Consider the following 144,179-nt stretch of genomic DNA (forward strand, 5'->3'; position numbering starts at 1 on the left):
ATTGATCTCTCTTTTAAGTTCAGTGGTGTATACATCTTATCAGAATTATATATCCTCGCGTGGAGTGCTGAATCCTGTTTTTATTGATGAAAATATATCCTCAGATATTTTATCTGACTGTTGTGTAGGTTTTTAACATCTGCTATTCCTTTTCCTCCTTCTGTCCTCAGTAATATTAGTCTAAGCGCATTCAAGTGTATGCAATGTTTTCCAAAATTTGTCATTCCAGTTCTTATTTTCTTTATACATTTTTCAGATCAGTTTCAGATCATGATGTTATGCCTAAAGAATACATTAATATTCTATGTTACGTCTATTTCTGTCTCTGCAGATGCTGCTTCATGTTCTGGGTGTTTGTGAGTTGCAGTGACTATAATATTCTCTATTTCACAGTTCTAGAATTGATTGTTCTCTTCATCATGTGTACCAATTAATATCCAATCAGATCACTGATGACTAACAAGCTTTCTGCACCCCCATTCTGCTACTACCATTTGCATCATATTCCCTTTTGGTCTTCTCCACAATTCAGAGATGTGTTAATTCTCTCCATTCCTCCTCCTTCATTGTAAATTAATGCATGCTTCTTTGCCAGCTTTGCCGAGTTCATCAACATGAAGCATTAACCAGCACTGCCCCCTTCTCTTCTAGCTGTGATGAAGAGTCTTGGCCCAAAACATTGACTATTTATCCCACCCCCACCCCCATAGACATTGCCTGACCTGCTTAACTCCTCCAGCACTGTGTGTCTTTCAAGATTTCCAACATCTACAGAATCTCTCTAGAGGTGTTTTACCAGCATTTTCTGTTTTTTTCCCAGTTCTTTTGATCTAAAGTAGATTGAGTGGTTCATCTACAGCTCATAGAATCCAATGTAATTTCAATCCAAGCAGAGGAAATTAATATCTTTCATATACAATGAAAAATCACTTCAGACCAGTTACAGTTAGATTTGCAACAAATGAGAGTCTGGATATTAGAAACATAGAAACATAGAAAAGCTACAGCACAATACAGGACCTTCAGCCCACAAAGTTGTGCTGAACCTGTCCCTACTTTAGAAATTCCTAGGCTTACACAGAGCCTTCTATTTTTCTAAGCTCCATGTACCTATCCAAAAGACCCTATCGTATCCGCCTCCACCACCGTTGCAGGCAGCCCATTTCATGCACTCACACTCTCTGTGTAAAAAACTTACTCCTGACATCTCCTCTGTACCTACTCCTCAACATCTTAAACCTGTGTCCTCTTGTGACAACTATTTCAGCCCTGGGAAAAAAGTCTCTGACTATCCACACGATCAATGCCTCTCATCATCTTATACACCTCTATCAGGTTACCTCTCATCCTCCGTCACTCCAAGGAGAAAAGGCTGAGTTCACTCAACCTGTTTTCATAAAGCATGTTCCCCAATCCAGGCAACATCCTTGTAAGTCTCCTCTGCACCCTTTCTATGGTTTCCACATCCTTCCTGTAGTGAGGCGACTAGAATTGAGCACAGTACTCCAGGTGGGGTCTGACCAGGGTTCTATGTAGCTGAAACATTACCTCTCAGCTCCTAAATTCAATTTCACGATTGATGAAGGCCAATACACCGTATGCCTTTTAACCACATAGTCAACCTGCGCAACTGCTTTGAGTCTCCTATGGACTCGGACCCCAAGATCACTCTGATCCTCCACACTGCCAAGAGTCTTACCATTAATACTATATTCTGCCATCATATTTGACCTGCCAAAATGAACCACCTCACGCTTATCTGGGTTGAGCTCCATCTGCCACTTCTTAGCCCAGTTTTGCATCCTGTCAATGTCCCGCTGTAAGCTCTAACAGCCCTCCACACTATCCACAACACCTCCAACCTTTGTGTCATCAGCAAACTTACTAATCCATCCCTCCACTTCCTCATCCAGGTCATTCATAAAAATCATGAAGAGTAAGGGTCCCAGAACAGATCCCTGAGGCACACCAGTGGTCACCGACCTCCATGCAGAAAATGACCCATCTACAACCACTCTTTGCCTTTGTGGGCAAGCCATTTCTGGTCCTTGACAAAGCCATGTGGACTATTCCTAATCATTTTATACCTCTCCAAATGTTCATAAATCCTGCCTCTCAGGATCTTCTCCATCTACTTACCAACCACTGAAGTAAGACTCACTGGTCTATAATTTCCTGGGCTATCTGTACTCCCTTTCTTGAATAAAGGAACAACATCCGCAACCTTCCAATCCTCCGAAACCTCTCAGATCCCCACTGATGATGCAATGATCTTCGCCAGAGGCTCAGCAATCTCCTCCCTTGCCTCCCATAGTAGCCTGGGATATATCTCATCCAGTCCCGGTGACTTATCCAACTTGATGCTTTCCAATAGCTCCAGCACATCCTCTTTCTTAATATCTACATGTTCAAGCTTTTCAGTCTACTGCAAGACATCACTACAATCACCAAGATCCTTTTCCATAGTGAATATTGAAGTAAAGTATTCATTAACTACCTCTGCTATTTCCTCCGGTTCCATACACACTTTCCGACTGTCACATTTGATAGGTCCTATTCTTTCATGTCTTATCCCCTTGCTCTTCACATACTTGTAGAATGCCTTGGGGTTTTCCTTAATCCTGCCCGCCAAGGCCTTCTCTATCACCTGCCTGTCCTCCCTCACACACTGTCTCCTAGCTTTCTCTATTTGTGAGCCAACCGCCTCTTCTCCAGTCTCTTCAGTTTGGATCCCACCCCCCAACAATTCTAGTTATTCTGGGAATATATCCTCATTGATTTATCTCATTGCACTGCAAAATATTCAAATTCAAGTGAAACAAACTACTGGAGGGACTTGCAGCTCGAGTAGCTTCTTTGGGGGGAAAGGAATAGGAATAGTTAGTGTTTCGGGTCAACCCCTGCTTCAGGATCACAGTTGCACCTCAGCCTAGTGAGATCCTCCAGCAGATTGCATGTTGTTCCATTTTCCAGCATCTGCAATCTCTTGTGTTCACATGTTCAAATTCTATTTTCATCCAAAAAGTTGCATTATTATCATTCCCTATAATGATAGGCTGACGTAACCATAAATAAATGGAATCCCAACATGTAGATTTTGGAAAACCAGAGCAACACAAACAAAATATTGGATGGTGAGTCTCTTCCCCATTAATCTCCCTCCTGGCACTCATCCCTGCAAGCAGAACAAGTTCTTTGCCTACCTACTGACCTCCTCCCTCACCTCCATTCAGGGCCCCAAACAGTCCTTCCAGCTGAGGCAACACTTCACCTGCTAATCTATTGGGGTCTTCTACTGTATCTAGTGTTTGCTGGATAGAGCAAACTGGAAACCAATCTCGTCTCCTTTGAACAATGTGATGGGGATTTTTTATATTGACTGAAATCAGTAAGCGTGAGCCTCTGGTTAGTATCTCATTTTCACTTCTGTCATTGAAGCTCTACCTGAGAACTGCACCATGAAGTCCATCTTGATTATACACTCCAATTCCACAACACAACATCCTAACATGGATGTGAGAATAGTACCACTGTGTCACAACTGGCAAAGTGTACATAATTCCACCCTCTGGAAATAAGTCTCAAAAATAGAAATGTTCATTGTTCACTGCTTCTGTATATAATTACATCTAGATCATTTCTTAAGAGATATGGAAACATTTGACTCAATCAGATTTTGAACTACTGAAGTGTCATAATGCACTGTTGTTCACTTACACACAAAGCAAGCCTGAAATTCTCTGACCTGCATCAAAATCCACTCAGTAATCAATGAGATTGCACAGCCAGGCATTATTGGTTGAATGTTTTGTTACTTAGCAACCTGAAGACACCTGAGTATCTCTTCAGTTTTAAAATGGTTGATCAAAGTTAAAAGGAAAATCCAGAATCTTCAGCATGTAGATTTTTGATTCATTCTGAAATTGCTGGATTTTGGAAGGGGAAATTACACATTTAAAATGAGATGTTATTGATTTTTAATATAAAAGAAATACAATATATTATGTGTCTCTCTGTACATGGTACTTGTTATCTTCATCGAGTGCATTTTGTGCACTCTTTAAAGAAGTCTATTAAAGTTGAAGCTAGCTGTAGACATGAGAGTAGGGACAAAAGAAGTAAGAAGGTACTATCTCTCATGAAAAACACAAGCATGCTCAGTGGCTTCTCAGTGTTGCCATGATTTGGCACGTGAATCTTTATCACAATGGCCTTGAGATCATGAATCTCAAGTACACATATCTCAATGTACTTGAGATCATGAATTTAAAGGGACTCCAGAGACCATTGACCTGAAAATAGAGAACATGTTGAAGGAAGGGAAGCAAATAGCTAAAGATAATTAAATGAGAGCCATAGTTTTTTTTCAGTTAAATTTTAATCTGGATTTTCTAAAGATTGAAATAAGCATCACTGTGAAAGCTTCAAATATCTTCAGGAATTAGTAGTGATGTCTTTGATTTCTGTACTTAAAAATGAACGAGATAAATTTGCAAAAGCCTTCATTCTATTGAGAGGAGAATTCTCTGGAGTTGTTGGCAATATAAATATTAATATTTAATCAAGTTTTGAAATGTAAAAGCATTTGAAAATTAAAACAGATAAGATTTTAATACAACATTTCAGTACAATTTTTCTCACATTAATTAACAACTAGGCAAACCAGATTAGATAACTTGAAATGAATACAGAGGAGAATTTCCTATTATTTCACAAAAATTATACCAGGAAGTTTGGACCTTGGAATGATTTTACTTCAAGTAATTTTTGAGCACCTGTAGTCAACCATGTAATTCAACAAGCAGCTGTTATGATAATCACTGTCACCACAAATTCATAGCAGAGAGGCATAATAAAAAAATGACTGTCATATATCAACTTTGTTCTTTGTTTCAAAACACAAAACTGTTCTAAATATTTAGATATGCATAATGCACTTTTGTATGCATTGGTTTCTGCTGCAAGTTGTTTTATAATTTGTTTTCAGGTTTAAATTCAATATGCATATAAGAGCTGTAATTTGTACCTTCATCCTGTAGTTAGTGGATTAAATTATCATTTATGGGCTTTATAGACCAATGAATTATCTCCATTCTTGCATGTTTGATCAAGCATTTCTTTCCCCAAGTACTCATTAGTGTTTTTACCTGATCAGGTACTTGTAGGATGTTGGTTGACCAACATCTAAGCTTTCTCATTAAAACTCATTAAAACTTACTTGGGACTTAGCAGTTTGGATCTTTTTCCAGAACTTACCGACAAGTGCATCTCAAATGTTTTCCTTTTTCCTGAACCATGGTTTCCATTCTGCATACTTAACAGAACCCTTGTGTTCATTAATTAACACAAGGTCTTAATGATCTCTCAAATAAGGGCCAAAGTGTTTTGGAAATGGAATGGAAATCGAAGGATCTGCTCAAACTTCTCTATTTCTAGATAAAGATACTCCCTAACAGGTTTAGGACTTGATTTGTCAGATGCATATATAGTTCTCATGATCCAAGGGATGGATTTCAAGAAACTCAAGCTTGCATAAGTGTTACTGTCAGGCATTTGAAAATTAAAAAGAGGGTGACTTTGATAATCTTCAATTCCATAGGAATGACGAGAATGTATGGAGATTCAAAGCTGATTGAATCCTTCCTGAATCAGTATCTGTTGCTTTCTTTTTTCATACTTATATAATTATCTGGCATTTCTGTGTAAGATAAGTGAGGACACATAAAGCTTGCAGAAGACTACTGGGGGAGAGGACAGTTTGATTAGTGGACAGAAATTTCCATAAATTTGCCAAGAAAAGAAAAACCGAAAGTTTGGAGTTAGGCAGGAAAGCAGACATGGGAAAAGGAGTGAACTGAGATTATTGTCATCATTGATTACCTCAACCTAACTACCCAAACACATGCCTTCATCATAGCATCTCCAGGGTGGGGCAAGGTGCACCAGTCACCTTATTTGCTGTTGCTAGTAACAGTATATCCACAGTGAGAGGAAGAATTGTGTTGGAGAAACTCCCACAGTTTTTGAGTGATGCACCAGTCATGGTTAAAATCTCTAACATTGATCATAATAGTGAATGAGTATATGTGGCGGTGCATATTTGTTCCGTACCAGTCCTGGTTGATGGAGACTCTCAGTGGCCGTATGGATTGAGTGTGGTGCTTTCAGCACTGTCTTAAACATTGTGTTGTTACTGGGATGCAGAGAACTGAGTCCAAACTTTACCTCAGCAGCTGTAGGATTTACACTCAAGTAGTTAATTGAATCCAGAGAAAAATCCTAACATCAGCAAATGTATTCGTGAAATGACTGGTTTGTGATAAAAGAACATCTGGTTTACCATATCCTCAGGGAAAGAAGTTACTGAGGAGCAAAGTATTGGTGCATTAAGCACGTAAGATGGCAAATGGCCTTTATTATTAGAGCATTTGAAAACAGCAGTAAGGAAATCTTATTTTAGCTGCATAGTGGCTTTGTCGTAACACACCTGAAACATTGTCTACCAAGCAAAGGTTGGTTCTAGCAATGGTCAGCTTGCCAAAGGAGGAGATGTGCTTATTTATTTATAGAGATACAGTGTGGAATAGGCCCTTCTGGCCCTTTGAGCCCTGCTGCCCAGCAATCCCCCAACTGAATCATAGGACAATTTACAATGACCAATGAACCTTCCAGGGTCAACTGGTACTGTATTTTCCAGACTTCTGGAGAATGAGAAGAAATCTCATTAAAACTTACATAGGGCTTAGTAGTCTGGATCTTTTTCCAGAACTTACCAACAAATGCATCTCAAATGTTTTCCTTTTTCCTAAACCATGGTTTCCATTCTGCATACTTAACAGAACCCTTGGCTACACCTCATCTGCGTCCCACACCTCTGCACTCAGCCCAGTGCCTTCTGGAAAAAGTGAGGGTAGATTATTTTTTGTGCGTGTCCTCACTTACATTTGAAACTGTTTTATTCTGCAATGATACAGAAACATGGACAAAGTCATTTTTATACAACTTTTCACTTGTATTATTCATTTTCATTGAATATGCTTCCTTAATTATTTTCCAACCTTATGCCTTATTATTAATGAGGCTCATCATGTTTTTATAGCATGACTTCATTATATAATACTTGTTTACAGCTACAGACATTTTAAATAAGTAATAAGCAATTTACTTCCTATGGTTGGTGCCAGAAAATGGCATTTATTTCAGCAATCAATTTAGTATTTTAATAGTTTATAAGTAATGTAGTCCCATATTAGATAGCTTGGTGAATAAAGGCTATTCCATTATTTGAATCATCTATGCTGAAATATCAAAATAACTATTCACATACTTCCACTAAGCATAATAACCTAACATATGGGTTTGTCTACAATAAGTAAAGGCAATGGCACAATAATTTGTATTCTCAAAAATGAAAGGGTTTGGTGAAAACAGCACATAACTTTCATACTTTATTTATGGAAGAAAATTCTTTGTCTAAATGGAACAGTAGTGAACTAATACATAAAGAATAAATAATCCAGATAACATTCTCTGCAATCAATGGATTATGAATGCACCATGAAAATATATTATAACAATAGTTCTGGTTTAGCTCAATAAAATGTTTTTTAATAAGGTAAAACAAGAAAAATGCTGGGAACACTCAGCCAATCAGGCAAAATTATTTGCATGAATTATTTGTATGTCAATATTGCAGGAACAGTCCACTGGACTGTGGATGATTTTTGTAAGTTCCCTAATAGAAACAAAGTAAGCTACTGCAGATTTTGAAGGGACAAAGAGTCTCATATTGGGAAAATGGCAGTTAAATGTCCAGCATGTTGGTGCAGCAGGTAGTCCATATCCCTCTATACACCAACAATCCAAGTTCAATCCTGATCTCCGGTTCTGCCTCTGTAAAACAGGATTATCTCACTGTGAATGCAACCCACATAAAATGCTGGTGGAACGCAACATATCAGGCAGCATCTATAGGGAGAAGCACTGTCGACGTTTTGGGCCGAGACCCTTTGTCAGGACCAACTGAAAGGAAAGATAGTAAGAGATTTGAAAGTAGGAGGGGCAGGGGGAAATGTGAAATGATAGGAGAAGACCGGAGGGGGTGGGGTGAAGCTGAGAGCCGGAAAGGTGATTGGCAAAAGGGATACAGAGCTAGAGAAGGGAAAGGATCATGGGACGGGAAGCCTAGGGAGAAAGAAAGGGGGAGGGGAGCACCAGAGGGAGATGGAGAACAGGCAGAGTGATGGGGAGAAAGAGAGAAAAAAATAGGAGGAGGAGGGGAAAAAGCTAAATATATCAGGGATGGGGTAAGAAGGGGAGGAGGGGCATTAACGGAAGTTAGAGAAGTCAATGTTCATGCTATCAGGTTGGAGGCTACCCAGCCAGTATATAAGGTGTTGTTCCTCCAACCTGAGTGTGGCTTCATCTTGACAGTAGAGGAGGCCATGGATAGACATATCAGAATGGGAATGGGACGTGGAATTAAAATGTGTGGCCACTGGGTCACATCACCCTCTGGTGCTCCCCTCCCCCTTTCTTTCTCCCTAGCCCTCCTGTCCCATGATCCTTTCCCTTCTCTAGCTCTGTATCCCTTTTGCCAATCACCTTCCCGGCTCTCAGCTTCACCCCACCCCCTCCAATCTTCTCCTATCATTTCACATTTTCCCCTCCCCCTCCTACTTTCAAATCTCTTATTATCTTTCCTTTCAGTTAGTCCTGATGAAGGGTCTCGGCCTGAAACGTCGATAGTGCTTCTCCCTATAGATGCTGCCTGACCTGCTGCGTTCCACCAGCAGTTTGTGTGTGTTGCTTGAATTTCCAGCATCTGCAGATTTCCTCGTGTTTGCCTTTTAAATTCACTGTGAATGTATGGGTTTCCTGCGGGTAGTCTGATTTTGCCCCACATCCTTAAGACACATTAGTTGGTAGTTTAATTTACTATTCTAAATTACCCCTGGTGCAGGGCATAATGCAGGTATCAGGGTGAGTTGATGGGCATTTGAGGAAGGATAGGTTACAGGGAATTCAATGGGGAAATAGGATTGATGGAATTGCTCTGAGAGCTGACATGGAATTGCAAGTCCTAATGACCTCTATATGAGCAAATACCATAATGCGATGGATAAATATTCTATTGTCCTATCCCTATTAAACGTGGATTGACTAAACTCTGCTGACATTACTACACAATTCTGGTCACATTCACAACTAGTACTGTAAAGTGATAGCTAAGGCAAGTAAAATATTAGGTTACATTGCAGGATTATTTGACATAATAGTAAGAAAAGTTACTTTCTCCTTATTCAAGACTTTGTCTAAGCCTCATTCAGATTCGACCCCCTTACACAGCAAATGATAAAAGGGTATCTTAATAGATTCACCAAGGGCCACAAAATTGATATCCAGCTTAAAGACACAAAACCTACAATGATTTACTTTAAGATGCTCAGACCCAGGTGAATAACACAGACAATAAGATTATGAAGATTCCAGTTTGTATTAATTTTAACATGATTAAACCAAATTAATGATCGTACCCAAGTTTAAGGCAGTGCTGGAGAGAGAGAACAAAGATCAGATGATAGCTGGGAACAAAATCAATGCAGGAGAATAGGAATGGAGCTAGGGAGGAAAACTGGTGAAAAAAGTATTGACAGAAATAATAGAACAACTGTGGACAGTACATAAAGGAGGTATTGGCATAGTTTGGACAAATACATATTCCATTAATTCAATAACAAACAAGTCATGGATTAATAATGAAAATATAACTGAATGTTGTGAAGTAGACCACTATAATGTGTATGGACAAAGAGAGGGGTGGAGGTCAAAGTGTTTAGGTAAGGGACAATGGGAAAGTATCAGAGAATATAATACAGTAAGTTTAAATATGCTATAAGTATAAACATCACAGTAAACAATGCAAGATAAGCTCAAAGGGTGTGATGTTTAAATAGCAGGAACACTGAATGATTAATCCTTCCCCCCCCCCATTAATTAAAGATATTAATATAGGGCAAATGGCAATATAGGGTTCATACAAAGTTAAGGTAGATTTTATAATAGTTCAGATCAAAAGAAAGGGATATTTGACAAATAGGCTAAAATTAAACAGAGCAAAGCTCCAGGTCCAAATGGCTTGAACCATGAATACTCAAAGAAACTGTGATGGCCTTGGCAGGAATATAAACATACAGATTAAATTTCCCCTATTTAAATGGCACTGTGAAATTGAAAGTTACAGGTAATTCTAGTTTATGAGCATGGTACAAAATATATAATTCCGTCAGTACTCTAAATGACAGATGGACAGAAATAGCAATAAGTGAAAAAAAATGACGCCAAAGTAAAACATGCTATTGGAATAGTCCCAGCAAATTGGTTCATAACAAATTTTATATTTATCTTCAAATTTGCAGATGACATCAAGATTAGGGGCATAGTGGACAGCAAGGAAGGAAGGTGTGGGATCTGGACCAGTTGGAAAAATGGCTGTATAATGACAGATAGAATTTAATGCAGACACATATGAGGTGCCTCACTTTGGCAGGCCAAGCTGGGGTAGGACTTACACAGTGATTGGTAGAGCAACAGGGAGAGCAGTAAAGCAAAAAGATCAAGGAAAGCATAACTCACGGCATTGAGCACACAATAAGCACAGCGATTCTGCAGATGCTGGAAATCCAGAAGAACAAAATGCTGGAGGAACTCAGCAGGTCAGGCAGCATCTATGAAGAAGAATAAACAGTTGATGTTTTGGGCTGAAACTTTTCATCAAGACTGGAAAAGAAGGGGGAAGAAGCCAGAGTAAGAAGGTGGAGCAAGGGGAAGATATACAAGCTGGCAAGTGATATGTGAAATCAGGTGGGGTGGAAGATAGCTGGATGGGGGAGGGAGAGATGAAGGATGATAGGTGGAAGAGGTAAAGCGTTGAATAGGAAAGGAGAGTGGAACATGGGAAAAATGGAAGGAGGAGGGGCACCAGAAGGATGTGATAGGCAGATGAGGAGACAAGAAGGTGTATGAGAGGAGCCAAAATGGGAACTACAAAAAGAGAGAAAAGGAAGAAGGAGGAAATTAACAGAAGTTAGAGAAGTAAATGATCATGCTATCAGGTTTGTGGCTACAAAGACAGAATATGAGATGTTGTCCCTTCAACCTGAAGGGGCAAAATCTAGTCAGCTCCATCTTGAGCACTAGCCTACAAAGTACCCAGGACATCTTCAGGGAGCAGTGTCTCAGAAAGGCAGCATCCATTATTAAGGACCTCCAGCACTGTTTTTCTCACTGTTACCATCAGGTAGGAGGTGCAGAAGCCTGAAGGCACACACTCAGTGATTCAGGAACAGCTTCTTCTCCTCTGCTATTGGATTCCTAAATGGACATTGAATCTTTGGACACTACCTCACTTTTTTTTAATATACAGTATTTCTGTTTTTGCACATTTTTTAATCTATTCAATATGCATAATTCATTTACTGGTTTATTTTTTATTATTATTATTTTTCTCTCTGCTATATTATTATTGCATTGAACTGCTACTGCTAAGTTAACAAATTTCTCATCACATGCCGGTGATAATAAACCTGGTTCTGATTCTGAGATTGACCTCATTATGGCATGAGAGGGAGCCTTGGACCAACATGTCAGAAGGGGACTAGGAAGTAACACAAAAATAGGCAGTCACTGGGAAAACCCGCCTTTTGTGGTGGAAGGGGTGAAGGCACTTGACAAAGTGGTCCCCCAAGCTATGTTGGATCTCTCCTATGTAGAGGAGGCAGCCACACTGGGAGTAACAAATGTAGTAGATGATCCCAACAGACTTGCATGCAACTGAAGTGTCATATCACCTGGAAGGACTGTCTGGGGCTCTGCATGGTGTTGAGGAAAGAGCTGTCTGGGCAGGTGTGCCACTAATCCTGCTTACAGGGTTAAGTACCCAGAGAAAGATCAGTGGGAAGAGATGAGTGGACCTGGGAGTGGCACAGAGAGAATCCCTGTGGAAAGTGGAAAGGGAAAGACGTGCCTACTGGTAGGATCACATTGAAGATGGCAGAAGTTGTAGAGAATGATGTGCTGGATGCAGAGGCTCATGGACTGGTAGGTAAAGGACAAGGCCCTGATTCTTGAAGAAGGAGGACATTTCAGATGTCCTGGAATGGAAAACCTAATCTTGAGAACAGATGCAGTGATTACGGAGGAACTGAGGCAAGAAAATTACACTTTTACACATGATAAGGTGAGAAGAGGTATGGTCAAGATACAGTAGCTGTGAGAATCAGTTAACAAAAAGTATCAGTAGACCGTCTGTCTGCAGAGATGTAGAAGTGAGATTGAGAAGGGGAGAGAGGTGTTCAAGATGGACCAACTAAATTGAGAATCAGAATAATTTTATTGCCAATATGTGAAACATACCATAACTGATTGTGTTCACTGCCAGACATAAAACACAGGACAATACCACAACAAACAACACAAAAGCAATCAATCAATAGTGCAAACAGCCATGAGCATTTAACAGTTAGCAGAACAGTCACATGCATAGATGTCAATAATTAGACTTAAATGTCTATGAACATATAAATAGGCTCAATAATTGGCAACAGAACAAGGAGAGCAGGAAAGACCATTTTGACCATTTAATGGATGTTGTGCAGGGACAGTTAGGATATTATACCTGTGTGAGTCTTCTTGAGAAGCTGGATAGCTACAGGGAGGAAAAAAGCTTCAGAGTTGACGATGATTTGAGGACAGGGTGAAGGTTAAAGGCAAAGTTGATAAATTTGACAAATTCAGCCTGGGTTCAGGAAGCAGCACCAATGTTGTCATCAATGTAGCGCAGAAAGAGTTATGAAGCATTCCTAGTGTAGGCTTGAACACGGACTGTTTCACATAGCCGACGAAAATATAGGCATAGCTGGGGTGCATGCAGGTGCCCACAGTAACACCTAGGATTTGGGGAAAGTTGGGGGGAGAACCATTTATGTATTTATTGAGTATAGAAGTTGTGATGTTAAGTTAAAGTTCTATAAGATGTTAGTGAGGTTGTATTGAATTATTGTGTGCAATTCTGGCCACCTGCCTATGGAAAAGATATCAATAAGCTTTAATTAGTACAGAAAATATTTACAAAGATGTTGTTGGGACTTGAGGATCTGAGTATAGGTAAAGGTTAAATAGGCTAGACTTTGCTTCCTGAAGTGTAGGAGAATGAGGGCAAATCTTATGAGAAGTCCACAAAATTATTAGGGATAAAGGTATGGTAAGTACATATTCTCCTAAGGTTGAGTAACGCAAGGACTAAAGGTCATAGATTTGGAGTGAAAGCTGAAATATTTAAATGGGACTTGATGGGGAGCTTCAGCGGCTGATGTGAATGTGGAATGAGATGCCAGTGAAAGTGGTGGATGTGGGTTCAATTGCAAAATTTAAGAGGAATATGCACAAGTACGAGTATGGAGGAAAAATGGCCCAGGAGTGGGTAGATGAAACTGGGAAGAAACAGGACTCCACAGGCTGTATGAAGAGCCTGTTTCTGTGTTGTAATGCTGTATTACTCTATGACTTCAGGAGGGAATGTAGAATTACCCTAATTTTAATCTTAGAAATATACTTGTAACTTTGTTACTGCCTCAAAGTTCACATGTGGTCAATATTCTAACCATCTTCATCTGCTTTATCAATGACCTTCCTTCCGTCAGAAAGAGACAAGTGGAGATGTTTGTTGATGACTGCATAATGTTCAATTTTATCTGCAGCTTCTCAGCAAGAAGTAGTAATCTTAACTGACTATTCAGATATTGTATATAAAGATTCTGTTAAGACTGATACGTTACAGACAAAATTTATTTCAATTTCATGGTAAAAATATGTACTTAAATGAATGTCTGAAACAGTCAGGTAGTATTGGTAGCACAAAATTGCATAGTCTGGCTCCCAAACAACTAAATGAGTAAATAATTTCTGTCTTCATTTGGTTTGGCAGCTGTTCCTTTAGATCAACCACAATATATGAGATCTTAAAAAGTTATTTATAAACTTCAACTTACTTCATAGAACATGTTACAAAGTTTGCTGTTATGGTCACCCCAGTAACACACTTGAGAATCAGTCTAACCCATTGTTTTGAGCTATGTATGGACTTCAGTTCTGGATAACGACAGTTCATTATTTTTCAAATTAACATTCCAGTTATGAATTGCTAACAAGCTTCCATAATAGGCCTGGGTCTGTGGATAGGCATGGATAGATAATAATTCCTCAGATGTAATAGAACTGAGCAAACTGAGGTCACCCAAAGGCTGGCAGCTGAATTTTAATGTGGTCCTGATTCATAAGAAAACTTGCATCTGTAGAAGCTGTTGTTTATGCAGCCTTTGGTTATTTTCTCCATCAAGGAATGAGGAAATAGAATTTCTAAAGTCCTTGTTCATAATAGCTTGATTTTAATTCCCAGTTGGAAACCTATTGTTACACCTATTTTGGAAGGCAGCAGACAGGCTCAATTTAACAACCAAACCACATTGCCCAACATAATAGTTGGAAGGAAAATATTTGATAAAGCTGAGGGGTGCAAAGAGGTTGCTTGGAATGCGATTTTTAACATAAGCTTAGCTCACTATAAGTACATGGAATCCCAAGGCAGGGAAGTCCCATGATACCCTTATGCTGTCTGAGGTACCATTACAGAAAGACTAACAGCCACTTGAACGTTAAGTGTCCTCTACTTAATTACAGCCAAATAGCAGAAACTAAAATTGGGTCAGAGGACTCCAGGTAACAATTGTTCTCAAAGTTAACATCAGCTCAAATGCCATCTTTAAATTTGAAAATGGCAGCACTGTTGTTAACTGAATCTCATATGGTGACAAGGTGCTATACAGAAGTGAGATAAATCAGCTTGTTGAGTGGTGTCACAACAACAACCTCACACTCAACATCAACAAGATTAAGACATTGAAGGGGGAATTCAGGAAGAGGAAAACCAAAGGACAGAATCAGTCTATGGAGAAAAGAGTGAGCAGCTTCAAGTTCCTGGACATCAACACCTCAGTGAGCTTTCCTGAGTTCAACACATTGATGTAATTATGAAAAAAGCAAGCTATTGTCTCTACTTCATTAAGAGTTTGAGAAAATTTGGTACATCAGCAAAGATTCTTTCAAGTTTCTCTAGATGCACAGTGGCGAGCATTCTAACAGCCTGGTATAGACTATACCATGCACAGGCTCACAAGAGATTGCATAGGGCTGTAGACTCAGGCAGCTCACGTGCACAACTCTCCCCACGATCGAAGACATTTTCAAGAGACGTCTTATGACAAGAAAGTGGCATCCATCATTAAGGACCCTCACCATCTTGGACATGCCCTTTTCTCATAACAACCATTGGAGAGGAAGTACAGGAACATGAAGCTCCAACTTCATGATTCAGAAATAGCTTCCACTTCTCCACCATCACATTTCTGAATAGTGCATGAAACCATGAACACTACCCCAATATTTAATTTGTATTGTGCTATTTATGCTTGTAATTTATCATAATTTGATATATTTGCATTGTGCTGGAGCTGCAAAACAACAAATTTCATAACATATAAGTCAGTGATAATAAATCTGATTCTGCTGTGGGCATTCCAGGTCCATTCAGTGTACTCAGGAGGTATTAAAATGCTATTATAATGTATCAGGAGTAATTGATTTTTATCCTTTACTGTTGCAAAGTTACGACGGGTGATTGATAAGTTCCTGGCCTAAGGTAGAAAGAGTCAATTTTAGAAAAACTAGCACATTTATTTTTCAACATAGTCCCCTCCTACATTTACACACTTAGCCCAGCGGTCGTGGAGCATACGGATCTTGGTCCTCCAAAAAATGTCCACAGATGGGTGATTGATAAGTTTGTGGCCTAAGGTAAAAGGAGATGAGTTATACAGCTCTCTTTACATGCACATGCAGGTCAACTCTTTGAGCGATTATGCAGAAAGTTTGGTTAATAACTCATCTCCTTCTACTTTAGGCCACAAACTTATCAATCACCTCTGATGATTTATTAACTGATAAGTTATTAACTTCAAACTTTCTGCATAATCACTCAGAGCTGAACTGCATGTGCATGTAACAAGAGCTGTATAACTCTTCTACCTTCGGCCACGAACTTAACAATCACCCCTGCTGTGGACACTTTCTGAAGGTCCAAGATCTGTTTGCTCCATGACCACTACACTAAGTGTGTAAATGGAGGAGGGGACTATGTTGAAAAATAAGTGTGCTAGGTTTTCGAAAATTGACTCCTTCTACTTATACGCCACAAACTTATCACTCACTCCTCATATTTGCAGAGAATTATTGGATTAACCACAATAAACATCAACCATAATGTTTGCAGATTTTTTAAAAGTTATCTCGTTATCTTTTAGATCTGAAAATTCCTGGTAATGCCATCAGTGTTTAGTTTGCCCATATCAAAGCTTTGCAGAACTGAACAAAGTATCAAGATGAGACTAATCTTTTCTCGAAGTTATAACTACTAATTAATTAAATTCAATACCAAAATGTACTGACATAAAAGAAAATACAGCCATTTCACACTAATGCTCAACTACTTGTGCCCTCTTTTGTAGCAACCAGAAAACAAATTGTTTGCATCAAATTATCTTGTAAGGTGATTTAAATATATCCAGCATGATAAAGACTGTTGCTTTGTCATACATTAGTCAACAATAAATCTTCCAGAGAATCATTTCAATTCGGGATGCTTTTCAAACCCTCTGTTATTGTAGAAATTGAATATTACAGAAATGGATGAGGTAAATGTTTTTTTATTTATTAATCTATTATTGTCCTGAACAATCATAATGGTTGAGGTGTATAAGCCTGGGTGAGGAGAAGCTGCTAAGCATAAAATGGAAATAATTCAGATGACTTTTCCCATTTTTAACATTTGGAAAACATGAAATATTAGCTGATCAGATGGAAAGAGGGAGAGAGGGTGGAGGAGGGGAAGAAAGGGGGGGGGTGAGGGAGAGAGAGGGAGAGAGAGAAGGGGAGAGGGAGAGAGAGAGGGGTGAGAGAGAGAGGGGGGTGAGAGAGAGAGGGATGGGGGTTGCTGAACAAAACAGAGGGAGTGTCTGTGATAGAACACAGACAAATATTTTCAAGATAACTATGACTTTATAATCTAGAAGTAAAAGATGAAAGGTAGAAAAAGAAACACAAGAAATAAATTGCTTCATCACACTGCTTCTAAAGGAACTCTTACCTGCAAAGTACTCGGAGTGATACAATGTCATTATTCACCTAATACCTAATTATAAAAACTGACAGATTTAAGTTCTGCTTAATATGCTCTCTATATAAGACGGGAATAACTTACAATATCTCCCATCCAAAAAACGTCCTTGGATGATTCCTTTAAAGCAGCAGACAGGTTTTTTGTCAACATACATTTCTAATTTATAGCATCACAGCTGCTCATCTGTCTTCTATTCATAAAATTATAATTTCAAGAAGCAAGAGCCATTAGAAATGTAAGTAATGAGAAATAAAATGGCAATGATGCATGCAAGTTGTTCTTGAGAAGCTTGAGACACCCTCTGCACCACCTCTTTTCAATCAAACACAGCCTCCTTCAAGCAGTTAGGCAGCAGTTCATGGTGACAGAGCAAATTTATTGATGTCTAGGCCTCACAGTGAGGACAGGAAAAGCCAGGCCTCTGATTGTATCCTCCATTAGAACATAATGGGCAAAATATTCCTCGAATTAGTCTGCGCGGTGCAGATTGGCAGATTTATTATTTATTATTCATTTTTCCCTCTATTTTTGTCAGGAAAACTGCAAAATATACAATGCTTGTGACCTGGCTGCTGGCAACAAATGAGAGAATATCATGTTTGGTGAGAACTGATAAGTAATTCATGGAAATGATTAAAGCTTCTCCAGGAAGCAAAGAGCAAATTATCAACTTAAACATCACAAGAAGCATAAGGTCTTTCATTATCTTGCGTCTATGTAATAAACAGAATGCATGGCTATAAGCAATATCTGAATCCATTTGGTAAGAATAAAATATATATTACTGCAATAAGTTTTGACGTGGTAATGCATCTGCTAATCAAGGTAAACAAGCAGAGGATTGTAATATGTTGGTCTACTACACTTTAAATGCATTGGATACACTTGTGACTAATCACCCAATTTTCAATAGTTTACATAATTCTGCACATACATTTTTTCAGATACATACAAATATTACAGAATGATATTCAGTTACAGTGCCAAGTACAAGCTCGTCTGATAAAATATTGCAGAGATATGTGGAGCAAGCAGAGGAACTGTCTGTGATAGAGTACAAGGAAATGTTTTCACGAAACAATTATTTTTAAAAGAGCAATTAGAGACGTCGCGGAGAAAAAGAAACAAATTCACTCAGAAAGGTATAACCACAGGCTAGATGGGAAGAAATGGAAAATGTACTTTTTTTCCAATTCTCTGTATTGTATATGATGCTCACAATGAGGTCTGCTCTATTCTGGAGAAATCATATGCAGATTGGATGACTACTTTGCAAGTCCCCAAGGAAGATATTAAGCCTCTAATCATCTGTTTCTTTAAATGTCTGCCCAGCTCCCATTTTGATCACTGTCTTAGGCTCCAATATATATCCAATGCTGGCCAATGTAAGCTCAAAGAGTAACACCTATTCTGCTTAGACACTGGAAACTGCCATGTAAAAAATAGACAGTTAAGTCAGAAGAAGGACATCTTGATGCAATTGACTCCCCTCTTTGGAGGTCAGTATTCAATTAAACAATCACCTATTTTTTCATCATCTGGAGATGCGACCATTTCTTTCTCTTTCAACACATTCCCTTTTTTTAACTCATCCATCTTTAGCTTCTATTTTTTTAAATTTAGCTGTGACCTTAACTCCATTTGTCTGCACCCTATCACAAATATTCCCTCTCAAACTTGAGATGAATAGATATTTGTTGATTAAAGATCTAAGGGATATTAAGACCAATAAGGATTATCGGGAGGTCACAGTTAGGCATGATGGCAAACAATGAGTATGGATCATGGAACTAAGGAGTATTTTCATTTGATAATGTTTAGTCACTTTACTTCTAATGATGAATTCTGGTCATTTAACTCCATGTGTGTTAGAAGGATATGGTTAAAGTTACTTAGGTTCTTTCTGTTTCTCTTAAACAATGGAGCAATATCCATAAATTCCTGATCTAACAGCACAATTCCCCAATCAAAAGCTCTTTGAAACATTATGACTGATGCTTCTGCAGTTCCTTCACCCATTCTTTTTAATACTCTGCAATATAAAACATCAAATCTTAGAGATTTATTCATTTTACTTCCATTATTTTGTTCATTACTGAGTGGCAACCTACAGTGAATTCAGTACGTTCTTCCCCTTGATTTATTTTGGCTCCCCTTTTATTGCTTCCCTTTCATTTGATTTTCATCTTTAAAACTCATTTAATAAATCTGCTGTTGTCCTGTTTTCCACTCTGGTGCCAGATCTATCTGTCTTTAATGGATCTTTATCTCAGCCGTATAAATTTCAAAAGGTTTTTATCTTCACATTACTTGCATGTTTATTATAAATTCCTTTTTATAGCTCTTTATATTTCCTTTTTATCTCATTGTCTCTACACATTGTTCCTAGTAATACTTCTTTGCATTTTTGCTACCATTTTCTTTAATTTTATAATTCCTCTCCCCAACAATGTCAATTATTTTTCTTTGGCTATGTCACTCTTGGTTTGATCTTTATGGGGATTTTAAAGCTTATATAATAAAAGTTATTTCATTCACTCTCTCCCACCATTTTCTACCTGTTAACATTCTCTAAGTAAAAGCATTCAGTGTATGTCTCTTCAAAGTTAATCACAAGTAATTAGAATAAATTTGTTTATACATGATTCTGACTAAATTTAATGTCAGACTCAGTGCTAAAATCACAATCTGCAAGGTGGTCACTTACTGGTGGATTAGTAATTACATTAGTATATTCCTTTCTCTAAATCCAATATAGACATATTTCTATAACAGTTCACCTGGAAATTATTTTGCCATGTGTTATTTTTTATTGGAGTGATTCACCAGGATGTTGCCTGGATTGGAGGACCTTAGTAATGGGGAGAGATTGGATATGCTGGGCTTGTCTTCCCTGGAGTGAAAGAGGCTGAGGAGGATCTAATAGAAGTCAATAAAATTATCGTAAATAGGGAAGTTAGTCAGAATACACTGTGGTAGGTATTTTCAAGGGATCTGAGAGGAACTTTTTTACACACACACTAAATGTAATACTTTGATTACACTGCCAGAAGAGAAGGTGGATTCAAGTACCGTAGATTCCGGACTACAGAGCGCACCTGATTTTTAGCCGCTGGCACTAATTTTAGAAATAAAATCATTTTTTTAAATGTAAAGGCCGCACCGGATTTTAGGCCGCAGGTGTCCCACGTTGTAATATGAGATATTTACACAGAAAGATATTACACGTGAGGATTTTTTTAACTTTTAATTAAATCCATATGGTAACAAAAACAAATACATATTGCAAATGCTTTTTTTCGAACCGTGCCCGTACGCGGCTACTTTTAAATATACGTTGCGTATACTTCTTTACTGAACAACATTCCAATATCTCCTAACGACTGGTAAAAAATATATATACTGCAGCCTACCAGGAAAAGTTATTGATACCTTTAACTTAAAAGCAGAGTTCGCTCGGATCCAAAGCCGCTCGCGGAATCCGCTCCCCCCTCCTTTCCGTTTCATCGCAAACGGCATTTAAAAGCAGATTTCGCTCAGATCCAAAGCCGCTCCGCCGCTCGACCCCCTCCGTCCCGTTTCATCGCAAACGGCATTTTCCCACAAGACGCCGCGAAACCGGGTGTGTCGTCATAGCATCCCGCGATGTAGTACAGAAAACAAATATAGTTTAAACTAAGAGGGTAGGTAGCACAATGCTTCGAGTGTTTTCCATGTTGATGAGGGTGAGTACAAATGACTGATTTACAATAATTTAATTGTGAAAGTGCGCTTGATTTATCGTACAATTTCATTGGACCTCTGTGAACTACTCATCAATTTTATTGGTCTACTGTTACGAGGCAAAATGTTTACGAGGCGGCATGAAAAAAACTTTGCATTAGCCGCATCGGATTATTGGCCGCAAAGTTCAAAGCTGTTCAAAATGTGGGAAAAAAGTAGCGGCTTAAAATCCGGAATCTACGGTACAATCAAAATTCAAAGTAAATTTGTTATCACTGTACATATATGTCAACCCTGAGATTCATTTTCTGGTGGGTACACTCAATAAGCCGATAATAGAATAATAACAATGATAAAATCAATGAGAAACCACACCAACTTGGGTGATCAACCACTGTGCAAAAGATATCAAACTACAAATACAAAAGGAAATAAAATAATAATAATAATAATAATAATAACAATAATAATAATAATAAACAATAAGTATCAAGAACGTGAGATGAAGATTCCTTGAAAGTGAGTTGTTAGGTTGTGGGTACACTTCAATGACGGGGAAAGTGATGTTAAGTGAAGTTACCCCTTAGGTTCAAGATCCTGATAGTTACCAGGTAATAACTATTCCAGAACCAGGTGGTGTGCATCCTGATGCTCCTGTATCTTCTTCCTGATTGTAGTGGCAAGAAGGGAGCATGTCCTGGGTCGTGGAGGTCTCTGATGACGAATGCTGCTCTCCTACGACCATGTTTCATGTAGATATGCTCAATAGCGGGATGGGCTATACCTGTGATGGACTGGGCCATACCCACTACTTTGTGTAGGATTTTCCATTCAAGGGTATTGGTTATTCCATACCATGCCATAATGCAGCCAGTCAATATGCTCTCCACTACACATCTATAGAAGTTTGTTAAAGTTTTCATGATGTTTAAGAGACATGCAGACCTGTACAGAGAAAAGGATACAAACCCAGTGTGGGTATTTGGGATCAGTGCAGATGGACAATAAGGTTGGTGTGGACATGATAGGGCCCATTTCTGTGCCGTACAACTCTATGATTCTATAGGTCTGAAAACACAACACGTCTTCATCAGCATTGAGCAGGAAAGGAAATTCATCAGGGCAGTTCTAGTCAGCATGTGCACCTCAACCATTTGATCCATCTTGAACAATGTCAGCCCTTATTTATTCCATTTTGTAATTAAGTTACCAGACTAGTACATAGAGCTCTAGACTCTGATTAAAAAACATGATTTCAGTCCCACTGAGGATCTTACATTTATAAAATTAAATTAATCCTGGATAATAAATTACTATATGCAAGTACTTCACTAATGTATGGATGCAGTTTGTACCCAAATCTAAAGAGTATCTGGCAGAACGTGAGGACTTGAAAGGCCTGGCACTTGATTTTCTCTTTTTGTCTAGATCAAGCTAAAGTTCACTTTTGTGCAAAATTTAACACATTTGGGCCCATTTCCGATGTGCCAAAGTTAGCTCATCTGGAATTTGACCAGACACTTCAGTCTGTTTTGTTCAAAGTTCAAAGTAAGTTTACTATCAAACTGAGATACACCACTCTGAGATTCATTTTCTTGCAGGCATTCAAAGAAACACAATGGAATCAATGAAAAACTACACACACACAGAGTCTGACAAACAACCAATGTACAATGTGCGTCCCATTTGGAACATGTTGGATCATACAACACATATTGAGTATACTCGCAGTACACGTAAGCATGAGCACAGATCCTGCAGGATTATAACTTGAGGTTCTGCACAGTACCAAGTTGTACACAGCAAAAGGCTCCTTGGATGCTGATATAAATTCAAGGACATTGTGTTGTGTGGTTTGGTGTGATAACAGATACTTAAGGTGAGTATCCCTCTCTCTGGACTGTGACTACCATGGATAGTGTAATTGACAGCAGTCAGAGAGTTTTAAAAAGGTGGTTCTTGGTGCTTTCTCATGAGTTTCTCTCCACAGGACTTGGGAGAGTGGGAGATGTAGGGCTGATTGTGAATTTGCTACGCATGACTGAAAAAGAGGAAGGTTGGCTAACTGTTAGTTAGTAGGTGACTAGCTAGTTAACAACAGCCAATATAAAGAAGGCAGAGTCAAGCCAAAGTGCCATTTCGGAGTGACTATTTTGAGGGCTGAGGAGCTAAGATTGTGTTGTCTCCTGGGTGCCAGGGTTGAGGATGTCTCTGAGTGGCTGTGAAAATTCTTGAGGGGGGAGGATTAATAGTCAGAGGTTGTTGTACATTTTGGTAGAAACAACATACGAGGGGTGATTGATAGGTTCGTGGCCTAAGGCAGAAGGAGTCCATTTTAGAAAACCTAGCACATTTATTTTTCAACATAGTCCCCTCCTACATTTACACACTTAGTCCAGTGGTCATAGAGCGTACGGATCTTGGACCTCTAGAAAGTGTCCACAGCAGAGGTGATTGATAAGTTTGTGGCCTAAGGTTATACAGCTCTCGTTACATGGACAAGCTGTCCAACTCTTTGAGTGATTATGCAGAAAGTTTGAAGTTCATAACTCATCAGTTATGAACTCATCAGGGGTGATTGATAAGTTTGTGGCCTAATGTATAAGGAGATGAGTTTGAAATGAATAACTCATCTCCTTCTACTTTAGACGGCTGGACTAAGTGTGCAAATGTAGGAGGGGATTATGTTGAAAATCCCCTCTTTCTCTTTCTACCTTAGGACACAAACTTATCAATCACCCCTCGTATATAGTACATGAAAAGTACTACAACTACATGGACAAATCCAACTGTGCACTGGCTGTTAGTTTCCAAAATCCATCTGATTGATCAGTGTTTCTCAAAGGAAATAAATCATCTGTGGATTTTTTTAGTTGAATTACCAAATTTAAGGAACAAAATGGCTTGAATTACCAAATTCAATTTCAATGCAGCCTGGTATGGAAACACCAGTGGCCTTGAACAGAAGACCCTACAAAACAGTATTGCTGTGCCTCAGTCCATCACAGGTAAAGCCCTCCCCACCACTGAACACATCTACAGGAAGTGTTGCTGCAGGAAATCAGCATCCATCATCAGGGAATTCCACACCCAAGTCATGCTCTCTTCTCACTGCTGCCATCAGGAAGAAGGCACAAAAGCCTCAGGTTCAGGAACAGTTATTACCCCTCAACCATCAGGCTCTTGAACCAAAGGGGATAACTTCACTTGCCCCATCATTGAAATGTTCCCACAACCTATGGACTCACTTTCAAGGACAATTCATCTAATTTTCTCAATATTTATTGCTTATTTATTCATTACTTTTTCTATTTGCACAGTTTGTTGTCTTATGCACACAAGTTGAACACAAAAGTTGATGCAGTCTTTCATTGATTCGGTTATAGTTGGAGTTATTGAATATGCCCACAAGTAAATGAACCCCATAGTTGTATGTAGTGACATATATATACTTTGATAATAAATTTACTTTGAACTTAAACAGAAGAGAACTATAAACAGAATCTGTTTCATTAAAGGCAGTAAGTCACCAAACAGCTGAGTCTGGTCCAAGGATGTAAGAAGGGCACACCTTGTGGTGCACTCTTGTTTTTTTAAATAGAACTCACTTTTATATACTGCATGATTTCACTTTAAAAACAATAAACTCAAACAAATCATGTGCTGTTATAATCTGTTAATTATTTATATCAATGTACTGTTGTATATTTTGCCAACTATAAATACATTCTCTGTCTCTTTATTCACAGAATTCTTCACCAGAAGCTGTCCTTGATACATCTGAAGTACCCAATCCAAGCTCATTTAATTCCAGAGAAACCTTTTTCAGAAAGACACGCATGCTGGTTAGTAAAATATGTTTTCTAATTGTCAGTCCAAAATAAGTTTGATTTTTTTTACATACTCTGGATTTCTGTTTTGTTGATGTCATCTATTTGGACTAAACCATTCACATAAAAATGAATAGTGATAGCAACTCTCAATTACTACATCTAAGTACACAATTAAATGTTGCATTTCATTTCTTACTTGTTTCCATTCACTTTGTCGCAAATATCTCCTTTGATAGTTTGTGAAGTTTCTCCATTGTTCTCCATTGTCCTGCCATGCACCTGTATTTGTTCTCTGATTTGTAACACTATTGTGTTAATTTGGAATTCATAAGGGACTAGATTTACAATGTTTTTTCCTTTGGGATATCCAACGATGGTCTGATCTTTCTGGGAGTTCCACACTGTTTGAAAGGAAACGAGCATAAGGTGAAATTTTGATGGTACAGAATCTTTATGTTCCAGTTAGGTTAAATGGAAAGGTTAAAAGTTTGAGAGAGCCATGGTTTTCAAGGGATATTGGAAACTTGGTTAGGAAAAAGAGAGATGTCTACAATAAATATAGGCAGCATGGAGTAAATGAGGTGCTCGAGGAATATAAAGAATGTAAGAAGAATCTTAAGAAAGAAATAATAAAAGCTAAAAGAAGATATGAGGTCGCTTTGGCAAGTAAGGTGAAAATAAATCCGAAAGGTTTCTATAGTTATATTAATAGCAAAAGGATAGTGAGGGATAAAATTGGTCCCTTAGATAATCAGAGTGGACAGCTATGTGTGGAGCCGAAAGAGATGGGAGAGATTTTGAGCAATTTCTTTTCTTCGGTATTCACTAAGGAGAAGGATATTGAATTGTGTAAGGTAAGGGAAACAAGTAGGAAAGTTATGGAAACTATGACAATTAAAGAGGAGGAAGTAACGGCGCTTTTAAGGAATATAAAAGTGGATAAATCTCCAGGTCCTGACAGGATATTCCCTAGGACCTTGAGGGAGGTTAGTGTAGAAATAGCAGGAGCTCTGACAGAAATATTTCAAATGTTGTTAGAAATGGGGATGGTGCCAGAGGATTGGCATATTGCTCGTGTGGTTCCATTGTTTAAAAAGGGTTCTAAGAGTAAACCTAGCAATTATAGGTCTGTCAGTTTGACATCAGTGGTGTGTAAATTAATGGAAAGTATTCTTAGAAATGGTATATATAATTATCTGGATAGACAGGGTCTGATTAGGAACAGTCAACATGGATTTGTGTGTGGAAGGTCATGTTTGACAAATCTTATAGAATTTTTTGAAGAGGTTACGAGGAAAGTTGACGAGGGTAAAGCAGTGGATGTTGTCTATATGGACTTCAGTAAGGCCTTTGACAAGGTTCCGCACGGAAGGTTAGTTAGGAAGGTTCAATCATTAGGTATTACTATTGAAGTAGTAAAATGGATTCAACAGTGGCTGGATGGGAGATGCCAGAGAGTAATGGTGTCAGGTTGGAGGCCGGTGACTAGTGGTGTGCCTCAGGGATCTGTACTGGGTCCAATGTTGTTTGTCATATACATTAATGATCTGGATGATGGGGTGGTAAATTGGATTAGTAAATATGCAGATGATACTAAGATAGGTGGCATTGTGGATAATGAAGTAGATTTTCAAAGCTTGCAGAGAGATTTAGCCCAGTTAGAAGAGTGGGCTGAATGATGGCAGATGGAATTTAATGCTGATAACTGTGAGGTGCTACATTTTGGTAGGAATAATCCAAGTAGGACATACATGGTAAATGGTAGGGCATTGAAGAATGTGGAGACAGAGTGATCTAGAAATAATGGTGCATAGTTCCCTGAAGGTGGAATCTCATGTGGATAGGGTGGTGAAGAAAGCTTTTGGTATGTTGGCCTTTATAAATCAGAGCATTGAGTACAGGAGTTGGGACGTAATGTTAAAATTGTACATGGCATCGGTAAGGCCAAATCTGGAGTATTGTGTACAGTTCTGGTCACTGAATTATAGGAAAGATGTCAACAAAATAGAGAGAGTACAGAGAAAATTTGCTAGAATGTTACCTGGGTTTCAGCACCTAAGTTACATGGAAAGATTGAACAAGTTAGGTCTTTATTCTTTGGAGCGTAGAAGGTTGAGGGGTGACTTGATAGAGGTATTTAAAATTATGAGGGGGATAGATAGAGTTGACGTGGATAGCCTTTTTTCCATTGAGAGTAGGGAAGATTCAAACAAGAGGACATGAGTTGAGAGTTAGGGGCCAAAAGTTTAAGGGTAACACCAGGGGGAATTTCTTTACTCAGAGTGTGGTAGCTGTGTGGAAAAAGCTTCCAGTAGAAGTGGTAGAGGCAGGTTCGGTATTGTCATTTAAAGTGAAATTGGATAGGTATATGGACAGGAAAGGAATGGAGGGTTATGGGCTGAGTGCAGATCAGTGGGACCAGGTGAGAGTAAGCACTCGGCATGGACTGGAAGGGCCGAGATGGCCTGTTTCCGTGCTGTAATTGTTGTATGGTTATATGGTTGGATTTAGAGTGCAGGGAGTGAGGATAAGTAGGAGTACGTTTGCAACACCTGGACCATTGTAAAACAGAAGCCACTGGGAAGTGATATGCTTCTTCATCAATTGTCTCTCAACTGTAATTGGCCATGAACACTTCGTGTGGGTGGGAGCTCTTGGAGCTCCACTCTCTCACATACTTACTGATTATTTGGTGCCACAGAGATCCTGCACTGTTCGGCTGATCTGCCTCCCATGGTTAAAAGTTGACAATGTATGCTAGATGTGGAACTGAAACTGTGAGTAGTGGTAAAGTTTTGGTGGGCCCTTGTATGTGACGTATTATAGCTGTTTCCTAAAGGATGTGGGTAAGGGAGCAATGGATTACCATGGATATAAGTACGTCATCGAATGGAAGATCAAATTTGATGATGTGCTTCAAAGTTCAAAGTAAAATTTATTATCAGAGTACATACACGTCACCACATACAACCCTGGCATTCTTTTTCTGTGGGCTTACTTAGCAAATCTATAGAACAGTAACTGTAAACAGGATCAATGGACAACAAACTGTGAAAAGCAGATATAAATAAATAGCAATAAATAATAAGCATGAAATAACAAGATAAAAGAGTCCTTAAATGAATGTAATTATTGCCTTGTGTTCAAGAGCTTGATGGTTGAGGGGTAGTAATTGTTCTTGAACTTGGTGGTGCAAGTTCCGAGGCACTTGTACCTTCTATTGATGGCAGCAGTGAGAAAACAGCATGGCTTATTGCTATTGGCCACAATTATGGGGTCAATGAACTTCCTGCAGCCCTACATTAATTTTGCGTCTTTATTTTTTGCATTTCCCTTTAATGCTACCTGGGTAAATGATCTCTTGATGATCAAAGCTCCTGGAAATATATAATTAATTCTTTGTTCTATTTCTCATTCAGCTTCAATCAATTTTTCCAGTGATCTTTGAAGACCTGCAGAATGGTTCGTACCATTGGTTGCAACCTTAATACACTATCCCTTTGGGAAGTGTGAACTCACTGTAATTACAGATGGCTAATTTGGGTTGGTTCTAGCTACTCATGAAATGGACTGCTGTTAGTAATATCACCATTTGCTAGCTCGTCACTGGAATCATAATACTGAGTTCCAGGATGGATCCTCTGTATAATCTGTGTTAGGTCAAATGGGCTTGGGTTAATCAAACAATATTGCAAAGTTATTTTTTACCTAGAAATACATCATGGTTAAAAATGTCTCAAAAATGAGCTTGCAGTTCCCAATTAACCTCCTATCCTATACATCTTTGTAATGTGGCAGGAAACCAGAGCACCTGTAGAAATCCCATACAGTCATGGGAGAACATACAAACTCTTTACAGACCACGACAGATTTGAGTTCAGATCACTGGTACTCTAATAGTGTTTTGTTGTGTCACCCTATTAATAAAACAAATATATTCACATGTCATTCTATGTCTTTTTCCTAATGTTACCTAATTTTTAGCCTTAAAAATAAAATTCAATAATTTGCAAAGATAACTTGAATTTTTTTTCTACCTGATCAGCTTTCTCATTTATTTCAGGCTTCAAGTAATCACACGCCTCTTTCTCATTCACCTTCTTCTGCTCGTACCTCCTCCGTCAGCTCGGCTATGATTAATAGGCCTTCATTATCTTTCTCAGATAGCATTACTTCTACATATCGTTCATTCTCTAATGGGCACTGGCCAATTACAAAGAGTTATTTTCTTCCCTCTACACCCTTTCTCTCTCTTCAACTTAAAACTGTTTCCAGTTCTGATGGAAGATCACTGATCTCTCTTTCACCACAGAGGCTGCCTGACCTGCTGAGCTTAGGTCAGCAGGTCAGAACAGAATTTCTAGGATAGTGAGATATGCGATGATTATAGGATACAAGAGAAAATGTCTCGGGCTGTTTTCAGATAAGGCAGAGCAAATAATTGTCTAGTGCAACAGAAAAGTTAAGAATTATTACGTGGTAATTCAGAAAGGGGAAATTGGCATGATAGAAAAGGTGATGGTATTAACCTTTTACTATATTAAATGATATTCTGGAGAAGAGTCTATCTTTGCTTTCATAGAGCATGTCATAAATTCACAACACAGAAGTCACACAAAGCACCAAAGTTCCCGAAGTTATTCATAAATTGTATGATAATGGAAAGTCATCCAAAGCTATTCTTCTATAAATATTACAATTATGTCGCAAAAGGAAGCTAATAGAATATTTTTAAAACACTATTTTAATCATAATAAAGACACAGTCATCACATCTTTCACATCTTCTACAGCTTAGAAGCAAACCCTTCATACCACCATCAATGCTGACCACCATGCCGCTCTACACAAATTCCACTTCCCTCTGTTAATTGCATATCCCTCTGCTCTGCTCATTCAAGTACCTGTCAAGATGTCTCTTAAATGTTGTTACTATTATGTTGTTACTAAATGTTGTTATATCTCTTCTAGCAGCTCATTCCAGGTATTGACTGCTCCATGCGCACCATTGACCCGGCACATCGTCTTTCAATCTCCTTACACCTCAAACCTAAGTCTCTAGTTTTAAACATGCCTGCCTTGGGAAACAGCTATCTACCTTATTTATACCTCACATCATTTTATATACCTCTCTTGTATCAGCTGGGGTGTAGGGGTCTCTGGGTAGAGGGTGTACCTTTGATGTCTGACAGCTGCACTCTACCTTGTAGGTTTGCTGGCCCTCATCCATCTCCTAAACCTCTGCAAGTAGAATATCCCAGTACACTGCTTCAGATGATGAGCTAAACAATGTGAGGGGGCTCAATTCACCAGCAAAGATTGCCCAAAGAACTACACTGGCCATTTGTTCGAGACCAGGATAAGCCTTCAAGGTGGAGGACATTGGCTATGGTCTGGACTGGACAGGGATGGGTGCCACCAGGCCTCACGAGCCCTAGACATGTGGAAGTGCCCCTATGACCCATAAAAAAGGGCTGCGGGATCCGAACCGAACTGAACTTTGTATCATCTGTCAGCTGTCAGTCTCCTTTGGTCCAGCTAAAAGAGAGCTAGCCTATCCAATCTCCCCTGATAACTCAAGCTCTCCAATCCAAGCAACACCCCAGAGAATAAGTGCTCACCTAGACCGCATGTCATCATTTATCAAAGTCTGTTTGAGGTAATCGATAAAACTTGAAATTTCAGGGACATTCAAGTTCATGGTTAACAGGGAATTAAAGAAACCATTATCACTGCTCAACTGGCTTGGAAACAATTTGAGGAATATCATCCAGCCATGGGGGCCTACTACTACAAAGTATTAATGAAACACAATTCACCAGGGTAACATTGGGCTTTGCTGCTTGCTGCTCTTACAGATGCAATCAAAATATCACTGGAAGTGCATATGCACACCTGTATTGAACAGGTAAAATCCAGCACCATTGAAGAGTGAATGAAAACAAATACAGTGGAGCTGCTGCTATTCCAGCACATTCTGCTAAATGAAAGTTTCCTGTTCAGTATAAAGGAACTGTAAATGTAATTCAGCTAATGCATATTATTTAGAACATCATCGGCAGTGTTCATATAAAACAGCTCAAATTGGTTCATTCAAAGATGTTCTCTGACAATAATATTTGTTACGTTGTTTTACATGTATAGTATTTGTTTGGGAAATATTACAACTGCATGAAGAAAAACTCATGGGCAAAAGCTGTTTAACTTTATTTCTTATGTAAATAACTGTATCTAAGAGGGTGTTTTACTTCTGCCAATCTAATCCTTTGGACATGAGTTAACTGTGTGCAAATTTAAAGGTTCATAAAATCATTGAAAAGTTCAGCAAATGAGTCGAGCGTTTGCATCAATTGCTAATCCATGATATTTATTAATGATGATATCACCTGCTTTGCTGATAACAAAATGCACTCATATGTTTAAAAATAAGTTTTTCTTCAGACTTCAATTAATATTCTTAAAGATCACATCAGATAACACCCACAGAACTTTAAAAATGTCAATGTGTAGGTTTTTGCAAATAAAACGACATGAGGTGTTTTATGTTTAATAAAAACTGTAACACATTTTACTGAACTCTGAAACCTGAACACAAAGAGCTCTAAAAATCCTTTACATAATTACATCATCATGTCAGACCAGCCTCTTGAAGTGAAACCCCAACTCAACGTCAGTGGTTGTGAATTCTGTATATTTCTACCAATTATGTTGTCCTACACAAGCTCCCGTCAGAATTCACTAAAACCAGCAATGTGTGGAGCTTGGGCAAGTCCCCCCGCTTGGGTTCTGCGTTCTAGGGGTGGAGGAACAGCAGGTACCTCTGGCTCATCCAGAGGTGTGTTGATACACTCAAGGTCAATTTGTGACACCAGGATTATGGCAGTGGAATACTCCAAATCTTGATGGGCCGGTTTAAGGTGATTCACCAAAATACATTCAGGTTTACCCCTCTTAATTATGATAGAAGTATTTTCACCTCGTTCCAAAATGTGAAACTGGCCTTCTTAAGGGGGCTAAGGGGATGTTGGTGGACATCACTGCAGTTGAAAATAAATGAGGCGGAATGTAGGTCAACAGGAACCCGAGTACATGATGGAAGGTAGCAATACGTGAAAAAGAAGTGAATTTATGGAGGAGGGTGGAACGTAGTTGAGAGCTGACCAGGCATTTGTGGCATCAGGAATGAAATCATCTGGAACTCGTAACAGCTGCCTGTATACCAGCTCAGCCGCAGATGGCTGCAGGCTGTCCTTTGGAGCTGTTCTGAGCCCCAGCAGCACCCACGAGAGACAACCGTGCCAACACTCATTGGTTAGGGAAGCCCTCAAAGCAGCCTTTAAGGAGTGCTGAAACCGATCGCGTAGGCCATTGAACTGCGGGTGATATGCTGTGGTGTGATGCAGGTTTATGCCAAGGTTCCGGGCCATCGCAGCCCAGAGCTCTGATGTGAATTAGGGACTATGGTCAGAGGAAATATCAGATGGAGTGTCAAACAGAGCAACCCAGGTCTTGTCTACAGCCACCATCAATGTTAGGGGATGCCTTCTGCCCACTGGTGTTATGGTCTGCCATGGTAAGGATGTGCATGATACCACCGGAGAGGGAGGAGGATTAACAAAGTCAAAGCTTCACTCAAGGACCTCAAAAGGTGCCAATGGTGCCTGGAAATGATGGTTAATGTTTGTCCGCTGGTACTCAACACAGGCTGCAGTCTTATCATGTATATCCTTTCTGAGGCCGTGCCACACAAACTCTAGTGTAAGCAGTTTTGGTGAGACCTTCTGGCCCCAATATGAGAGGCCAAGTAAGGAATTAAAAACACTATGGGAGGTGGGGTATCTGTTCAGATTTGGATGCATTGGTGACAAGTAGGTCATCTAGGTAAACAAAAAGAATATCTAAGTCTTTTAATATAAGTCCATCGGCCATTGAAAGTCTGTGCTTCATTTTTAAGTCTAAATGATATGCTCAGAAACTCAAAGAGGCTGAACAGTGTTATCACAGCCATTTTGCGAAGGTACTCCAAGCACACAGGCATCTGATGGTAGCCCCTAACTAAGTTGATTTTGGAAAATATTAACTTTCTGGCCAAACATGTCGAGAAGACCTGGATGTGTGGGACCGGGTAAAGATTGGTGGTGATGACCTCATTAATGCTTCAGCATTTGCAACACAGCAACAACCACCATCGGACCTAGGGACGAAATGGAGGGGCTATTTTACCAGTGTACAACACCAAGTTATTCCATGCTGACAAGCTCAGCTTTTGCAGTTACCAGCTTTTCCGGGACGAGTCCACACAGGCAGGCTTGGACCAGCAGGTCAGTTGTGGAAAAGTGGAGCTCAGCCCCATGTTTTGTAACTGTAGGGGAGAATGTAGGCTTGGTGGAATTTGGGAATTCGCCCAGATGTCATGTGAACTCAGATGCAGTGGCTCATGTGCTTAACAGAGTCACTGTGGGGAACTTACTGGGGAGCAGGGTAATGACACACGGTCCTTGACGTCCACAAGCTAGCAATTCTTCAGATCAACTAACAGTCCTTCAGCACCCTGGAAGTCTACACTGAACATGGGTCTAGCCACTTTAGCCAGGACAAAGCTCCATGTGTAACAGAGTCTCACCCATCATGTCCCATAAGGCTGGATCCTGTTTCTCTTGGTGGCCTCCAGTGCAGTTTCATCGCTCTTTGCCTTCTCATCAATAGGTGACGCTGGCAGCACACTCACTTGAGCACCCATGTCACACAGGAAGTGTTGCCCTGAAAGTGTGTCCATAATGAACAGTAGTCGAACCTGGCAGCTGGAACTCACGGTTTTCACACACTTCCAAAGTCCTGTTTTGTCGAAGTTTCAAAGTGGTAGGCACTTCCTAGTGTTCCTACCAAAGCGAGCATGGTAAAAATACAGACCTGGCATCATCAGGTATCCTTATGTAGGGCCCTGATGCCTGGGTTTATTAAGGCAGAGAAAGGAGGAGGAATGATGCACTACTGCCTAGCTGAGTGGAGACAGTCAGCCATTTTAGCAAATTCCCTATAGTCCTTCACGGGTGTATTAACAAGGGCTATGTGAACTTGATCAGGCATTTGCTACACGAAGAGTTCTTTAAAACTAAAACAAGGATGGTGACTTTCCAGGAGAGACAGCATGTGGTCAATTAACTTTGATGGCAAATATCTGGCATACTCAGAATCTGATATTCCAAAATTCCATAAAAGTTAAGTTTTCAGTGCTCAGTATTTATCATGTTCAGGCAGGTATTCTAGTAGACCCACCACTCTCATCACTGCTGATGACACCAAAAAGAATTTGGTGTCATCGGCAGTGATTTCTCACAGTGAAAATTTGGCCTCAGTTTGTACAAACCAAGCGACGTTATTTTGCTCCCAAAACTCTAGCAGTTTCAAAGTGACTGTATTAGCCAACATATTCAATAACTGTGGAATCGTCCCTGAGCATTGGGGTCTCCAATGTAGTTTTCACAAATAAAATGAGGCTTTTTATTTAATAAAAACTGAAACACATTTTATTGAACTCTGAAACCTGAACACAATCTACGCTAAAAGTCCTTTATGTAATTACATCATCACATCAGACCAACCTCTTAAAGTGAAACGCCAACTCAATGAAGGAGACTGTGAATTATGTAGATCTCCATCAACTATGTTACCCTACAAATGCAGGTTTTCATAGTTTTGGTTGTGACATAATTTTAAAACTGAGTAGAGGTTTGGAGGGAAGGAATTTTATGTAGCAAAAAGCACATTAACCAATTTTTACTAGTGGAACAGAATTCAGTTCAACCTCCCTTTTCCCATTGGAATAGAAGCTGAGAAAGGCTGGCGTGGTTGGTTCTTCAGAGATAAACTGAGAACCATTAAGTTCTGTCTCTGTTTCTCTCTGCAGAAATATGGCCCAGCCTGCTAATGATTTAATAGCGTTATCTATTTTTGTTCTTTATCAATGGTACTTGACTGGGAGCTGTTTATAGTGAAAATATAATTAACCACATCAGTCATTATTAAGGAAGATAACCAAAGATTATTGAGGAGTTGGATCCTTGGCATGATTATAAAGAGAAAAGAGAAGTGGGCAGGCAGATTTAGAGAGGAAAGTCCAAAGCTAAGCCAGTTGAAAGCATAGTGGTGGAGTAATTAAATTCAGGGAGGTTCGATGAGAGATATTGAAGGAAGCATTCCATCTCTGAAAATTTTAAAATAAAAAGTAGGACTAAATATGGATTAATGAGAACAATAGTGATGGCAGTATGTGTTGTGATGCAAGTTATGAATCAGATGGCAGAGTTTTAAGTGGCACAACAGCCTCCAATTTTACCCAGACAGCTTTAGGGACTTTCAACTTGGGGAAATCCCAGGCACAAAGAATTGTTTTGTGATTTAGAATACGGAGCATGTTAGTAACATCAGGAAATTCAGGTCAGTCAGTAACAGATAGGGAAGCATTTTATCTGCAGCATGTTGTAGCCCCTATTTCTTCATTTATTATGAGTTATCCCCATATTAATGTAAGATTTCATGTTAGCTTCATTAGAAAAAGACTATTCTCAACATACATGCAGCGATTTCAAATGCATTTAAATACCTGATGATCTGAACTTCAAGGAGGGGAGCTGTGATCATCCACCTCAGTTTTGGACTGAGACTGACAATTTATCCCGAACTTCCATCCATCCACTGCCGAATTTACAGAAATTGGGTATCTTACCACTTCTTTCCACAAAATCTCTCAGAAAATAAATAATATGGAAGTTTTACTAATACACAGTTGAACTCTGGATCTTGACAAAGCAAAAAATTGTTTTAAGTTCTCTGTATGAAATCATCCTAAACTGCTCATCACTGCTTAGACATTGTTGAAAGCTTTAAAATGCAACCAACATCCCTCATTTATAAACGCTACCTTCATGCTGCTCTGCACAGGGCAGAATAAGATCTGTGCAATAGTGCTGAACCATTTGTATTGACCTTTGCTTAAGCACTTTAACTATCTGTTTTTAATTGTTCTGTAATGACATAATGAATTGAGAATAATCTAATGGCTACTGTTGTACTATAATCAGCCATAAGATGAACAATCAAGTGGACCATATCACTTACCAGAATGTGATGAACAAACAGGTAATGTTACTTGTCATTGGGTAATAATCCTCCCATGAATAATCTCTATTACCTTATCATTGAAGTACCATTTTAATCCATTTCTGGAATTCTTGCAAACAGAAGTTTTTCAATCTCTTTCTCAACTCTACCTAAGCAATATAATTGCAAGAACAACTGGGTTTTTTTACGTTAGCATATTGAAATCCCAGCATGAACATGACATTCATATTTGGTCAAGTGTTATTAACATTAATGATCTGTCACCTGGATGATAAAAATCAAACTTAGCAATTAAATTTCATCTGGAAAAATAGCTGGGAGAAAAAACTGGCCAGTTTCTTTGGAGTTAGCCAATCTGTTTCTATCTATGGCTGGTTTTTATATAAAATAAAAACCCATATTATATAACATTTTTTAAATGCCAAAGAGCGTCTCTGAGGACATTCCTGCTAATTAAGTACTTTTGAAGTGTGGTTCATAGGAAATAATGAGACAATTTGTGCATAGCATGGTCCGACAAACAGAATGAAATAATCACTGGAAAATCCACAATAACTCAGGGACAATTATTTTAGTAGGAACACCACTTCTGAACAACATCATCATAACTCCCTCAGCACTGCACTGATGTGTTAATCTAGATATTGTACATAAGGCTCTGCTGTAGAATTGGAATCTTCAACCTTTTTAGTCAGAAGTTACAACTCCATCCACAGTTGGAGCTGGAAAGTAACACCAGAGGTTGAATTAGCTCGTTCATTCACAGGAGCAACATTTGTTGCAGGCTGTGTTCTATGAGAGATCGTGGTCCTTTATTTGACATGAATAAACAGCTGTTATTTGTAATAGAAAAAAAACAAATGAAGTAACAGGCCTCATTCACTGTCTGCCAGTGCATCCCAGCAGATGTGAAAGCAGTAAATGAAAATGGGAAAAGCATCCTTCAATTTGGGATGGATGATAAAAAGTGTGCATTTCAATGCAGTGTTACAGCTCAGGCTTGAAGCGACATTTGGCAAACTGTTGTAGTTGCTCGTGAAAGCCTCTCAAGTCTTTCCAAAGTTCTTACATTAGGAAACTGATAGACTGCAGGCTCTGCATTGATTATTTGTGTTTACTAATTACTGCGCCAAAGCAATGCAGTGAATTATTACTTCACACATGTGACAGCTCATAGAAAGCCACTGAATCTAAATAGTTTTATAATGTTCAAAGGCATAATAACAAGAGAGATCAGCGCAAAGTGAACTTACATATAGAAGAGGCTATCTCACTGATTTCAGCCATCATATCTGTGCTACTTCAGGAGCTTAAATAAATTGAAAGAGCTAAACTAAGTGTTGGCATTGTGTCTTTAAAGCCAGATTTATTGAATTAAAATGTTTCTAAAAATAAAGAAGTAAGAAACTAAACACAACAGCTCCTGCCTGAGCAATAAAAACTGAATTGATTAAAACATCCTGACTCTATATTTAAACAAAACCTTATGCAATCCTCAAGGGCATGGGTGATCTGTCAGGAACCTAAAACAAATCAGTGGAGTTGGTGTAATATTCAGTGGACTAGGAAAATAAAATTAAAAAATCAAAGGTGAATTTCTTTAACCTCTGCACATCACTGCCTGGTTAAGTCAGCTTTCCAGTTTCGAGTCAAGAAATGGGTGTCATTGAGCATGCACTTTTAATTTTAGCTAGAGAGTTGGTGGACATTAAAGCAGATGGGCTACCAGCCCACCCCTACAGCAGAAATCCTTATCACGCCAGAGCATATACACACTCTCAAGCATATACCCTTCTCAAAAGGCAGCTGATCACAGTTCGTTGACCATGTGGGAAGATAGGTCTCATTTTTAAAGTTCAACCTTTCCGGCAGAAGGATGATGTTCGCTGCTAACATATGAAACATCTGTACACCACAACATCCATGATGAAAATACCATTTCCATCCCTTCCCTCTAGCATCTATTTTCAGCTTTCCAGCTATTTTTTTTATCATAACATGTATGATTAATGAGAAGAATAGTATGAGAATTCTTTCTGCCTCAAGTTCCAATCTAAATTACATACTAGATTTGCAAATCTATTGCCAATATCAAATCTTCAGTTTCAAGTTCCTAACATATAGGAAAATCAATCTTCCAGGGATTACAATGTTTCAGGACAATTTTGGGAAACATCTTCTTGAACAATTCTTCCCGCACCATGGGAAAATATGAAATAGCCAGATTTTGTTCAATAGAACTAAATGTGAAATGATAATAATCCCTGATCTGGGACATGACCTAACAATCTTGATGAATTGGCCCATGGACTTGAACTTTTGCCTCCAATGGCTACTCCACTGACTGAAGGCATTTTGTAGGCTGTTTGCCCAGCTTCCAGCAGTCTGCAGTTAGGGGATTAAGGAACATGGAAGATGAGCTAATCATATTGACACAAAGGTTCAGGAACTCAGTGGAGTCAAAAAGCTTCCATCAGATAAGAAAAAAAAAATATTTTCTGGGATTCAGTGGGACTCACATTCCACAGGTAGAGAAGTGAAACTGAGCGGATGGATTGGATGCTCTTCAGGCAACATTGGACCTGAAGGGATTCAGTCCCCACACATTCACTTCATTCCATAGTTCATTTTCTAATCTCCAAACATACATATGCTCCACTGCTAGGGTTACCATAGGTTTCCTTATGTGATATATAAAAACTTAACCTTGGTATCTGAAAATTCATCCTCAATTAGCAGCACTGCACTTTGTTATAGTAGCGGATAAGCATTGGACCTGTCTTCCATACTTCACTGTCACACAGGCACTGGAAGCAAATTCAAATGTAAAGCACAACAGGCAGCCATACTAAATTACATATTTAGTTCTAATAACTAAGGACAGTTTTACTTGGAAAGAATTTTAAAGAAATAATGTCATATGCATACATACCATTTGCTTCTGATTTTGGGATCAGACAAGCTACTGTGACCAGCAAATATCAGCTTTCAGCAGAATGATTTCAACTCAGTTGGCTGTGCCTTGATAAAGTGAGGGACTAAATAACATTGCAAGTCCAAAGCAAATACTGGAACAGCAACATTCCATTTTAGTCCTTTATTCTATATTTATAGTCCAATTATTTCAACAACATAATGCCAATAAACACAAAATAAACTTTACTCAGATCTATTGAATTTCAATTTCAAAACCAATACGATTATCAAAGCAGAGAAAAAGAAGTCACTTAAAAGTTTATTCCGACTCTGTAAAACATTTATGAAAATGGAATTTCACTGGTTTTGGTTTTAAGGTTCTCCAGCAAAAAGAAGATCCAGCTACCATTCAAAATCCTTAGGTATCAGCGGTATTGAGAGGCTCTAACTAAAAAACCTCCAGCATCACACGCAAGATAAAGTTGTTTAAACATACTGTCACTTCAGGCTGATGCATTATTAAGCATTACTTTAAGCATGAATTATTCCACAAAATCAGCACGTTCTAAATCAAGAGATTTCTTGAAACTTCTTGTTGGTGAAAAAAATATTGACTTGCAGAATTAAAATAGTCCCCAACTTCATTGACACTTTGAGTCAGCAACATGTCAGACTTGGATACAACTTGCTTTTCTGCTGATGGAGTTTCGATTCTGGAATAATCCCATAAATTATTTCTAGAATAACTTCACATTCGGAATGCAAGTCATGGATGGATATTAGCAAGATAATGAAGAGCCACTCAGTCATCAGACAGCATCTCTTCAGTCTCTCGCTAGTGCAGTCAAAGGTTCGCACCTGTTTCCAAAGAGTGTCAGTCAGACCAGTATTCCAGAAGTGCAGGGTGAGCTGCTTCAAGCATTTAATCTACCATGATGGAGCACTTTGAGAGGTTAATCATGGCTGGAATTAACTCCTGCCATAGTAAGGACCTGGACCCTCTGCAATTTGCCAATCATCACAATAGGTCTACAGCGGGAACGATCGCACTGGCTCTCCACTTGGCCTTGAACCACCAGAACAGCAGCAATACCCACATCAGGCTACTGTTTGTTGATTACACCATCATACCTTCAGTACTAATCAACAAGCTTCAAAACCTGGGCCTCTACACCTCCCAAGTGGATTGTTCACTCCCTCATTGAGAGACCACAGTCAGTGCAGACCAGAAATAGCATCTCCTCCTTCTTGACAATCAACACCAGCACACTGCAAGAATATGTACTTTGACCTCTACTCTACACTTTCTACATTGATGACTGTGAGACAAGGCACAGCTCAAAAAGCATCTATAAATTCACCAATAAGCCCAGATAGTGACAAGAAGGTGTGCAGGGGTGGGATAGATTGTTTGGTGAGTGGCATCACAAAAACAACCTTGCACTTAACACTAGTATGACCAAGAAATTGATTGTGGACTTCAGGAAGGGGAAGTGAAAGAAACTCACACCAGTCCTTACTGAGAGATCAGCACTGGAAAGAATGAGCAGTTTCAAGTTCCTGAGTGTCAACATCTTTGACAATCTAAACTGGGCTCGACATATTGATGAAATCACAAAGAAAGCACTTCAGTGGATATATTTCATTGGGAGTTTGAGAAAATCCAGAACGTCACCAAAGACTTCAGCAAAGTTCTACAGATGTGCCATGGAGAACATTCCAAATGGTTGCATCACCATCTGGTGTGGAGGCAGGATCAGAAAATGCTGCTGAGGGTTGCAAACTCAAACCAGTTCCATTATGGGCAGTAGCCATCCCACCATTGAGGGTGTGTTCAAAAGGCAAAGGCAGCATCCACCATTAAGGGCTCTCAGCAACCAGGACATGCCCTCTTCTTACTGCTTCCACACCAGAGAGGAGACACAGGAGCCTGAACACTCACATTCAACATTTTAGAAATAGCTGCTTCCCCTCTACCTCACTATGTTGCTCTCAGGAACATTATCTCACTACTTTGCTTTTATTTTGCACTGCTGATATATTCATTTTTTATATTTCTTATTGTAACTTATAGTAATTTTGCTGTGCATTGCACTGTACTGCTGCCGCAAGACAAGTTTCACAACATACGTCAGTGATAATAAACCTGATTCTGATTTAGTCACAGTGTTAAAAGTCAAAATCAACCTCCATCAGTCAACAGGCATTGATTTTTTTTCCTTTTAACTCTCACTGATATTCTGAATTTTCTGGACTTTCAAACTGTCTTTGTGTGCTGAAAATGTTCAATAATATGATGGTTAAGGTACTAGATGTGCAGCCAGTATTCACAGATATGATTTCAAATGGAGCTTCAGAATTTAAATTCAGGTAAATCAATTAACCTGGAAGTTGAAAATAAAGCATGAAACAACCTGAATGATGCAAAACCTAGAATTCAGAGAAGGAAAAGAATAAGCGTTAATCAGTCTGACATAAAAATGAGGTACTTGTATTACTCATCAATGTGGTTAACTCTGATCTGCTTCCTCAGGCATTATTGATACATTGCTGGTGACGTCCACATTCTGTGAATGAACAAATTAGAGTTAATTAGGAAAGGCCCAGGTAGCAATTAAATTGAAATCGAAGGGAATTAATGTTGAGGGGCTCTAATGACTCTCAGACAATAATGAAGTTTTAATCATACTCCTCTGAAGAATTTACAGTATTATTATGCATCACATATTAAGAATTATGGCCTAAAATATGACAGGCCAAGGAATGAAGCAGCAATGATGTGTAGACATCCCCTATGTGGATTCAGTGCACACACCACTTTATTTGGCATCCTACATGCTGAGAGAGCTACCTATGCATTTTACTGGTATATGCCATTTTAGGATGGGAGGAAATGGACTTAACTGATGTTGTTTAAAGACAGCCAGCTTTTTGTATTTAAAATGGATAACAACATCTATTAAATTTTGAAGACAGCCGAAACTTAATCTGCCAATAAAAGAAGCTCATAGAAAAAAACGATAGAAATTAAGAATCATCTTAAAATGTCAAATTAGCAAATAACGTGCACAAAAGCAGTGAAGTTTTTAAATAATAGCAATGTAGAGTCCCTTTCTTCCTTAACTTTGTGATTTGTCAAGCAGATGGTGTGGTTCGTAAGTGCCATAGCCAGCTATATCAAGCTTAAGACTTTGATATAAATATCATAACAAATCTTTTATGCTTCCAGTAAGTTTGCTAGAAATCAAATCACAATTTCGACACTTTAGCATGCAGTTAGGTCTTCTGTTTAAAGAAGGATATACTTTGTCATAGAGGAGATGAAATGGAGGTTCCCTGATTTGATAAACACAAGAGACTCTGCAGATGCTGGAAATCCAGAGGAACACACACTAAATGCTGCAGAGGAATAAAGAAGCAATGTTTCAGACTAAAACCCTTCACCAGGACTATGTGTGTGTTTTCTGGATTGATACCTTGGGAAAAGATGTTGTGTTATGAAGAAAGGTCAAATAGAGTAGGCCTACACTTTTGAGAGCCAGGAGGAAGAAAAATACAAAAAAAGAAATCTGAGCTGAGTTTAGAGCAAAGTTCTGCAAAGTTGCTTCCCTTCATGTGGGAATCTAAAACTAAGGGTCTCAGCAGATTGCCATCTCCACTAAGAATGGAGATAAGGAAGAATACATTCTTTCAAAGGGATGTGAATGTTTGGAATTCCCTCCCTCTCAAGAGCTGGACATGTTGAGTCATTCACAGTCTTCAAGGCTGGTATGGATATATTTGACTTTGATTAAAGGCTTCAGACAGCAAAATGGAAGTGAGGCTAAAAGTGAGATCTTGCCAAATTACTGAGCAGGATCAAGCATAGAGTGGCCTCATGCACCTGCTCTTCCATGTCACTCGATGAATGAATGAATGATCTTTATTGTCATTATACATAGATACAATGAAATTCTGTTTGGCTTCCTCTCAGGCAATTAAAATAAAGCGGTAGATAAAAACAAGACAGTAATAGAAAAACAGTATTAAATAGATAAGTAGCAGAAAATAAGTTGCAGCAGCACCAGAATATCACAGTAATGTTCTGGCATGGTGGGAACACAAAGATTGTATGAACCATTTTAGTCAAGTGGCCATTTTTACCTTGTGAAATGTGCACAGGGAATTCCTAATCCATTAAATTTCAACAGATGTACTCGGTTTGTGGATATGCAGATATTATGAGGAAAAGTTATACTTAGAAATCTAGAAAATATTGACCTAATTGGTGCTTAAATGCTAAACCATAATGGCCCTAATGTTGAGGTCAGTAATGATCCACCTATGTTCGCTATTGACTACCAATTCAAGTTACATTTAAATCACTTGCATTTCAAAGCTTGCTTGATGAACTTGGCTTGAGTCCTGATGTGTTACACACTGCCAAGCCACTTTACATGTAAATTCCATCACATGGCTGGAGGTTAAATAATACTTCCACCACAAAATCACCAAGACCAAGGAGATGGTGGTGGACTTTAGGAGATCTAGGCCTCATATGGAGCCAGTGATCATTAATGGAGAATGTGTGGAGCAGGTTAAGACCTACAAGTATCTGGGAGTACAGTTAGACGAGAAGCTAGACTGGACTGCCAACACAGATGCCTTGTGCAGGAAGGCACAGAGTCGACTGTACTTCCTTAGAAGGTTGGCGTCATTCAATGTCTGTAGTGAGATGCTGAAAATGTTCTATAGGTCAGTTGTGGAGAGCGCCCTCTTCTTTGTGGTGGCGTGTTGGGGAGGAAGCATTAAGAAGAGGGACGCCTCACGTCTTAATAAGCTGGTAAGGAAGGCGGGCTCTGTCGTGGGCAAAGTACTGGAGAGTTTAACATTGGTAGCTGAGTGAAGGGCGCTGAGTAGGCTACGGTCAATTATGGGAAACTCTGAACATCCTCTACATAGCACCATCCAGAGACAGAGAAGCAGTTTCAGCGACAGGTTACTATCGATGCAATGCTCCTCAGACAGGATGAAGAGGTCAATACTCCCCAATGCCATTAGGTTTTACAATTCTACCGCCAGGACTTAAGAACTTTTTAAAAGCTATTATTAATGCTTTTTGAGATAGTGATTTAGATGCATATCATATTTTTTACTGAGTTAAGTATTGTATGTAATTAGTTTTGCTACAACAAGTGTATGGGACATTGGAAAAAAAAGTTGAATTTCCCCATGGGGATGAATAAAGTATCTATCTATCTATCTATCTATCTATCTATCTATCTATCTATCTATCTATCTATCTATCTATCTATCTATCTATCTATCTATCATATTCCTTGCCTTAAATGATAATAAATAGGAAGATTTCAGAGTATTTCTGGCATTAAGAACCTATTGAACAATTATGACACGATTAATATTAACAAAGGTTTCAAAGGACTTTGAACATTAAATCAAAACCATCAAGAGATTTTTCTTTCCTTTCAGTATCCTTCCTTTCAGTTAGTCCTGACGAAGGGTCTCAGCCTGAAACGTCGACAGTGCTTCTCCTTATAGATGCTGCCTGGCCTGCTGTGTTGCACCAGCATTTTGTGTGTGTTGTAAGAGTTCTTACCATATCATCCCAGTCCCGGTTCATCAAGAACACTTTCCATGCCATACCACACATGCACTTCGACAAGTCCAATCACCCGACTGCACTACTCCTGCTATACAGGCAGAGACTGAGGACTATAGCACAATGGTGAAGACCATGGCGATATGTTCAAGGGAGTTAGAGGAGCACTTATAGGCCAGTTATCCTGACCACAGATGTTGGGAAGATGCTGGAATCGATTGTTAAGGAAGTAGTTTTGAGGTACTTGGAGGTACATGATAAAATAGACAAAGTCAGCATGGTTTAAGGGAAAATCTTGTCTGAAAACCCTGTTGGAATTCTTTGATGAAATAACAAGCATGGTAGACAAAGGAGAATCGCTTGACGTTGTGTACTTGGATTTTCAGAAGGCCTTTGACAAGGTGGCACACCATGAGGCTGCTTAACAAGTTACGAGCCCATGGTATTACAGAATAGATATGGATAGAGCATTAGCTGATTGACAGGAGGCAAAGACTGGTTATAAAGGAATCATTTTCTGGCTGGCTGCCAGTAACTAATGGTGTTGAGACCAATTCTTTTAACATTATACATCAATGATTTGGTGGATGGAATTGATGGCCTTGTTGCCTGGTTTGCGGCTGATATAAGGAGAGGGGCAGAGGCAGGTAGTGTTGAGGAAGCAGGGAGGTTGCAGAAGGATGTAGGCAGATGAGGAGAATGGGCAAATAAGTGGCAGAACTTCCAGAAGTTGAGAAGTGTGTAGTCATGTAATTTGGTAGAAGAAATAAAAATGTAAACTATATTCCAAAGTGGAGAGAAAATATCAGAGGTGCCAAGGAACAGGAAACTGGGAGTCCTCTTGGAGGACTCCCTGATGTTTGGTTGCACTATGAGTTGGTGTTGAGGAAGGCAAATGCAATGTTGTCATTTATTTTGAGAGCACTAGAATATAAAAGCAGTGATTTAATATTGAGGCTTTTTAAGATGCTGGTAAGGCTTCACGGAGTACTACGAGCCCAACATATTGATGCAATTACAAAGAAGATACATCAGTGGCTATATTTCATTAGGAACTTGAGGAGATTTGGTATGTCACCAAAGCTTCAGGCAAATTCTGCAGATGTATCTTGGAGAGCATTCTAACTATGTTTGTAGTTGCATTACCGTGTGGTATGGAGGGCCACTGCCCAGGATTGGAAAAAGCTGCAGAGGGCTGCAGCCACAGCCAGCTCCATCATGGGCATCAGCCTCCCCAGCATTGAGGACTCTTTCAAAAGGCGATGCCTCAGAATGGCAGTACCCATCATGAAGGAGCCCACCACCCAGGACACGCCTGCTTCTCATTGCTACCATGAAGACGGAGGCACAGAAGCCTGAGGACACACATTCAGTATTTCAGGAACAGTTTCTGCCCCCCGCTATCAGATTTCCGAAGTGGACAATGAACCTATGAATACTCCCTCACTATTATTTTTGTTTTTTCTTTTGTTCTCTTTTTGCACTACTTATTTAAAATTTCAATATATATTTTATTGTCATTTATCATATATTATATGTACTGTGCGGTACTGCTGCTGCAAAACATAAAGTTTCATGACACCAAGGTCTGTTCTTCCTCAGAGAAGCAGTTACAATAATATCCACATATTGCAGAATACTGCTACTGCCGTGGAACACAGGCAATTAATTTAGCCATACATAAATGGAAATTTGCAGAGCTGTTATGGAGAACCTGGGGCACCTTTGTCCATTAAAGGAGGCCATTAACAGGGGCCATTAAATTAGGAAAGGGTCAGAGGGTGAACATTTTCATAGACAGTAGTTGCGCTTTTGGAGTGGCACATGATTACATAGCAGCTTGGGCAAGGAAACCGTACGTGACCTCATCAGAAGGGCAAATGCAAGATGAAGAAATGGTGAAGGAGTTCGTGGAAACTGCTAATATCTCCTGGGAAACAGCAGGCATAAAGATTAAAGTGCATAGAAGGGTAGACACTCCTGAGCAAGAGGAAAATGCATTTGCTGATCAGAATTCTAAGGCAATTGTGGAGAAATCTGATCCAAACCCAGTAGAATTAGCAATGGTCAGGAGGCAAAGGAGACAGATTTAAAGGCCATACAAAGGGAGAGTTGGTGTCATCAGAGGAGAAGTGGATTTGAGTCTGGGAATGAGCAGAACACAAGGAAGATTGGATGTGGCAGAAAGATGAATGTTTAGTAGCTCTAGAGTGCATGAGACGTATGTTATTAAAAACCTACCATGGTTTTAGCCCACATAGGGCAAGGTAAAGTGAGAACCCAGCGAGAAAGGTGTTGGTGGTGTCTGGGGATGGGGAAAGATATTGCTAAATTCTGCCAGCAATATATAACATGTGTCCACTATGACCTCGGTTAAAATCTGATTAGGGCATCAGCCATGGTCTAAAGGCCCATGGTTGCAAGTTCAGATGGATTTCACAGGACAATTACCCCAGTCTAGGGTAAACAATATTGTTTGGTTATCATTGATCGCTTCAGCAGGTGGGTTTGATCAATAAGTTTGTGGATGACACAAAATTAGGAGGTGTTGTTGATAATGAAGAAGGTTATCGTAGGTTACAGGGGGATCTTGATCATTTGGAACTGGGCCAAGGAATGACAAACACATTACAGTAAATGTGAGGTGATACAGTTTTAAAAGTCGAACCGGCATAAGACTTATACTGTGAATGGTAGGCACTAGGGACTGTAATGGAACACTGAATGATGTCTTCAATAAAAACAGTATAGATAACCAGTTCTAAAATCTGCAGACGAATCATTGCAAACTCCAAGTTATCAACATCGCCTGCAACAGAAACAGTAAAGGAAATACGACTGTGTACAATCATGAAATACACTTACCTTCATCATTGGTACACACAGATTGACTACTTTTTAAAAATATCTACTGCATATCATTAAACAGTTTTCTGCAGTGCAATAGAATTTCTAATAAATATATTAATATTTATTATTACTAGAACTAGGGGACATAGCCTCAAGATTCAGAGGAGTAGATTTAGGACAGAGATGAGGAAGAAGAGAGTGGTGAATCTATGGAATTCTCTGCCCAGTGAAGCAGTGGAGGCTACCACAGTAAATATATTTAAGCCAAGGCTGGATAGATGTTTGCATTGTAGAGGAATTAAAGGTTATGGGGAAAAGGTAAATAGCTGGAGGTAAGTCCACGGCCAGATCAACCATGATCTTAATGGATGGTGGAGGAGACTTGATGGGCCAGATGGCTACACCTGCTCCTATTTCTTATGTTCTTATGTTCTTGACATGCTAGTGAGGTAGAGGGTGACAACCTTTTGTAGGCAGTTTAAATTCCTTTGTGCATTGGAAGCAAAAGATGTGTGCGTGCACACACTCACACGTTAGCGAGAGCATTAGTTATAAGGAGAAGTTAGCCAGACAAGGGCTTTATTCCTTTGAACATAGGAGAATGGGAGGTGAGTTTATTGAAATATTGCATAGGTTTAGGTGAATGGTAACAGTCCTTTCTCCAGGGTGGGAGAGTCCAAAACTAGGGGCATTGAATTAGGGTGAGCACAGAAAGATTTAAAAAGGTGCTGATGGACAACTTTTTCACACAGAAGGTGAATATACGGGATGAGCTGCCAGAGGAACTCATTAATGGTATCATTTAAGAAGAACTTAGATAGGAACATGGAGTAGCACGGTTTAGAGGGTTATAGGTCAAATACAGGAAATTAGGAATAACTGGGTTGGCACTATGGTTGTCACAGACTCATTAGGCCAAGTCTGCATCTGCGCTGTATTGTTCTATGACTCCATTAGGCTGAGACCAGAACCGAAGAGAAACTGAAGCCAGTTATATCAGCAAGTGTATACGATGGCAGTGACTGTCTTCACACAGTCTAATAAACACAGTACAGCCATCACATACACATGTGGCATCCAGAAACAAATTATCATTTTTCAGTGTACACATAGATCAACTATTTTTTTAATCTACTGCATAGCATGGAATAGTATTCTGCAGTGCAATAGAACTTTTAGGCCTTGAGGCCCCTTTGTTTTATAGCAGTTCACTGCACGATTTGAGGTTTAAGCAAATGATGAGTGGCAACAGGGCTGATAACTCTGGTGTGCTAGCCACGTACACGTGTATAGAATGTATATAGGAAACCAGACAGCCATACAAAATATGATAGAGCTGACCATTGATGCAGGGAGCCGGCACTTCGACTACTGGGACCTTTTAAAGGTGCCATTTAGCAACTGGAAAATCACAGTATCAAGATAAGTACTTGACATGGTGCACAATCTCACCATTAAGTGGGTACAGCTCCTGTCAGCAGGAATACGGTGAAAAGCAGGAGCATGTGAAGGTTTAATGGAAGGTGGGAGGGATGGAGAGGAGGGGAGGCAGCAAACTAAAACAGCATCAGCTCAGCTTCCTGTGATACCAGTGCAATAACTCCAGACATCAGTCACCAACAAAGCCACATACCATCTTCCCTTGATCTCCGATATTATTGTGTCTACCAGCCTGCAATTTCAAAAATAAAAGTCACCATAAAATAAACATATAAAACCACATTTATGATGAAATCAGGTTGCGTGGCAGTGGCTGTGTATGTTCTTGGTGCTTGTTCTGGATTTTACTGCCTGAATAGTTGTAACTTGGGTGCTGGGAGGCTGCAGGCTTTCGGCAGAGGAACATGTCACTGCTCCAGGACAATTCCCTCAGGCAGTTCCAGACACTTAGGGGATCACTGTGGATTGCAGAGATGGCTGTTGGGCAGGCCTCCTGAAGCCCAACAACAGGACATTGATAAATTGACAGATGGAGCAGGATGATAAGCAGCTTGAGAGGGAACGGCAGTTGTGCGCGGCACGGAGCAATATCCACTGCATCAATGACAGCCCAGGAGCCTCAATACTTTGTCAGTGGAGAGACTGCTAGGCCTTTCCTTTTCCTTCGCACATGATGCCAGCAGGGTGAGAGTGTGGCATCAGCACTGAAGCAAAAGGTGGCTGCTGCTTTTGCTGCCATGGAAACGACGACACTGGAATCAGATGCTGCCTTTTTTTATTGTTTTATTTTTATTTTAGCGATACAATGTAGGCCCTTCCGGCCTGTTGAGCTCTGATTAACCTTAACCTAATCACTGGACAACTTACAATGACCTCTTAACCCTGTAGACTGTGGGAGGAAACCGGAGCACCCAGAGGAAACCCACACATTCTCCATGGGGAGGACTACAGAGACTCTTTACAGAAGGCAAAGGAATTGAACTCTGAACTCTGGAGCGCCCTGAGCTGTAATAACACCGTGTTAACTGACACACTACCGTGACAGTCCAAAAGTGTATGAACCACACTGGCCATCCCTTCCACACTAGAAAGCCTCGCACAAGGGACAGTGCCAAGTCAGTAACAAACTCTGGCATGCATCATGTGTACTAATGCATCAAAGATTAGCCAACCTATGGTTCCTTGGTGTCGAAAACAAGAAAGTCAGATGGAGTTGAAGAGGAGTGTACCTTCATCACCTTCAGCTTGTAAATCAGAATGAGAGGAAGTGGCATGTGACGATGAGAACGCCTTCACCTTCAATAGTTCCTGCCCTGTATAACGGGTATCCCAGTGGCAGAAATCCCTCATGATACAGGGCCATTGCTGATGTTTCCACTTACTTAAGTTCATGATTATAACTTACTGCATTCCAGTTTACAGCTGCAGGATATTTGCATATCACTAATTCTGCTTCCAATTTGAGGAACTATGAAATTCAGCCCTGTAAAAGTGTTGTCAAAGTGAAGGCTAATTGTACCTCGTGTGTAGAGAACTACTATATTAACATAAGAAAAGCACTGAAAGAATTTTAGCATATCAGGCTTATTTAAAATTGTGCATTCAATTAAATATCCCAGAGAGTCAGAAGTGCTTTCAATTATAGCCGAGTGCAGCAATTTTTCATTTTATTCCTCCTTACTGTCTCTGCACTCATCAGTCACAGAAAAGATAAACATTAATTACTGTGTGAGTTCCCCCCTTCTTGCAGAACAAATTCAAAATGCAAGGAGCACTGAGCATATTGATTTACCTGCAACTTGACAATCAGTTGCACAGCATTCTGAAAAGAAAACCTCTTTATTCCCCGTTCTTAAAACGTAACCATCTTGCTTAGATTTACCTCCAGAGCAGGCCACTTTATATAAAGAGTTTAAAATAGATTTTTTTGAAGTACACACTGAATACAAATCCTGTATCATTTCTTCAAGAATTCTGGTAATACGCCAGAACTAGCCTTTTGGGCAGATCCAAAAGTCCAGTTCTTTTCATTTGGCTGAATGCACTTGACTGCAAAATTACGCTGGATCCCACTCAGCACAGCAGAGAAACGGACCCTTTTGTCCGCACAGCCAACCACAGGGAAATATGGAGGATGTTGATCCCACATCAGTCAAAACCTCAATTTTCCCATTGTCCCTAGGTTCTAGTACAAGCACTGAGATCCCTTGGCATTTCATTGGAAACTAATTCAGCAGCATACAAAAAGCACATGTAAATATTCAGTCGTCATGTGATCCTACACAAAATTACAAATATGTCCTTGAATTTCTCCGCAAATATTTTCCATGTTATGATTTTATTTTCCTTTCCTTCTTTAGCAATGTGCTTCACTTTGTGAATCTCAATACAAAGAATAATTCTGCTTGAAGCTAACATCAATACAGTATTGCAAAATTTCCAATTTTAATAGCAATTTCTACCTTTCATTTTCTATTCCATGTTGTACTCATGAGATTTTAGGTCTAACATTCAACTATATATGTTAAGTTGGAGAAAAATTGATCCTGGAACATTCCTCGTCCACCATTACCATTCCTGTAGCAGTATGGATGTGCAGACTGTACATTGAAGAAATATTGTTCAGTGTTCAAATGTCTGATGGAACATTACAAGATGGAATCACAATATTACATTTATTAAAATGGCCACGAATTGACAGGTTGGAAAAGTGAAAATGGAACGTGCATTTGCAGTCAATTGATGAGCTTCCTTAATTAAATCCTCGATGAGGATCCAAGCTATAATGAGATCATTAAATCTGCATTTTACACTTCTGATGCTTGAAAACTAACAGCAGCTAAGCTATTTACTAAAAAAAGTATTTTATTTACTCTTAATTATTCAACTTCAATACTTGTAATACTAGTAATATAGTACAAAGTCTGAAACCACAACAAAGCACAGCTCCAATGCCAGCTGTCCTGGGCCCTGCACATACTGGAAGTGCAATTATGAAGAAATCACAGCAAAACCTTTATTCCCATAAATGTTTGCGATGATTCACCTAAAACTTTGACATACTTCTCTAGATGTGTCGTGGAGAGAGTGTAATCACGACCTGGTATGGAAACATGAATGTCCTTGAATGGAAGTCCAACAAAAAGTAGTGGATACAGCCCAGTTCATCACAGGTAAAACTCTCCCCAGCATTAAGCACTGTTGCAGGAAAGCAGCACGCATTATCAAGGAAACCCACCACCCAGCCTATGCCGTCTTCTCGCTGCTACCATCAGAAAGAAGTTAAAAGAACCTCAGGACACTCACCACCATGTTCAGGAACAGCTATTACCCCGCATCCATCAGGTTCTTGCACCAGAGGGCATAACTTCACTCAGCTTCACTCACCCCATCACTGAACTGTCTCCACAACCTAAGGATGCACTTCTATGGATTCTTCATCTCAGGTCTCAATATTTACTGTTTATTTATATTTTAATATTATTGTTCATATTTTCTCTGCTCCAACTGGTAAAACCTGAGATGCAGACATTGACAAACATGATCATTTCTAAATTGCTAGGAACTTTCAGATATTCTAGGGGTGTTTTGTATTGTGGCTTTTTGAAGATTTATATAAATATTGCTGTGTAGCTCTAATTGTTTAATGCTATTGTGTAATATCTTCGGGATATACCAGTTACATGTGTTTGGAATGGCTAGATCTATTAAATAAGTTGTTCGTGCTTGTTTATATCTGGATGGTTATTATGAGTTGCCCTATCTGTAAAAACAGATTGGTCATAACATAATTTGTGCTATTCTGACTCAAAAACTGGATCAGGTTTGTATTTATAGTAAGGTGTGATTTCATTTATAAGTTTTATTTAAAACAAGATTTTGATGAATGATGTTTGCCATTTGATTGTGCCTGCATAACTAATCAGATTGTGTTAAACTGCTACAGGATCCTATATTGCGTTGGATTGTTTCTGTTTTTTCTCGGCATTTTCTACATCTTGAATTTTTGGGTCCTTTCTGATCATTTTTGGTGTTAACCACCTGGTCCTGTATTGTCGTAAATGAACCCATCTGTTTCTGGGAAGAGGTCTCCAACTGTGAGCCAGGCATTCGACACTTCCTTGTCAGCATTTCGCCTGCTCAGATCATGGGGATATCTTCCATGGGGAGTCGTGCTTTACCATTGGTTAAACACTTTTAAAAAAAATAATGATAATGTCTTCATTTTCTGGGATGTGCACTCGTTTAAGTTTAGTGATGTATACTTCTTATCAGAATTGTATATGCTTGTGTGGAGTGCTGAATCCTGTTTTTGTTGAAGTTTTATCTGACTGTTATGTAGATTTCTAATGTCTGTTATTCTTCTTCCTCCTGCTCTCCCAGGTAGTGTTAATCTAAGTGTATCGGAATGTACACGAAGTTTTCTGAAATTTGTCATTTCAGTTCTTATTTCTGTTTGTAACTTTTCCAGATCAGTTTTGGACAAAGTTATTATGTAAAAAGAAGTTGCTGTTGTTGTTGTTGTTGTTGTTGCTGAGCTTAAGCTGATCAAACTTGAGGTACGGGCATAGCCAAGCACACTCATTTGTCAATTGCTAGGAGCTCTTGGATATTCTAGTAGTATTTAGTCTTGTGGCTTTCTGGAGATTTACATTGATATTACTGTGTAGCCCTAATTATTTAATGTTATTGTGTAGTGACAATATTGTGTAGTGACTTGGGCTGACACCAGCTGTAGTTACTGTATAACTACTGGGACAACGTATACCTTGTTCACATTCCAAAGACTTTCAATTTCTTCTTTTAATTCAGCATATTTCTGGTGTTTATCACTTACTGATTTCTGTAAGTTATGTGTGTTTGGAATGGCTATATCTATTAAATAAATTGTTCTTGCTTGCTTATCCTCTATTATTATATCCAGACTGTTATTATGGATTGCTAATTGGTGAAAATTATGTAACTGTGGATAACTTGACATGAAAACTGTGTTTTAATCTTTGTACTAGAATCACTTATTCTGAATTTCTGAAGAAGATGACATTTGTACTTCAAGCCCAGGTTTTCTAGTCTTGGGATAAGAATTCAGTTTGTTATGTCTGACAGGAGGATAGGATATCTCACCTACAAAGGTGTGGGATCCTTAGAATTCCACATAAGCATTTGTACAGTCAATCAGTGAATATATTCAAGACCAAGAAAAATGGTATTTTAGATTAAAGAATACAATTGAATGGTGTCCAATTTGAAACATTATTTAATCAAAATGCAGAGCAAGTTTTGTGATAATATGACCTACTCCTGTTCCAAGAATTTTAGAGCATAAAACATTACAGCACAGTAGGGCCCTTCGGCCCACAAGGTTGTGCCAACCTTTTAACCTACCCTAGGATCAATCTAACCCTTCCCCCTGACACATCTTTCTTTCATCTTTGAGCCTGTCTAAAAACCTCCTGAAGCCAAGTTAAAGGATCTCCCAGCACAACTAACTGTAACCTTGATATAAAGGAATTTTGCAGATTTGTCTGAATTTTTATAGCCACAGCATGTTCTCCTGTTCTTATACATTGTTCTAATTCTCAGGAAGAAAATAATATTTATTTGACAGTGGGATAAGAAAGTCATTTTTATGTTCTGCGTTTGCAAATCTGTAACAAATAATAAGTTTACAAAGGAGCATTGAATCAACTAGCCCAATATTAATTCATCTGATTTTGTTGAGACCAGTAGATCATAGGAGCAGAATTGCACCATTTGGTCCATCGAGTTTGCTCCCCCATTTCATCATGGCAGATTTATTGTTCCTTTCAACCCCATTCTCCTGCCTTCTCCTTGTAATTTTTGACACCCTTACCAATCAACCTCCACTTTAAATATAACCAAACATGGCCTCCACAGCTGTCTGTGGCAATGATTTACCACCCTCTGGCTAAAGAAATTCCTCCTCATCTCTGTTCTAAATGGACATCCCTCTATTCTGAGGCTGTACCCTCTCTCCCACCATTGAAAACATCCCCTCCCTCTCCACTCTATCAATATTCGATAGGTTCAATGAGATTTTCTCTCATTTTTCGAAACTCCAGTGAGTACAGGCCCAGAGCTCCTTATACATTTACCCTTTCATGCCCAAATTCATTGCCATGAACCTCCTCTGGACCTCTCTAATGGACTCCAGTTGCCTTTAAAATCTATATTCAGATTGTGCTGACGTACAGATTCTGGAGCTTCATTAAAAAAAATAGAATCTCTTAACGATTAGCGACACTTTCTGGCCAAGGTTACTTCAATAAAATAGGGTCTTTTCCACAGGTGGGTCTCTGATCTATTCGGCAAGCCATCAAGTTGAAAAATGTCCCCTGAAAGTAATAATTTCACAAAATTCAGGTCAGGAATTTTACCTAATCTGGAGCTGGATCCATACCTCATTCATAGAGGGCACACGGACAGAAGACTGCAGGTGCTGGAATCAGGAGCAACAATCAACCTGCTAGAGGAACTCAGCTGGTTGAAGAGCATCTGTGGGAGGAGAGAAAGTATTGCTGTTTTGGGCTGAAATGCTGCTATTGACATTTGAACTAGGATAGCCATGATCAATTTGCCAGAGAATCTGTCACCCATCTGTAAGAAACAGAATCTCCTTCCTGGTCTTCAGATTCAAGATATTATCCAAAGAAATAACTGGAAATCGGAACATCATGAGTGCTGTTTCACTGTTGATGGAAAAGCCCAAGGATACAGGTTGGCTTTAAAACATGGCGTGCCCACCATCCTCAAACAGAGATACTCACAAAGCTACTCGGTGAGGACTGGCAGCTCATTTTGTATTGAAAAGTGGTCCAAGTTTCACTGTAATTATTGGTCAGGTGAAATATCCACCACTGGCTCACTGATTTGACAAGTGCTAGATCTATCATTTCCCTATTTCCACACAAAAAAATATTCACTCATTGACAGCATGAGAGAGTATATATTATGCTCAACTGCTTGTGTTCCATCCAGTAATTACAAGCCCATATTGTTTTATTTCAGGTTCAGGACAAAGGAGGGAAAATGACAGGGAAATCAATAATGAAATATGAGGTCAAGAAGGGAGTGAGTGCAAAGAAATAGAACTTAATAAAGTATTTTAATATTGTCTAATAAAATTCTGTATAACTGATAATTTATTAATTAAGAAGACTCAGAACCTGGATGGTAATGCATATAAAATGCATTTACTTTTGAAAGTTGTGTTGTCCTCAATACCCTATGATTTACCACTGAAATCTATGGAACTGTGGCAGAAATATACATGTTTTATTGATACAAACTTCTGTTATATTTGGATATAAAAAAGCAATGCAATATTGTTATTGACATTTTCAGATAAAGGTTTAAGCCAGTGCCTGACTATAGGAATATTATTAGTTTATTTCACTGAGAAATGACTGCTTACGATAGAGACATCCACAATGCAGGAATTGTTTATGACCTGAGAATAGAAGCAGCGATCCCCTATTATCCCAGTCCCTGAGAAAAATAATTATTTTCTTGGAAGTAGGGAGTTAGGAAATTATGGCTAACATAATTATTGATTAACTGAAATGAGTAAAGCCTTCAGAAAATAAAACATGCGCAGAATTTAACTTCCAACCGATACCCAGATGAACTGACATCTACGGTGATGAAGTGCTTTGAGAGGTTGGTCATGGCCAGGAGCTGCTCCTGACTAAGCAAAGACCTGGACCCACTGCAGTATGCTTATTGCCACAATGGATCTACAGTGGATACAATTTCACTGGCTGCCCACTCGGCCTTGGATCACTGGGACAATATCAATGCCTACATCATGCTACTGTTGATTAATTACACCTCAGCATTTAACACCATCTACTCTCAGTACTAATCAACAAGCTCTAATACCTGAACCTTTGTACCTCTTTCAGCAAATGAATCCCTGACTTCCTCATCGGGAGACCAGTCTGTGCTGATCAGAAATAACATTTTCTCCTCACTGACAATCAATGCCAGAACCAGCTCAAGGATGCCCACTGCTCTACTCTCTCTACACCCATGACTGTGTGGCTTGGCACAGCTCAAATGCCCTCTATAAATTTGCTGATGACACAACTATTGTTGGCAGAATTTCAGATGGTGAAGAGGAGTCGTAGAGGAGTGAGACAGAGTAGCTGGTTGTCTGGTGTCGAAACCACAAGCTTGCACTCAATGACAGCAAAACCAAGGAACTGATTGTTGATTTCAGGAAGTGGAAGTCAAGGAAACACACACCAGTCCTCATTGAGGGATCAGAAGTGGAATGGTTGAGCAGTTTCTGGTTCCTAGGTGCCAGCATCCCTGAAGTTCTATCCTGGGCCCAACATATTGATGCAATCACAAAGAAGATGCAACAGCAGCTATATTTCATTAGGACTTTAAGAAGATTTGATAAGTCACCAAAGACACATGCAAATTTCTACAAATATACTGGGGAGAGCATTCTAACTGGTTACATCACAATCTGGCATGCTGTGACCGCCATATCTATTTATAGATATTTATTATTTTTTTATTCTGTATTGCAATGTACTGCTGCTGGAAAGCAACATATTTCACAACATATACCAGTGATATTAATCCCGATTCTGAACAGACAATTGTATTGAATATTCAGAAGGATTCTGTTAGCTGGGATATGCCACCTGTGTTAATGTGTAGTTCCATAAAGTTATCTGACTATATTCAAAATATTAAAGATAAGTAGGTAATTATAGCTAATGAAACGGTAATTAATCATTTATCATTGTCTTTGTGTTTAAGAAGTATAAAACATTATGTCAGGAGAGTGAGATTCTTTTGGACTCTCGCAGACTCTCTCTCTCCAGGAGGTCTGCTGAGTGACTAAAGACTACTGTGAGGCTCAGTTTTAATCAATCACGATGCATGGTAAATCTTGTGTTATTGGAATCTTGATCAAATTGTCTGATTGTGTCGTGTTATTGGGAAATAACGTTGGAACATTTCTAGAACTCATCATACCTGGGGAAGTTATTTATCTGTGTGAAAATATAAAAAAAACATTTTTATTAAATCATCAGAAACACAGCATTGGTTACTTTATTCAAATGGATGCAAAGGCCACAAGATAAGCTTAATTGAGAAGAAGCTCTCTTCAGCTCACTGCTCCACATTTTGCTGTGTAAGATCAACAATAATAAATAATACATAATAGTTAAACATCCAACTGTTTCACTTATGCTCATCAAATGTGTTTTCTGTTATCTCTGAAGAGAGTACTTTTAGTGAACCTTTGCTAGTCATTGTCACATATTACAAACTGCATGGGATCGAGAAAGATAATGGACTGGAATTTGAAGAGATTCTGTTTGCTGCCTGTGAACATTTTGTGCGCTTATCACTGGAAATTTCCTCTGATCCATTGCCTCTGGCAGCACGTCACCCCTAATGAGTGAAAGGGGTGAACCACTCGAGCAACCAAGGGGCTCTTCAGCCAATCAGAATGAAGAATCCTCAAAAAGGAGCAACATCTTAGAAATTCATAGCAGGCTGCAAGTGTGTGACGTGGTAATGTTTGCACTTTAAAGTGACGTCTACTGAATCAAATTTCAAAGGTAAAGTTCTGAACACTCAACACATATCATGAATCTAATGCAGTTAATTGAGAAAACATTTCTATCCCACAGAGGGCAATGAAGAAGTACAAAACATTTAATATAAAGTAGATTTAATTTATATAATGAAGCAGTATAAGCACTAAGAAATACAGAAGGGGTAATGAAAATGTAAGACTCAAACAAAAAAGTTATGATATTTTTTAAACTCAACACTAAATTCCAGAAACTTTTACTCCAACACTTGTGAAATTATTATTTTTAGGGTCAGAAAAGTTGTTAAGTAGTAATTCACACTTATCATGAAGATGAAATATCACTTATTCCAGAATTAGCTGGCCTCATTGCAGCACCGTCATTTATTAAGTAACCAGAGAGCAAGCAGAGAAAATTTATGATACCTCTGTTATTTCAATGCCAAGCCAGCTTGTAAAGGTTGCAACAGTGCACCCTTTGGAGAAACATGGTATCGTTGAAAGCAACTCCTGGATTTTCACATTCAACTATAGATAAGTATATTCCTGGTATTGTTATCAGCTTCCTTCACTAAACGGAGAGTAGTGAAAACCTCTCCAATACTCTCAGTATATTCTCAATGACCAGGAAGATGTATTGTGGAAAATTAAATCCACATAGCAGAATTCTTGAAAGATTGGTGAATTATATAAAGTTGTTTCTATTCATCAAAATATGACAGTACAATGACAACTACATTAAAGATTATTTGGATTAAATGCCATACAAAATGCAAAACTACTGTAAAATTAAATAAACATAAGGGATTCTGCAGATGCTGGAAATCCAGAGCACATACAAACACAACGGTGGAGGACATCTGCAAGTCAGGCAGCATGTACGGAAGGTCTTGGCCGGTTATTCTCCGCAAAATTAAATAGATGAGATAAAGTATTCCTCATCAACTCGATGTAATGCTATGAAGAATTTCTTCATATACAGATCCCCAACTTCCAAACCAGGAAAGATGAAAATAGCAGTAACACAACCATTTAAAATGGCATATCCATTTCGAATAAAATGTGTATCAGCACAAATTTCTGGCATTTAAAATCAGATACATTCTGGAAAAAGCATGCTGGGTTGGTTTTATTTCTGATTCTAGTTTTCTTCTTCTTGCCTCTGCCTTCCTGAAGTATTTACTCATGGGCAAGCATGCTTCCAGACCATCAGTACAGACATAAGCATATAAGCATGAAGAACTGATGTGTGAACAGCTGCGTAGGGCTGTTGATATGAATTGCACGATCATCAATGAACTTCTGCTTTCTCATGAGAGACACCAATAATGGAAGGAGAGAATCTGCTAATCTCAGTGCAAGTGGCTGACTCCTTATTAGACCATGTCATAGGAGTAGAATTAGGACACTCAACCCATTGGGCCTCTACCATGTAACCATGGCTGATTTATTTTCCCTCTCTAGCCCAGTGTCCTGCTTTCTCTCCAAAACCTTTGACATCTTAACTAATTAAGAACCTATCAACCTCTACTTTAAAAATACCCAATGACTTGGCCTCTACAGTCATCTGTGGCAATAAACACCACAGATCTACCATCCTCTAGCTCCTTATCTTGGTCCTGCAGATAAGCCCTTTTATTCTGATGCAGCTCCCTCTGGTCCTGGACTTTCCCACTGCTGAATCATCCACCCCACATCTACTCTACCTATGCCTTTGAATATCCAATAGGTTTCATGTGAAATCCCCCCATCCACTATTCTTCTAAACTTCAATGAATACATGCTCAGGGCCATCAAATGCTCCTCATATGTTAACCCTTTCATTCCCACAATCATTCTCATACACCTCCTCTGGACCTCTTTAATACTAAAACATTCTTTCTGAGATATGAACCCTCAAACTTTTCACGATACTCAAAATGTGGTCTGATCGATGCCTCATACAGCTTCAGCATTATATCCTCGCTTTTATATTCTAGTCCTCTTGAAATTAATGCCAATGTTGCATTTACCTTCCTTATCATTGAATTAACCTACAACTTAACGTCTGGAGAATCCTCAACTACGATTCTCAAGTCCCTTTGCATGCCTGATCTCTGTATTCACTCACCTTTGAGAAATTAGTCTATGCTTTAATTCCTTCTACCAAAATACATGACCATACACTTCCTTACAATGTATTCCAACCGCCACTTCTTTGCCCATTCTCCTAATCTGTCCATCTTCTGCAAAATCCGTGATTTCTCAACACTACTTCCCCCCTGCCCAACTACCTTTCTATCATCCACAAGCTTGGCCATTAAGCCATCAATTCATGCATCCAGATGAGAAACATATAATGTGAAAAGTAGCAGACCTCGACACCATCTCCAGTGTTATTCTGACATTGTAATTCTAGATGTCAAATCTTTATTCTGACAAACATTCTCCTAGCAACTATCCTATCAATCCCCATTAGAATTTCATAGTTCCTAGTAAAATCAACCATATTTCATAACTTTTGATGATATTCGATCAAACTTTACAAGTAAGGCCTCTATATTACATTCCAGGAATCAAGTGATTGAACGTTCATTCTATCAAGAGAAAAAGACAATAGCAATTTCAGAACTCCACCTGGAGCATCAGTAATGTCCCAAGTGATTACAGCAAGACATCCTCATCATTGTATTTCAAACCTTTCACAATAAAAGGTGAACATCCTTCATGCTTATCTGAGAGCTTCATGTTGCCTGGCTATTCACTTTCAATGAAACATGTGCTAGTCTCTTTCTGCCTTTCTGTTCCTCCTACCAAAGTGGCTCTTACATGGTAATTGTAACATAATGTATCTTCTTTGTTGCCCTCCGTTTACTTGCTAAATTGCTTTACATCAGCAGATAACTTGGTTATATTACACTCAAACCTCTCATCTAAGCTCTTGACATACATTGTAAATAAATGATAGCCAAGCACTGAACCTTATGGCACTCCATTAGCTACAGCTTGCCAACCAGGAAATGATTCATTTCTTCAACACATCAAACTGTGCATTTCCTAGGCTTGCCTTGCGGTAACCAGAAGACAAAGCAGCAATGACAAGAGCAGTGTTAAACAAACAGAGGTGAGTGTAAATCTACAATCATTCTGTCCAGACTTTTAAAATTACCCTCCTTGAATCAGTTTATTGATCCGTCACTAAAAGAAGGGCTCTCATATATAACATGTAGAATCCAATACTGCAACAGGCACATCAATTTTAGCAGAGCAAACATTAACAAGTGAAACAGCTACTTCTTTTGCTGGAGTGCCATGGAACATTTTACTAGATTAAAAGTTAAGATATTAGTGCAAGGTTTTACCATTGCCGAAAAGTACAAGCTTTAGGTTGCATGAAAGATTACAGCTGAAAATTACCAAACCAGACTCAAATCTTACGCAGATTTGTTGTTTGAGGGAACAGACGCATTCTCTGAAGTTATGGCTTGAGATATTTAAGTACAAACAGTATGTTAGTACAGATCTTATTTTTATTTTAAATGGACGTCACAATTCAGCTTTTTATTCCCAACATTTTAGACTCCTAGTTACAGCAAAACCAATAGTTTTCCTGCAGTGGTCCGGTGAACAGGCACACCTAAAGAGAGCAAACCACAAAACAAGACACGTGAAACACGAGGGCTGGAAACCCAAAGGATCACATGACAATGGCAAAAAGAACTGCCCACACTCTAACTGCTTCCAAGTGCATCTTGTATCAAGATGATTGCATTCAGTCCATCCAACATCATTACCAAGTTTATTGCAATTAAAATTATTTTAAAAAATAGATAAAATGGAATGAGAGGCAAAGGGGAAGATTCTGGCCTAGAAATTCTATCACACGGCTTAACACTTATATGCACCACATGATAAAATGTTAAGGTTGTAGCCTAACCAGATTTTGCACAAATCTATATTATGTCCAGTTTGCTTAACCAAAATGAGAAACTTTTGCGGAGATGTCCAGACCAGTTTGCTCTATTAGCCCAACAGCCACTGTGTAATAATGCGTCATCTCAGGTCCCTTTTAAATCTTCACTTTCTCGGCCTAGATCCATGCTTTCAATCACCAGTTCATAGGCTTTCTCACATCCAGCAAGGATTGAAAGATCACCCCCTTACAGACTGCGGAACTTGCCAGCTCCAACACCAGCAGACACGGACGTCCCCAAACCATGATCCCTGCTTCATGCCTACTTATTTGGCAAAGCATCTCCAGCCTACACCAATGACCCCTTCCCCATCTTCAGCCTGGATCCCAACTATGTCTGTCTTTTAGTCAGCTATGTGGAACAGTCTATGCTCCAAGCCCTCACTGGTATCAGTCCCCCACTTTTCCCATGCTACAGCATTGACTACATTGGTGCTGTTTCTTGCACCCGTATGGAGCTTGTTGACGTCATCAATTTTGCCTCCAACTTCCAACATGCCCTCAAGTTCACCTGGTCCATTTCCAAAGTCTCCCTCTTCTTTCTCAATCTCTCTATCTCTTACTCCAGAGATAGTTTAACTACAGATAGCTTCCATAAACCCACTGAATCTCACAGCTACCTGGACTATACCTCTTCCCACATGGTCACTTGTAAAAAATGTCCTCCCTTTCTCCAGTTCTTCCATCTCTGCTTCATCTGCTTTCAGGATGAGGCTTTTCATTCCAGAACTAATATAATGTCCTCCTTCTTCAAAGAAATGGGCTTTCAACTTCCCAGCTCTTTACTTCACCCATCCTCCCTCCCAGTTTCACCTATCACCTCCCACCTTGTACTTATTCGTCCCCTCTCCCCACCTTCTTACCCTGATTTCTCATCTTATTTTCCAGTCCTGAAGAAGGGTCTCAGCCCAAAATGGTGACTGTTTACTCTTCTCCATAGATGCTGCCTGGCCTGCTGAGTTCCTCCAGCATTTTGTGTGTGTTGCTTGGATTTCCAGCATCTGCAGATTTTCTCATATTTTTAAAACCATGTCCTTCAGTTTTTGTCTCCCCTACCCTGGGACAAAGGTTTTGGCTATTCAACTTATCTATAACCCTCTTCATCTTGTAAGCCTCTATAAGGTCACCACTCAGCCTGTTATACTCCAAGAGAAAAAAATCCCAGCCTATTCAGCCTTAGCTTATAATTTAAACTATCCAGTCCCTGTAAATGTCCTTGTTAATATTTTCTACATTGTTTCCAAATTCATCATTCCCATAGATGGACAACTAGAACTGGGCACAATTCTCCAAGTATGTTCTCACCAACAACTTATGTTGTTGCAACATGTCATCCCAAATTCTCAATGGATCAACAAATTTGCAGGAGACACTAAGATTTGGGGGATAGTGGACTGTGGAGAAGGCTACCAGAGCTTACAGCAGGATCTGGACCAGCTGGAAAAGTGGCAGATGGAATTTAATGCATACATCCATGAAGTGCTGCAGTTTTGCTGGACAAACCAAGGGAGGACAAACACAATGAACAGCAGAGCTCTAGGGAGTGCAATAGAATAAAGGAATCTGAGAATACAGATCCATAATTCACTGAAAGTGGTAGATCAATAGGGTCATAAAGAGAGCGTTTGTCTCTGGCCTTTATAAATCAGAGTATTGAGCACAGGAGTTGTGATGTTAAGTTGAAGTTGTATAATGTGTTGGTGAGGCTAAATTCAGTACATTGTGATCAGCTCTGGTCAACTGCTTACAGGAAAGATATCAAGAAGTTTGAACAGTACAGAGAAGATTTACAAGGATATTGTCAGGAGTTAAAGGGAAAGGTTGAAGAGGTTAGGCATCTATTCCCTGGAGCATAAGAAAATTAGGAAGACATTTGCTATTTTGAGGGTTATAGATAGGACATGTAGGCAGTCTTTTTCCACTGAGTTCATGTGAGACCAGAACTAGAGGTCATAACTTAAGACTATAAGACCATGAGACCATAAGATAGGAGTAGTATTAGGCCATTCAGGCCATCAAATCTACTCAGCCATTCCATCATGGCTGTTTTAATATCTCTCTCAACCGCATTCTCCTGTCTTCTCCTGGTAACCTTTAATGACCTGATTAATCAAGAATCTATCAACCTCTGCCTTAAATATACCCAAAGACTTGGCCTGCAACACTATCTGTGGCAATGGATTCCACAGATTCACCACCATCTGGCTAAAGAAATTTTTCCTTCTCTCTGTTCTAAATGGATGTCCCTCAGTTCTGAGGCTATGTTCTCTGGTCCAAGACTTCCCCGTTATAGAAACATTCTCACTACATCCACTCTATCTAGACCTTTCAATGTTCTCTAGGTTTCTGTGCTGTAGTACTCTATGACTCTGCTCATACCCTTCCCACAATTGCACTAAAGCTGGAAGAGTATTACTTTAAGCACTTGCTGTAAAGATCATGACTGCAGCATGAAAGGCAAACTATGTGATCTTACTTTAAGAATGCTTGGCTCGAATTGACAATGTCAGTTTCAGCATCATGTTACACAAGGAATATTGTCAGCACAGCTCTGTGAATCAAGCAATTAAACATCTTATTCTACAAGCATCTTTCACCAAGATTGTTAGAGTGACTCACGTTGCTGTTTTAGCACCATTAGAGATAGCAATGCAGTTTCTAGCTCAATCTATTTTTCTAACACAGCTCTCTTTATGTACTTGTTTTCTCATTTTCACCAGATAATTCCTTAGATGCCCCAACTAACATTTATCATTCGGCTCACACGTAAAATAGATGATCCAGTCTTTTACTTCAGTGTTGCTAATAGGACTTGCCTGCAATCTAATTAGCTTCCTCATTTACAGTATAGTAACATAGAAATGTCTTTGGGACGTGCTGAGAGCAGGAAAATATTAGTCTCTGTTCTCTCTTTAATGAGAAAAATATGGGAGATATTTAAACATGAATTTGAAAAGATTACCTGTACTTACATTGCACTTAAATAACAAGAATCATAGTAAAACAATAATCTAGCCATTGGACATTAATAATGTAGTTAAAATCTCTGATAATCCACTGCTCTCTGAAGCTGCAGAGCGTCGTAGACTCTGTCCAGTATATCACATGTACATCCCTCCTCATCACACTAGTATCTGCAGTAGGAGCTACTGTGCCTCTAGAAGGCAACTGTGATCATCAAAGCTCACCTCCATCCAGGCCATGTCTTCTTTCACAGCTATCATCAGGCAGGAGGTACGAAAGCCTGAAGTCCAACAACAGCTGCTGCCCTCCAACCATTCAGTTCTAAAACCAGCTGGCAAAACCCTAGTCACTACAACCTGGCAACACTATAAACACATTGATCACTTTTCACTAAATTGTATTTATTTGTTTTGCTCCAAGTGTATTATCTTTTAAAAATTGTGTATAATTTATGTTTTTCTTGTAAATGCTGCTTGTACATGCTCTGCACCTGTGCTGCTGCTGTGAGGTTTTCATTGTACCTACACATACATGTATTTGCTCATATGACAATAAACTCTACTTCAATGACATACAAGGAATTATTTACATTTTGTGTCACTAAAGATATTTTTTCAAAGACGTACATTGATAGAAATTTGAAAATATTGAATAAAGTTGTAGTCAGTTCAAAATCATGAAATGTCAACTTCAATGCAAGACATGAAATAATGAAATAAGAGAGGAAAAACAAACATGTTTAAGTATAGTAATGTAAATATTCTGATCACAAAATATGGCATAAGTTGGTCAAAATGGGTTTTAAGCTCAGGAGAAGAACAATCCAAAGTAATTTTCTGGTGCCACTTTCTGATAAATTCGATATACAAAATATGATACTATAATCCCACTTCTGACATTTCTGCGTGGAAAAAACCAACTCATCTACCCAATAATATTTGACCCCAACAGACTAGAACCGTTAATTTAAAGAGCCTTACCACTTGCTACACATTTCTCCTTACCATTCAGATTTTGAAGTTGTTTGAATTAGAACACAGAACACAGAAGATAGAAATTTACAGCACCTTACAGACTCTTGGGAACACCATGTAACCTACTCTGGAAACTGCATATCCCTCTATTTTTCTAAGCTTCATGTACCTATCTAAGAGACTCTTAAAAGTCCCTGTTGTATCTGCCTCTACCACCTTCACTGGCAGTGCATTCCACACAACCCATTTCTCTTTACGTGAAAGCGCACCTCTGACATCCCCCGTGTACCTGCTTCCAAGCACCTTAAAACTTTGCCCTCCATGTTAGCAATTGCAGCACAGGGAAAGAAAGCCTCTGGCTATCCACACGAACAATGCCTCTTATCATCTTATACACGTCTAACAGGTCACCTCTCATCCGCTGTCTCTCCAAGGAGAAAAGGCCAAGTTCACTTAACCTATTCTCATAAGGCATGATTCCCAATCCAGGCAACATTCTTGTAAGTTTCCTCTGCACTCTCTGTATAGTATCCACATACATACAGTAGTGAGGTGACCAGAACTGAACACAGTACTCCAAGTGGGGTCTATCTAAGGTCTTTTATAGTTCTGGCATTACCTCACGGCTCTTGAGCACAATCCCACGGTTGAGGAAGGCCAACACCTTCTTAATAACACTGTCAACCTGCACAGCAGCTCTGAGTGTCCCATGGACTCGGACCCCAAGATCTCGCTAATGCTTCACACTGTCAAGAGTCATACCATTAATATTATATTCTGTCTCCAAATTTGACCTACCAAAGTGAACCACTTCACATTTATCTGGGGTGAACTCCATCTGCCACTTCTCAGCCCAGTTCTGCATCCTAGCCTGCTGTAACCTCTAACAACTGTCCACACTATCCACAACACCCCCAACCTTTGTGTCATCAGCAAATCTACTAACCCACTCTGCTACTTCCTCATCCAGGTCATTTATAAACATCACAAAGAGGAGGGGTCCCAGAACAGATCCCTGCGGAACACCACTGGTCATTGTCCTCCATGCAGAATGCGAACCCCTTGCCTTCTGTGGGCGAGCCAGTTCTGGATCCACAAAGCAAGGTCCTCGCAGATTGCAACACTACCAATTGTGCTTCAAATCAATGACAACACATTATTGTGATGCTTAACCAAAGAACAGCAGGACCATTTTGGGGGTGAGCAGGGCAGATACAGGGCAGTTTAGTAAACACCAGAAATTCTACAGGTGCTGGAAATCCAGAGCAACATACACAAAATGCTGGAGGAAATCAGCAGGTCAGGCAGCAACCATTGAAATGACCAAACAGCTGACTTTAAAGGCAATGACCCTTCTTCAGGAACAGATGTTAAAAGAAATAAATGACTGACTGAATTGGGTGGGTGGCCATTAACGACTATAGAAGACATTACCCAAGAGGGTTGTGAAAGTAGATACTCCGTTGCAAATACTCAGAGGGTCATGAGAGTATGGATCGAGCTGCCAGTACGTGGTACATATGAGCTGAATTTCAGCGTCTGAGAGAAGTTTGGATATGTTGAATCAAGCTCATATGCACCACTTGTGAAGGCAGTTTGTTCCACACTCTCACGATCCTCTGAGTGTTTACATGGATGGTAGCAGTATGGTCCTGGTGCAGGTCGATGAGAGTAGGCAGATTAAATGATTTGTCACGGACTAGATGGGCCAAAGGGCCTGTTTCTGTGCTGTACTTTCCTATGACTCAATGAGCCTATAATTTAATTCAGACCGGCACTTGAAATACCATGGCATGGACTAAGTACTGAAAAGTGGAGAAGTATACAGTAGATAGCTACTTGATGGTTGGAATGGATGCAGTGGGATGAAAAGCATGTCTCCATGTTGTATGTTTATAACTTCATGTCCTTAGAGTGTTAGAAAGAGAGATCCTGAGATAGACTTCTTTTGATTTAAAATTAAGACACTAGAAGAGTATGGAATAACATAAGCATTCAAACAATGAGAAAAAGATAGAGGACTATATCTGCAGTCAAATTACAGAGACACGCAAAAATTATAGAGAAGTGATAGTGGGGGATTTTAATTCTCCAAGAAAAAGTCAGAAGATGTTAGAATAAAAGGAATGGAGGTGGGGTTTGCTTTCCTGAAGGGTGTTCAGGAGCATTTTCTTGCTCAGCTTGATTAGTAGGGAGGCATTGGTGGATAATCTGCACTACGTGGACCAAGTGTCAATGACAGGGTATTTGGTTTAAAGTGATAATTGAACCTTAAGATTTAAGTAAACGATGGAAGAGAACAAGGAACAAGCTGAAGTGGAAGTTCTAAACAAGAAGAATAATACATTCAAAAGGATAAGTGGGAATTAAAGCAAAATGGAGCCAAAGACTGACTTCAGAAACATAAGGAAGGAATAATGCAAATATTCTCACAAGATGGAAAAGGAGTGGAAGCAAGTTTCTTGGATGTCAAGAGAGAAATGATGGAATAAGTAATAAGAAGTAGGTTTATGACATATGCAGTGTGAATTCTTAATGTGACAGACATACAAAATACAAAAAGCTGAGAGAGAAAGTGAAGACAGGGATAAAGCTGCCAATAAGATAATATGAGAATAGCAAGATTGTTATCATTAAGAGGAACCAAACATTCTTTCCTGGCATGTAACTTGTAGGCAGATCATAAGAGGCTCACTGAATTCTACCAAGGACAAAGATGATGCTTATGAGCTTTAGACAGGTGAGAATGCTTAAGTATTGTGTCCAGTTTTAGTGGAGGTGTGAGGTGCAGAAGTGATTTAGGATAATGAAAGATTTTAGCTAATGATTTAACTTAGGGAAGTCAAGACTGCTTTCCTTGAAGCAAATGAAGCTGCAGGGGATTAGGTAAATGTACTAGACTATAAGCATTTTTAATGGGGAAAGCAGGCAAAATAATTTGCTATTAAGTGAATATATGAGCACTGGAGAACACAGAGTTAAGATTTTGGTCAAAAGATACGGAGGAGATGTGAAGAAAATGCTTTTTAACACAACAAAGGGTAATGATCTGGAACTTACCTCCTATAATAGTGACAAAAGTTAATATAATCAATGATTTCAAGAGGAAATTGGATGCACACTCAAGGAAAGTAAACTTGCAGGCCTGCACAGATAGAATAGTGGAAGAAAACTGACTGAATTACTCTGTGGAAGGCCACCATCAATTCAATGGGCCAAATAGCTGCCTTTCTGTGCCATAAGACACAATGGCCATGAATTTGAAAGTTGTGTGGACTGATGGATTGTTAATGTGAGGCAGCATCTTCTATTGTTTATTGACACTGTTCCTATAAATTTCAAATGATATGACAGTTTGAATGTCTAGCTCATTTGCAACCGTTATCGAAAGATTAAGCAATTTGATAACTTAATTAACTTTACCAGATAACTTTGTTGATATCTTCATTTTAGAGCAGCCCACATTCTGTCTAACATTTGACCCATAAAACTAATTGTTATATCAGCTCAATCCCTCTGCAGCCATGGTTCATTAGCATATGTGGCATCCCAAAGACTTCCATTGAAATCAGATATAGTTTTATTAATTTTTTGCTCAGGTATAGAGGAGTGGAGTTAACGACAAATCACAATTTTAGCTGATGAAATATGGCAGCCCAATCTTTGTTTGTTTTTTTTTTAGTTTATTTCTTTTTAGTTTAGGGGTTCTTTTTTTTCTCTTTACAAAATATCTTTTTCATGGTTAGTTACTTAGAGATTGGGAAGCTAAACTACATTTGTTATTTGGAATCTGTGTTTGTATATGTTAACCGTTATTAATGTAATCCTGATATCTTTGTATCATTATCATTATTGTTATCTTTGCTAATTTGAAACCTAATAAAAAGATTGAAAAAGAAATCAGATATAGTAAGATTGCATGCTTGATTTGGGGTTGCTGAACATATTGAAACTGCTGCCTTCTCATTAGAGTAATTTCTGAGCATATCCTCCTATATAGTCTAGCTAAAGAATCAATGATAATGGTCATCTGCAACTAACTGGATAATACCTGGCATAACCTTTCACATCCTGACTTATGAAGAACTATCTACCTCTGCCCTAAATAGGTCCAATAAACTAGCCTCTATAGTTGCCTGTGGCAAAGAATTCCTTAGATCCACCACTCTCTGGCTAAAAAATTCCTCTTCATCTCCCTTCTAGATGGACATCCCTCTGTTCTGAGGTTGTGCCCTCAAGTCCCAGATTCCACCACTATAAAATACATACTCCCCACATCCATCTATCTAGGCTTTACAGCATTCAATAGGTTTCCATGAGATCATCCTTCATTTTTCTAAATTCCAGTGAGTGCAGGACCAGATCATCAAGCGCTCCTCACGTAATAACTCGTTCATTCTCCAGAATCATTTTCGTGAACCTCCTTTGAACTCTCTCCAATGTCAGCGCATTCTTTTTTAGACACAAAACTGCTCCAAGTGAGACCTCACTGGTGCTTTAGAAAGCCTCAGCATTACATCATTATTTTTATATTCTACTACTCTCAGAATGAATGTTAACAGTGGACTTACCTTCCTCACCACCAATTCAACCTGCAAGTTAACCTTTAGGGAATCCTGAACAAGGACACCCAAGTTCCTTTGAGCCTCAGATTTTTGAATGTTCTCCCTGTTTCGAAAACTGTCTAAGTCTATCTAACATTCGACCCATAAAACTAATTGGTATATCAGCTCAATCTCTCTGCAGCCATGGTTGATTAGCATTTGTGGCATCCAAAAAACTTCCACTGAAATCAGATATAGTAAGACTGCATGCTTGATTTGGGGTTGCTGAACACATTTAAACCGTGGCTTTCTCATTAGAGTAATTTCTATTCCTTCTACCAAAGTGCATGACCATACATTTCCTGCCACTTCTTTGCCCATTCTCCCAATCTGTGTAAGTCCTTCTGCAGATTCTCTGTTTCCTGAACACCACCTGCCTTCCACCTATCTTGTATAGTCTGCAAACGGCCACAAATTCATCAATTATCTCATCCAAATCATTGACATACAACATAAAAAGAAGTGGTCCCAACACAGATCCCTGAGGAACACCACTAGTCACTGGTAGCTATCCAGAAAAGGCTCCCTTTATCCACACTCTTTGCCTCCTACCAATCAGCCAGAACAGTCTCTCCTGCCTGTTGTTTGCTCAAATAATTCCAAATGATTTGTCAGTCAAGGTTTTTCCTTAAGGAAACCATACTGATTTTGGCCTATTTTATCATGTGCCTCCAAGTACCCCAAGACCTCATCCTTAACAATCAACTCCATCATCTCCCTGACCACCGAGTTCGGGCTAACTGGCCTATAATTTCCTTTCTTCTGTCTACTTTCTTTCTTGAAGAGTTGAGTGACAATTGCAGTTTTTCAATCCTTTGGAACCATGCCCGAATTCATTAATCCTTGAAAGATCATTACTAATGCCTCCATAATCTCTTTAGCCACCTTTTTCAGAATCCTGGGATGTAGTCCATCAGGTCCTGGTGACTTCTCCACCTTCAGACCTTTCAGCTTCCCAAGCACCTTCTTCCTGTTAATAGCAACTGCACTCACTTCTGCCTTCTGAATCTCTCCCAATCTTCTGACATACTGATAGTGTCTTCCACAATGAAGATTGGTGCAAAATATTTATTTGCTAGTTCCTTGTCCCCCATTACCACCTCTCCACAATCATTTTCCAGTGGTTCGATATCTACTCTCACCTCTCTTTTATTATTTATATATCCGAAAAATCTCTTGATATCCTCTTAGATATTATTAGCTAGCTTACTTCCCTATTTCATTTTTGCTCCTTATGGTTTTTTTAGTTCCCTTCTGTTGGTTTTCCAGTCCCCTAACTTCCCACTAATTTTTGCTCTATTATATGCCCTCTGTTTAGCTTTTATGTTGGCTTTGACTACGGGTGTGTCATCCTGCCTTTAAAATACTTCTTCTTTCGGATGTAATTATCCTCATTTTCCAAATCACCTGCAGAAACTCCAGACGTTGCTGCTCTGCCATCACCCCTATGTGTGTCGCTTCCCAGTCAGCTTAGGCCAGCTCCTCTCTCATGTCTTTGTAATTACTTTTACTCCACAGTATTACAGATACATTTTACTTTAGCTTCTCTCTGCCAAATTTCAGGGGGATATCTATAATATTACAATCACTGGTTCCTCAGAGTTCCTTCACCTTGAGCTCCCTAATCAAATCTGGTTCTTTACACCACACCCAATCCAGAATAGCTTATCCCCTAGTGAATTCAACAACAAACTACTCTAACAAACCATCTAGTAGACATTCTACAAATTCTCTCTCTAGAGATACAGCATCAATCTGATTTCCCCAGTCTACCTGAATACTGAAATTCCCCCATGGCTACTGTAACCTTGTCCTTTTTATGTCTTTTCTATATCCTGTTGTAAATTGTAGCCCACGTCCTGGCTACTATTCGGAGGCTTGTACATAACTCCCATCATTGTCATTTCACCTTGGCAGTTCCTTAACTCTACCCACAAGAATTCTACATCTTCTCATCCTATGCCACCTCTTTCTAAGGATTTGACTTAATATTTTACTAGCAGAGCCACACAACCTTCTCGACTTACCTACCTGTCTTTTCGAAACAATGTGGATCCTTGGATGTTAAGCTTCCAACTGTAGAACCATAGAACCATAGAACATTACAAAAAAAAACTTTTCTCTTTCATTGACATATATTATCCTTTTTTGATAAGATTTTTTCTTCAGCTTTATTAATTGTATATATATATATATCAACTTGTTGAAGTTTTGTATTATTATATAGCTATAGAAGATTATGTATCAATAAAAAGATTCTAAAAATGAAAATGAAACATTACAGCACAGAAATAGGCCTTTTTGGCCCTTCTTGGCTCTGCCGAACCATTTTTCTGCCTAGTCCCACTGACCTGCAGCTAGACCATATCCCTCCATACCCCTCTCATCCATGTACCTGCCCAAGTTTTTCTTAAATGTTAAAAGTGAACCTGCATTCACCACTTCAACTGGCAACTCATTCCACAATCTACTACTCTCTGTGTGAAGAAGTCCCCCCCCCAATGTTCCCTTTAAACTTTTCCCTTTTCACCCTTTCTTTCTTTTTCAATCTTTATTATTATTATTATTATTATTATTATTAATATCAACATAATAAGATTAATATATAGATAATGGGATTACAAACATACACATTTCAACTGAACATGAAAGAATACATAAGCAATAGTTACAATTTAAATGAGTCTTCCCAAATCATGGACGATACAAGTAACATATAAACAAAGCAAACCTAGGTATATCATCATATATATTAAAAAAAAACAAAAAAGAGAAAAAGGAAAAAAAATTATGCAAGAAAAACTAATCTAACAATCTAATAACTAATAAGGAAAAAATGAAAAAGGGCTGTTTATAATATCTAACAAGAATACAAAGTCATCAGTGTCGTCAACTCCGATCCTCTCAACATATATAAAATCAAAACTGGAAAAACAAATAGGCTTGGAACAGGGTCACATTACATCATATGAAAATATTGAATAAATGGTCTCCATATCTTTTCAAATTTAATAGAAGTATCAAATACAACACTTATAATTTTTTCTAAATTTAGACATAACATAGTTTGAGAAAACCAATGAAATACGGTAGGAGGATTAATTTCTTTCCAATTCAACAAAATAGATCTTCTAGCCATTAATGTAAGAAATGCAATCATTCGACAAGCAGAAGAGGATAAATGGACTGAGTCCATCATTGGTAAACCAAAAATTGCAGTAATAGGATGAGGTTGTAAATCAATGTTCAATACCGTGGAAAAAATATCAAAAATGTCTTTCCAATATTTTTTCAAAAGCGGACAAGACCAAAACATATGAGTTAAAGACGCTATCTCAGAATGACATCTGTCACAAATAGGATTTATATAGGAATAAAAATGAGCCAATTTATCCTTGGACATATGAGCCCTATGCACAACTTTAAATTGTATTAATGAATGCTTAGCACATATAGATGATGAATTGACTAATTGAAGAATTTTATCCCAATTCTCGATAGGGATAGTAAGGTTAAGTTCTCTTTCCCAATCATTTTTAGTCTTATAGAAGGGCTCTGAACGTATCTTCATAATTATATTGTAGAGTTTTGATATTAGCCCTTTCTGAGAAGGATTTAGTTCAAACAAATTCTCCAAAATACCTGAAGACACAAGATTTGGAAAGGTAGGAAGTACAGTATTTAAGAAATTCCTAATCTGTAAATATCTAAAAAAATGAAATCTAGGCAAATTATATTTATTAGATAATTGTTCAAAAGACATAAAACAATTATCCAAAAATAAATTGGAAAATCGTAGTAATCCTTTAGTCTTCCAAGCTGAATAAGCTTGGTCTATAATAGAAGGATGAAAAAAGCAATTGGATACAATAGGAATATTTAAAACAAACTGAGTCAACCCAAAAAATTTCCTAAATTGAAACCATATACGTAAAGTATGTTTAACTATCGGATTGTCAATTCATTTCTGCAATTTAGAAAGAGCAAAGGGAAGAGAAGACCCTAAAATAGAACCCAATGAAAATCCTTGTACAGATTTAATTTCCAGGTTCACCCAATGAGGGCTAAAAGATAAATCCCAATCCTTTAACCAACATATCAAATATCGGATATTGACTGCCCAATAATAAAATCTAAAATTAGGCAATGCCAATCCACCTTCCTTCCTTGCCTTCTGTAAATATTTTTTACCTAATCTAGGATTTTTATTCTGCCATATATATCCTTTTCACCCTTAACCCATGTCCTCTGTTTTTTTTCTCCCCTAGACTCAGTGGAAAAAGCCTGCTTGCATTCACTCTATCTATACCCATCATCATTTTATACACCTCTGTCAAGTCTCCCCTCATTCTCCTACGCTCCAGGGAATAAAGTCCTAATAAAGTTATAATCTCCTTTCAGCCATGATTCAGTGATGCCCACAACATCATACCTACCAATCTCTAACCACATTTCAAGATCATCTGCCTTATTCTGTATATTGCATATGTTCAAAGATAACAGCTTCAGTCCTGTATTTGTTATCCTTTTCAATTTTGTCCTCCTGTTACACTGCAATTCATCCTACTAACAGCAGTTTTGCCCTATCACCTGTTTATCTTCACTGACAATCTCATTACATACTGCTTCTACTTGTATACCCACTGCCCTATCATTCATGTTCCCATCCCCCTGCCAAATTAGCTTATACCCTCCCCGACAGTTCTAGCACACCTACCCATAAGGATGTTTGTCCCTCTCGGGTTCAGGTGCAACCTGTCATTTTTGTACAGGTCATACCTTCCCCAGAAGAGATCCCAATGATCCAGAAATCTGAAATGCTGCTCCCCACACCAGTTCCTCAGCCACACATTCATCTGCCAATTCATCCTATTCTTACCCTCAGTGGTATGTGTCACAGGCAGCAATCTGGAGATTACTAACCTAGAGGTCCTGCTTTTCAGCTTTCTGAAGAGCTCATTAAATTCACTCTTCAGGACCTCCTCACTTTTCCCACCAATGTCATAGGTGCCATTAGGCACCAAGACTTCTGGGTGATTACCCTCCCCTTTAGAAAGCCATGGACCTGATCTGAGACGTCCTGACCCTGGCATCTGTGAGGAATATACCATCGCATCCACAGAATCTCATGTCTAGTTCTCCAAGTACGGAATCCCTATCACAACTGCAGTCCTCCTTCCCCCCCACCCCCCCCCCCCCCCCAATTCCCCTTCTGAGCCACAGCACCGGACTCAGTGCCAGAGACATGAATGCTGTGCCTCGCACCCCCACAGTATCCAAAATGGTATACTTATTACTGAGGGAAGCAGCCACATGGGTACTCCTTTAGCTGCCCCTTTTCTTTCCCTCTCCTGACAGTCACCCAGATTCATTATCTCCAACAGCCTGATAATGGGTGTACCCTTTGCACACTGTATATCAGTACCTTGGTAAATTTGATTGGTTAGTTATGACTGTGCACTCTGATGAAGTTAATAGCACTTTTCATGGAGAACCAATTACATCCATAAGGATTTCCGTATCTCCACTTCTCTCCAGATATAGAGCAAAGAGTTTGAAAGAGAAACCCGCTGACTTCTTTTTTGATGAGTACTTCATTTTTAGCACATAAAAAAACCTGACCCTTTGAATCTTTTTGCTCAGTTTTGTTTCCTTATGACCATGAATATACAGTGAATAATGCACTTTATGTACGCTTTGAATTAATTAACATAATTCTGGTCAAGTATTTAAAACTGATTGAGTTGAAAACATTAGCTGCTGGTCCTGAAATCAGGACACAGAATGATGAATGTTTCTCCACTCTGATGGGGTTCAGTTGAACAGAATCAAGCCTTGCCTTTGCCTGCAACATTATGAGTGATGGGGGAGGATCTCAGTTTTGGTTGCAAGCACTAAGTATGTTGAACTATCAATCACTTTCCTTTGTTCTAAATTTTAATTCCTGTAGCTTTTAAATTAACCTATTAGTTTGAAATTGTTAGGAAACTTTGGCATCCATAATCAAGTTTGTAAAATGAGAGCTGAGCTTCCTTTCTGCCATTCATATTAGGTTGTTTTCGTTCTGATCAGAGTTTATAAAGTTTGACCTTACAAAAGGTCACATATTTAAATTCATGAGTAGTATTTAAATTGCATTGATTACAGCAAATTTTCCACAGGGTGACTGAAATTATTACCAGTGGTAAATGATGTGCTGTGACCTGAATGGAAATTATTGGGCATTCCAATCCTCGCTGCTGAAATAATTTGAACAATGCAGTTCAGTTCCTTGCACTGTATTATCTGAGAGATGCAAGTCGTGCTCCACCTTATGGCCTGGAGAATTGTTCTCTCTAACAGGCATGCTTTTAGTCAATCGGGAGGTTTATGATTTCAGACCACCTCACACAATAATTGAAAGAAAATAAATCCAGCAGAAAATAGCCATGAAGCTGTGGCTTTTTAAAAAATAAATCCACGGGATCAGAATGATTTCGGGTGAGCCTACTTTTAATGTCCATCTTGATTACCCTAAATTGTGTGGCATCTCAAAGAGCAAGGAAGTGGCAACCAACTACTGTAACTAGGTCACTTCAGGCAAGGACCGCAGAGTTCCTTCCCTGGGGACAAGAGTGAACCGGATGCATTCTGATGACAGTGCAGTAGATTCATAATCAACACTGTGGAAATTAACCTTTATTTTATTGAATTTCATTCTCATCTGCCATAGTAGGATTCATACCTACGGTTAAATATGTTTACATTTGTAATTGCAGCAAACTTTTAATTGCATTGCATTTCCATTAAAATTTGTAAAATTCTGCAGAAGGAATGAAAAGTCGGTTTAATTTTCCTCAGAGATACTTGGATTTGAGAACCAGACCAAAGGACCTTGAGGAAGTGATTAGAAATTCCCTGAGTACAAAACGTAGGGTTGTCCCTGGATTGTGCCACCAGTACAAATCCTGGGTCACTGGGTCACACTTAGAGCACGAGTCTGGCTGGCACATGGTATTCAGGCTCCTCAGAATTTGCTGATATCAGTGATCTTGCTGAGGATATCCACTTATTCTAAACAAATAACACAACACAATATAGTTCCCCCTCTGATCCCTAATGTGTCACCACTGATATCCTGGGGAAGGAAGTTTTATTGACCAGGTAGTGTCCATTTTGCAGATTACAATTATCTTTGGTGACATGCCAAATCTGGAACTTATTGATGGTGCCCATATTTATACGATGGCTAATTAGTCAATTAGTTAATCACAATCCAACATCCACCATTCCACATGGTCCTCTTCAAACGCCCAGGTTAAGATTCTTCCATCCACCATTCTCCTCTGAGTGTTGTTTACTGTAAATTCCACCATTATCTGATTATCAGATGTAGCTGCTTATCGACAACAGGAGGATGAAGCTGGAGGTCCGCAGGCCAACCCTCAACAGATCAGCAGCTTTAAATTCCGTGGCATTAACATAGTAGAGGATCTGTTGTGGGACCAGCAGGTAAGTATCATCACAGTCAGGGCATGACAGCACCTTTACCGTCTAAAAAACTTGCAAAGATTGATCATCTCACCAAAGAATTTGACAAGCATCTATATATGCACAGTAGAGATGATCCTAACTGGTTGCATCATGGTCTGGTATGGAATGGTAAAGGCTACAGAAAGTAGTGGATACAGCTCATTCCAGCACAGGCAAAGCCCTCTATACCACTGAGTACATTTACATGGAGCACTGCCACATCCATCATTCTGGACCCTCACCATCCTGGCCTTTCCTCTTCACACTACTTCCTTAGGTGCCACACCATCAGGGTCAGGAACAATATTATCCTTCTACCATCAGCTTCCTGAACCAGTGTGGTTAAATTCACTCACCGCCTCTCAGAGCTGCTTCCACAACCTACAGGTTCACTTTGAAGGACTCTCTGCAACTCATGTTCTCAGTCTTATTGTTATTTTCATAATTTGTCTTCTTTTTCATGTTTTATGTTTGTCAGTCTTTGTCAATGTATAGTTATTCCTAAAATTGTATTGTACTTCTCTTTTTCTGTAGACACCTGCAAGAAAATTAATCTCAAGGTAGTGTATGGTAACATGAATGTACTTTGATAATAAATTTACTTTGAACCAATTCAATATAGAAAAATCAGGAAAACAACAATGAATTTTATTTTCCTAATCTTTGGAAGGGTTAAACTTACAATGCCTTAAGACTACATCTCAGAACTTGGCTTTACATTTTAATGGCATGATTGGCCATAATTTTCATTTATCACAACAGGATCATTATTATTTACAGTATGTATATAGCTATAAATCCCTGTAACAAGAACAGCTAGTTTGTTTTCATTTAGATTCATTGATTTACTAAATATATGGTTGTCAGTGCGCTCAATAAATTGTATATTAGGTTAGTATTTCACATCTAAGCTTTTTCAAAAAGTATTCAAGAGCAATTGTTATCAAAAAGCTGAAAGGAATGGAATTGTACTGGTTGTATATTGAGACTGTTGGTTCAACCTTGCTGCAGAAACAACAGCATTGTCCTGGAATTGGATCACAGAGTGCCATGTTACTTGATCAAATTTTAGTTAAAAATTAGATGTGTTTGAAATTGGGGACTTCATGGCTTGTACAAGGTCTATGATCATTGTTCTATGTCCTCCTACATCTGACACATGACTACATAGACTACTCCAAGCAGGATCAGCGACAACCAAAAGGCAGTCGTACTTCCCTTCATGCACTTTCCACTTTCATATAGTGCACCTTTGGACAACACCATCCAACAAGCACTTATGTAGAAACAGGAGTTTAAAAACAGCCTCCTCTGTGAAACATAACAGGGCCTGCTTGAGAAGTTTAATGCTTGAAAGATGACTCAAGTAAGGCCTTATTAAGACAGTCACCTTTGTGGCTCTCATCCAGGCCAAACTGGATCAACTGCTAAAGCACCGTGCCCCCCCCCACCCCACCCCACCACCTGCCATAAGTTTTCAACCTTCTCTGCGCTAACTATCTATCTTTGGATCTGACCTGACATTATTCCTTCAACCACTAATCTGCCAACACCCCACTGCTACCCTCAGACCGCTGATCCCAACTCCAGCTACCAATTATAACCTTTCAATTATAATTGAAATTGCAGACCTACTCCTTTTCCATAGACCCTCCCAACCACCAGTCCTGACTTGCAGTTTCTAATTCTTCTCCACCCCAAGGTACCAAGGCAATGATCCTTCACCAGGCACCTTCCCTACCTCTCTGAGTGCCAGTTAGGCAGCCTCTTCTTACCTTATTTCCTCTCCCAACCATTTGTCATCCTGAAGTTTCTACACAGTTCTTGAGCTTCTATTGTCCATGAATCTCAAACGTGGAAAAGAGCTGGCCTTGCCTTTGTCCAGCTTCTTTTATATGCTCCACAGTAAAGGAAAAAGTGGTGTGAAATGCCTGTTCATGTGTACTGTGGGTCTGTAACCAAAATGCAAAATGTAACCAAACTCCATCCAGCAGTCTTCTTCTCACATCCTTAATACTTTCAGTTAACTAAAATGTATAAAAAATTTGAAGTTGGACGTAATGATCAATCTGACATCAATTGTAATTTGTGGACAATTCTGCACATGGAATAATTTCCAAATACACTCCTTAAATTCCTGCTCTAATGTTTCAGTCTTGCACCTAATTAACTCCTACCATATTTCTATTTGTCCCATTGATTTCCACTTAAACCTTCAACAAAGTTATCTCTTAGCCTTCAAAACTCCAGGGATACTACCCAGGTTTGCATAATTCTTCGTAATTTGAAACTTGTAACTCAAGGAATAGCAATATGTCCTCAGTCACAGGAGTCAATCACATAGTGGAGAATATATGTACCTCATCTAATTCTATGTATGTTTACAACAAGATTCAAGAGAGAGTACAGATTCTCGAAATTAGAAACAACAGCCAGAAAATGTCGGAGGAACTCAACAGGCCAGGGACCATCTAGGTGGAAATAAACGGTCTATATTTTGGGCTGAGACCCTTAATTGGGGCTGGTTCAAAACAAATAAAGATTTAACTGCTGCAGCTCTACACGAGTCCAACCAAAAAAAATTAATAAGTGATAATAAAGCAGAATTTCTAAACCTGTAATGACATTCTATACCTTATAAATTGAGAGGTTTCAGTATCGATAACTTTCTGTACCCTCTCTCGGGGTTACAAGCTTAATTCAATGGACTCACAACTGATCTGTTGGTTGAACTGTTGATGATGTAAATGATATTTACCTCCTGGTCACTGACCAAGTCTTCCCTCTCCAACTATAGTACTGTCACAACCAGTGGGCTGTTTTTTTTAAGGACAACCCCTGCTGGCTATTATTAGAAAGTTCTCTATCTTCTTCCTTTTTCTACAGCTGAGGTTCACACTTGACCACATCCACCCATGGGCTGCAAATCGTGCTTGCAAAGTCTCCAGGCCATCTCGCCTAGAGTATGTGAAAGCTTCACTCAAGTGATGTTATCATGCCTCTGTTTCAGCTTCGTGCTTGTTTCAGGACAAGTCAATAGATCACAGATCTACAATCACATTACGCTCCACATGAGGAAGTGCAGTGAGTGATTCTCCGTATCTGCCTTTACACCATTGATATGAAATTGAAAGTCAAACAAGGACACATGACATGATTGATTAACACATCAACCAAGCTCTGGCAATTGATATTATTGCATGAGGTTGGCATGGGTTGGTACTGGCTTAGCATTGTCACATGCACTGAGGTTCAATGAAACACTTAGTTTTGCAAGCCATCCATACAGATCAATTTAGAACATAAATACATTTTTGTAATACAAGGGGAAAACAATAATGGAATGCAGAATAGAGCATTACTGTTACAGATACAGAGAAAGTGCCATGCAGGTAGACAATAAGATTATATGAAATTAATCCAACATGAAAACAACTGAAGTATCCCTCACATCAATACCAGAGAATTGCCTGGGATGCTGCCCTCCCATCAGAGGGTTTCAAGCTGCTGACGTGAGATGTTCAGAACAGTAGGGCCTCATTGAAGATTTACCAACAGCAGAACCATTCCTGAAAATTGTGACTGACCATTACCTGTAAACTAGAGTAAGGAAAACCAGACTAAAGTAAGGGAAAACAGATTGCCTGCAGTGTTTAAGAAAGCAGCTTACTACCACCTATCTCCCCAAGGTCTGTTGAGGATGGACAGTAGGTACCAAACTCTGCAGGCACATGAATATCAGATAAAGCAGTTCCCAAATCGAAGTCGCAACCACGGATTTGGCAGCGTTGTAGATATGGCAATTGTGCTCATGAATATGCATGTGTCAGCTGATTATTATTTCATTGTGATAGTATTTAACTCCATTCCTTCCATCGTAGTATCTGTTCGAGACTTGGACACAGCAACACTTCGCTTTGAACTGTCGAGTCAACTGACTCTGAAGACTAGTGGTATTTGTTTTATTCTTAGTTGTTTTTTCAGCCGCAGTGCAGGCTTCGTTTTCCATTTGAGAGTTTTAGTTAACGGCCCTGTTTGGCCTAGCGTTTATTGTTTTCTTTTCCCTTTAACACTATTCACATTAAAGTCTGTGAACTATCAACCTGCTACAGTGTTTCTCACTCCGCACTTGGGCCATATCCAAACCTGGTGACAATCGACACCAAAAGGAACTTCAGTATCTTCACACATTCCTGAACCTCACCATTTTTTTTCCATCCAAAAAATTGAAACTAACTTTCATGCTCTTAAGCTCAATGAATCAGAAACAAAACACTCAACCATGGGTGTTTTCAGCTACATCTTTTAAGAAGTAATTACACAAGCATTTGAAACATTAAAGGCTATGGGCCAAATGCTACGGAAGTTAACTCAGTATAGATAGGCATTTATGCAAAACATAGAGCAGTACAGAAGAACACATACAAAATAATTATAATTACCCCTGCTCACCTTCTTGAACAAAGGCACAATATTTGCTACTCCCCAGTCATCTGGGTCTTTACTTGCTGCTAGGGAAGACATAAAAATCCTTGGCAAAGCCCCAGCAATCCTCTCATTGCTTCTTTCAGTATTCTGTGTTTCATGCAATCATGCCTGAGGACATTAATGCTTTTCAAAAGTCCCAGTACTACCCCATCCTTAAACTCAAAATATCCAAACATGCTGCACTTCGTTTTCACTATCCTCCAAATATTTCTCTGTAAATACCATTGCTTGCACCAACTCCAAGCACAAATACCCTCTTTTGCCCTTAAGTAGAGCTACCCTCTCCTTAGCTATCCTATTTTTCTCAATATAACTATTAAATATTTTGGGATTATCCTTGTCCCTGCTTGCTAAGGATATTTCATGGCCTCAGTAATCACCTGCTTGAGCACTTTCCTGCAATCTTTATTTTCCACAGGAGTCCAGAATGATTTTAATTTCCTAAATATTATGTTTTCTTTCTGACCAAATTTAAACCTTCTTGGATCATCCAACATTCCTGTCGAAGGGTCTTGGCCCAAAACGTCAACTGTACTTTTTTCCATAGATACTGCCCGGACTGCTGAGTTCCTCCAGCACTTTGTGTGTGGTGCTTTCCCTTACCTTGCCATTCTTGTCCTTACTTCCTACCGGATTATGCCAATCCTGTACTCTGCTCGGCTGCTCTTTAAACAAATCCCAGACACTAGACATGGACTTGTCCGATAGCAGCTGCTCACAGTCAGCCCTACTCAGCTCCTGTCTTATCCTGTCATGATTTGCCCTCCCCCAATTTAGTACCTTACCACAAGGTCCAATTTTATCCTTACACATAACTGGTTTAAAAAAGTATATAATTAGCCAAGTTTCATTTTAAATTGATTCCCATATTGGACATCAAATCATCCGCTGAGGCTAAACTCTACTTATCAGGAGTACATTCACTTTAGTGGAAGTAATATCTTCTGTATCTGCTTTACAGGTCTGTTGTACAGAAGCCTTTGATCTTTAGTCTACATATGCCAAGGTTTTTGAACTTTACAAAACCTCACTGAAGTAAATTAATTTTTGACTTTGTCATTTTTATTGCTGTAAACTTTCATCTATTTATGAAAAGTTCAGATTTTTGATTTATATTCTCAGACAGACATAAGAAGCAAGAATATTTTTCATATCTGAAAAGTTCATGAAATGATCTTCATAGCTATAAAATGAAATGAAACTGTCAACAGCTTAGCGGTTAACCTGAAGCTGTATCCTATCTGCGTTTCACAAGTGAAAAGGTCAAAACACTTTGCAGTGGATTAGAGACCTCAGGGCTCTGCACCCAGTCAACAATGAAAAAATACCACGAGCACAGATTGAAAGGCTTGCACCATTGGCTGAAGCTGGGGCTTCATCACGTGTTGCATAGATACACAAATAATGAAAGTCTGCATTATTTTTAGCCAAAGTTGGAATACTAAGCATTCAGTAGTTCTAACAAGGCACAGCATTTCTATGGTTAGCATTCTATAGCTTTCTTCTTTCTTGTAAATGATTCTGAAAATTATTGTTTATTTGGCTTGATGCATAAGAGAATAATCAAGTGCCAAAGGCATAGTAGTGGTTTCAGTAATGAAAGGACTGAGGTTATGTTGGCAATCAGAAATGAAAATGGATAGTCTTGGAGGTAAGCTGAATAAGTGACCAGTTTGTCATTCCCAAGAATGAGCGGTAACACCAGTACCTAGGACAGCTGAGTTTGACTTGAATGATCAGAGAGGATAGCAGATTTAATGGCAAATGTTGAGGGAACCATCTTTGTTCAAAGCATTCTTATCCTTCCAGTATTTTGATGGAAGTTCTGTGTATCTGCATAAAGTACATATTGTTCACTGAACTTAGACCATTTTGTATAACTTGACATGGGCTTTGTTGAATTGAATTTTTTTTCTGATTGTCAATAAAAAAGATCCAGAGTTATTACCCCATTTAGGACAGTGTAGGGTGCAATTGCATGAACCATGCCTACTAGAATGGTACCTTCTATACTCAAGAAAAAGTAGCTTTTATTGTGACCACATAAAAAGATTTAATGACTTTATCATGAACATTAGATGTGGATATGTATATCCCAGAATTAGACATGAATAGGGCCTGATATGATATGATTCCCCAAATCATGCTGATTATATTTACATAAATGAACCAGTTTAAGATGGTATGTGAGAGGCATAATCATTGTACATTTATGTCCCCTTGAGAATAGTGAATCAGTGGCTTAATGTTGCCATTACTGAAATGGTTAATAGATAGGTACATGTTTGTTTTGGATCTGCAGGAATGTCTAGCATTCATGAATATTTTGAAGAGTGAGGCATATATTGACATATCCAACAGGTAGAAACATTAATGACATCAGCAATGGGTCTGCACAACATTTGGGCCGAAGGGCCTGTGCTGTGCTGTACTATTCTATGTTCTATAAATTCCTGTGATTCTTGCAAGTATACATTATGAGTTAACTCAAGTGATACATTGCGAGTAGGGATAATTAAAAAATATAACAACTAATAATATTAGAATAAACTTCATAATGTCCAGTTGTCGACTTGTTTGATGACTTCTGGTTGGTTAGCGATTTACTCACTGTAGCCCAGCAACGTAGGTCAAGAGGTTACTTGCACAGCTCTCATTGTCCTCATTGGATCCACTTGCAGTGACTGGCGGGTATCCACCCTCTGTTTCCACCACCGACTTGGTAAGTAACAGCACTTGATAAGGCCTTCCCCTCGAGCTACCAGTGGTTCCTTTTGAAGTTTCTCGATCAGGACCCACTCACCAGGAGTCAGTACAAGCAGCAGAAATCTGTTGAGAAGCAGACTGTACAGCTTGAATTAATTTCACACAATAGTTCACTCAACTGTCTGCCATAATATGTATATCAGCCTTTCTGAGGTCGAGAGCTCCCGGCAGTGACAGAGGACACCCTGTTACTTAGTTTAGTTTTCTTGTTTGGGTTTGCTCTGATGCTCTGTAAGACATAGGCCGTGGTACACCTTCCTCATGATACTTAGTCTGTCATTGCTTGACAGCTCAGTTCATTTGTTCCACTTGCCCTGATAACCCTCAGTGATGGGGACAATGAAAAGACAATGTTCAGCAGTTAACATAATTACTTACGGCATGATTTCCTGCCATGTGACATACACATGTCTTACCTTTACCTCCCAACTCTAGAAGTAAATGAGATAGTTCAGAAGGAGATCATTTTTGCATCAATTTTATCCCCATTTAATGGTGTTGCAAGGACTATAAGAGAGATTAAATATGTTGCTGCAACCTTAGAAGGAGTAAGCTGATGCCTTGAGAAAAGTAACAACAAAAACGGTCACCACGCAAAAGATGGTTCTTCAAGATCATATGACATTAGAGCTTCTCTTAGCAGTTAAGGTGGCAGCATAGGCAAGGAGAGTTGTCCTTATATACCCGGCAAGTCTGAAGACATAACTAATTTGGCTGATCATATCCCTAAGGAAGCAAATATATTAATCTGATGGATGGGATTTACCGTATTTGGTTGGATTCATTTAAGTTTTGGAAGCTGGAGTTGCTCAATATTACAGGTCATGTTATTCTTACTAATATGGCTTATCATAATTTGCATATTTTTTACTTCTTAAAAAGCGAACATTAATAGAATAGTTCAAACTCACGTAAGTGTGCCTACTATTCCACCTAACCATGGCATAATCCTATGAATACTCTGAAAATTATATATCCTTTGATATTTCCTAACTTAGGTCACTTTTGGTATCATAGATACCACAAGTTTTTCTGCCTCTGAATTTTCAGGTGGAATTATCCTAAATGCGTTATTTAGAATCAAAGGGAGGGTTGTTGGATCCAGCTGTTGAATTCTTAAATTAGACTGTTTAATAGTTATTTATTTGCAGTTTAACAATTAATTGTCTGCTTCTATTTAATATAATTACTCGTATACTAAAAACTGCTTATTATGCTTCCTAGTGGTCATAGTATGTATATGCAAGTTCAGTGTGTCCCCTAGAGTTTATATTTTTAGGATTCTGGAATCTTCTGTCAGTACTGCATTATTTGAAAAAGAGCTTTCTCATTAGTTACTGTTATCTACAAATTTGAATGTAATTTCCCTTATCTATGTAATGTAAAAAGAGCTGCATCATGAGATAGCACCATCTTAGATTCAAGTCAAGTCAAGTCACTTTTTATTGTCATTTCGACCATAACTGCTGGTGCAGTACACAGTAAAAATGAGACAACATTTTTCAGGATCATGGTGTTACATGAAACAGTACAAAAACTACGCTAAACTACGTGAAAACAACACAGAGAAAAAAAAACTACACTGGACTACAGACCTACTCAGGACTGCATGAAGTGCACAAAACAGTGCAAGCATTACAATAAATAATAAACAATAAACAAGACAATAGACATGGTAGAGGGCAGTAAGTTGGTGTCAGTCCAGGCTCTGTGTATTGAGGAGTCTGATGGCTTGGGGAAAGAAACTGTAACATAGTCTGGTCATGAGAGCCCAAATACTTCGGTGCCTTTTCCCAGATAGCAGGAGGGAGAAGAGATGGTGGGTGGGGGGGTGCATGGGGTCCTTCATAATGCTGTTTCCTTTGCAGATGCAGCGTGTAGTGTAAATGTCTCTAATGGCAGGAAGAGAGACCCCGATGATCTTCTCAGCTGACCTCATTACTTGCTACAGGGTCTTGTGATCTGAGATGATGCAATTTCCAAACCAGGTAGTGAAGCAGCTGCTCAGGATGCTCTCAATACAACCCCTGTATAATGTGATGAGAATGGGGGGTGGGAGATGGACTTTCCTCAGCCTTCGCAGAAAGTAGAGACACTGCTGGACTTTCTTTGCTATGGAGCTGGTGTTGAGGGACCAGGTGAGATTCTCCGCCAGGTGAACACCAAGAAATTTGGTGCTCTTAACGATCTCTACCGAGGAGCTGTCGATGTTTAGCGGGGAGTGGTCACTCCATGCCCTCCTGAAGTCAACAACCATCTCTTTTGTTTTGTTCACATTCAGAGACAGGTTGTTGGCTCTGCACCAGTCCGTTAGCCGCTGCACCTCCTCTCTGTAAGCTGACTCGTCGTTCTTGCCGATGAGACCCACCAAGGTCGTGTCATCAGCGAACTTGATGATGTGGTTCGAGCTGTGTGTTGCAGCACAGTCGTGGGTCAGCAGAGTAAACAACAATGGATTGAGCACACAGCCCTGAGGGGCCCCCATGCTCAGTGTGATGGTGTTAAAGTCTCTTTGTCTTCGATCTTTTGATTCTCCCTCTCTTCAACTAGAAGAACTCTATCACTGTCCAGATTCCTCTCTCTCTTTGTTCTATTAATGTTTAAAAAGACGATCATGAAGCAATAAATTCTGTGCTTCTTTCCTAACTTCAGAAAGAACCTTGGATTAAAACATCAGAATCCAGCACAGGTGATGGACTGGCCTGTACTCAACACTTTCTGCAGTTGTGTCTATTCCTGGCCATTGGAATTTCCATACCAGGCCATGATGCTGCCAGCTGGGATACTCCACTGTGCATTTATAGAAGTTTGTCAAAGCTTTTGATGGATCCACCTCAGATTGCCGTCTGTACTCAATAGGCATATTAACGTGTTAATAGTTGCCAGTTTTCTTCTGTAACCACCTGTGCTGAAATTATCTTTCAGCCCTCCCTACATTCCTGTGCAGGTTAATTGCTTTATGGTTGAAACAAGTTGAAGTTCCTTTATAATAATGCACAAGGGCAATCTGTATCTTTTCCATCTGTAGATATTCTGCATCTATGTGCCCGGATATAAAAGACTGATTAAGACTTGCTTAAATATCTCCATCTGTATTATTCTTCTTGCTTGTCCTTGTGCTGAGCCAGGCCTTTCATTGCCTTGCACATTACTACAAAGAATGCTGTAATCCTGTGGTTTCCAGTGTTAATATTATTGTAACTAAGTCTGCTAGCTCAATTTAAAAAATAACATTTTTGACTCATTTAATATGGCAGGGGTATTTGCTTGGTTCAAAAATGTTTTACAAGGACCATGTTAATGTCCTGGGTGCCATAAAATATTTTATAACTCTTCACTTAAACCTTACCATCTGCCACCAAGTGAAGTACTTTTCAACTAAAAGTCACCTTCCGGCATCACTCTTTATATACTTCGTAATGATTTTTAGTTGAGTCTTTTACATGAATTACCAATTTATATACGACAGAGAAATCCAATGTTGTAAAAATTCCTTGTTCGATATTTGGAAGGGATTATTCTCTGCATGATATGTAGGTCTGGCTGAGATTCACAACCAACACCTTATTACAGTCTGACATCATGGAAAAAGGAAAATGAACCATTTCATCTTCTCCTTTCCTTTTCCTCAAGGTAAGTCAAGACATTAGCCATAACTTATTCAATGCAGTATACTGCATTAGCTGCTCACAAATTGTCAAATTGTCCTCCTGTGGACTGGGGAGATGAAGCACTGATTTCTAAGGTTGATTTTTCAATTTCTCCACAGTCATCTGTAAATTTGCTCATCTACATCCACCCTGATATTGGCATCCTTGTGCTTTTAACTGCTCTAATTTTATTATTTAGGAAAATGAATGTTTTTAAATGAGAGAGACAGACAGAGAAGTCAAACAAAAGAAGAGAAACAGTAAAGAGTGCAGAATGGCAAGAAATGCTATCAGGTCAAGTAGTGTTATTGACGGGAGAACAATAACGTTACACATTGCTATTTACAGATACAACATGAGCTACAGCAAAATAGTTTACTTTTCTTCAAAGTTCAGCTAAAGATATAGCAATTCTGCTTCACATTCCACAGATACTGCCTGATTTGCTGAATGTTTCCTGCATTTTTTGATTTTATTTCAGACTTCCTGCATCAGCAGATATTTGGATTTGCATTGAAAAATCCTTATTCTTTTAGAGCTGTCAGAGCTTTGTTTTCTATCAAGAGCTTGCAGAAATGCTTTGAGGCAGGATTTTGGAGGCCTAGTTGCTGCTTTGACTACACAGTTCTTGTATGGTTATCTTCACCTCCAACAAATTTCAACTAAAGAAGACAAATTTTGGAGTTGTATTCTGCATACATACTTTCATGATAAAATTAACCCTTGAACCTTTGAACAAATGTGGTTCTGAGAATTTAAACTGACCAATAAGATTCAGCACAATAACTATCTCTCTCTGTCAGTGTGGTTCCAGCAATAACTGTTCTTTTTTATTTGGCTGAATGCAGTATTTTGCTTTTAGAAAGATTTTCCAACTGGCCACAACACTTAATAGGCACCCATGTTCAGATGCCTTTAATACCTTTCTACATCAGAAAAAGGATACAATTCTGCTATTTCTGGATTGTGTCCCAGCTTCCAAATCAATAAATTCCTGTGGGGATTAAACTTTCTACTGTATCTTTGCCCCTTAATGCTTAATGAATCACTCACTGCATTCACACAACATCTCTGACAACATAACCCAAACTCCGACAGGCTTGCTGTTAAAGGTTGAAAACATAACCATGCCAACTTTAAATTTGCTCTTATTGTTAGGTGGAGGACAATCTTGAGAACTACTTTAAATCAAGTTCTATTACTTTTTCAAAAATATTATCAGATTCCAAATAGAAGGTAGACCTAGAAAGCTCAAAATCAATTGTTTAGGCAAAAATTAAAATAATTTATTAACAAATGCATCAATTTAAAGCAAATTTGGTGAATTGTATAATTAGATGTGACTCGAACCATTTTTGAGAGCATATTTTAAAATTGTTCAAATTTTATTTTGAGGGTTTAAGCTATTTATGTAAGATAATAAAACCAAGTATATTTACTGAAATATATTCATGCAAATATAACTCAGTCGAGTAGAAGCTGAATAAATTAACACTTTTTCCTATAGAGACACTGAAACCTGTAGGTGTCATAATCTGGAGCAAAAAAATGAACTGCGTGGAATTCAGGGTGTCAAGCATCATCTGTGAAGGCTAAAGGATAGTTAAAATTGTGATTAAACACTAACTACTTGCAGAAGAAGGGCTTTATGTGCAAACTTACTATGTTTAAATTCTCAAACACCTCAAGTGCCAATCAATTGCACATAATATCTGGTGATCCATTTAACATGGTGGCCTAACTTGTGAGCTGCCTTTTTTTCATTGTGCGCTCTTTAGCCAAGTCCTGACATCAAAGGGTTTGGCAGGGCAAGAGGGATGATGCACACTAGGCTATTCTTATTCCTCCCAAAGTTCAGAATATGTTGAAGTCTGCGATCTTCAAGAATGATACGATTTATTTCACAAAGTCTGAATTATTAAAAGAAAATGAACCTGTTAATACTGAGAAAGGAGGTCTGCTGTTATCATGTGTGGAGTTTGAAGAGACAGTTCACTCATTATTCACTCACATTATTCAAATAAAACATCTGTCAGTCTGTAAGTGTGCATCTTCCCAATGAAGTATAATTTTCATTTCTGGTGGATCTGCTGTTAATAGAAATCTGTCATGCACAGATTGACTGCCACATTTCTCATACTAGTCCAGCAGTGTTGAAAGTTGCTGTGTAAAGAGGAGTTAGTCTTTCTTTGTCATTGCATCATTTTAAAACTTAACCTGCAGAACTATCAGCCATGCATTAAATGGAAGACTCAGCAGACAATATGGAGTAATATTTAATGGAACCAACCTGCTCTCCTATGAAGCTCTCCAGAGCATTTAGAGACCATTATTTGGCAGTAGCTTATGTAGTTATTTGTCTTAACAAGGTCAACTGACTTATATTGTTCTTACAATAAAAATCAAATAATCTCTCCTTTAAACTGTTTTATCTGGGCTTAAAATGAGGTTTTGCATCTCCATACAGAACTAGCTTCACATGGGTAGCTGGCCCCAACATCTAGATCTAACTTCTAACCTCTACATTTAACTACTCCAGCAGGGACTGTGTTAGAGTTATACAGCAGGCCCTTCAGCTAAACTGGCCCATGCTGACCAAGATGCCTCATACAAGCTGTAGTGTTCTCGCACAGGTGTAAAAGAACTCTGAACTAAACACCAAGCTTAAACCAGTCAATGAGGCGGTCCCAGTAAGATTAACCGTTTACTGTTCACTCTTCCACATTAATGTATGGTGAAAACTGTTGATAAAACAATACAAAATATATACAGTATTTGTTTCCTTCTTGATATCACATTTACATCATAAATACTTGTAAAAGTAAAACTACAACTATATTACATTAAAGTGCAACATACAGTCAGAATCTACCTACGCCATTGACTGCTTTAAATACACTTCAACACAAACTATCCGCAACTCTTTAAATAACAAAAACATAAACTTTATCAACCATCATTACTTTTAACAGAACCAGCGTTAATATTTTTAATTCAATATATCGATTATCTCATGAACTTACGGCGTTGCTTCACTAATGTTTCTAGTGCGTAGAAAGAAAACTTTTCTCGCGCTGATCCTGCACACATGAGCCCCCTCCTTCCCGTTTCTCCAAACCGGTATTTTCCCACAAGACGCGGCGAAACCGGGTGTGACATCATCGCATGCCGCGATATATCACAGACAACGAATTTACTTTAAACAATCTTAACTTTAACTAGAAAACTATAACAAACAAATTACTAAAGTGAAAATATAATAAACTAAACAAACGCCATAAAGGCAACACACAAGCTAATCCCATTTGCTAGTGCTTGGCCCCTAACTTTTCAAACTACTGTGACTCCACTTTCTGTGAATCATGTACTTATGCTCCAAGGTCCCCCCGTCCTATAAAATTTCTCCGCATCCTGCTTTTCACTGGGAAAGGCCTAACTAGATTTAACTTTTCAAAATGCAGTACCTCATTCTTAATCTAATGGAATTCAAAACAAGCAGGAGAAAAGTCAGAGGTATTCATAGATTCACATTCTATGAGGTCTGAGATGATCAATGTGTATTAATTGAATAAAAGATGTTTGGAAGACTGGAACTAGATCTGTTTTATGTAACACTTTATAAAAATCCCATCATTCACTAATTAGTTGCTCTTCATTCTGAAATTAACTAAATACGGAACACCCCATGTGCTCTTGCCTTCTTTGATCATGACCAAACTGAGTCCTGGCTTTCACTTGTATTTTATATAAGCCCCGGTAGCAATTTCTGGAATGTGACCATTTATTTGTTATTTTCCAGCCTTTCACTACAAATTAGAATTTTCCTTTTCAATCTATTTACATACAAAATTAATAAGATAGACTTGTTCAGTTCCACGCTTCCTTCAGAACATTTAGGATCCATTTGGGGAACATTCAACTGCTGCAGGGACTTGCAGTTGGCTGGCTTTGATAGATGTAGTCAGGTTGTCCTTTTACTTAATAATGTAATGTGCTATCAAGCTGAATATTGCTTAGAGGGAGCACGAACCATGGCACGAATCAAATATAGCCAGATTTTGATGGTACAACTGCCAAAGTGTGATCGAGTTAAGTGATAAGTGGTGACTGAGTCATCCGGAAGTGACATAACTAATTCCACGATTCCTTCAAAGCTCATAGAACTGCTGGAAAATCAATGGGCCCCAGCGACTCTGCTATACACCCAAACTTAGTCAGCTGTCAAGTTTGTGGAAAAAAGTGATTTTTCTGAATGTCTGAGACATTGAGAAACATTCAAAATCATGGCAAAATGAAATAAATTAAATTTTAAAGTTATTAAGAAAATTTTAAATATTAGAAGTTTAAAAACACTTATGAATGTACCATTAAACTCAGTTAACCTAAAATGTTAGTTATTGGCATTCTAATATAGTTTAACAGTGTGATTAAAATGCAACTAATGTGTAATTAATCTTCTTAATCATGTAATTAACAGCAATTAATTCTTAATTATGCAAAACCTCCAATTAATATCATGCATTTTTACTTGCCTAGAAAGGTCTGCTTCATAGGAGTCTGGTTATTGGGTTAAGATGATCTAACCAATAAAATAAAGTCAGCAGGGAATTAACATTGTTTAAGATTATTTATGGCAGTCTCTTTAGCTTTATTCTGTAAGAGGAGAAAAGCCATTATAGAAAAGAAGGTGACATAGAAGCAAAGCACCGAAATTCCATAAAAATTGGCGAAATACATTTAACATTGTCAAGGGGATTAAACCTGATAGTACACAAAAGCAGGTGTGATGATGGCAAGTACAATCAACCACACTAAATCAACGCAATACCAGCTGCACGGCTGCAGCAGTCACACTACAAACAGTACAGCTTGTCACGTTTACACAGCAACTGTTAACGACATAGAAGAGGATAATGGATTATGCTACGCAATATGATGTGCCAAAACAAAGTGGAAACATTAAAAGATGGAAGCAAAAAAGATTGAGGCTTTCATCATGTTATCCACAGAGTACCGTAACTTACAAAGCAGGCAATTGGAACAAGGAATGAAGGGCAACAGAGGCAGTGGCTCCCTAGGGGGTAAAGTTCCACACAGCGTGCAGAGAACCATGACGAAAACTCCAACAATTGGAAAAGAGTCGGTACGAGTGCACAGGAGAACATGGTTCATTGGGACCTCACAGCATTAGACTTGTGTTCAATACCAGCAGTGGCCTTAGAACAGCAATCTTATACACTGTCTGAGAAGACTAATGATGCAAAAGTTTAGTAGACCTGCTGAGACTCCATCTTGAGGAGCACCAGAGGCTCTACTCACCAGTTTACCCTCTGAGATTGTCCTAAGCCTATTGCCTTTTCCCTCCATAAAGCACTATGAAATTGCATCAATCCTCAGCATGGCAATTTATGCGACTATCTGAAAGTAGAGAGCAGGCAGTACCATGGGAGTTCACATACAGTCATGAATTCTTGCATGCAGTACGACATGATTTTACTTATAAATCTGAACTGCAACATGTTCTTGTGCTGGCTGTTATTGATCTAAGGCATAGAAGAAAACAGTCAAGACAATGAGAGGCAATTGTTGAATGGGGAATGACTGAGGTTAATGTAATTGCATTTGAATTAGATCTTCACATGTGTGTCAGACAGAGTGGTCAGCAGCACTGGGGCTCCACAGGGGACTGACCTGTCTCCCTTCCTCTTCACCATCTACACCTCGGACTTCAGCTACAACACAGAGTCTTGTCATCGTCAGAAGTTTTCTGATGACTCTGCCATAGTTGGATGCATCAGCAAGGGAGATGAGGCTGAGTACAGGGCGACGGTGGGAAACTTTGTCACATGGTGCGAGCAGAATCATCTGCAGCTTGATGTGAAAAAGACTAAGGAGCTGGTGGTGGACCTGAGGAGGGCTAAGGCACCGGTGACCTCTGTTTCCATCCAAGGGGTCTGTGTGGACATAGTGGAGGATTACAAATACCTGGGGATACGAATGGACAATAAACTGGACTGGTCAAAGAACACTGAGGCTGTCTACAAGAAGGGTCAGAGCTGTCTCTATTTCCTGAGGAGACTGAGGTCCTTTAACATCTGCTGGACAATGCTGAGGATGTTCTACGAGTCTGTGGTGGCCAGTGCTATCATGTTTGCTGTTGCGTGCTGGGGCAGCAGGCTGAGGGTAGCAGACACCAACAGAATCAACAAACTCATTCGTAAGGCCAGTGATGTTGTGGGGGTGGAACTGGACTTTCTGACGGTGGTGTCTGAAAAGAGGATGCTGTCCAAGTTGCATGCCATCTTGGACAATGACTCCCATCCACTCCATAATGTACTGGTTAGGCACAGGAGTACATTCAGCCAGAGACTCATTCCACCGAGATGTAACACTGAGCATCATAGGAAGTCATTCCTACCTGTGGCCATCAAACTTTACAACTCCTCCCTCGGAGTGTCAGACACCCTGAGCCAATAGGCTGGTCCTGGACTTATTTCCACTTGGCATGATTAACTTATTATTATTTAATTATTTGTGGTTTTATATTGCTATATTTCTTCACTATTCTTGGTTGGTGCGGCTGTAACGAAACCCAATTTCCCTCGGGATCAATAAGGTATGTCTGTCTGTCTGTCTGACATTAAACTGTCCATTTGCAACCTCTTCTTCATCGCACCACCAGCAAACATCAGCTAGTAACTAACATGGAACTTGTTGATCACCCTCTAAGACCAAAGTTTATGGAGTAGGATTAGCTGTTTAACATAGTAATCAGTCACATGTTTTTTAGGAAAAGCATTAGCTAGTGTTTAGCTCCAAAATAGCACGTCTAGGGTGAAAGTCAGTCATGATCTGCCTGATCAGTGTACTTCTATCAGATGTTAATCTTATACACAACAGTTCCTTCATCAATATTGCTTCAGGTGCTGACCACTTCAAAAGATTACCTGTGATTCATGAGCACTGTTTTTGAATGTTCATAGGGATCATTGCATCCAAATCTCTGATGCCACCAAGCTCAAATTTGTCTCCCGTGGTGCAAAATTGGCATTAGCAAATCAGAAAGCAGATCACTAGTTCCTTGTGCTTTGCTTTTTTTTAACTGGAAGCTCCTATTGGATCCAGGAGTTTAAGAATGTTGATGTGATCAGTAGAACACCAATTAAACCTGACATCAGTTAAAGTCAGATTCAGAACATGCATATCTCATAGGAACAGATACCATCTTATTAGATAAGTCCAGTGTATGGAAGTTCTATGGGGATTTGGAAACTGCATGTGACATTAAGTTTTAGTGTGATAGAGATTTGACATAGAATGATTAAGTAGTTCATTACTATTTAAATCATTTTTCACATCCATTTAAAAAAAAAGGGAATAATTTTCACTTCCATCAAAGTGAAACCAGAGGGCTTCAGATGAGGTATCCATTTTAAATCTTGGACAGTTTTGCTCAGCATTAGATTCAAAACTGATTGGTGTGTCTAAGAAATAGCCAACTATCTCCACTCATTCTCCCATTCACTAAAATTATATTTGCAATTAGCCAACCTGTAGTGGATTTGATTTTCAAGGCTTCTATTTATATGTAATGATTTGTGAAGTGAAGTTGCAATATGAGTGGCACTGACGGTTTTAAGTCACACCTACACCATTCATGACTTTTACATTTGACAATACTGGTGAAATATGACATTAATGCAAACAATACAAACTCCCTTAAGCTAAATATGATGGGCATATATCACAGCTGGTGAAAATCTGCAATTTTGACTTTGTTAACATCACAGTCTGTGTTTACAAAATAAATGTAGCATAATTGATGTCTTCTCTGAGATAAATGGCATCTGTTTGTTTTGCAAAATATCAAGTATGGAGGCTGAAGTGACTGAACTAATAAGAGTTGTGTGAAATGGGATTGTTTTCCTTTATGGTGGGGATAAAAACTGGAAGTAGCATTTTATGTGCACTGTCGATTTCTCTTTCATGTCCAAATCAGAATCAGGTTCATTATCACTTGTCCATTTTTTTTTTGGTCTAAAATGAGCATTCTGCTTTCATTTCATTTGTCATTTTCAAGCTTAATGCTGAACACTTGCTGAAAACCTGTGAACTCCATATTTCTGATTCTCAGACCATGCTGACAACTAACCGACAGTACATAACTACGAGGAAACATTTAAAATACTTCAAGAGGACTAAGGTAGGTTAGACATTTACTGTATTCCTATGCACAAGAAAATCTGCAGATGCTGGAAATCCAAAGCATCACACACAACATGCTGGAGGAACTCAGCAGGCCAGGCAACAGCTATGGAAATAAATAAGCAGTCAATGTTTTGGGACAAGACCCTTCTTCAGGTCTGGAAAGGAAGGGGGAAGATGCTAGAATAAAAAGATGGGGGGTGGGAAAGAAGGCTAGCTAGAAGGTGATATTTGAAGTCAGGTGGGTGGGAAAGGTAAAGGGCTAGAGATGAAGGAATCTGCTAGGAGAGGAGAGTGGACCATAGGAGAAAGGGAAGGAGGATGGGCACCGGGGGTGGTGATAGGTAGGTGAGGAGAGATAATAGGCCAGAAAGGGGAATAGAAGAAGAGGGGAGGGAGAAAGATATTTTTTACTAGAAGGAGAAATGAATATTCATGCCATCAGGTTGGAGGCTACCCAAACGGAATATAGGGTATTGCTCCTCCACCTTGAGGGTGGCCTTGAGGCATGGGATCCAGGGAAGTTTGGCCAGGTGGATTCAGAGTTGACTTGCCTGCAGAAAGCAGAGGGCCATGGTGGAGGGAGTAGATAGATAGATAGATAGATAGATAGATACTTTATTCATCCCCATGGGGAAATTCAACTTTTTTCCAATGTCCCATACACTTGTTGTAGCAAAACTAATTACATACAATACTTAACTCAGTAAAAAATATGATATGCATCTAAATCACTATCTCAAAAAGCATTAATAATAGCTTTTAAAAAGTTCTTAAGTCCTGGCGGTAGAATTGTAAAGCCTAATGGCATTGGGGAGTATTCACCTCTTCATCCTGTCTGAGGAGCATTGCATCGATAGTAATCTGTCGCTGAAACTGCTTCTCTGTCTCTGGATGGTGCTATGTAGAGGATGTTCAGAGTTATCCATAATTGACCGTAGCCTACTCAGCGCCCTTCGCTCAGCTACCGATGTTAAACTCTCCAGTACTTTGCCCACGACAGAGCCCGCCTTCCTTACCAGCTTATTAAGACGTGAGGCGTCCCTCTTCTTAATGCTTCCTCCCCAACATGCCACCACAAAGAAGAGGGCGCTCTCCACAACTGACCTATAGAACATCTTCAGCATCTCACTACAGACATTGAATGACGCCAACCTTCTAAGGAAGTACAGTCGACTCTGTGCCTTCCTGCACAAGGCATCTGTGTTGGCAGTCCAGTCTAGCTTCTCGTCTAACTGTACTCCCAGATACTTGTAGGTCTTAACCTGCCCCACACATTCTCCATTAATGATCACTGGCTCCATATGAGGCCTAGATCTCCTAAAGTACACCACCATCTCCTTGGTCTTGGTGATATTGAGACACAGGTAGTTTGAGTTGCACCATATCACAAAGTCCTGTATCAGTTTCCTATACTCCTCCTCCTGTCCATTCCTGACACACCCCACTATGGCCGTGTCATCAGTGAACTTCTGCACATGGCAGGACTCCGAGTTATATTGGAAGTCTGATGTGTACAGGGTGAACAGGACCGGAGAGAGTACGGTTCCCTGCGGCGCTCCTGTGCTGCTGACCACTGTGTCAGACCTACAGTCTCCCAACCGCACATACTGAGGTCTATCTGTCAAGTAGTCCACTATCCAATCCACCATGGATTCACATTCGGATTGGAGGGTTGTGACTAGTGGTGTACCACAAGGATCAATTCTGGGACCTCTACTTCTCGTGATTTTTATTAACGACCTGGATGTGGGTTAGAAGGGTGGGTTGGCAAGTTTGCAGACAATACAAAGGTTGATGGTGTTGTGGATAGTGTTGAGGATTGTCGAAGATTGCAGAGAGACATTGATAGGATGCAGAAGTGGGCTGAGAAGTGGCAGATGGAGTTCAACCCAGAGAAGTGTGAGGTGGTACACTTTGGAAGGAGAAACTCCAAGGCAGAGTACAAAGTAAATGGCAGGATACTTGCTAGTGTGGAGGAGCAGAGGGATCTGGGGGTACATGTCCACAGATCCCTGAAAATTGCCTCACAGATAGATAGGGTAGTTAAGAAAGCTTATGGAATGTTAGCTTTCATAAGTCGAGGGACAGAGTTTAGGAGTTGCGGGGTAATGATGCAGCTCTATAAAACTCCGGTTAGGCCACACTTGGAGTACTGTGTCCAGTTCTAGTCGCCTCACTATAGGAAGGATGTGGAAGCATTGGAAAGGGTACAGGGGAGATTTACCAGGATGCTGCCTGGTTTAGAGAGTATGGATTATGATCAGAGATCAAAGGAGCTAGGGCTTTACTCTCTGGAGAGAAGGAGGATGAGAGGTGACATGATAGAGGTGTACAAGATATTAAGAGGAATAGATAGAGTGGACAGCCAGCGTCTCTTCCCCAGGGCACCACTGCTCAGTACAAGAGGACATGGCTTTAAAGTAAGGGGAGGGAAGTTCAAGGGAGATATTAGAGGAAGGTTTTTTTACTCAGAGAGTGGTTGGTGAGAGGAATGCACTGCTATAGTCAGTGGTGGAGGTGGATACACTAGTGAAATTTAAGAGACTACAGACAGGTATATGGAGGAATTTAAAGTGGGGGGGGGTTATATGGGAGGCAGAGTTTGAGGGTCGGCACACATTGTGGGCTGAAAGGCCTGTACTGTGCTGTATTGTTCTATGTTCTATGTTCTTATCATGGCACATGAGGAGGCCATGGACCGACATATTGGAACAGGAATGGGAATCAGAGTTAAAATATTGAGCCACTGGGAAGTTCCACTTTTGGCAGATGGAGCGGAGGTAAGTTACGAAGCAGACCCCATTTACAATGGGTCTCACCAATGTAGAGGAGGTGCATCAGGAGAACAAGATACAATAGATGACCTCAGTAGATTCACAGGTGAAGTGTTGCCTCGCCTAGGAGGATTGTTTGGGTCTTTGAATGGAGGTGAGGGAGGAGGTGAATGGGCAGCTGTAGCAGTTTGGCTATGTTCAGGGATGAGTACCAGAAAGGAGGTTAGTGGGGATGGATGAATGGACAAAGGAATCACAGAGGCTATGGAAAGCAGAGAGTGGGTGGGATAGGTGGTAGTGGTAGGATCCATTTGGAGATAGAGGAAGTTGTAGAGAATCATGTGCTGGATGCAGAGGCTCATGGGGAGGTAGATAAGGACAAGAGGAACTCTATCATTGTTAAGGTGGTGGGAAGATGCAGTGAACGTGGATGTCTGGGAAGAGGAGGAGATGCGGGTGAGGGCAGCATTAATGGTGGAAGAAGGGAACCCCCATTCTTTGAAGAAGGAGGATATCTCTGATGTCCTGGAGAGGAAATCCACATCCTGGGAACAGATGCAATGGAACTGAGAAAAATGAAAAGTATCTTTACAGGAGATAGGGTGGGAAAAGGCATAGTCAGAAACCATGGAATTGGGAGGTTTATAAAAGATGTTGCTCGACAGTTTGTCTCCAGGGATGGAGACACTGTGAAAGGGGAGGGAGGTGTTAGAAATGGACCAAGTAAATTTAACATCAGGGTGGAATTTGGAGGCAAAGCTAATGAAAGTGATGAGCTCATCATGGGTGCATGAATCAGCACCAAAGAAGTCGGCAGTGTAGCGAAGCATTACCAGGCTTGAAGCATACTTAGCATTACAGTGGGGAGCATTACCAGGCTTGAAGCATACTTAGCATTACAGTGGGGAGCATTACCAGGCTTGAAGCATACTTAGCATTACAGTGGGGAGCATTACCAGGCTTGAAGCATACTTAGCATTACAGTGGGGAGCATTACCAGGCTTGAAACATGGACTGTTCCACATAGCTACTGAAAAGGCAGGCATAACTACCCCTCGAGTCTGGAGAAAGTGGGAGGGACTGAAGGAGAAAATGTTGAGGTTGTGGACCAGTTCTGCCAGATGGAGGAGGGTGCAGGTGGAGGGGAACTGGTTGGCTCTCTTGTTGAGAAAGAAGTGGAGAGCTTTAATAGATGTAACCCTCTCACCATGGCTAGTAACAAATTAGGCTCATTGGCTATCCCTGTTTAACAGCTACATGACTCAGTGATGCATGGGTATGGTGAGACAGCCATCTCCAATAAGCAACACATGTCTAGGGTCGGTATGATTTAGACTCAACCAAACAGGAAAGTTGGAATGGTGAATGCTATATAAATACCGCCCCCTGCAAAAATTATCATTCGCCAGGAAATAACAGAACTTACACCAGCATAAACTTAAAGTGGAAATATATTTACTAATATTCCATCTTTAACAAACTTAACAGAAAAAGGGCCCATTACAGTTAAACCAGTCTATAGTGTGCACATAAACTTTGGAGCTCATTTCTGGGTAATCGGCTCCTTCAGTTTCATTATCCATGGTGCTGAGCCCACATTCTGCGTGCAGGGCACCAGGCACAATTCAAACTTCCCTCAAAGTCCATTATGAACGAACTGGCTAACTCAGAAGTATTGGCACTTCCTCTTTGAAAACATTTGTCTGCACAAAGCACTTCTTACTACAGTGTCTCTCCTTCGGGTGAGGCTCCGCGAGCTTCTCCCTTTGTGCCTTTTCCCCACACCTCCTTATTCTTCCAGCGCCTACCAAAAAGCCTTCTCCCAAGACCCAAGTTCTCCTAGAAAATGGATGCCGTCAGTCTCTCTCAAAAGTTCCCTGGCATCCCATCCCACTGAACAGAGCGTTATCAAGTCAAATCCAGTTGCCTGATATGACATTGCTAAGTTGATCAAATGATTCCTTATCTTAGCAGAAACCAAAATACTGGACTGTGAAGCTTAATTAACAGAACTCACTTTGTTTACAGAAAAGCTGCAGAAAGTAAATTACCTAACAGCATAACAGCAGTCATACAATAAAACATGTTCTTAACCAGGGCATTGTATAGAGAAAGCAGCGGAGTATTCCTATTATCAGTTAGAATTTTGTGAACTTCTTATTTAGTTTTCAAATGGAATTTACCTTTCTCAAAATATATGATAGCTTTTCTTAAATATCCAATGTATTTTGAGTATTAGCTCTGCATATGAAAAATGAATTTCCAGCAATGTCACTCTTAATAATGAACTTGGAACTTTATGTGGGGTTCAACGCCAGAGACTGCTGTTCTAAATGCAAGGATACGTGCCACTGGGACAAGGTGACCCCATCACTTGACAGTCCGATAAGCTGTAGAAAATACAAAGCCACAGGAAGCAACTGTCATTATTAAATGAGAGAGCAGCCAAAAGACATGCAAATGTAGAAAGAAGCTGGTAAGTAGAGTTAAGTCAGTCTAGCAACTTTCTCACAACTGGATTACACGCAACCCATTCTAATGATCCTGTAAAGGAACAGTTCAAGGTTCAAAGTAAATTTATTATCAAATACATATATGTCACCATATACAGCCCTGAGGTTCATTTTCTTGGGGGTATAATTGGAATCAGAATCAGAATCAGGTTTATTATCACTGGCATGTGGCATGAAATTTGTTAACTTCAGGGCTGAGGTTTTTTTCCAGGGCTGAAATGGTTACCAAAAGAGGGCACAGGTTTAAGCTGCTGGGGAGTAGGTACAGAGGAGATGTCAGGGGTAAGTTTTTACTCAGAGTGGTGAGTGTGTGGAATGGGCTGCCGGCAACGGTGGTGGAGGCGGATATGATAGGGTCTTTTAAGAGGCTTTTGGATAGGTACATGGAGCTTAGAAAGATAGAGGGCTATGGGTAATCTTAGTAATTTCTAAGGTAAGGACATGTTCAGCACAACTTTGTGGGCCGAAGGGCCTGTATTGTGCTGTAGGTTTTCTGTGTTTCTATGATTCTAACTGAGCAGCAGCAGTTCAATGCAATACATAATCTAACAGAGAGAAAAAAACAATCAATAAAATAAAGCATAATAATAAATATTGTTAACAAGTAAATCAATTATGTATATTGAATAGATTTTTCAAAAACAGAAATACAGTATATTAAAAAAAGTGAGGTAGTGTCCAAAGCTTCAATGTCCATTTAGGAATGGGATGGTAGAGGGGAAGAAGCTGTTCCTGAGTCGCTGAGTGTGTGCCTTCAGGCTTCTGTACCTCCTACCTGATGGTAACAGTGAGAAAAGGGCATGCCCTGGGTCCTGGAGGTCCTTAGTAATGGATGCTGCCTTTCTGAGACACCACTCCCTAAAGATGTCCTGGGTACATTGTAGGCTGGTACCCAAGATGGAGCTGACTAGATTTACAACCTTCTGTAGCTTCTTTCAGTCCTGTGCAGTAGCCCCTCCATACCAGACAGTGATATATCCATAAGAGAATAATAATAACCATAATAGAACTAGTGAAAGACTGCACCAACATGTTCAACCAGTGTGCAAAAGACAACAAACTGTAAAAATATAGAAATAAAGAATTTATAATGATAAATAAATAAACTATAAATCTTGAGAGCATGAGATATAGAGTCCTTGAAAATGAGACAATAAGTTGGGGAACATTTCAGTGATGGGGCTAGTGAAGCCAGGTGAAGTTACCCCTTTGCTTCAAGAAGACAGACAGACAGACAGACAGACATACTTTATTGATCCCGAGGGAAATTGGGTTTCGTTACAGCTGCACCAACCAAGAATAGTGAAGAAATATAGCAATATAAAACCATAAATAATTAAATAATAATAAGTTAATCATGCCAAGTGGAAATAAGTCCAGGACCAGCCTATTGGCACAGGGTGTCTGACACTCCGAGGGAGGAGTTGTAAAGTTTGATGGCCACAGGTAGGAATGACTTCCTATGACGCTCAGTTTTACATCTCGGTGGAATGAGTCTCTGGCTGAATGTACTCCTGTGCCTAACCAGTACATTATGGAGTGGATGGGAGTCATTGTCCAAGATGGCATGCAACTTGGACAGCATCCTCTTTTCAGACACCACCGTCAGAGAGTCCAGTTCCACCCCCACAACATCACTGGCCTTACAAATGAGTTTGTTGATTCTGTTGGTGTCTGCTACCCTCAGCCTGCTGCCCCAGCACACAACAGCAAACATGATAGCACTGACCACCACAGCCTCGTAGAACATCCTCAGCATCATCCGGCAGATGGTAAAGGACCTCAGTCTCCTCAGGAAATAGAGATGGCTCTGACCCTTCTTGTAGACAGTCTCAGTGTTCTTTGACCAGTCCAGTTTATTGTCCATTCATATCCCCAGTTATTTGTAATCATCCATTATGTCCACACTGACCCCTTGGATGGAAACAGGGGTCACCAGTACCTTAGTCCTCCTCAGGTCCACCACCAGCTCCTTAGTCTTTTTCACATTAAGCTGCAGATGATTCTGCTCACACCATGTGACAAAGTTTCCCACCGTAGCCCTGTACTCAGCCTCATCTCCCTTGCTGATGCATCCAACTATGGCAGAGTCATCAGAAAACTTCTGACGACGGCAAGACTCTGTGTTGTAGCTGAAGTCCGAGGTGTAGATGGTGAAGAGAAAGGGAGACAGGACAGTCCCCTGTGGAGCCCCAGTGCTGCTGACCACTCTGTCTGACACACAGTGTTGCAAGCGCACGTCTGCCAGTCAGGTAATCAATAATCCATGACACCAGGGAAGCATCCACCTGCATCACTGTCAGCTTCTCACCCAGCAGGGCGGATGGTGTTGAACACACTGGAGAAGTCAAAAAACATGACCCTCACAGTGCTCGCCAGCTTGTCCAGGTGGGCGTAGACATGGTTCAGCAGGTAGATGATGGCATCCTCAACTCCTAGAACCTGATGGCTGAGGGGTAATCACTGTTTCTGAACTTGATGGTGTGAGTTCTAAGGCTCTTGTACCTTCTTCCTGATGGCAGCAGTGAGAAGAGAGTATGACTAGGGTGGTGGGAGTTCCTGATGATGGATGCTGCTTTGCTGCAACAGTGCTACATGTAGATGGCATGGAGGGCTTCTCCCATGATGGACGTGGCCGTATCCACTACTTGTTGTATGATTTACTGTTTAAGGGAATTGGTGTTTCTATACCAGGCTGTAATACAGCCAGTCAATATACTCTCCACCAGGCTTCTGTAGAATATTGTTGAAGCTTTAGATGTCATGATAAATCTTCCAAACTCCTAAAGAAGTAGAGGTGCTACCTAGCTTTCTTCACAATTTCATTTATATGCTGTGCCCAAGACAGGTGCTCTGAAATGATAAAACTGAGGAACTTAAAATTGATTACCCTCTCCGACGAAGACTGGCTCGTGGACCTTTGGTTTCCTCCTCCTGAAGTTAAATGAAGGGCGCTGAGTAGGCTACGGTCAATCATGGAAAACCCTGAACATCCACTGCATAGCACCATCCAGAGACAGAGAAGCAGCTTCAGCGGCAGGTTGCTATCGATGCAATGCTCCTCAGACAGGATGAAGAGATTGGGCTTTACAATTTGCCATTGGGCTTTACAATTCAACCGCCAGGGGAAAGATATGTTAAAGTGCCGGGGTTATGACTGAGCTTAAGTTACCATTCAATGTATTTTAGTAAACTATTTAAGAACTTTTTAAAAGCTATTTATTAATGCTTTTTTTTTGAGAGGGTGATTTTAGATGCATATCATATTTATACTGAGTTAAGTATTGTATGTAATTAGTTTTTGATACAATAAGTGTATGGGACATTGGAAAAATGTTGAATTTCCCCATGGGGGTGAATAAAGTATCTATCTATCTATCTATCTATCTATCTAATCATCTCCTTTGTCTTGCTGACATTGAGTAAGAGGTTGTTTTTGTGGCACCACTCAGTCAGATTTTTAATCTTCCTCCCACATTTGATTCAGCCTAGGACAATGGTGTCATCAACAAATTTGAAAAAAACAACTATTCTCTCAGGTAGGCTACTGTTGTGGCCATAGGATGAATGTTCTTTTCAGGTATGCAGCAGAAAATAACCACTCAGTCAATGTAAATTGTTATTCCTATTGCAGAAGAAACAAAAGGGATCTTGTCTAAATGGATAGTTGAATGCAGCAAGTCTCAGTCTTCATGCCTTCAGAAAAGATATAGCAAGGAAGTCAAGGGATGGATTATTGGTGCTGAACATAACATGAAATATATTAAAATTGAAGGACTGAACTACATTATATGTTTTTACTTTTACAATATATAAAATGTTAAAGAGAAATTACTATGTATTGGTCAGTGAGTCATGTATTCTTTGATAACAGTAATCTACACAAATAGGGTTTTCTGGCTTACAATAGGGAATCATTTTCACAAGTATCCTTAGAACTTTATCATGTTGCATGATGGAATGGGTTGAGAATGGGAACCCTGTTGAGTTGGTGACCTCTTTTGTCAATATTGGTCTAAGTGTCTTTAGCTAAAGACTAGACACAGCAGCTGCTGGAAATATTGAGCAACACAAAATACTGGAGGAACTCTGCAGTTCAAGCAGTATCTGTAGAGGAATATGAACAGTTATGCTTTGGGATGAGACCTGAATCAGGATTCTGACTAGTCTTGGCTAAAAACAGCCTTCTTCTAAACAGGAAAATCCATATATATTAAATGCGTGAATATTTTTCTGTACGTATGAGCACAACTTTCCTTTTATGGTTTATTTGTAAACCAACTTGATCAACACTGGGGCTGCAAAATCATTAGGACAGGTTGAGTGTAATGTAACTGTCAACTGTTTACATGAAAAATCCCAGCTAATAGATTATCTTTCCCGCCACCTTCTGTCCATATTGCATTTTAGCTTGACAGCTCAGGTTATACTTGATGATAATCATTACTTCACTTGATTACATATTTCCTGCAATTTATTGGACTAGTCAGGTTAATGTCACCTTGTTTCACTGCTTTTAAATTGCTTTTAAATCAGGAAATTCTAGAGTCAAGAGCCACACTAAACCCAAATACATTTTCAAGACTGACAATGTAGAAAATACTGCAGTACTCATAGACAGAAGTAGCTCCTAAAGTTATGTTTTCTTAATTAAAATAACCTCTGTTAAAATTTAGTGTTGTATGACTTTACTCGTTTGAGGAGATGGGACATTGCAGAGGTGTTGAAGAGGCATGGGACTGGAAAGGAAGTTCCGGTACTATTTCAATATTTGTGAATATGCTGACAGGTCTGATCTTAAATTCCTTCATTGTGGAAATTCATTAGAGAAGGATCACCATTTTCTAAAAAGGTTTGCAGTTCTGGGATCCTCTGAGTTAGGACTTTGATCTGGAACTGTTGCAACAGGGCAGCGGGGCATTGGGAAGCTGACCCAAGTGTGGGACACGAGCACGGAGACCTGACACGGAGACGGACTCGGACATGATTTGGACTCGGATCCTGGACTTGAACATGAAGCCTGGACTGGGATTTGGAGCCTTAGCTTGGACTGAACTTGGACTCAGAGCCTGGACCTGGACTGAACGTGGACTCGGAGCCTGGACCTGGAATACAGAGCCTGGACCTGGAACATTGAGTCTGGAACTGGAACACGGAGACAACAACACCAAACAAAGACAGACAATTCATATCTTGGCTCAAATAGCCAGCAATCCTCAGCTATACATGAAGAGACAGAATTCCCAACTCGGAGTAGTGACAAATAACCGGACCTACTCAGCTGGGAATGAGATGACAGAAACCAAACAATGACAGTCCATTTGTACCTCGACACAGAGAAGCTCATGAAGACGGTCCCTTATTCTTGGCAGCTCAGAGTAGAGACAATTGGCCGGCAAATCTCAGCTAGACACGAAAATGACTGAATTCACTAAGCAGCCACAGGCACCAAAGCAACTCAGAATCCACGATTCTTGGCTGCCCGGAATGTGTGTAGCTGCACTGGCTATGATGACGAACCAGCAGCGAGTAGATGTAAGCTGGAATTTTTATGCTGTCAGTTCGAATGAGGATCAGGTGCCTCAATCAAGGAGCCCAGTGGAACACAAGGAAAAGGAAATCAACAGAAACAAGAATCAGCGGACCGGACCATGACAGGAACAGCCAATGGATTTTAGCTGCTAATTCATGGATCACGTTAGCACAAATGGGCTATAGGAAATATGGTAAGTGGGACGTTCCAAGTCACACTTACTTTCAAACTACTGGACCTTTTTTAACAATAGGCCTGCAGTCAATTGCTGAGATAAAGAAGATAGCTCTCATTGTTAGGTGGTCTCATTTATTTTTAGCGTGTCGCACTAGACAGTCAGCCATTCTTGTCTGGCGCGTGGTGTCAGGATTGGTCTCTTTTCGGATTAACTGGATCACGATATGAACGTTCCTGACTCGACCCTTGTATTTTTTATGAGGCCGAGTGGCTAGCTCGACACTCAACCTGGCACGGATGGAAAGCATGCTTGGGGATGGCCCAACTAGATTCGAACTCGGGAGCCTTCGCTCCGGAGTCCAGCACTGATGCCATTGCACCACCAGCCGGCCAGGTGGTCTCATAAGAGCAAGTTAAACATGTGGTTATCTATTTTGTTATTATTACTGAGCAGCCCTCCACAATCTGATGATGTCTTCTCAGATACATTTTCCTATGCAGTCCAATATCATACACAGGGTCCAAGTAACTTTATGTTCCCATGTTTCTTTCCTCCCTTTCTTTGAAAGATGTTTACTACACTCAAAAAAAGTCAAAAAGCCAATATCTTTCGACTCTGGGATTGATGTTTCTCTGTGAATCATCATCACTCAAGAAGGATTACTCTGCCTTTCATAATAATGCTTTCTATGTTCACCAATTTAACCCAGCTAGTAGTGCTCTCATGCATTAAGAAGAACACAGCTCAGGAATGTTCCCAGTAGATGGTACTATGCTCTATCTCATCTCAGAGTGTGTCCTCATTCATTGTCTTGGGCACAGAGAAGCTGGCCCCATCACATAATCATTTGAAGACTCTAGTGTACAATGTTCATGGCACAACTGCCATCCAGAAATAAAATTGTAGCAGTTCCATCAACAACACGTCTCATTAACGGGCTTCATTTTTGTACAAATGCAGAATCACCCACATTAACATGGCAATCATGTTATTTCTCCTACTTTATCTACTTTAGAAACAATGTCATGCTGAGCACTGTATTCAGGAATTCCAAGTTGATTCCAACTGTCTGCCTATTAGCAAGCCAACAAATCTGTACTGTTGTAGCACATGGTGTGTTTGGTTAATGCATGCCACTTTGGTCTTCATTTAACTGCCTATGACCAGGTTCAGTCTGCCTTTCACAATTTGAACTGTCCAGATTGCCAAACCATTTAAGTCTGGGTGGTATAGATTCATTAACATTTTGGGTGGAAGATTTGGTACTATTGCCAGTATTAGTTTAACTGAATGGCCCATTACATTATGTGGCTCCATTCCAAGTAGAATGTTCCAATCAGTGTCAGCACAATAACATACACAGAGCAGCAGTGTCCTGATATTACCAGAATGTTCAACAGAGACAGTTTCCTCATATTTACTTTTCCTTATTTCCAGATAACTGTTGTCCACTGACCAGGGTGTCTCTTTCTATTTCCAGTCCTCTTCCACCTCTGCTGAACAACTACTCCCAAGTTAAAACCCAACTTCCATTGCACCCAGAAACCAAATTATTTGGGCTGGGGAGTCCCCTCCTGCTCACTGACACCAACCAAGGTCAGAATCGAACCCAAGGCAGCTTTTCCAGAGTAGGTCTGAGAGGATAGAGGCAAGAAATGGACATCGTAATTTTGAGTGAGCTCAAATGTATGGTGGGGAGTGTAGTATGACATTTGTGGTTATTGCTCCTTAGTGGGTGGTGATGAAAGCCTTGTGGAAGGGGTAACTAAAGCAAGGTGGTTATATAGAGAGAGAAGATTGTTAGAAACCTAACTGAAATATTTTGTTATTTTGAAGCCAGAAATCCAGCAAGCAGAGTGTGGAGGAACCCCTCATACTGATCAGCAAGGAGGCTTGGTTAGACTTGTGGCTTCAATCATCAATTTGCAGTGCATGACAGTGTAGTGATTACCTGTTCCACAGAGTGCCATCAACCTAAAATACAGAACTGTAAAAGCACTTATGAAATTCTCTCTTTTAAAAAATAATGGCAGATTCTGTCATCTCAAGTAAAAATAGAAAATAATAGAATTACTCAGCTGCTCAGGCAGTATCTGTGGAAGGAGCAACAGAGATAACATTGCAAATCAGTGACACTTCATCAGAACTGAGGCAATGAGAAGGCACCCATCATTCTTAGTGTTCTTCAGACCCTTAAAACTTTACTTCCCTCTATCCAACAACAAAGATAGTTTGGATGCTGTGCTAAGATGGCAGCTGTTATTTCTATAGAGAGAGGAATAGAATTAACATTGCAGATCCTTGTTTGTTTCTTCACAGATACAGACCTGCTGAACACTTCTAATATTTTTAACTATTTTTTGTGATTTTTTTGCACAAGAATGGTATCCTTTCACTATCATTCCTGCCTTTTTAGTCTGGCTCTTTTGGTTATTTCACTTCCCCTTCACTTACTTCCACCTCATCATCTCATGTTGATTCCCTGATTCTCAAGTAGTTTTCACTCAGTTCTCCAATTCTTCTATCTTCCTTTGCTTTTCCACTGTCCCCTTGTTGTCCCAGTCTTGAAAATAATCTTATTTAACCTTTGTGCCTATCATGGCATTGCCCAAGTGGCTGAACAAGTCATTCATCACTACCCACTATGAAGCAATGTCACGAATGTCACACACGACTCCCATCATACAAAATTACAAGGTCCATTTCTTGCCTCTATCCTCCCAGACCTACTCTGAAGATGTGGCCTTACAGTGACATGGGTTCAGTCCTGACCTCAGTTGTTGTGTGTGTGTGTAGTTTGCCTGTAACATTGTGGGCTTCCTCCAGATTCTCTGGTTTCCTTCCATATCCTGAACACCTTGGGTTTGGTGCTGTAAATGCCCTCTATTGTGTAGTTAAATGATAGAATCTGGGGAGAGTGAAAAATGGGACTAATGTAGGATTAGTAAAAATGAGAGTTGATAGCTGGTTCAGACTTAATAGGCAGAAGATCCTGTTTCAATGTTGTATATCTCAATAAATCTTTAACTCTCAATCATCTTCTTTATTAAATTGGTAACTTGTTTTATTAATATCATCCATACCAAGGTACAGTGAAAAACTTGTCTTGCATACCATTCAGACAGATCAATCCATTAACTGTGCATTGAGGTAGTACAAGGATAAGCAATAACAGAATATAGAATGAAGTGTAACAGCTACAGAGAGTACAGTGTAGGTAGACAATAAGGTGCAAGTTCACAGCAAGGTAGATTGTAAGGTCAAGTCCATCTCATCAAATAAAGATCCAAGGAAAGTCATCAACCCTGCCCCTCCATGTGCAAAAAAAACATACAAAAGGTAAAAAAAAACAAGTGAAAAACACAGAATATAAAACCCAAAATCAAAAGAGTCTAGGCATACTTAGTTCAACTCAATGTTCATCATCTGCAGGCCACCCTGATTCAAAATCGCCCAAAATAGCAACAAAAAAAGGGGCGACTAGAAACCAGAAACACTTCATAATGTTAACTAGAGTCTAATCTAGAAGCCACATTAATTAAACCTTGTCCAAGATCCAGAACTCTGGCACCATTCTCCTACCATACCAAGGGAGAGAAAGAGAGCATTCGATCACAGGAACCTTCCTCGGAGAGCAGGAAGTGAGAGGCTGGTAGATGGCACTGAACACCCCCTCACTTTCCACACTTGCCTCGATGATTTCAATCTTTCTCGGTGCTTCAACCAGTGAGACCGGTGAAATACGGAGTCTCTTCAGGCTTCATTCACTTGAAGCCTCACGCAACACCCCCAGAGACAGCAAAGTGACAGATCACTCATTCGGCCTGATAACACACCAACAACAAGATATAGATCAGAGACTCCAAAAGTAGCAATACCACATTTGATAGAAAAAGAACATGTAAAAGAAGTAGCTTAGCAATCCATCACCAAGGGAAGCATTCAACAGTGCTTTTAAACTTGCACTTTCTTAGTGCAACGAGTTTCAATGGTGCAGAATTTGTTAAGTATATCTAGGAGGGTTTATAAATCAAGATGTGGGCAGTCCAATGAGAAGAGTTGCTGTTCTAGACCTGGTGTTGGGTAATGAGCCTGGCCAGGTGGCTGACCTTTCAGTGGATGAGCAGTTAGTGAACAGTGACCACAACACCTTAACTTTCAGGATAGATATAGATAGGGATAGGTATAGTCCTTGCGGGAGAGTTTTAAATTGGAGTAGGGTAGATTACAAGAGCATTAGGGAGGAACTAAGAGGAGTTAATAGAGAACTTTTTTTCTGGCAAGTACACATCAGAAATATTGAGGATGATTAAAGATCAATTGTACAGAGTACAGTAAAGTTATGTTCCTGTTAGAAAGAAGGACAGGAATGGAAAGATAAGAGAATCTTGGATGTCCAGAGAGGTGATGAATTTAGTCAAGGAGAAAAGGAAAAGTATGTAAAACTTCAGAAGTTAGGATTAAACAGAGCACACAAGGAGTATAAAGAAGACAGAAGAGAACTGAAAAAAGATATTAGAAAAGCTGGGAGGGGCTATGAAAAGCCCTTGGAAAGTAGGATTAAGGTGAATTCCAAGGCATCAAGAGCAAGAGGTTAACTAGCGAGAGGGTAGGATCCCAATAAAAGGGAGAACATTTGCTTGGATGTGGAGAATGTGAATGAGGTACTTAATGAGTTCTTTGCTTCAGTATTTACCAAGAAAAGGATATGGAGGACCAGGAGATCTGTGCTGAGTGTATAAAGTTGTTAGGGCATTTAGAGGTCAAGGAGGAGGAAGTGTTGGAGCTCCTAATGAATATTAAGGTGGATAAGTCCCGAGGTCCTGATGGGATTTACCCTAGGTTATGGAAGGAAGAGGCAGAGACTAGATTGCTGGGGCCTTGACTAATATCTTTGTGTCCTTTCTAGGCACAGGCGAAGTCCTGGAGGATTGGTGATTGACTAATATTATACCTCTATTTAAGAAGGGAACAAGGGAAAATCCTGAGATCTATAGACTGGTGAGTCTTTCATCAGTTGTAGGGAAATTGCTGGAGAAAATTCTTAGGGATAAGATATATGAGTATTTGGAAATCCATGATCTAATCAGGGAGAGCCAGCATGACTTTAGGTGGGGCAGCTTTTGTCTTGCTAACTTGATTGAGTTTTTGACAAGATGATGGGAGACTGATAAAAGTAGGGCAGTGAATGTTGTCTTCATGGAGTTCAGTAAAGAACTTGACAAAGTCCCTCATGGGAGGATAATTCAGAAGATTGAGATGACCATAAGAGCATAAAAACATAAGATACAGGACCAGAAGTAGGCCAGTCAGCCCATTGAGTCTGCTCCACCATTCAATCATGGACTGATCCAATTCTTCCGGAGATGCATGGGATCCACGGCGAATTGGCTGTTTGGATTCAGAACTGGCTTGCATGTTGAAGACACAGGGTAGTAGTTGAAGGGACTTATTCTAGCTGGAGGTTTGTAATTGATGGTGTTCCAGTGGGATCTGTGCTGGGACCTCTGTTGTCTATGATGTACATAAATGACCTGGGAGAAAATGTAGATGGGTGAGTTAGTAAGTTTGCAGATGATACCAAGACTGCTGGAGCTGTGGGTAGTGCAGAAGACTGGCAAAGAATAGAGTGTGATGTAGATCAGTTGAAGATATGGGCAGCGAAATGGCAGATGGGGTTTAGAAACATAGAAACATAAAAACCCACAGCACAATACAGGCCCTTCGGCCCACAATGCTGTGAAAACATGTACTTTAGAAATTACCTAGGGTTACCCATAGCCTTCTATTTTTCTAAGCTCCATGCGTTTAACCAGGAGTCTCTTAAAAGACCCTATCGTATCTCCCTCCACCACCATTGCCAGCAGCCCATTCCATGCACTCACCACTCTCTGAATAAAAAACTTAACCCTGATATCTCCTCTGTACCTACTTCCAAGCACCTTAAAACTGTGCCCTCTCATGTTAGCTATTTCAGCCTTGAGGAAAAAGCCTCTGACTATCCACATGATCAATGCCTCTCATCATCTTGTACACCTCTATCAGGCCACCTCTCATCCTCTGCCGCTCCAAGGAGAAAAGGCCGAGTTCACTCAACCTATTCTCACAAGGCATTCTCCCCAAACCAGGCAACATCCTTGTAAATCTCCTCTGCACCCTTTCTATAGTTTCTACATCCTTCCTGTAGTGAGGCGACCAGAACTGAGCACAGTACTCCAAGCGGGGTCTGACCACGGTCCTATATAGCTTTAACATTACCTCTCAGCTCTTAAACTCAATCCCACGGTTGATGAAGCCCAATACACCATATCCCTTCTTAACCACAGAGTCAACCTGCGCAGCAGCTTTGAGTGTCCTATGGACTCAGACCCCAAGATCCCTCTGATCCTCCACGCTTACCATTAATACTATATTCTGCTATCATAATTGACCTACCAAAATGAACCACCTCACATTATCTGGGTTGAACTCCATCTGCCACTTCTCAGCTCAGTTTTGCATCCAATTGATGTCCCGCTGTAACCACTGACCGCCCTCCACACTATCCAAAATACCCCCAACCTTTGGTCATCAGCAAATTTACTAACCCATCTTCCGCTTCCTCATCCAGGTCATTTGTAAAAATCACGAAGAGAAGAGCAACCAGAACAGATTCCTGAGGCACACCACTGGTCATCATGCAGAATATGACCCATCTACAACCACTCTTTGCCTTCCGTGGGCAAGCTACTACTGGATCCACAAAGCAAGGTCCCCTTGGATCCCATGCCTCCTTACTTTCTCAATAAGCCTTGCATTGGGTACCTTATCAAATGCTTTGCTGAAATCCATATACACTACAACACTATATGTTGTATGACAATGGTTCTATGACAGAATTAATGGCTTTGGCAAAAAGTTTGTAGAGAATGCAAAGATAGGTAAATGGGTAGGTAGTGTTGAGAAAGCAGAGAAGCTGCTGAAGGACTAAGACAGATGGGAAAATAGGCTAAGAAATGGCAGATAGAATACAGTGTCAGGAACAGTATGGTAATGCATTTTGGTAGAAGAATTAAAAGCATAGACTACCTTCTAAACAGAGAGTAAATTCAAAAATCCGACATGCAAAGAGACCTGGGAGTCCTATTGCAGTATTCCATAAAGGCTAACTTGTGTCGTGGTTTTTCGTGTCTCACAAATGACCAAGAGACGCAGAAGATTCTTCAAGAAGGGTTAAACATTAATTTGCAAATCAAAGCTGAGACAGACATTGAGCTAGTCGCTGATTGCCCACCGATCCTCGGACCCAGCAATTTTTATAGCAATCTCCTGGTCCAGTTGCATTAGCATATGTAATCGATCTATAGTTGCGTATTACACGTACCACACGTACATCATGTCCCTATTGTTTCTACCCATCGACTTAATCATGTTCTAATCTACATCTCTTTAGCTCTTTAGCTACCTCTCATTAACACACCATTGTCTTCTACATTCTTAAGATTTCATTCTCCTACACATGCATATCAAATAGCAAGTTTCAAAACTGACTTCATAGTTTTGGTAAATTTATACTTTTATACTCCAAAAAAGTTGAAAAAAGTTGTATTTCCCCATGGGGATGAATAAAGTATCTATCTATCTATCTATCTATCTATCTATCTATCTATCTATCCATCTATCAATACTTGTAGGTTGAGTCAGTGGTGATGAAGGCAAATGAAATGTTAGTATCTGCAGTGCCTATCAAAAATATTCACTCCATGGAGGTTTTCATATTTTATTGTTTTACAACATTGAATCACAGTGGATTTAATTTGGCTTTTTTGACATCAGTCAACAACAAGAACCTTTTGTGTCAAAGTGAAAATCGATCTCTACAAAGTGATCTAAATTAATTACAGATATAAAATACTAAATAATTGATTGGATAAGTATTTACCCCCTTCAAGTCGGTATTTAGTAGATGCAGCTTTGGCAGCAATTACAGCCTCAATTCTGTGTGGATAGATCTCTATCAGCTTTGCACATCTGTACACTGCACATTTCACACATGTCTGCTCTTACCCTATCCTCACACACCCTACCAGGGATAGGTTTCCTCTTGTCCTCACCCACCACCCCACCAGCCTCTGTGTCCAGCACATAATCCTCTGAAACTTCTGCCACCTCCATCTGGATCCCACCACCAAATCCATCTTTCCCTATCACCCCCCCCCCCCCCACCTCCACACTTTCTGTTTTCCGCAGGGTTCACTCCCCATGCTACTCCCTTGTCCATTCGTCCCTCCCCACTGATCTCCCTCCTGGCACTAATCCCTGCAAGTGGATCAAGTGCTACACCTGCCCCTACACCTCCACCCTCCCTACCATTCAGAGCCCCGAGCAGTCCTTCCAGGTGAGGTGGCACTTCACCTGTGAGTCTGCTGGGCCCGTATACTGTGTTCAGTGCTCCTAGTGTTACGAACCCCGTAACTGGGTCACTTACCAGCAAAGATAGAGAGGTCTGTTGAAGTCTGATGATACGATTTTTAACAGTATTTGTTAGTAAAAATACACAAAAATAATATCAATGCAAATATACAGATAATATAAGTCGTCAATACTAAATCTAAAAGTGCGGGTATAATAATAATCAATAAGAAATAAGCTCTATCGTTGTCTAGGGGATAATGTATTGTCCGATGGAAATATAAAAGTCACTCAGTTCATGCAGGCTGCAGCCTTTGGGGACCGCTGGGTTTTCAATGGTTGGAGAGAGAGAGAGAGTTTTGGGAGAAAAACTTGCCGGCTTTCCTTTTATGATTTTGATCCGTCAGGAGTCCCGTTGGTGTGGCTGTTCACTTGTGGCCTCTCCTTTAGCTAAGCCGCTCTTCCATGGTGAGCCCGCCAATCCCAGGCAAGGGAAGGACGCACACGAGCCCCCCACCGGCTGTCGCTATTAAACGCTGTCACGGGATTTCTAGCATTTCTCCTGGTGCGTCTAAAGGGGTTGTTCCCCAGACCCTCTTTTATCCTTACTCACGGGGTCTCAGATGTCAATCAGGTTGGGATGATGCAATCCCTCAAACAGCCCACTCTGGTCGTCCCCTGAGGGGCTTCAATGAATAGTACAGTACTCAATACACAATTCCGTCTCCAAGAGACAATAGCCGGGTTATCAGCGGTTCCGTTTTCGCTGAGGCCAGGACACATTCCAAACCTTGTGGATTCTCTCTCATTTCCTGGGTCCCAGACCTGAATTAATAGCGATCTTGTGATTCTCAAAAAGGAGGGGGCGACTTTGTACCCTTCGGCCCCTCAGAGTTGCGGCACATTCGTAACACTAGTGTGACCTCCTGTATATCAATGAGACCCACTAGATTTGGAGATCGCTTCGCCGAGCATCTATGCTCTGTCCACCAGAGTAAGCAAAATCTCCTAGTGTGCACCATTTTAATTCCACTTCCCATTCCCATTCTGATATGTCTATCCATTGCTTGCTCTACTCTCAGGATAAGGCCACATTTAGGTTGGAGGAACAACACTTTATAGTCCATTTGAGTAGCCTCCAATCTGATGGCATGAACATCAATTTCTCAAATTTCCAGTAATGTCTCCCACCCTCCTTCACTATTTCCCATCTCCTATCCCCTCTCTCATGTTATTTCCTTGCCCGCCCATCACCTCGCTCTGGTGCTCCTCCCCCCACTTTTCTTTCTTCTATGGCCTTCTGTCTCTTTCACCAATCAACTTCCTAGCTCTTTGCTTCATCCCTCCCCCCTCCAAGTTTCACCTCGTACCTGGTGCTTCTCTCTGCCCTCCCCCACCTTTCAAATCTACTCTTCTGCTTTTTTTCTCCAGTCCTGCTGAAGGGTTTCGGCTCAAAACGTCGACTGTGCTTTTTTCCATAGATGCTCCAGCATTTTGGGTATATAGCCCTTTTCAAATTCAGCCATAAATTCTCATTTGGATTGAGGTCTGGACTCTGATTTGGCCACTCCAGGACATTAACTTTGTTGTTCTTAAGCCATTCATGTGTAGCTTTTGCTTTATGTTTGGGGTCATTATCTTGCTGGAAAACAAATCTCCTAAGCCGCAGTTCTCTAACAGACTGTATCAGGTTTTCCAACAAGATTTCCCTGTACTTTGTTGCATTCATTTTACCGTCTACCTTCACAAGCCTTCCAGGGCCTGCTGCAGTGAAACATGCCCACAGCATGATGCAGCCACCACTATGCTTCACGGTGTGTTTTTTATGATGTGCAGTGTTTGCCTTACACCAAGCTTAGCATTTAGTCTATTGGCCAAAAAGCTCAATTTTGGTTTCATCAGACTATAGAACCTTCTTTCATCTGACTTCAGAGTCTCGCATATGCCTTCTGGCAAACTCTAGCTGAGATTTCATGTGAGTTTTCTTCAACAGCCACACTCCCATAATCCTGCACTTGTGAAGCACCCAGGCATAAGTTGTATGCGATGTCTCTTCTATTTCATTTGCTGAAGCTTGTAACTCCTCCAGAGCTGTCATAGGTCTGTTGGTGGCCTCTCTCACCAGTCCCCTTCTTGCACAGTCACTCAGTTTTTTGAGGATGGCCTGCTCTAGGCAGATTTACAGCTGTGTTATATTCTTTCCACTTCTTGATGATTGACTTAAATGTACTCCAAAGGATATTCAATGACTTGGAAATTTTCTTGTATCCATCACCTGACCTGTGCTTTTCAATAACCTTTTCGCGCAGTTGCTAGGAATGTTCTTTTTTTCTTCATGGTGTAGTTTTTGCAAGGGTTTTCAAACACAAATCTCTATTTAACTAATTTTGTGACTTCTAAAACCAATTGGTTGCACCAGTGATGATTTGGAACATCATACAAAAGTGGGAGTGAAGATTAATACAATCAATTATTTTGTGTTTTTTATTCGTAATTAATTTATATCACTTTGTAGAGATCTGTTTCCACTTTGACACGACAATCTCTTTCTGTTAATCAGTGTCAAAAAAGTCAAATTAAATCCACTGTGAATCAATGTTGTAAAACAATAAAACAAAAAACTTCCAAGGGGGTGGGTGTGAATACTTTTTATAGGCACTGTAAAAACATGCATGTAGTTCTGAAGATTTATAAAGCACTGGTGAAGCCTTACTTGGAGTATTGTAAGCAGTTTTGTGCTCCTTAGCTAAGAAAGCACGTACTGACATTGGAGAGGGTTCAAAGGGTTCAAAGCTCTAACACTCTCCAGGTACGAACAACATTGGGCACTTGTGTGCACTGTCCTACTCGAACCCTTGTCCTCTCTACTTGGCATTGCCAACCAGGACCTCAATGCTCAGAAATGTCCTCCTTAGCCTGTTGTGCAATTTCATCTCCTGCTTCCTGTGTATGATCTTTGCCAAAGCAGATGGCACAGAGGCAAGCTGTGCAAATGGGTGAGACACCAAACACAAGAGCCATGTAACCATGGCAGGGATCAAGGTTAAGTCAGACTCCAGCTAGCTGGAGGGTGAGACTGTATATGACTCTGCTGCATGTAACTGCCATGAGGATCTCATTGGGGTGGATAACTATTAGAAGTTATCAGCCATACTCAATGAAATGCCCAGGGCATTGAGGATAGAGGAGGATGATTGGTGCTGGGCTTTTAGTTGAGTGTTTCCAGAGTGAAACCAGTAAGCAATTCCATTTGTACACCATCATACAACAGCTGATGGATGATGTCACTGGTTACAAAGGAGCACAAACAGTAGCCAGCCAAAATCACCGGTGGCAGCGGAGGCTCAGACTGCTGTAATGTGGGATGTGGATTAAGAAAAGATTTCCAAAGCCTGCTGAAATCAGTCACTCACAATTTGTAGTAATTAATAATCCCTTTAGAGTTGGGTTTTCTGAGCATCTGTGGTTGCATTAAGATCCAGAGTGCCTGTGCTGTTTTTTTTTTTATTGAGGAGAGAGAGAGAGAGAGAGAGAGAGAGAGAGAGAGAGAGAAGGAGAGAGAGGGAAGAGAGAGAGAGAGAGAGAGAGAGAGAGAGAGATGAGAGATGAGAGAGAGAGAGAGAGAGAGAGAGAGAGAGAGAGAGAGAGAGAGAGAGAGAGAGAGAGAGAGAGAGAGAGAGAGAGAGAGAGAGAGAGAGAGACTGGATATCGGAAGATCCCCACATGCTCCACGGAGTTCATAATAGCTTTAGTATATATATTTATATCTTTCCCCAAATAACCAATAATTTTATCTTCGGAGCACCTATATATTTAATCCTGTCTTTTGTAAATAAGGGTGCCAAATTTTCAGAAATGTTTCATATTTATCTCTTAAATTATAAGTAATTTTTTCAAGTGGAATACAGCTGAAAATTTCGTTCTTCCAACGATCTATACTGAAGTATGAATCCGATTTCCAAGTAACTGCAATAGCCTTTTTGGCTACTGCCAATGCAATTTTTATGAATTCTTTCTGATATTTATTCAATTTGGGTTTCAGTTTTATCCCTTCAATATCACCTAACAAAAATAATATTGGGTTATGTGGAAGTTGTATTCCAATAATTTGTTCCAGTAAAATTCTTAAATTTGTCTAAAAAGGTTGAATTTTAGAACAAGACCAAGTAGAATGTAAAAAAGTACAAATTTCTTGATTATGTCGGAAACATTGATCAGATAAATTTGGGTTTAATTTATTTATTTTTTATGGTGTAATATATAATTGATGAAAAAAATTATATTGCACTAATCTTAACTGGACATTTGTTGTATTTGTCATACAGTCAAGACATAGTTTTGACCAACTTGTTTCTTCAATTTTAATATTCAAGTCAGTTTCCCATTTTGTCTTGACTTATGAATTCCTTGTTTAATTGCCTGTTTTTGAATCAAACTATATATACAAGAAATAAATGTTTAATTTTTCCTTTTTGAATTAAAGTTTCTATTTCATTAGGTTTCGGCAATAACAATGTTTGACCCAATTTATCTCTTAAATAAGCCCTTAATTGGAAATAACAAAAAAGAGTGTTGTTTGATATTTTGTATTTATTCTTTAATTGATCAAATGAAATTAATATACCTCCTTCAAAACAATCTTCTATATATCTAATCCCTTTTTGAAACCAGTTGTATATAAGTTGGTTATCCATTGTAAAAGGAATAAGTTTATTTTGAATTAAAGATCTCTTTGCTAATAAAGATTTGCTTATCTCATCATCAATATTTATTTTATTCCATAGATCAATCAAATGTTTTAATATAGGAGATTCTTTCTTTTCCCGTATCCATTTAGATTCCCATTTATATATAAAATCTTCTGGTGTATTTTCTCCTATTTTATCTAGTTCTATTCTAATCCATGCCGGCTTATCTTTATCAAAAAAGGATGCAATAAATCTAAGTTGATTTGCTTTATAATAATTCTTAAAGTTTGGAAGTTGTAACCCTCCTAGATCGCCTGTGCTGTTTTCAAAACACTCTTACACGTTCTGTGTACCTTTGGTGGCAATACATTCACCTCACTGGTACGGCGTTATTCCAACATATTCTAAGTAGCGTATGCATGTCAGTTTTGGAGCTTTTTGGACATCTGTAGCACCCAAAAACAGTCAGGAGCAATTGAGCCAGGAGCTTCTTTTATCCCAAATATTCAAAGAAGTAATTAGTACTCGTGATGACACAAAGCTGCCATTCTGCCAATTCAGTTCATGTCAGCTCCTGGACAAGGAATCCTATTAGACCTATTCTCCCTATTACCAGGAATGTCTGCAACTTGTTCTCTCTCACAAAGGCCCACCAGAAGCCCTATGATTATTTTGGTCAATCATTATTGTAAAATACGATTTCCAACAATCAGTTGGTTATCAACACATCTTTGGGATGTGGGAAGACATTTGAGCAAATGCAGGCAATCCACATGATCTTGGAGGCAACATGCAGACTGCATAGAGATTCTTAAAGCTGTGAGACAGCGATGATAAGTTCAAGTTTCTATGCCAACCTGCAAATTAGATTGCAACAAATATTACCATCTTCACTTCTCTGACTGCTCCAAAGCTCAAGCAAAATCTATATAATAGCTATCTTTTTAATTTCCTGATCTTGTGGTTATATTGCTTGCATTTGTATTTATTTGTACTTTCTTTGATGCAATGAGTCACCATCAAAGCTATAACCATGCATTAGAGTGCATGCTATATAAACTATGCGCTTCACTGCTACTTGACTAGTTAAATTGGAATGAATAATTAACTCTAAGTTTAATAGTATTTCAACTGCTGATTTATCATTACATCTAACACATTAGCTAAGAATCTAGAGAGATTTACATGGAAAAATTGTGCTCATGTTAAATGAGGAAAAGTATATTAAATTTTATGAAGGCACAAGATGCTGGAAATCTTGAACACACACAGAATGTTGGAGGAATTTGGTAGGTCATGCAGCACAATGGATGGAAGTGGACAAGCAACATTTTGGGTCGAGAGCCTTCATCAGAACTGGAAAGGAAGGGGGCAGAAGCCAGAACAAAAAAGGTAGGAAGAGGAGAAGAAGTACAAGTTGGCTGGTGATTGGTGGAAAAGGTAAAGGGCTGAAGAGAAAACAGCTGAATAGAAGAGGACATTAGACCATGGAATAAACTGGTGGGGAACCAGTGTGAGGTGATGGGCAGCTGATGAGGGTGAGGGAGGAAAAAGTAGGGGTGAGAGGGCCATGGGAATGAGTGAAAACAAAGAAAGGCAAAAACGGAGGATAGTAGTTACCAAAATTAGATAAATTGATCTTTATGTTGTCAGGTTGGACACCAACAAGATGGAATCAGGTGTTGCTTCTTCAACCTGTGTTTGTCTTCATCATAGAATTGAAATGGTCAACATCTGGGAAATCCTAGCTGTTGCAGCAGATGGAGCAATATTTCTTGACAAAGTACTTCCCCCAATCTGCATCGGATCTCACTGATTTAGAGGAGAACTGAATGCAATAGGTATTCTCAGCAGGCTCACAGGTGAAGCATTGTCTCATCTGGAAGGACAATTTGGGGCCCTGAATAGTGGTGATGGAGGAGGTGTAGGGGCAAATGTAGCACTTAGCATGGCTGCAGGGGATAAGTGCCAGGAAGGAGATCAGTGGGGACAAATTCATGGACAAAGGAGTCACATAGAGAGTGATCCCTGCATGAAACAGAGGTGGGTGGGGCAGAGGTAAAGATGTGCCTGGTGATGGCATCCTGTTGGAAATGGAGGAAGTTACAGAGAATGATGTGTTGGATGCAAAGACTCACAGGGTGGTAAATAAGGACAAGAGAATGACTATTCCTGTTACTTTGGGAGGTGGAATGTGTTGAGGGCAAATGTGCAGGAAATTGAGGAGATGCGGGTGAGAGCAACATTGTTAGTGGTGGAATGGAAACACTGTTTAAAGAGGACATCTTGAATGTCCTGGAGTGCAGAGTCTCATCTGAGAACAGATGCTGCATAGGTAGAGGACAGATGCGGAGTTTTGAACCAAAACATCATCATCTCCTTTCCTCCCTCAAGTGCTGCTTGACCCACTGAGCTTTTCCAGCAAGTTATTTGTTACTGCAGATTCCAACACCTGCAGTCCTTTGTATCAGTCTCCTTCTGGAAGTAAGTTAGGAAACAATTTTTCATACAAACGTTAATGGAGATGCTGATTATAGATCAAGTAAAATTGCAAAGCAATTACATTATTTGCTTGCCAAAAACAAAGGGATGTGGGACAAAGATGGATTTTTTGAGCAAGGATGGAGGTCACCAAGGATATTACAGAATAACAGAAAACATTTGTAAGCCTGAATGACCTTCTGTTGCCACATATTTAAATTGTTTTTTTTTGATAGGTGTCATTTTAATCTAACTAAATAATGACAAATATATATTTATATTTACTTTAAAAAATACATAAAGTAATGACATTATAATTGTAAAGTCCATACTAGAAATATTTCCCAAATTTCAGAGCCAGCCAAAAGTAAATAGTGACCTTCTTCCATTATTTACACTTGCCCTCAGTTCTTTTGTGGATTTTTACACAAGAACTTATGGTTGCTCAGAATCCAAAACAGTTCATGTTGCTTCCATGGAATCCAGGGCTTGTGGAATCTTTAATCTATCAAACTGGAAATATAGTTTGAATCAAGAATAACATCAGAGTAATTTCTTTGTAAGCAAATCATGTGCTGTAATGCTCAATGACTCTGTAAAAACAAAAATATAAGCAGAGGAAAATAGGGAAATCGAGAAAGACAAGAGATACAAGAGGAAAATAATAAATATCGTTTTATAGAGATCTTAAATTCCTTTTACTTCAACTATGATTAAAATTAAAGTTCACACTTCACTTTAAAATGATTTTAGTTCAGGAGATGCAGTTTGGTAATAATTAATTTGGCTTTCAAGTTTATTATCACTGGAATGGACAGGACTTGGTGGGTGGATGAGTAGGTCAGCATCACATCCAACCATGCATTTCAATGTAACATTTCTTACAGTGAGTTCACCACAGCAAAACCTCAGCAAGGGAAGGATAACTTCAATTTTCTAATTTCTGCATTTCACCTCTCAAGCTGATCACCAAAAGTTGTTGCTTAATTTACTTTTTTGATGGCAGTGAGCACTGATTAATAATCACAAAACCTGAGCCAGCATGTTCATAAATTAAAGAAAACTACCCATAAATTATAGAAAACTACCACAAAGAACAATCAGATCCATAAAATGCATCATTTTAGTACTGTGAGAGAAAACATTTGAGATTATTGATCAGTGTAATCCAGATTCTCTGATGAAAGTACACATAATAAGCCATACTCTACGCACTACATGTATAACATCATTTAATTCTGGGTGGAAGAAATCTTTTTCACATTTTAGCTGATCTTTCCTCAATGCAAATACAATTCTTCAGCAATAAAGGGTTTGAATTCATGCATGAAGGTTATTGTGAGTTAAATCTCTCAGTGGGGAATTGACAAGATTTTTTCATCTTATATTTACTTGCAAAAACAAAGGGCTCCATGCCGTTCCTGAGCACTTGGGCCAGTCGAGACAGCATTGGGAGCAGCTGGAATGGAAGCTGGTTCAAGTTCCCTGCAGACAATAATATAATTATAGACATTTGACAAAAGAAAAGTTTGACAATAATGTCCAAGATTTTTAAACAGACCAAAAAGAAAATACCATAATAATAGGACAGATAGAGCTTCATTCAGTCCACAAATCACACTCGCCTCACAACAGTCCGTGAATCCTGTAACTGTACCAACCTCTTGAAGCCTGCAGGACAAATTGGCATTCAGGTCTTGCTGCTTCCATAACATAAAGCAACCAGCATCTAGTCCTCAGGCCGTGGACCTGGGACTTCATAGTAATGGCCATTTTAACTGTTTCTATCTGTTTCCAATGGTAATTTAAAATCTGTTGAAATCATTTAGAAAGTTAGAGATCATTCTAAACACCAGACCATAAAACATAGGAGCAGAATTAGGCTACTCAGCACATCAAGTCTGTTCTGCCATTCCATCATGGCTCAACCCTACTCTCAACTTTCTCCCCAGAACCTTTGAGACCCTGGCTAATCAAGAACTGATCAACCTCTGCTTTAGATATATTTAAAGACTTGTTGTCCACAGCCATCCCTGGCAGTGGATTCCATGGATTCACCAGCTAAAGAAATTTTAAATATGGCTAAAGAGATTTCTTCCTGTATCTGCTTTAAATGGACATCCCTTTATTCTGAAGCTGTGCCCTCTGACTGTAGGAAACATCCTCTCCATCTAGGCCTTTCAATATTCAATGGGATTTCACCCCCCCCCCCCCCAAATTCTTTGAAACGTCAGCAAGTGCAGGCCCAGAGCCATCAAACACTCCTCTGATGTTAACACTTTCATTCCCGAAAGTATTCTCATGAACATCCTCTGAACCCTCTCCAATGCCAGCACATCTTTTCTTAGATAAAGGGGCCCAATTCTCTAAGGGCAGTCTGACCACTGCCTCATAAAGTCTTAACATTACATCCTTGCCTCTCAGAATGGTTCCTAATATCATATTAGCCTTCCTTGTCACCAACTCAACTTGGAAGTTAACCTTTATGGGCTCCTGCACATGGTCTCCAAAGTCCCTTTCCATATCCGATTTTTGAATTTTCTTTCCATTTAGAAAATTGTCTACACCTTTATTCCTTCGAATTTGTGTGCATTCAAATATATCTTCAATCCTGTATTCATCACCCTTTTCATTTTTGCCCCCATGTTACACTTCAACTCATCCCACTGACAGCAATATTTGCCATCAGTGATTGCCCTACGTTCTGCCTGACCTTCCTCTTAGTCTCACTACACAATGCATTGACTTGTATGATGAATGCCCCATCCTCAACCTATCACACTGGTTCCCATACCCCTGTCAATGCATAAATATTTGGAGCAACTTAAGCAGTGCCTATGGAGGAAAATGGACAGTCAACATTTCAGGTTAAGACCCTTCTTCAAGAGTGAAACGAGAGGGGAGAGAGTCAGTATGAAAAGGTGGAGGAAGGGGAGGGGGTTGTGCAAGAGCTTGACAGATGCAGGTGAGAGGAATTATAGACAGGTGAAGGTGGGGAGAATGAGAACAATGTAGAAACCTGAGAGGTGAAAGGTGGAAATGAAAAAAGGGGGTTAAAGAAACGGAATCTGATTATACAAGACAGTGAACCATACAAATTGATATTAAAACCATCAGATTATAGACAGACAAGGTTAAATATGAGGTGCTGTTCCTCTAATCCCCAACCAGATGACACGAACATTGATTTCCATAACATCTGGGAACCACTCCCCTCCTCCTCAGTTCCTGCTTACCTCACCAGTCTCCATCACTTCATCGCTTTCCCTCCTCCACCCTCTCAACATGCCCATCACCAGTACCCCTCCTCACCTCCTTCCTTTTATTCTAGATTTCCAGCATCTGCTGTCTCTTATGTCTCCTTTGAAAACTGAACAAATTTTAGTCATAAGCACATGAGAGAAATGATTTTAAAATATTAACATTGAGTAATGTAAAGAAGTCATAACACAAAACAATTCTTATTTTCCATATAGTGAACACTTTGAACATACTGGACCACATAGGCAAAAAGCAGAGGTTATACCCAGTCCTTAGCAATATAAGCCTAAGCCCTGTACTCCGTTCTGAACCTATCAGTGGAATAGCTAAGCTCCACCCCCGGACTCCGTTCTGAACCTATCAGTGGAATAGCTAAGCTCCACCCCCGGACTCCGTTCTGAACCTATCAGTGGAATAGCTAAGCTCCACCCCCGGACTCCGTTCTGAACCTATCAGTGGAATAGCTAAGCTCCACCCCCGGACTCCGTTCTGAACCTATCCATGGAGCAATTTCAATAGATTCCCAAACTTTCTACCATAGTGTGCAAAAGCCAGAATTATGCTGATCCATGGATGGTGACTAGACCACGAACAATTCTTCATAGAACTGCTGGATATTCATTGGCACAGTTCACCCCAATGGGAATTCACCAGGATATAATTTCTCTTACCATTTCAGCTCTGTTCATTTTCTTGTTCTTTCATTTCTCATTTACAGGATGTTGTCATTGATGACAGTACCAGCATTTATTATCCATCTTTGATTCCATGGAACTACAAACCCCATTTCCAGAAAAGTTGGGATATTTTCCAAAATGCAATAAAAACAAAAATCTGTGATACGTTAATTCACGTGAACTTTTATTTAACTGACAAAAGTACAAAGAAAATATTTTCAATAGTTTTACTGACCAACTTAATTGTATTTTGTAAATATACACAAATTTAGAATTTGATGGCTGCAACACACTCAACAAAAGTTGGGACAGAGTTAAAATAAGATTGAAAAGTGCACAGAATATTCAAATAACACTGGTTTGGAAGACTCCACATTAAGCAGGCTAATTGGTAGCAGGTGAGGTATCATGACTGGGTATAAAAGTAGCGTCCATCAAAGGCTCAGTCTTTGCAAGCAAGGGTGGGTCGTGGCTCACCCCTTTGTGCCAAAATTCATGAGAGAATTGTTAGTCAGTTCAAAAGGAACATTTCCCAACGCAAGATTGCAGAGAATTTAGGTCTTTCAACATCTACAGTACATAATATTGTGAAAAGATTCAGAGAATTCAGAGCCATCTCAGTGTGTAAAAGGCAAGGTCGGAAACCACTGTTGAATGCGCGTGATCTTCGAGCCCTCAGGCAGCACTGCGTAAGAAACCGTCATGCTACTGTGACAATTATAGCCACCTGGGCTCGGGAGTACTTTGGAAAACCATTGTCACTTAACACAGTCCGTCGCTGCATCCAGAAATGCAACTTGAAACTGTATTACGCAAGGAGGAAGCCATACATCAACTCTATGCAGAAACGCCGGCGAGTTCTCTGGGCCCGAGCTCATCTCAGATGTACCAAAAGACTGTGGAACCGTGTGCTGTGGTCAGATGAGTCCACATTTCAGCTAGTTTTCAGAAAAAACGGGCGTCGAGTTCTCCGTGCCAAAAATGAAAATGACCATCCTGATTGTTATCACCAAAAGGTGCAAAAGCCAGCATCTGTGATGGTATGGGGGTGCATCAGTGCCCACGGCATGGGTGAGTTGCATGTATGTGAAGGTACCATTGACTCTGAGGCGTAGATTCCATGAAGAACCTTGGTAAACCAGATGGCTTTTTTACAACAATTCAGTCATTTGATGGTTACTGATTCTATACTAAAGTTAGTTTTGATTATATTAATAATGGATACATATAATGCATAATAAATCAAGACCAGCTGGACTTTTCTGAAGAGATCAAATAAAGTGGTGAGAATAATTAGACAGTGTACAGATAAACAAATGAGGAGAGAGAAAGTTGTCCTTGTTTGTTTAAGAAGTTTGTAAGTTGATCGGCTGTTGGTTCTGTTCAGCTTTTAACATTGAGTCCTCTTGACTACAAAGAAAGAAATAGTGGAGGATATAACCAGATGATCATATCTCACATTCTTCCTGCACTAGCAACCAATCTGTCTCATTTAATACAAGATATCCACATACGAAGTCTCTTTCAGAAAGTATATTTTCAACTTAGCATCTCATTATTTTTGATCAGATATGATTTTTGGTTAAGTAGCAATATTGACGGCAATTTAACAAACAAAGGAAGAAAGAGTTTTTCTGTAGTACAAGCTGACATTTGGGAGAATGCAAAATTATGGCACCATATTGCTACAAGTGCTGTGATTTAGCTATCTTTATTTGGATTTATTTATTAATGACATGTACATCAAAGCATACATTGAAACGCATTGTCTGTTTTAACAGCCAACACAATCTGCGGATTTGCTGGCGACAGCTTGCCTGTCCATAAGACGTAAGATACAGATGCAGATTTCGGCTCTTTGGCCGATTAAGCTGCTCCTACATTTCATCAAAGCTGATCCATTTACCCTCCCAGACCCAATCTCCTACCCAATCCCAAAGTGCTATCTCCTAAAGGGATACCATGTATCCCTTTATGCCCTGACTAATCAAGAATCTATCAACCTCTGCCATATCTATACCTAATGACTTGACCTGTGGCAACAGATTCCGCAGATTCATCACTTTCTGGCTAAAGCAATTCCTCCTCATCTCCACTCTAAATGGATATCCCTCTATTCTATGTCCTCTGGTCTTAGACTCCACCACCATATGAACCATCCTCTACATGCTTCACCCACTCAGTCGAGGCTGTTCAACATTCAGATGGTTTCAATGAGGTCCCTCTTCATTATTCTGAATTCCAGTGAGTACAGGCCCAGAGACATCAAATGATCCTCATATGACAGTTTTTCAATCCTGGAATAATTTTGCTGAACCCCTTTTGAACCCTCTCCAATGTCAGCACATCCTTTCTTAGATGAGAGGCCCAAAACTGATCACAATACTCCAAGCAAGGCCTCACCAGTGCTTTGCTTTTATACTCTTGTTCTCTTGAAATGAACACTAACATCGCATTTGGCTTCCTCACCACGTACTCAACCTGCAAAATAACCTGTAGGGAATCCTGCACAAGGACTCCCAAGTCCCTTTCTTCTGAATTTTCTCTCTATTTAGATAATAGTCTATGCTTTATTTCTTCCACCAATGTGCATGACTGTGCACTTCCCAATATTGTATTCCATCTGCCATTTCCTTCCCTATAATCCTAATCTGTCTAAGAGCTTCTGTAGCCTCTCTGCTTCCTTAAAACTCCCTGCCCCTCACCCTATCTTCATATCTAAGCTACTTGGCCACAAAACCAACAATTCCATTATCCAAATCATTGACATATAACGTAAAAAACAGCAGTCCCAAAACAGACCCCTGTGGAAAACACCACCAGTCACTGATAGACAACCAGAAAAGGCCTCCTTTATTCCCGGTCTTTGCCTCTTGCCACTTTGAACTTCAGGGAATACAGCCCAAGAGATGCCAGTCGTTCCTCATATGGTAAACCTTTCATTCCTGAAGTCATTCTCGTAAATCATCTTTGAACCCTCCCAAATGTCAGTATATCCTTTCTAAAATAAGGAGCCTAAAACTGCACACAATACTCCAAGTCTGGTCTCACAAGTGCCTTATAGAGCCTTAACATCACATCCCTGTTCTTATATTCTATACCTCTGGAAATGAATGCCAACATTACGTTTGCCTTCTTCACCACAGACTCAACCTGGAGGTTAACCTTAGGGGTATCTTGCACATAGACTTCCAAGTGTCTTTGCATCTCTGCATTTTGAATTCTCTCCCCATCTAAGTAATAGTCTGCCCATTGATTTCTTTCACCAAAGTGCATGACCATACACTTTCCAACATTGTATTTCATTTGCCACTTCTTTGCCCATTCCCCTAAACTATCTAAGTCTCTCTGCAGGCTCTCTGTTTCCTCAGTACTACCCGCTCCTCCACCTATCTTTGTATCATTGGCAAATTTAGCCAAAAATCCATTAATTCCAAAGTGCAAATCATTGACATACATCATAAAAAGCAGTGGTCACAACACCAACCCCTGTGGAACTCCACTGGTAATCGGCAGCCAGCCAGAATAGGATCCCTTCATTCCCACTCTGTTTTCTACCAACCAGCCAATGCTCCACCCATGCTAGTAACTTCCCTGTAATTCCATAGGCTCTTGTCTTGCTAAGCAGCCTCATGTGCAGCACCTTGTCAAAGGCCTTCTGAAAATCCAAGTACTGAACATCTACTACATCTCCTTTGTCTACCCTGCTTGTAATTTCCTCAAAAAGTTGCAGTAAGTTAGTCAGGCATGATTTTCCTTTCAGGAAACCACGCTGGCTTTGGCCTACCTTATCATGTGCCTCCAGGTATTCCATAATCTCATCCCTAACAATCAATTCCAACAACTACCCAACCACTAATGTCAGGCTAACAAGTTTATAGTTTCCTTTCTGATGCCTCTCACCCTTCTTAAATAGCAGAGTAACATTTGCAATTTTCCAGTCATCCGGTACAATGCCAGAATTTATCGATTCTTGAAAGATATTGTTAATACCTCCTCAATCTCTATAGCTACTTCCTTCAGAACCTGAGGGTGCATTCCATCAGGTCCAGGAGATTTATCCACCCTCAGTTCATTAAGCTTCCTGAGCACCTTCTCAGTCGTAATTTTCACTGCACAAACTTTACTTCCCTGACACTCTTGAATGTCCAGTATACTGAAGATGTCTTCCACTGTGAAGACTGATGCAAAATATGCATTCAGTTCCTCTGCAGTCTCTGTGTCTCTCATTGCAATATCTTCAGCATCATTTTCTAACCCTCAACTCTCTTTTACACTTTATATATTTAAAAAAGCTTTTAGTATCGTCTTTGATATTAGTCACCGGCTTCTTTTCATAATTCATCTTTTCCTTCCTAATGACCTTCTTAGTTTCCTTTTGCAATTTTTTAAAAGCTTCCCAATCCGCTATCTTCCCACTAGATTTGGCTTCCTCTTTTGCTTTTAATTTGCCTCAAATTCACTTGTCAGCCACGGTAATGTCCTTCTGCCATTCAAAAATTTCTTCTTATTTGGAATGTATTTGTCTTGCACTTCCCTCATTTTTCACAGAAACTTCAGCCATTGCTGCCCTGCTGTCCTCCCAGCAAATGTCCCTTTCCAATCAACCTTGGCCAGTTCCCCTCTCGTGCCATTGTAATTTCCTTTATTCCACTGAAATACCAAAACATTGGAATTTAGTTTCTCCTTCTCAAATTTCAAAGTGAACTCGATCATATTGTGATCACTGTTCCCTAAGTGTTCCTTAACCTTAAGCTCTCTTATCAACTCCAGATCATTGCACAACACCCAATCAAGCACAGCCGACCCCCTACTGGGCTCAACAGTAAGCTGTTATAAAAAGCCATCCCTTAGACATTCTACAAATTCTCTCTCTTGAGGTCCAGTACTGGCCAAGTTTTCCCAATCCACTTTTGTGTTGAAATCCCCAACGATTACCATGACATTGCCCTTCTGACACGCCTTTTCTATCTTGTGCTGTAATTTGTAATTCACGTCCCAGCTGCTGTTTGGAGGCCTGTATACAACTGCCATTAGGGTCCTTTTACCTTTGCCATTTCTTATCTCAACCCATAGAGACTCTACACCTTCCGATCCTATGTCATTCCTTTCTAGTAATTTAATATTATTTCTTATACACGGAGCCACACCACCCCCTCTGCCTACTAATTTCTTTCCAATACACCGTTTATCCTTGGGCATTCAACTACCAATGACAACCATCCTTTATCAAAGTTTCAGAGATAGCCACAATGTCTGTTGCACACCATCTTGGATTTATTTCTGTTTTCCCCTTCATCAGCCCTATCACTCGGTTCCTATCCCCTTGCTAAATTAGTTCAAACCCTCCCTAACAGCTCTATTAAACCTGCCTGCTAGGATATTGGACCCCTTTGGGTTCAGGTGTAACCCATCCTTTTTGTACAGGTCTTATGTCCCCCAGAAGATGCCCCAGTGATCCAGGAACCCAAAGCCCTGCCCCCTACACCAGTCTCTCAGCCACACATTAATATGTCTGATCATGTAATTCTTGTTATCGTTAGCATGTGGCACAGGCAGCAATCCTGAGATTACTACCCTGGAGGTTTTGGCTTCCTACCCAACTCCCTGAACTCTCTTCAGGACTTCGTCCCTTTTTCTACCTATGTCATTGTACCAACATGTACCAAGACTTCTGGCTGTTCACCCTCTCCCTTCAGAATATGCTGTACCTGATCCAAGATATCCCATACCCTGGCACCTGGGAGGCAACACACCATGCGGGTATCTCTATCAGGCTGACAGAACCTCCTGTCTGTTCCCATCACTATGAAATCCCCTATGACTACCACATTCCTCATCTTCTTCTCTCACTTCCTGTGGTGAACTACATATACCTGTCTGGACACGCCCCCTGATGACTGCTCCTGTGGCTCCTCCCACAGACCCCTGTATAAAGGTGATGGAGGTCTGAGCCCGGCTCTCTGTCTCCAGGATGTAGTATGGTGGTCACTCACTGCTTGTTCCTTCTTCCAGTCAATAAAAGCCGATACCTCGCTTTTACGTCTCAGAGTGAGTTATTGATGGTGCATCACTTCCACACCACAGAACTAGGCTCAGTGCCAGAGACCCAATCACCATGGTCATCCTCTGTCATCACCTTCAACAGCATCCAAAATGAGATAACGATTACTGAGGGGGACGGCCACAGGGATGCTCTCTACTATCTGAGCTCTTCACATCCCTTTCCTGACAGTCACCCACTTATCTAATTCCTACAGCCTCAGGGTGACTAACTTCTTGAAGCTCCTATCTATCTCCTGCTCACTTTCCCTAATAAGCTGTAGGTCATTGAGCCGCAGCTCCAGATCCCTAACACGGACTCTCAGAAGCTGTATCTCGGTGGACCTGGCTCAGATGTTACCATCTGTGAGACTGGAAGATGCCCAAGCTTCCCACATCTGACACCCAGAGCAAAATACTAACCCTACAGACATTCCTCTAAAACAAAATGGAAAGAAAACCAAATTCTGCTGTCCTGTCTATCCTGCTTCTTACTTCTTCAATGAATTTCAACAGATTTGTTAGGCAAGATTTTCCCTTAAGGAAACCATGATGAACTCGGCCTATTTTAGCATGTACCCTGAATCCACATCCTTAACAATCGATTCCAATATCTTCCCAACCACTGAGGTCAAATTAACTGGCCTATAATTACCTTTCTTCTGTCTCTCCCTTCTTGAAGAGTGGAGTGACATTTGCAATTTTCCAGTGTCACCACATATTCTAGCACCAACGTAGAATTTCCACAATGTTTAGCAGAACAACACACAACCAACATACAACAATCAACAATTACAAATTAAACACTTTTCATACACATACCTCCCCCGTACACATACAGACAGGCCTCCAACCCAAAGGTAGGGCACCTCTGGACCTCCAACCTCCAGAGAATGGAACTGAAATCACAAATATCAGACCTCTGACATGAAGACTCACCAACCCTAGGGCTTCAGCCTCCAGACCCACTGACCTCTGGGTTTCAACCCCAGAACCTGTCCATCATCAGTCTCGGACCTCCAAGCCCAGGACTCGCTGTCATCAGACCTCCAAGCCCAGGACTCTATATTTCCAGGGTGTCCTCCATATTTTCTATACAAATCAGATTATTTTTAATTAGCTCTAAATTTATTATGCACCTTTAAAATGGCACTTTAATTTTAGGTCATCTGTTCATGCAGGAATCCTTAGATTTTATAGCTATTCCTCTATGAGAACCTACCTTTCTTATTCCAATCTTATTGTAATCTTCCAATTGAATATTTATCAGTCATGTTTTCATTTTATTTAAGCTATTTCACTCATTATTTTGCTCAAATAAAGCTTTGACTGATCTTCTTCGCGTACATCATTTATACTAAAGCTAACTCTTTGATTATCACTACTTTGTAGATATTCCCACATGCTTGCATTAGCCAATTACCCTACCTCATTTACTAGAGTTCTTCTTCTGACTTTTAATGGTAGTTGGCAGTTGAACTTAAAGGTGCATTACCACCTCCAACTAGACTGGAGTGTGGTGCAGAGAAAAGGGAAATACGTAGAACATAGAAAATCTACAGCACATAACAGGTCCTTCAGCCTACAATGTTGTGCCAGCCATATAACCCACTCGAGAAGCTGCCTAGAATTTCCCTGCTGCATAACCCTCTATTTGTCTAAGCATGTACCAAATAAAATCCTTACTACTGCTCTTTTGAAATGAAAGCTAAATTACCCAAAAAAGCCCTAAAGATTGTAAATAATAAAAGATGATAACTGTGGATTAAGTTAAAGTCACTCCCATAATTTAAAGTTTTTAAATGAAAACTATCAACCCACAAAGATTGCAATGAAGCCTGCATTTGGTTTCTTTCAACCTTATATGCTTCATACTGTAATAGTATATGTTCAACTGTTTCATAAGGATGACAAAACCTACACAACACAGAATAATGTTTCTCATCAAGCTAGAAGGAATAATTAAGCCTAGTATGGCCAATTCTAAGTTGTGTCAAAACAATTCCTTCCCTTCTTGTTTTACCCCCTTCTCCCGTAAAACCAACTGTTTTATGTATTCTATAAAGGAGTCTCCCTTTTTGTCCATTACCCCACAAGTCTTTCCTTAACCCCCTAATTTTTAACTCTACCTACCCCTTAGCTTCTGCTTTGCTGAGTGGAAGCTCTACATCCACAGATGAAGTTTCAATAGCTTTTTTTTAGCTGAAGAATCAACTCACTCATTTCCCTCATCTGTTCTACATGCAGGGATACCTAGAAGAAAACAAGTAAACCAATATGAATAAACACCCTCGGGCTTCTAGCTGAGTATGGGCGTTGACCATAATCAACAAACTCTGCCATCTTAATCAGGGTTGATGCCTGGGCATGTCTAGACTGGTTGTATTTCTACCCCTGCAGTCTGTCCATCCTGATTAGTTAATCCTCACACTATCAGGTTTCTGCTTTCCCAACTTATTTACAATCAAATTCCAGTTCTTACTTAGAATGAAACGTTCCTCTTTGTTAAAATTCTTTTCCTCTAGTCTTATTTCAATGGCTTCCATTACCGGGCAGACCCAAAAGCCGTTGGTGCAGCAGAATAATTCTCTGCTGTCATGGTCAATCAATTCTATGGCCAGTACAATTGCAATGTTCTGCTACCACTGATTTCTCCAAGTAACCCAAACAGATACACCTCCTGTGCTCCTTGATGCGAGTTTCCATAGTGCCTTCCACCTGGCCAATATGCGCTGCTCTGCATTCACAGGGAATCCTGTCAGAACTGCAGCCGACCTGAGTCCCAGGTCATCTTTCACCCACATAAACTGTAACTTGAGATTCCCTACTGGTTTGTGGATGGTACTAATCTGGTGATCCTTCCAGAAACCGCGGAAATATAGGGAAGACAGGTGATAGCGAGGGGTTCCTCCTTGTTGTTAGGTTTCCTTGTTTTTCAATCAGCCCTTCTAAGGGCTCGACTGGTTTTCCTCACCTTGTAGCCATTCTGTAGGAATGTTATGCGTAATCGTCTTATTTCCTCAAGGTCTGAAATAGTATTTGCATGGTGAATCAAAGTAGAGAGAACTGCTCTACATTGGGAGGCATGATAGTGGCTGCTATTGTTGAGGTATAAGGCTGAGTGAGTGGGTTTCCAATAGACACCATGTCTGAGGCTACTGTCCTGTTTCCATCATATTGGAATGTCCAGGAGCAGAAGGTAACCATTCTTCTCCATCTCCATCATAAGTTGGCACTAATTGACTAGACATGCCCAAGCATCATTCCTGATGAAGATGGCAGAGTTTGTTATCGAAATGCCAGTTAAAATCAATACCTGTACCTGACTGGAAGCCCAACAAGAGTTTATTTGACATATATGCCAGGAAAGCACTAGCACTAGATCCTTTTTTATGTAAGCCCATACTTTGTATGAGCTTTCGTCTGTAAATCTGACCTTCCGCTAGAATGACCTGTATTAAGACTCATCAAAATTAAAAAGGATTCTGAACAAATTACAACTTTACAAGGACAATTATCCTCCATCCCTGTAAGCCTAAAATGATGGCAATCATGCTGTACACACTGATAAGTGGCTAGGAAGTCATTTCTTCATCATTACTAGTAAATCGGCACAGAAACAGTCACATCAACATTCCCAGTTAAATTACCTTTTGATCTGTCTATAAAAATGGTTAGTTTTCCTTATTAAAATTAATATTAATTTTCCTTAATATATTGATGAGCCAACAGATTCTCAGGCATAACAGAATCCTTGGACTTTATTAAATTATACAACCTAAAATCAACTCAACTCATTGGAAAAAACCAAGGTGAGGTTACTGAGAAAGCTATGGTAAGATATATTGTATAATCCAACAAACCCATATAGCATGATGAGAACCCAGCAACCAAAAACGAAAAACACTCTTCTTGGAATGTTTCCAACAATCCTCCAACACACTTTTAACAGGGTGATCATTTCTCTGCCCCCTCAAATTAATTCAGTATGTCAATATCAACTTCAACCTCCTCAACTGTAAGGGTAATTGTCCCATTTCTACCAGTAAAGACAAAACAGCGTACGACCTTACTGCGCCACAGCACGATGTGTTGTGCTTACAACTGTGCTTGTATCACATCCAAAAATTATGAAGCTGATTCATAAGCCACACAGCCATAATCAAGCAGAGATCTAATTAAACAATGTAAATGGTCAACAGATATTTTCAAGTAGCACCCAAGACTACCCACATAGACACGTGAGAATATTTAATGCAACTTCACATTTATCAATTATTTTACTGATATGGTGCTTCCATGTCATCTTATTATCCATCCACCTGTCTAGAAATCTTACCACTGGCAATTCATCAGGAGTTTGACCATTTAATTTCAAATCAAGTGCAGTTCTATTAGTCCTCTTTGTAAAACACATAACATGTTTTTAGCTACTGAAAGCTTAAAACCCATCTATTCACCCACTGTTCAACCTTATGAATTGCTACTTGCATCCTATATACAGTAAAATTAAATTTTCCACCTCTAATCTATAAAGATCCATCATCTGCATATAGTGATTTACCCAGCTCAGTACCTACCTCAGAGAAAATATCATCAATCATAATTTTAAATAATGAAGGGCTGCAAACACTGCCTTGGGATCCCATTCCCTATCTCATAGAAACACAAATATATTTTCCCCACCTTTAACTTCATTAACTGTCCAAATAGCAAACTCAAAAAAAATTATTAAATTTCCAACTCACTCCTAACTTTCTTAGCTTAATCAAATGTCCTTCCATCCATAACAGATCACATGCCTTTTCAATACAAATATACTGTTATTAAAACTTCTTCATTTACCTCTGCTTTCCCAATATCATCTTCCAAACATAAAACTGAATCCAAAGTCATTCTACCTTTCTGAAACTTACTCTGATAAAACACTATATTACCTCTCTTTCCAAAATATAATTCAAATGCTCTATTACTATACATTCCATAGTTTATTTAAATAAGATGTTAACAATATAGGCCTATAACTAGAATAATCCAGCAAGGGTTTCCCAGGTTTTAGAATAAGCACTAATACTGCCATTTTCCATGAGGATTTCCTGGAGTTAGATAAATATGTGTTCAAGCTCAAAGTATCTTTGGAATGATTGAAGAAACTTTTCCTCATTTTTACTGCTACTGTTTAAGAATGCAGTAGAGTACAATTTTCTCAAGGGCAATTAGGAATGGGTGATATATCAAGGTCTGCTCACAATCCTCACATCCTATAGATGAACAGAAAATTGCCATTTACTATTATTTCTGAATAATTAAAAACACCCGGCTTCATAATTTGTTGATCTTATATTCGTATATGAACTCATTACATCCCTCTTGTTCTAACTAATATCTAGCATTTGTTGATCTTATATTCGTATATGAACTCATTACATCCCTCTTGTTCAACTAATATCTAGCATTTGAAGAAATAACTTGTAATAATCTCTCAAATTAATTTCTGTCCTTTTCCTATTACTCAATATTAGTAAAATAAGTTGGCCAGATTAGCTTTGGCGATCTCTCTAATCATGGCATGTTTACAAGATTTAATGGTATCTTTGATTGACGTAAACACCACTCCCTCGTAGTTACAATGTTCAAGAATTGAAAAGTCTACAGAAAGTGATGGATGCAGCCCAATCTATCACAGACAAAGCCCTCGCCACCATTGCTCATATTTACAATGTGCACTGCCACAAGAGGGAAGCATCAATCATCAAAGACTCCCATCATTCAGTCCACGTTCTCTTCACCATCGGGAAGGAAGTATAGGAGCCTTAGATCCCACAACACTAGGTTCAGGTACAGTTATTACCTACCCTATACAATCAGCCTCCTGAACCAGTGTGGATAACTTCACTCAAGTCAACTCTGAACAGATACCACAACCTATAGATTGATGGTTAAGGACTCTATAACTCATGTTCTCAGTATGATTTATTTACATGTTTTTATTTGCATAATTTGACTTCATTTGGACATTGGTTGTTTGTTAGTCTCTGTTTATGTATACTTTTTTTTATAAATTCTATTGTGTTTCTTCATTTACCTATAAATGTCTGCAAGAAAATGAATCTTAAGATAATATGTAGTGACATATATGTACTTTTGATAATAAATGTACTTCGACATGACTTTGACTTTTCCTACTCTATCGTCCTTGGATGTTTTGTAACTAAATCTGTTTAATCACCCATTTTCTGATTTAAAGTGTGTTTAAATTAGGGCTAGTATATTTCAACCCCCCCCCCCATTATGAATTATGCCACTAGCACACTAATTCCCTTTGTAGTACTATGTGTTTTATCGTACTGCTAACACAATTCCTCCCTTCCTAGGTGTTTGGGCAAATGTCTTCCTGATCTTTTATTTTCTGATCTTTCATACATTCCTCATACACTTTGTTCCTATCTTCTTTTCTTTTTTTCGTAGTCATATCCTTGAAATCAAACCCCACTGTAAAATCTATCGCAGTAAGAATATTGATCCTAGTCCTTCATTCCAAAACAAGTCCTATCTTATCTTCCTAAGGCATCTCTTCAGTAATTTATTCTTTTCCCTCAGTCATAGTGCCTTCATTAATTACAAATGATTGAAATAATTGCACTGTTGCTATCTTGGAGTTCCTGCTGTTTAATATATTTTTCTAACTAATTTCATCTTGCATGACCCTATTTTTGTTTCTTCCTATTTCGTTAGTTCTTCACACAATTACCAAAACTGAAATGAGTGAAGCTTCTCATGAAGTGGACATTAATTGTGTTATTATTGTGCTAAAATTAAAAATAAGTAATTAAAAATCAATAAGGCAGCAACATTAATTTATGTTCCTGCTTTAGTTATAATGTAAATGTCATGATTTAATGAGGCAAACAGTGAAGTCATGATGCAGTTAATTTGCAGTTAACCATCAACCCACACCCACAACCCAACCCTAACAGAGACTTCTGAAGAAATAATTATCTTTGTGTGGTTAAGAAATAAGGAACTTATAGTAAAAGAATTGAATATTTTACTGTTTGGACATTAAAAGCAAGGTTACTTCCCAGATACACAGGTAACAAATCATCTCAGTCTTCCAACTTTACTGGATTGTTAGCAGGTCTACAGATAGTCAAAATCTAGAGGGATTGTAACTCAACTAGTTTTAAAAATGAAAAACATTTTCACATCTGAAATCATAAATGGATGTCCAAAGGGCCTATTCCATTTATTAAAAACTGAAGGAGTAAAATAATTTGTATGTTCTATGAACCATTTTGTACAACAGAATATAAAGCTGTTATTTTAGAACTCTATTCCCTTCTCCAAGGTTTGGGGGAAGGAGGTGTGCTAAAAGAATTGAACTTACATTAAAGTGCATCAATTACTTCAAAAGTTCCATTAAAACATTCTTCAGCGGCACTATCAATGGCAGAGTGCAAGGTTTTGTAACATACATCATGCAGAGAGCAGAAATCATATTCAATAAAATTACACAGGTCCAAAAGCAAATTACATTAGAGAAAAGGTAATGATTTATTCCGATTTAATGTGAACACTTTTTTTCTTTTCTTATTGAACAGCAACATTAGTTCCAGTTATTTGAACAATAATAGCAGTAACCAGCTTGTTGTGACCTTTCTTTCCCAATGAGCTTATAATTCACCAGCACTCTTGTAGTTTACTGATGGCTTCTATGGGATCATGGTAAAGAAATTTTAGAAAAGCTTTGACTTAGTGTTATTTTTCTTCAGGTTTGGTGCTGAATTAAACATGAGGGTGAGAGTTATGCTAACAGTATATCGACTGACAGCAGCATTGCTTCTGCAGAAATTATTAAAATATTGGTGTGACATATTCTGTAAAGATTTATGGTTCTCCTTTATGGCATCCTTTACCAATTTCACAAAGGTTCTTTTCATCTCTTTATTACTGCTTTCTCCTTGAGTGCTATGTCACCATGCTCCATACTAAACAGATCTTCTCAGCCTCAATTTCTATTTGATGCAAATCATCTGGAAAGTACAGAGAATGGTTATTGAAGCATATGACACACTTAAAGGATACTGGCTTCACATTTAGGCTTTGGATAGAAATGTATAACCAATCATTTTACATAAATATGTTGAAATTTCTGAATTTCCAGACAGCTGTTACAAGCTCTGTGCAAACCTCTCATGATCCCAGAACATATCATACACAATCGAGTAAGTTCACCAAACCCTCTACTGTCTGAGGAGGCTGAAGAGAGCTGGAGTGTGCACAGCAATACTTATGACCTTCTACAGATGCACAGTAGAGAGCATCACTGCAGGGTACTGAAACAGCATTATGGCCAGCAGGAAGGCTTTACAACGGGCAGTCAAAATTGTCCAACTTCCAAATCCAAAAAGGTACATTCAACTCTTTATTATGAAACCAGCAACAACGAATGATCTTGTAGCGATAAAAGCTAACAAAATTATATTAGCGATATAACGGTCTAATTAGTGATATTAGTGACACTAAGCAACATATTAGCATAATTAGTATAACTAAGTGTTCTAATTAGGGATCAAATAGCAGTCAACAAAAAAATATCATGTCCCGTGGCTGACACCCTCCGCACTAAAAACTAAGCATGAATACATAACTATTCTCATCTGCATCTACCACACCCCAACCCCTGTGACAGATTACCATAATAAATGCTTTACAAAATTCAATACAAACAGAAGATAGATAAATGACTCCTTCTTTCCCCAAGCAGTAAGACTGATCAACACTTCCACCCATTAACCTGCACCAATGCTGCTAATCATAATCTGTCAGAATCACCAGATGTACAGACACTCCTGTACCTAGTGTCACATTATGTACATATAGTCAATCTCTGTATATAAGCTAGTTTATGTATTTCTATTTATTGTACCTTTTATCATTACATAGAAAGATAGAAAACCTGCAGCACAATACAGGCCCTTCGGCCCACAAAGTTGTGCCGAACATGTCCTTACATCAGAAATGACCTAGAGTTACCCGTAGTCCTCTACTTTTCTAAGCTCCATGTACCTACCCAAAAGTCTCTTAAAAGACCCTATCATATCCACCTCCACCATCACCGTCAGCAGCCCATTCCATGCACACACTGCTCTCTGCGTAAAAAATTTACCTCTGACATCTCCTCTGTACCTACTTCCATACACCTTAAAACTGTGCCCTCTCGTGCTAGCCATTCCAGCCCTGGGAAAAAGCCTCTGACATGATCAATGCCTCTCATCATCTTATATACTTCTATCAAGTCACCTTCATCACTCCAAGGAAAAAAGACCGAGTTCACTCAACCTATTCTGATAAGGCATGCTCCCCAATCCGGGCAACATACTTGTAAATCTCCTCTGCACCCTTTCTATGGTTTCCACATCCTTCCTGTTGCGAGGTGACCAGAACTGAGCACAGTACTCCAAGTGGGGTCTGACCAGGGTGCTATATAGCTGCAACATTACCTTTTGGCTCCTAAACTCAATCCCATGAATAATTGTGTTATTTATCTTAAGTGTGTTTTTATATGCTACATCAGATCCAGAGTAACAATTATTTCATTGCCCTTTTACACTTGTGTACTGAAAATGACATTAAACACTCTTGAATCTTTAATCTTCAATCTTGAGGTTTTAAGCGTGGCAGATGACTGAGTTACCATTTGTTTGCAAAGTTTACAAGCCACATCCTGCAGGTAAATAATTGCTTTATCTTATAATATAATTAGAATAACATTTCAAATTGGCAATGGGTTACAATTGTGAATACCAGTGACCTCGGTACACTGTGCTCAAATTTACTGGGCATCTGCAGTACCAGTGCTGCAGGTATCCAACCAAGAGAAAGGCAGCATAAACCTACCTCTGAATGCAACTTCTGTTGGTTCAAGACATGACCAATGCTGGGAGACGGTGTGAAGCCTGAGGCAAGGTGATGCTCATACCGGAAACACCTTCGGCCTCAGCTTTAGCTATCTGCCATGCCAGCACTTGGAGAAGCAATTGCATGGGGATTAGAGGCTGGGTCATAATGTAGATTACCCGTCCCCATTTTCTCTCCTCAAAATACTTGTATTGCATTGACATTGGGCCTTTGCAAAGCAGTTCATCATCTGTTATCAACCCCTCCTC

This window comes from Hemitrygon akajei, chromosome 3 (genome assembly GCF_048418815.1).
Source record: "Hemitrygon akajei chromosome 3, sHemAka1.3, whole genome shotgun sequence".
Taxonomy (NCBI): domain Eukaryota; kingdom Metazoa; phylum Chordata; class Chondrichthyes; order Myliobatiformes; family Dasyatidae; genus Hemitrygon; species Hemitrygon akajei.